The sequence below is a fragment of the Nicotiana sylvestris genome, chromosome 3 (assembly GCF_000393655.2).
Source record: "Nicotiana sylvestris chromosome 3, ASM39365v2, whole genome shotgun sequence".
NCBI lineage: Eukaryota > Viridiplantae > Streptophyta > Magnoliopsida > Solanales > Solanaceae > Nicotiana > Nicotiana sylvestris.
Genome location: NC_091059.1, coordinates 146,577,861 through 146,684,300, shown reverse-complemented (window position 1 = coordinate 146,684,300; position 106,440 = coordinate 146,577,861). Strand labels below are relative to the sequence as shown.

At 39.0% G+C, this 106,440-nt stretch overlaps 5 protein-coding genes, 1 long non-coding RNA gene and 1 other non-coding gene across 11 annotated transcripts in view; 4 read left to right on the top strand and 3 right to left on the bottom strand.

Annotated features, from left to right (window-relative positions):
- The first annotated feature begins 31,182 nt into the window (after positions 1 to 31,182).
- On the top strand, positions 31,183 to 31,611 carry LOC138888146 (secreted RxLR effector protein 78-like). The gene has a single exon (XM_070169960.1). It carries the CDS (start codon positions 31,183 to 31,185, stop codon positions 31,609 to 31,611), a length of 429 nt encoding a protein of 142 aa, XP_070026061.1.
- Positions 31,612 to 32,847: 1,236 nt separating this feature from the next.
- On the top strand, positions 32,848 to 45,247 carry LOC104224658 (protein DEFECTIVE IN MERISTEM SILENCING 3). 4 transcript variants are annotated; one of them, XR_710399.2, is made up of 8 exons: positions 32,848 to 32,994; positions 35,604 to 35,744; positions 35,936 to 36,050; positions 36,606 to 36,843; positions 38,937 to 39,128; positions 39,234 to 39,554; positions 40,330 to 40,541; positions 41,029 to 41,629. XR_710399.2 is itself a non-coding variant. In XM_070171070.1 (8 exons), exons 1-8 carry the CDS (start codon positions 32,947 to 32,949, stop codon positions 45,106 to 45,108), a joined length of 1,320 nt encoding a protein of 439 aa, XP_070027171.1. In that variant the 5' UTR covers positions 32,848 to 32,946; the 3' UTR covers positions 45,109 to 45,247. The 4 variants fall into 4 exon arrangements, 3 of the variants coding, with proteins under 3 accessions (XP_070027171.1, XP_009774640.1, XP_070027172.1); XM_070171070.1 differs by lacking the exon at positions 40,330 to 40,541 and adding an exon at positions 45,067 to 45,247 and having other exon boundaries at positions 41,029 to 41,251; XM_009776338.2 differs by lacking the exon at positions 40,330 to 40,541 and adding an exon at positions 45,064 to 45,247 and having other exon boundaries at positions 41,029 to 41,251.
- A 5,625-nt stretch (positions 45,248 to 50,872) lies between these two features.
- Positions 50,873 to 51,621, bottom strand: LOC138888145 (uncharacterized). Its single transcript, XM_070169959.1, has 2 exons — positions 51,391 to 51,621; positions 50,873 to 51,163 (listed from the first exon to the last, which is right to left on the bottom strand). Exons 1-2 carry the CDS (start codon positions 51,619 to 51,621, stop codon positions 50,873 to 50,875), a joined length of 522 nt encoding a protein of 173 aa, XP_070026060.1.
- A 23,885-nt stretch (positions 51,622 to 75,506) lies between these two features.
- On the bottom strand, positions 75,507 to 79,195 carry LOC104240688 (phosphatidylinositol N-acetylglucosaminyltransferase subunit C-like). Of its 2 annotated transcripts, none has more exons than XM_009795562.2 (2): positions 78,996 to 79,195; positions 75,507 to 76,713 (listed from the first exon to the last, which is right to left on the bottom strand). In XM_009795562.2, exon 2 carries the CDS (start codon positions 76,691 to 76,693, stop codon positions 75,773 to 75,775), a length of 921 nt encoding a protein of 306 aa, XP_009793864.2. In that variant the 5' UTR covers positions 76,694 to 76,713; positions 78,996 to 79,195; the 3' UTR covers positions 75,507 to 75,772. The 2 variants fall into 2 exon arrangements, with proteins under 2 accessions (XP_009793864.2, XP_009793863.2); XM_009795561.2 differs by having other exon boundaries at positions 79,000 to 79,195.
- Positions 79,196 to 92,154: 12,959 nt separating this feature from the next.
- On the bottom strand, positions 92,155 to 92,260 carry LOC138888907 (small nucleolar RNA R71). The gene has a single exon (XR_011406474.1). It is a non-coding gene; the product is annotated as a small nucleolar RNA R71 (small nucleolar RNA).
- A 967-nt stretch (positions 92,261 to 93,227) lies between these two features.
- Positions 93,228 to 94,858, top strand: LOC138888144 (uncharacterized). The gene is made up of 2 exons (XM_070169958.1): positions 93,228 to 94,254; positions 94,629 to 94,858. The coding sequence occupies exons 1-2, from the start codon at positions 93,228 to 93,230 to the stop codon at positions 94,856 to 94,858; spliced, it is 1,257 nt and encodes a 418-aa protein (XP_070026059.1).
- A 2,617-nt stretch (positions 94,859 to 97,475) lies between these two features.
- LOC138888754 (uncharacterized) overlaps positions 97,476 to 106,440 on the top strand; it is a 12,153-nt gene continuing 3,188 nt past the window's right edge. The window contains exons 1-2 of the long non-coding RNA XR_011406203.1: positions 97,476 to 98,031; positions 101,983 to 103,440. This is a non-coding gene — a long non-coding RNA (uncharacterized lncRNA). The remainder of the gene's footprint in view (positions 98,032 to 101,982; positions 103,441 to 106,440) is intronic.

Genomic DNA, 106,440 nt, shown 5'->3' with positions numbered 1-106,440 from the left:
AGGCCCGGGCCCGAGACAAAATACATCATTACTCACACTCAGCACTCAGGCTCAATAATTTCTCATAATAGTAATAATCATAATAACCGCTAGGCGTGCAGCCCGATCCATAGTTTATAGTCGACTACGCTCACTAGGGGTGTACAGACTCCGGAGGAGCTCCTATAGCCCAAGCGTCATATCGCTATGGCGTGCAACTTGATCCAAATATATATATATATATATATATATATATATATATATATATATATATATATATATATATATCGTTGCGGCGTGCAGCTCGATCCATATAAGTATCGCTACAACGTGCAACCCGATCCATAATATATGCTATAAAATTGTTGCGGCGTGCAGCCCGATCCGTAATATTTATAATCCTCACCATTAGGTCATCAACCTCTCTTAGTCATTAACCTCACAGCCACTCGAGCATAACAGTGGAAATCAGGGAACTCAGTCCAATCAGTTCTCACATTTTAAGAAGTTGAGTGATAAAATCAATTTTAAACAATAAACAAGTAAAACATGACTGAGGATATGCTTTCAAACAAATAGAGTGAGAAAAACAATAAAAATGCCCCTAATGGTCTCAACAGATCGGCACAAGGCCCCAAACATGTCATATAACTCATAATACAGTATAAATTTCTAAAATACGGGATATCATAAGATTTCAAATCAAGTACGCGGCTTAATAGTCGCTACGTGACGGACCAAGTCACAATCCCTACCGGTGCACTCCCACACGCTCGTCATCTAGCATGTGCAACACTTCATTTATCAAAACGATACGAAATACCGGGGTTTTGTACCCTCAGTTCCAGATTTACAATGGTTACTTGCCTCAAATCGGATGAAATACTACTCCGCAACGCCTTTGCCTCTCGCCTCGGTCTCAACTTGCGCCGAGTCTACCCAAAATTAGAATCATAACATTAGAATATGCTAAAGGGATGAAGCCCATGCGAAATTAATCAAATTATACCAAAAATCCCAAAATTGGTCCAACCCGACCCATAGGCACGCGTCTCGAAATTCGATAAAAATCACATCAACAGAATCATTATCCATCCACGAGTTCATACATACCAAGAATACCAAAATCCGACCACAAATGGCCACTCAAACCCCTAGATTAAAGTCTCAAGTTTGTAAGCCCTAACTTCCGAATTTAGGCTTCAAATCCCCTAATTTCATGTTTAATTAGGTAAAAATCACAATAGGATCGAGTACTAAGTCCAAAATTCTTACCTCCAATAAGTTCTCTTTGATTCCCTCTTCAATCTCTCTAAAAAAGCTCAAAAATCGAGTCAAAAATGGTGAACTTAGGCCAAAAATTGCGAAAATGGCCTTTTAAACATTCTACCCAGCGATTTGAAATCCTTCTTCGCGAACGCGGCCAAAGCCTCGCGTTCGCGAAGCACAAAATACCATGGACCAAATATCCTCTTACGCGAATGCGGAAGAACCCTCGCGAATGCGATGCTTCAGCTGACCCAACCTTCGCGAACGCGGCTACACATACGCAAACGCGAAGAATAAGGCTCCTGGGATCCAGCCACTCCAAATACTCTACGCGAACGCAGGACCCTCGTCGCGTTCGCGATGACCACTGGACCTCACCCTTCACGAACGTGGGAACCACATCGTGATTGCGAAAGCCAAAATGACAGCCTCACATCCGATCCCTTCGCGAACGCGAGGGTCCACTCGTGAACGCGAAGGCCAAATATCTGCAACACTAACAGCAGATTTTCTGCAACTTTTTCCAACATGAACTGATCCATTCAACCACCCGAAACTCACCTGAGGCCCTCGGGACCCGAACCAAACATGCCAACATATCCCATAACATCATTCAAACTTATTACAACCTTCGGAACACTCAAAACAACATCAAAACACCAAATTTGCATCGGATTCAAGCATAAGAATTCTAAAAACTTCCAAATTTTGCTTTCGATCAAAAAGTCTATCAACCACGTCCGAATAACCTGAAATTTTGCACACACATCCAAAATGACACAACGGACCTAATGCAACTCCCGGATATCCATTCTGACCCCTATATCAAAATCTCACATATCAACCGGAAAATGCCAAAATTCCAATTTTGCCAATTCAAGCCTAAATCTACTCCGGACCTCCAAAACACATTCCGATCACGCTTCTAAGTCCCAAATCATCTCCCGAAACTATTTGAACCATCAAAATTCATATCCGAGCCCTTATTCACCTAAGTCAACATTCGGTTGAATTTTCCAACTTAAGCTTACTCAAAAGAGACTAAGTGTCTCAAACATTACCAAAACCTCTCCGAACCCGAACCAATCAACCCGATAACATATAATACAGCTGAACAAAACAATAAGAAGCATAAATGGGGGAAACAGAGCAGTAACTCATGAAACAATCGGCCGGGTCGTTACATCCTCCCCCTCTTAAACAAACGTTCATCCTCCAACGGGTCAAAAAACATACTTGAAGCCTAAATAGGTGAGAATATCTACTGTGCATCTCCTGCTCGGTCTCCCTGGTAGCCTCCTCCACAGGCCGACCTCTCCATTGCATTTTCACTGAAGCTATATCCTTTGATCTTAACTTTCAAACCTGACGCTCCAAAATAGCCACTGGATCCACATTATAAGTCAAATCATCATCCAACTGAACCGTGCTGAAATCCAAAACATGAGACGGATCACCAATATACTTCCGGAGCATAGAAACATGAAATACCGGATGCACAGTCGACAAGCTAGGTGGCAAAGCAAGCTCATAAGCCACCTCTCCAATCCTACGAAGCACCTCAAAAGTCTCAATGAACCGAGGACTCAATTTACCCTTCTTCCCAAATCTCATAACACCCTTCATGGGTGAAACCTTCAATATAACCTTCTCGCCAACCATGTAGGACACATCCCGAACCTTCCTATCAGCATATCTCTTTTGTCTCGACTGTGCTGTAGGAAGCCTATCCTGAATCACCTTCACCTTGTCTAAAGCGTCCCACACCAAGTCTGTACCCAATAGTCTAGCCTCACTCGGCTCAAACTAACCAACTGGAAATCTACATCGCCTCTCATACAAAGCCTCATATGAAGCCATCTAAATACTTGACTGGTAACTGTTGTTATAGGCAAACTCTGCGAGCGGTAGAAAATGATCCCATGACCCTCCGAAATCAATGACACAAGCGCGTAATATGTCCTCTAATATCGAATAGAGCGCTCGGACTGCCCGTCCATCTGAGGGTGAAAAGATGTGCTCAACTCAACCTGAGTACACAACTCTCACTACACATACCTCCAAAATTGTGAAGTAAACTGAGTGCCCCTATCTAAAATGATGGAAACTGGGACACCATACAAACAAACAATCTCTCGGATATAGATCTCTGCCAACCACTCTGAAGAATAGGTAGTACACATAGGAATGAAGTGCGCGGACTTGGTTAGTCGATCCACAATCACCCAAATAGCATCGAACTTCTTCAAAGTTCGTGGGAGCCCAACTACAAAGTCCATGGTGATCCGCTCCCACTTACACTCTAGAATGTCCATCTGCCGGAGTAAGCCACCCGGTCTCTGATGCTCATATTTCACCTGCTGACAGTTGAGACATCGAGCTACAAATCCCATAATGTCTTTATTCATTCTCCTCCACCAATAATATTGTCTCAGATCCTGATACATCTTCGCTGCACTCGGATGAATGGAATACCGCGAGCTATGGGCCTCCTCTAGAATAAACTCTCGAAGCCCATCCACATTGGGCACATATATCCGGCCCTGCATCCTTAATACTCCATCATCACCAATAGTCATATCTCTGGAATCATCATGCTGAACTCTGTCCTTAAGGACAAGCAAATGGGGATCATCATACTGGCGCTCTCTGATGCGATCATATAAGGAAGACCGAGAAATCACACAAGCCAATACCTGACTGGGCTCCGAAATATCCAACCTCAAGAACCGACTGGCCAAGGCTTGAACATCAACTGCAAGAGGTCTCTTCCCAATTGGAATATATGCTAAACTCCCCATACTCACCGCCTTCCAGCTCAAAGCATCGGCTACCACATTGGTCATCCCTGGATGGTACAAAATAGTAATATCATAGTCCTTTAGTAGCTCCAACCATCTCCGCTGCCTCAAATTGAGGTCCTTCTGTTTGAACAAGTGTTGGAGGCTACGATGATTAGTAAACACCTCACAAGACACACCATACAAATAATGCCTCCAAATCTTCAGCTCGTGAATAATGGCAGCCAACTCCAAATCATGAACAAGGTAGTTCTTCTCACGGGTATTTAACTGACGAGAAGCATAAGCAATAACTATACCCTCCTACATCAATACACACCCAATACTAACTCTCGAAGTATCACAATACACGGTATAGGAACCTAAAGTTGATGGCAACACTAACATAGGAGCTGTGGTTAAGGCAGTCTTGAGCTTCTGAAAGCTCTCCTCACACTCATCCGACCACCTAAAAAGAGCGCCCTTTTGAGTCAACTTGGTCAAGGGCGATGCGATAGATGAGAATCCCTGAACATTCCGGCGATAATAGCCCGCCAAACAAAAACTGCGAATCTCTGTGGCTGAGACGGTCTGGGTTGGACGGCCTCTATCTTCTTTGGATCAACCTGAATACCCTCACTGGATACCACGTGCCCCAAGAAAGCCAGAACTGAGCCAAAACTCACACTTGGAGAATTTTGCATAAAGCTTCTCCTCCCTCAATCTCTGCAACACAACTCTCAAATGCTCTGCGTGCTCCTCTTGACTACGCGAGTATACCAGAATATCATCAATGAAAACTATGACAAACGAGTCGAGATAGGGCCGAAACACGTTGTTCAACAAATGCATGAACGTTGTTGGGACATTGGTCAGTCCAAAAGACTTCACCAAGAACTCCTAATGACCATATCGGGTCTTGAAAGTCATCTTAAGAATATCCAAGTCCTTGATCTTCAGCTGGTGATAACCTGAACGGAGATCAATCTTGAAGAACACTCTCGCTCCTCGAAGCTGGTCAAATCATCAATACGAGGCAGAGGATACTTGTTCTTAATTATTACTTTGTTCAACTGCCTATAATCAATGCACATCCTCATAGTACCATCCTTCGTCTTCACGAATATAACAGGCGCACCCCATGGCGACACACTAGGTCGAATGAACCCCTTATCAAGGAGTTCCTGAAGCTGCTCCTTTAACTCCTTCAACTCCGCTGGTGCCATACGATACGGTGGAATAGAGATGGGCTGAGTGCCCGACACCATATCAATACCAAAATCAATATCCCTATCCGGTGGCATGCCCGACAGGTCTGCAGGAAACACATCGGGAAAATCCCTCACAACTAGAGCAGAATCAATACTAGGAGTCTCTGCACCGATGTCCCTCATAAAGGCTAAGTATGAAAGACAACCCTTCCCAACCATACGCTGGGCCTTCAAAAATGAAATCACCCTACTAGGGACAAAATCAGTAGAACCTCGCCACTCAATTCGTGTCACCCCTGACATAGCCAAAGTTAATGTCTTAGCATGGCAGTCCAAAATAGTGCGACACGGAGATAGCCAATCCATGCCAATCATAACATCAAAATCCACCATGCATAACAACAAAAGATCCACTCGGGTCTCTAGACTCCTAACTGTCACCACATATGACCGGTACACATGGTCTACGACAACAGTATCGCCCACCGGAGTAGATACATGAACAGATGAAATAAGAGACTCACAGGGCGTATCCAAATAACGAGCAAAGTATGATGACACATAAGAATAAGTAGAACCGGGATCAAATAATACAGAGGCATATCTACGGCAGACTGAGATAATACCTGTAATCACAGCATCTGAAGCAACAATATCTGGTCTGTATGGGAGGGCATAGAAACGAGCCTGACCACTACCTGATCGACCTCTCCTTCTTAGGTGACCCCTAGTTGACTATCCCCCACCCCTAGCTGCATGAGCGGGTGGTGAAGTAACTGGAGCTGAAGTCGAGGGCTGACCCCTCTGCTGAGACGGACCCTCTAGAAGACAAGGACACTGCCTACTTATATTCCCAAAATCTCTACACTCATAACAACTCCCCGATGCTGGAGACGGGGACTGAAGGGAACCCCTGGCACCGGAATGACCAGTAGAAGGACCTGTCATGGAAGAACTCTAAACTGATGGAGCATAGGACGAACTCTGGACTGGAAGGGCATTAAGTGATGAATGGACCTGATGAGAACTATGAGAACCATGACCCGATGATGCCCCATAATAACCTGGGCGAGCTGACTAAGCCTGCCTGAATGGATGTGTAACGACCTAACCGGTTGTTTTGAGCTTTTGCACTTTGCTCACCAGTTCTCGGGCACGACTTGCCTCGTGTAATATATTATGCCTTATGTAAATCGTTCGTTTTGGTTTTCATGGTAATCAGAATGAATTTGGAAGAACAACTCTCAATTTGAAGCCTTAAATTTGAAAGGTTTGACCAAGAGTTGACTTGTTTGTATATGATCTCGTATCGGAATTTTTATGATTTGGTTAGCTCCGTTAGGTGATTTGGGACTTAAAGGCGTGATCGGAATGCATTTTGGAGGTCCATGGAAGGTTTAGGCTTAAATTGAGATTTCGGCGTTTTCCGATTGATAGGTGAGATTTTGATATAGAGGTCGGAATGGAATTTCGAGAGTTGCAGTAGCTTTGTTGTGTCATTTGGGATGTATGTGCAAAATTTCAGATCATTCGCATGAGATTTGATAGGTTTTTTGATCAAAAGCATAATTTAAGAGTTCTTGGAGTTCTTAGGCTTGAATCCTATGTTAAATTGGTGATTTGATGTTGTTGTGAGCATTTCGAAGTTTTGAACAAGTTTGAACGATGTCATGGGAGGTGTTGGTACAATTGGTTTGAAGTTCCGGGAGTTCCAGGTAGGTTCCGGGATGTTTTAGGCCGAAAATCATAGCTGTAGCAGGTCCAGAAGGGTTGCAGGCCTCAGAACTCACCCGTGCGGTCTGCACAAAAAGAAGTGCGGCCGCGGTATGTGTTGTGCGGACCGAACAAAATGAAATGCAGCCACGGTAGGTGCTGTGCGGACCGCACAAAATGCTGTGTGGCCACAGTGGGGAATGTTTCACTGGTCCTACTTCGGAAGCTCATATATTTTGATCTACAAAATTTTTTGAGATGATTCAAAAACAAAAGTTGTAGCACTTCGTGTCGATTTCCAGAAAGGTAAAGATATCGCAATTTGGACATATGTAATTAAAGGTATGGCCAAAATACTAAAGGCTGTCACTATAGAGGAAAGCCTGTGCAGCCCTGGTAGTTTTTGTACGGACCGCACTGGTTTTGTGCGGACCGCGGTCGATTTTGTGCAGTCCACGGAGGTGGAAATCTGTGGGGTACTCTATAAATACGAGGTTTTGGGTTTTATTTGATATTTTAACCTAGAGAGCTCGGATTTTGGCTATTTTTCGAAGGTTTTTCAAGAAATTCATCGGGGTAAGTGATTCTAACTCAGATTTGGCTAGAGTACATGAATCTATCATTGAATTCATCATTTAATTCGTGATTTGGGATGGAATTTGGGAAGAAAATTGTGAAATCTTTCAAAATTATAAAATGATGATTTGAAGGACCAAATGGTATCGAAATTGGATAATTTTTGTATGGTTAGACTCGTGAGAGTATGGGGATTCTAGTTTTGTAAATTTTATCCAATTTTGAGACGTAGGCCTAGGGCTCGGGTTTTGGTAATCTAGGGAATTGTGTCCTTTGTTGATTGTTTTCGCTTGGGCTTTGTTCCCTTAGCATATTGTGACGTATTCGTTCTGATTTTGGATAGATTCGACGCGCGTGGAGGCCGATTTGAGGGGCAAAGATATCGCGAGCTAGAGATTTAGCCGATTCGAGGTGAGTAATGATTGTAAATGATGCTTTGAGGGTTTGAAACCCTGGATTGCACATCATAGTACTATATTGAGGTGAGGCACATGCTTGATGACGAGCGTGGGGTCGTGTACTATTGGGGATTGTGACTTGGTCCGTCCCGATTGATGATTTTACCGCGCATTTGACTGAAACTTATATGTTATCATCATGATTTGGGCTGATTGCCATATTTGGGCTTCGTGCCATCTATTTGAACTTCAGGGATTTTTAATACTATTTCCTCACTGTTTTGATTTACTAATTGAACTCAGTCATGTTATTTTCCACTATTTTACTACTCAGTCATTTTTACTCCATTTTGAGACTTAAATGATATTTTAAATGATGTTTTGGGCTAAAAAATATTGTTTTACTAATGCCCAAGGGGCTTGTGAGTATTTTTGACTGAGTAAGGCCGATGGCCTAGTTGTGAGGAAACATTAATACTGATTTGAGGCTGAGGGTCTGAGATATGTACGCCACGAAGTGGCTTGTTGATATTGTTTATGAGGCCGAGGGCCTGAGATATATACGCCACAGGGTGGCTTGACTGATATGAGGCCTACGGCCTAGATTTGATGCCACGAGATGGCTTGATATTGTGCTTGGGCCATAAGGGGCCCTCCCGGAGTCTGTATACCCCAAGTGAGCGCGGGTACCCATTGTGATATGAGATATAGCCCGAGGGGCTGATATTGTTCTATGTGATAGCCCGAGGGGCTGGTATTGTTCTATGTGATTGCCCGAGGGGCTGATACCGTTCTATGTGATTGCCCGAGAGGCTAGTATTGTTGTAAGATATTGCCCGATGGGCAGAGTTATTGACATTGAGCCCGAGGGGAGAACCTTTATTTGTTTGTCTTTCATATTTACTTGTCATTTTACCTGTTAAACTATGGTATTTGTGCCCGAGGGGCAAATTTCTGTGCTTATTTGCACTAACTATTTTGCATTCATTTGCGTAACCGTTGAAAAAGCTATTTTCAAAGAAGTTTAAACTGAGCTAAGATATTTTAAGAGATTTTTACAGCTTCACTGCTTTCTTACTGGTTTTGGACTGCTTCTATACAACATCTTGATATGTTTTACGTGATTTCTTGCCTTCAGTCTTTATTTATTATTATTACTCACTGAGTCGGAGTACTCACATTACTCCCTACACCTTATGTGCGGATTCAAGTTTGTTTTAGCTGATCGGAGGCAGAGTCATCAGAGTTTAGCAAGGTAGTTGCCGGCATTCGCAGCACTGCTTTTCTCTCTCTTCATTTCATTAGTCCGTATTTGTACACTTCGTACTGTCAGTTGTAATTATACCCTAGTATATGCTCGTGACTTGTGACAGCCCGGTTAGGGCCGTGTAGGGCTGGATTTCTGCATTGTTATCTATGTTTCTACTATTTAGTATTATGTAAACCATGTTTAGACTATATTTGTGTTGATTAACTGTTTTAAAAGGCGAATAGGGTTAAACTGGTTGGCCTTGTCTTCACGAGAGGCGACATCACGACCGGGTTCGGGGTTAGGGTCGTGACAAGTTGGTATCAGAGCCTAGGTTACATAGGTTTTACGAGTCATGAGCAGGTTTAGTAGAGTCTCGCGGATCGGTACGGAGACGTCTGTATTTATTCTCGAGAGGCTGCAAAACCTTTAAGAAAACTTCATATTCTTGAATTCTTATCGTGCGTCCTTGATTCCGCTTGAAATGTAAATCTTGAAATTCCTTCCACGCGTTCGTATGTGCACATAAACACTCAGTATCAGATGTGCCTCGATGGCTTGTGATTTCTTGATCGGGGGGCGAGATGTGACTATGTGAGTTGATGTTGGGCCAGTCTAGAGGACTTGAGGCTGGATTTTTGCATATGGCTTGAGCACCGAGGTGCTGATTGTGTGAGCAAGTATTTTTGAACGTATATGTTCGGTATTATCCCTATTAGTAGAAATGATGGCTGGATAACTACGTGATGAGTATGTTGGTACTGCGAGATGTATCCACATGATTTGGAAGCGACGAGAAGGCCAGCTAGAGGATAGAAGAACTACTATGTACTTGAATTCTATATTGATTCGAGGTATAGCCCCGAGTTTTGGGAGTGTGAAGGATCTTTTCATGTTTTCCAGTTGTGAGTGAAGTAAATTTCATGTTGCGGTATGAGTTCAGACTCAGGAAGACTAAGTGACTATGTACAGTTTATGATGGTGAAAGGTATACAGAAATGTTAGTTAGAGGCAAAACAGGTGGGTTGTCTCCTGCGAAATGTTTTAAGGTTGTACAATCTGTATGTGTCTGTTAGAAGATCACATTTACGAGTGAAGAATATGTATTGCAATTTAAATTGGGTCGCTTAGAGAGTGGGTGTAATTGTTACGAGAGTGGAATGCGAGATTTGCAGAAGAGTTAAAATTCTAGATGATCTGTGTTTTCACAAGCTTATAAAAGATTTGAGTTTAATCTCACTATGGTATCATGACATCAATAGAGTATAATCGTTATGAGTTATTGAATGTGTGTTGATCTATGGCTTCGAGCTAAGTGGAGGAGTCTGCTATTGATTAGGCGATTGCACGATTAGGTGCTATATTGGTTCCAGTTTGAGGCGTGCTGGTGAATCAGTTATGGCTTGCGGAAATTGAGACCGAGGATGACTCGAGTAAAGGAAAATTTTGATAGAGGTTATATTATGCTTCATAGGGTATGAGAATCATAGAATGTCTTGAGTTGTTGTTGGTAAAGGATGCTCGGTGCATAGAGTAGGAAGTTGCTTGGTTGTACTAGAATGAGGTTACATTCTGCGGTGTTAGAGTGCTAGTGAGGCATGGGTTGACAGTTCGTTTGATCAGGATAATTGTGGTTTGAGTAGAGTGGATAACTCTCGGGAATGGTTCTAATGGGTTCAAGACTTTTAGGTAATAATTGAAGATTTTCAAGTGTATAATTGGGCTAGAAACTGAGGTTTGCATTAGAGGGTGCCAAGACTTGGGCCACTTCTATATCAATTATGGGATCCTATGTATCAGTATCAGGAAAGTAAAGGTAATAGATTTAAATTCACAGGAAGTTTCCTCAGAGTAAAGTATTTTGAATTTGGTGCCTTTGGGAATAGACAAGAGAGTATTCAGCGGCTTATGGGTCTCAGACGGTGTGGCTTTATGCTTGGGTCCCATGTGATAAGTTTGGGTTGAGGATTGTGGTGCTACAACAAGAAGGGATATCAAGTTGAAAGTAAATCAGAAGGAAACTCAGATAAATGGGATAACTGAGTAGTAGGCTGGATTGGTATGGTAATGATATGATTAGTTCCTTGGGTGTGTACGGGGTAATGAGTTCCTACAGGTATTTCGCGGCAATCTCTTAAGTTTTGATGGCTTGCATAGCTTGGTCGAGTTAGAAGGATTCAATCCTGGCAGGTCTGGTTTGTGCAAGGGGAACTCGGAGAGTTCTTGATGGTTTCTACCTTGGTTGGAGATGTATATTTTTTATGGGCATGAGGAGCATGGGATGTATAGTGGTTCTTTGCTAGATGGGATCAATGGAAAGTTCTTGGCTAGTGGAATGCAAAGTGGCTTACAGTTCTGAAGGGATATGAAGTTCTCATGGTTATCCTAGAATAGTATGGGTTATGTGGTATGTTGTAAATGATTGAGAATTGCGTGTGTGAGGTTTCGGTTCGGTTCTGAAAGGAAGGTCATAAAATTCTTAGGCAGCATGGGCAATTTCAAATGATTAGAGGAATGATCTTCAGATGATTAAAGAAACGGTATTGCTAATTGGAGTGATTTGACAAGGGTATATATTTTAGAAAAGGTAATGAGATTAAGTTGATGGTACTTCGGTATCATTACAATACTTTCTTGTTAGATCCACGGCTGATATTCGAGTTTCTTGATGGCACAAGGGAATTTTAGAGTATCTTTCATGGAATGATTGGGTATTTGAGGTGCGGTATGCATTCGGACGGCGGATTTAGGATCAAGTATGTTGATTTATGTGCCATATGGATTTGGAGATAGGGAAGTTCTCACATTCAAGCTATGTTGTGGTTGTAAGTCGTGTGTATCGGCAATGTTTAGTGACTATCGGGGTTTGGAGACCCGAGTGGATCTTTTGTGCATGGCATATTAGATTTTGGATGGGATATTGGGTTCAGATTGGTTGTCTCTGTGTTGTGTCATTCTGGACTATTGCGCTAAGGCGACACTGTTGGCTATGCCGTAAATGCCACGGATTGAGTGGCGAGGTCCGTAGGATTATGCCCTAGTGGAGTGGTTTTATATTTTGAGGACCTAGTAGATGGTTGGGAAGAATTGTCCTTCTTATTTGGGCTTTTATGATGAATGTCAGTATAGAGGCTTCTACCATCGATTCAGTTCCAGTGGTGATGGACTTTTCGGATATGTTTCTTGTGGTTGGGCATGTCGCTGGGTAGGGTGGTTGATTTCGGTATTAATTTGATGTCGAGCACCGTATCGTATGGCACTGGCAGAGTTAAAGGAGTAGAAGGAGTAGCTTCAGGATTTCCTTGATAAGGAGTTCGTTGGCAGGCCAATGTGGATGCGTGTTCTAACTTGAGTCGGCTTGGTTGGCTCCAAAATGTATTGTTGAGAGATGTGTTGATTCGATTGTTATTGAGCTTATTAGTAATCTAGGGAGATCTATGAGTTACCTTCTGTGTTGCGAGGCATTATGATTTGTTGGTTATGGACACATATGGTGCGGTTCTATTGGGGTTTCATAGTGGAAGTCGAGCGGGGAGAGTAACTGGGTACTATGTGGTGGATGGCTTATCAGTTATGTCCTTTCGGATTGTGAGGTGTTATGTATTTGCTTTACCGTGGTTATGATGATTTATTTTGGTTCTAGACATCAATTGCGCGTGGTCGTCAATTTCGAGCAGAGTGACTTGAGGTGTTTCATGTGGAGCAGTGTTTGGATAGGATCACGCATTGCAGCGAAGTTATGTGGAGGTATGACCATGCGGGTTGGATTCGTGTGTTCTATTCCAATGATGTGAGAAGTTTCTCAGCCTTGTGTTGTGGTGGTACTGGTGATCTTGAGGTACAACTCTTTCATTTGAGTCATTTTCATGATTTGAGTATGTTCGGACTGTTGCTTATTGGTGTGCGTGTTGCACAAGTTATGGCTTAGGCCTGTACTGATGTGTCATGTCACCAGAGTAGTATGTTGGATTAGAGGAAACCGTTAGGATCATTAATGAATACGAATGGGTTCGATTTCAGCATATCGGAGGGATAATATCGAGCTTCGGCTCAGAAATTTGTTGTGGTATTTGCCAAAGGAGAAGTGTCTTCTTGAATGGTTGAACTGGGAAATGGTTATGGCTTACCGCGTGTTTTAGTGATCTTTGGTAGTATATGAAAGTGTCGGGGTGAGACTTTAGTTAATAAGAGTTTTCTATCGGTATTCGGGTGTTGTGTGCAACTGTTGTAGTTAGAAGTTATCACTACGAGAGTTTGAGTTATGTGGTATATCAAGTGATTGCACCTGAGGTTGTAGGTATGGGTTATTACAACTAGTTCGGGCTTATTCTGAATATAGATGTAAGATTCTGATCTTGTGGATGATTTCGGAAGTGGAAATGGGTTCTAAGGTTTATGGGCTAGGTTGGATTGTGAAATTTTAGTTGCATTATGTTATCGGACCTATATGAGATAGGGTGACACGGGATCACCCCCGGGTATATGCATAGTAAGGTAATTCAGCGATTGGTTGGCTTTTGGAACAACTCTAGGCACGTTCGAGGACGAACGTATGTTTAAGTGGGGGAGAATGTAACGACTCGATCGGTCGTTTTGAGCTTTTGCACTTTGCTCACCAGTTCTCAGGCATGACTTGCCCCGTGTGATATATTATGCCTTATGTAAATCGTTGGTTTTAGTTTTCAGGGTAATCGGAATGAATTTGGAAAAACATTTCTTAGTTTGAAGCCTTAAATATGAAAGGTTTGACCAAGAGTTGATTTGTTTGTATATGATCTCGGATCAGAATTTTTATGATTTAATTAGCTCCGTTAGGTGATTTGGGACTTAGGGGCGTGATCAGAATGCATTTTGGAGGTTCGTGGAAGGTTTAGGCTTAAATTAGAGAAATTGAGATTTCGGCGTTTTCCTATTGATAGGTGAGATTTTGATATAGAGGTCGGAATGGAATTCCGAGAGTTGCAGTAGCTTCGTTGTGTCATTTGGGATGTGTGTGCAAAATTTTTGGTCATTCGCACGAGATTTGATAGGCTTTTTGATCGAAAGCATAATTTAAGAGTTCTTGGGCTTGAATCATATGTTAAATTGGTGATTTGACGTTGTTGTGATCGTTCTGAAGTTTTGAACAAGTTTGAATGATGTCATGGGAGGTGTTGGTACAATTGATTTGAAGTTCCGGGAATTCCGGGTAAGTTCCGGGATGTTTTAGGCCGAAAATCATAGTTGTAGCAGGTCCAGAAAGGTTGCAGGCCTCGGAACTTACCCGCGCGGTCCGCACAAAAACAAGTGCGGCTGCGGTATGTGCTGTGCGGACTGCACAAAATGAAGTGCGGCCGCGGTAGGTGTTGTGCAGACCGCACAAAATGCTGTGCGGCCGCGGTGGGGAATGTTTCACTAGTCCTACTTCGGAAGCTCATATCTTTTGATCTACAAGGAATTTTGAGATGATTCAAAAACAAAAGTTGTATCCCTTCGTGTCTAGTTTCCATAAAGGTAAAGATATCGCAATTTGGACATATTTAACGAAAGGTATGGCCAAAATACTAAAGCCTGTCACTACAAAGGAAAGCCTGTACGGCCGCGGTAGTTTTTGTGCGGACCGCACTAGTTTTGTGCTGACCGCGGTCGATTTCGTGCGGTCCACGGAGGTGGAAATCTATGGGGTACTCTATAAATATGAGGTTTTGGGTTTTATTTGATATTTTAACCTAGAGAGCTCGGATTTTGGCGATTTTTCGAAGTTTTTTCAAGAAATTTATCGGGGTAAGTGATTCTAACTCAGATTTGGCTAGAGTACATGAATCTATCATTGAATTCATCATTTAATTCGTGACTTGGGATGGAATTTGGGAAGAAAATTGTGAAATCTTTCAAAATTGTAAAATGATGATTTGAAGGACCAAATGGTATCAGAATTGGATAATTTTTGTATGGTTAGACTTGTGAGAGTATGAGGATTCTAGTTTTGTAAATTTTACCCGATTACGAGACGTGGGCCCAGGGCTCGGGTTTTGGTAATCTCGGGAATCGTATCCTTTGTTGATTGTTTTTGCTTGGGCTTTGTTCCCTTAGCATATTGTGACGTATTCGTTCTGATTTTGGATAGATTCGATGCACGTGGAGGCCGATTTGAGGGGCAAAGGCGTCGTGAGCTAGAGATTTAGCCGGTTCGAGGTGAGTAATGATTGTAAATGATACTCTGAGGGTTTGAAACCCCAGATTGTACATCGTAGAGCTATATTAAGGTGAGGCACATGCTTGATGACTAGCGTGGGGTCGTGTACTATTGGCGATTGTGACTTGGTCCATCCCGATTGATGATTTTACCACGCATTTGACTGAAACTTATATGTTATCATCATGATTTTGGTTGATTGCCATATTTGGGTTTCGTGCCAACTGTTTGAACCCTTCGGGGATTTTTAGTACTATTTTCTCACTGTTTTGATTTACTAATTGAACTCAATCATGTTATTTTCCACTATTATACTACTCAGCCATTTTTACTCCATTTTGAAACTTAAATGATATTTAAATGGTGTTTTGGGCTGAGAAATACTGTTTTACTAATGCTCAAGGGGCTTGCGAGTATTTTTTACTGAGTAAGGTCGAGGGCCTAGTTGTAAGGAAACACTGATACTGATTTGTGGCCGAGGGCCTGAGATATGTACGCCACGAGGTGGCTTATTGATATCATTTATGAGGCCGAGGGCCTGAGATATATACGGCACGAGGTGGCTTGACTGATATGAGTCTGAGGGCCTAGATTTGATTCCACGAGATGGCTTGATATTGAACTTGGGTCGTAAGGGGACCCTCTCGAAGTCTGTACACCCCTAGTGAGCGCGGGTACCTATTGTGATGTGAGATATAGCCCGAGGGGCTGATATTGTTCTATGTGATAGCCCGATGGGCTGGTATTATTCTATGTGATTACCCGAGGGGCTGGTATCGTTCTATGTGATTGCCCGAGGGGCTGGTATTATTCTGAGATATTGTCTGAGGGGCAGAGTTGGTGACATTGAGCCCGAGGGGCGAACCTTTATTTGTTTATCTTTCATATTTACCTGTTAAACTATGGTATTTGTGCCTGAGGGGCAAATTTCTGTGCTTCTCTGCACTAACTATTTTGCATTCATTTGCGTAACCGTTGAAAAAGCTATTTTCAAAGAAGTTTAAACTGAGCTAAGATATTTTAAGAGATTTTTACAGCTTCACTGCTTTCTTACTGGTTTTCGACTGCTTCTATACAACATCTTGATATGTTTTACGTGATTTCTTGCCTTCAGTCTTTATTTATTATTATTACTCACTGAGTCGGAGTACTCACATTACTCCCTACACCTTATGTGCGGATTCAAGTTTGTTTTAGCTGATCGGAGGCAGAGTCATCAGAGTTTAGCAAGGTAGCTGCCGGCGTTCGCAACAGTGCTTTTCTCTCTCTTCATTTCATATTCCGTATTTGTACACTTCGTGCTGTCAGTTGTAATTATACCCTAGTAGATGCTCGTGACTTGTGACACCCCGATTGGGGCCGTGTAGGGCTGGATTTCCGCATTGTTATCTATGTTTCCGCTATTCAGTATTATGTAAACCATGTTTAGACTATATTTGTGTTGATTAACTGTTTTAAAAGGCGAATAGTGTTGAACTGGCTAGCCTTGTCTTCATGAGAGGCGCCATCACGATTGGATTCGAGGTTAGGGTCGTGACAGGATAGCCTCTGTCGTGCTGAAACTGACCCCTCGAAGGAGCATTACCAAAGCTACCAGATCCCCGAGGCCTCTTGGCCTCCCTCCCCTTTTGTTCTTGGCGATGTACCAACTCAATCTCGCAAGTGATGTCAACAACCTCCTCAAAAGTAGTACCTAACACCTTCTTCCTAGTCATGAGAATCCAAAGCTAATATGTGAGGTCATCAATGAACCTCCTAATCCTCTCTCGATCTGTGGGAACCAACCAGACTGCATGACGAACTAATTCAGAAAACTGCATCTCATACTACGTCACAGTCATATCTCCCTGATGCAACTGCTCGAACTGCCTGCGCAGCTCCTCTCGGTGAGACTGTGGCACATACTTCTCTAGAAAGAGAACAGAGAACTGATGCCAGGTAAGTGGCGCTACACCAACAGGCCTACGCCTCTAATAAGCCTCCCACCAAGTAAAGGCAGCTCTAGAAAACTGAAAGGTAGTAAATTTTATACTACTGGTCTCTAGAATACCCGTTGTACGAAGAATCCTCTAACACTTGTCTAAGAAACCCTGGGCATCCTCGCCCTCAGTACCGCTGAAAGTCGGAGGCTGAAGTCTACCAAACCTCTCCAATCAATGCTGCTCGTCGTCAGGCATAACTGGTACCATATACTCATGTGTTGGTGCAACCAGCTAGGCTAGAGGTGCCCCCGGTGTCTGAAGTCCCTACACAACTTGCTCAGGTGTGCGAGTAACGGGAGTTTAAGTGCCTCCCCCGGTCTGAGAAGTAGTTGCGGCCGTAGTAACTGAGATCGCCTGAGCCAAACCGGTGCACACTGATAGAATCTGAGCTAAAGCCTCCTAAAGGCCTAGAATCACAATAGGCATAGTTGGTGCTTGAGCTGGTGCTGCTGGAGCATCCACAACTGGGACCTGATCCTGAATTGGGGCAGCTGGTGGATCTTCAGGTGCTGCCCTAGCTGCTGTGCGGGTTACACCCCTACCCCTACCACGACCTCGACCGCGTCCTCGGCCTCTAGTGACCCCAGCTGGTGGTGCTGGTGGTTGTCCATCTTGACCGGTAGGTATCCCTCACCATTTGTGAGAGAATGGAATAACAGAAGTTTAGTACTCAGATCAACAGATTCACACGACAAGAATTTCAAGAATATGAAGTTTTTCTTAAAGGTTCTGTAGCCTCCCGATGATAAATACATAAGTCTCCGTACCGATCTGCGAGACACTACAAAACTGGCTCATGACTCGCGAGACCTATGTAACCTAGGCTCTGATACCAACTGTCATGACCCCAAATACCTGATCGTGATGATGCCTATCACAATACTAGGCAAGCCAACCCAACAAGTAACCACAATCAATTTCTTTTACTAAAAACATTTTTCTAACATTTAGTTAAGTCTCAATTTTAATAAGGAATTCATAAATCACTGAAATGTGCGGAAAACATTATAGAAAATAGACCAACACATCCCAACAATCTGGTGTCACGAGTCTAGAGACTCTAAATATACTGATCCGACTGTCTAATACATAACAAGTCTAAAAATGCAGAAAAACAAGGATAAGAAGGAGGAAAGCAGGGTTGCGGACGCCGTGCAGCTACCTTGCAATCTCTGATAAGCTCTGGAAATGTTAGGAACTCTCACTCTGCCGCTCGGGCACCTGGATCTGCACACAAGGTACAAGGAGTATCGTGAGTACGCCAACTCAGTAAGTAACTAAAGTAAATAAGGTCTGAAAGTAGTGACGAGCAGTTAAAAATTATATAAAAGAGTAAACAACAGAATATCAAGTCAAACTCAACAATTTAAAAACCAGTTTCTTCATAAAGCTTCAGTTTCAATTGAAATACTTTGAAATCATTTACTTAGCAGTTTTCAACAGAGGTTCATTATAAAAGAAGAGTGAAATCAGCAAAAATATCATAAATGAACCCCTCGGGCAAGGTATCACTCATAAATATAGCCTCTCGGTCACTCGTGACTCATCTCTCGTCACTTAGTACTCACACGCAGCACTCAGGCTCAATAATTTCTCATAATAGTAATAATCATAATAACCGTTACGGCGTACAACCCGATCCATAGTTTATAGTCGACTATGCTCACTGGGGGTGTATAGACTTCGGAGAGGCTCCTACAATCCAAGCGTCATATCGCTGCGGCGCGCAGCCCGATCAAATATATATATCACTGTGGCATGCAAACCGATCCATATAAGTATCGCTGAGGCGTGCAACTCAATCCATAATATATACATATAATATTGTTGCAGCGTGCAGCCCGATCCGTAATATTTATAATCCTCACCATTAGGTCCTCAACCTCTCTCAGTCATTAACCTTACAGCCATTCGGGCATAACAGTGGAAATCAGGGAACTCAATCCAAATAATTCTCACATTTTAAGAAGTATAGTGATAAAACCAGTTTTAAACAATAAACAGGTAACATGACTGAGGATATGTTTTCAAACAAATAGAGTGAGGAAAACAGTAAAAATGCCCTTAAGGGTCTCAACAGATCGGCACAAGGCCCCAAACATGTCATACATCCCATAATACAGTATAAATTTCTAAAATACGGGATATCATAAGATTTCAAATCAAGTACACGGTTTAACAGTTGCTACAAGATGGAGCAAGTCACAATCCCTACCGGTGCACGCCCACGCGCTCTTCACCTAGCATGTGCGTCACCTCATTTATCAAAACGATACGAAATATTGGGGTTTTGTACCCTCAATTCTAGATTTACAATGGTTGTCACACCTCCTTTTTCCGCGCCCGAGGGGCGCAGGGGAGTTTTTTCCAATTAAAGGACAATCGAAACGGGATTGGTTTATTTATTTCAGAGTCGCCACTTGGGAGATTTGGGGTGTCCCAAGTCACCAATTTTAATCTCGAATCGAGGAAAATAATGACTCTATATTATAGTCTGCGTACCAGAAATCCGGATAAGGAATTCTGTTAACCCGGGAGAAGGTGTTAGGCATTCCCGAGTTCCGTGGTTCTAGCACGGTCGCTCAATTGTTATATTCGGCTTGATTATCTGATTTTATACAAGTATGAACTTATGTGCAAATTTTAACTTTTAACCGCTTTATTATTATTGTTTTTACAAGAATGTGAACATCGCTTAAAACACGCCTTTGGACTGCGTCACATGAAATGCACCCACAATCCGGAACGCATTTTATTTGATGTTTTGAGATTTGGATTTGGGTCGCATGAAATGCACACCCGAGCTTAAGAAAGTAATCATTAAACACGCGCCTAAAGAGACTATCGCGTTATTATTTTGCGGAGGTCGTGAAATTCGCTAAACGGCCCTCCTGAATTCTAAGTAATTTAAAACAAGTATTTACTGAGGGCCCCACAATTTATGTTTTTATTTGGCGAGGCTCATCTCATTCTTAGTTTTTTTTTTAAAAAGAATTTGCAACGTCATGGAAATGCATCTCGGGCCACGCCACAATCAATGCGCCCGTGACTAAAGACATATTTCGACTCCGTTGAGATTTGGATTTGGGTCACATAAATGTGCACCCGAGTTTAGGGAGATAACATTATTAAAGGCGCGCCTAAAGCAACTAGCGCATTATTATTTTTGGGGAGGGCCGTGAAATTTGTTAAACGGTCCATCCCGGAATCTAAGTATTTAATACATATATTTTGTGAGGGCCCCGCAATTTTTCCCTTTTATTCGGCGAGGCTCTTCTCATTTTATTCTTTTTTATTATTATTATTTATTTATTTTTTTTATTTTATTTTTAAAGGGATGCCATTTTTACGCTTTTAACCATACTAAACCTTACAGCTTCTTTACAACTAAAATCTCATAACTTGTTAGAGGTTTAATAAAAGAGTTTTAGCGAATGAGTATTTCGGGATTAGTAATAACATGTACTAATAATTTTTTGAATGAACTAAGCGAAGTAAAGGACGAACAAATTAACGTCAAACTTGTGTCATAGAACAACTAGTCAAACTTAATTAAACGTCATCAAATAAATAAGAATAACATAACATGAGAATGAACCAAAATGCAGACAATGAAACATAGGCAGAAAATTTCCATACCAATTTTTATATTGCATCTCAAACATTCAACGTAAAGTTTATTTGTCTAATACGTCGAGGTTTACTAACCTTTGCACCTCGACAAACTCAGAGCGACAAACACGATTCCGACGGAACTTAAGCCGGACCTTTTTGAACGAAGAACAACGATGGAACCTCGGACAGTGCCTCGACGTACCGGACCTCGACTCAACCTTTGGACCTTGGACTGGAACTCGACCTCAACACAAGGTCGAGCAGCTCACCTCCATGAACTCCGGCTCAACTAGTGGCATGAAGCTGACGGACTGTTTAGTCGACGATTGTGGGGGTCGACGGGCAGTGTTTAATGGTGACGGGGTGATGGTTGTCGACTGGAAAATGACGAGGGCGTTGGTTGCGACAGTAGGGTGGGTTGTTTGGGCAGTGGTTAATGGCTGGAGCTCGGACGTGAGAGAGTGGTTGGTTTTGGGTTATGGTCGCCGGACATGGTGGAGAGCTCGACAACGCAGCAACAGCTGCTCGAGTTCCGGCGAGGGGGCAGCGACGACGCGATGGAAACGTAGCAGCAGACGCTGCTTGACGGGGGCTAGACGCGGTGGGTCGTTGACGGAGTGGTTTTGGGTGGAACGAGGGTGGTCGTTTGAGAGGAGGAGGTTGGTCCATTGATGGAGTGTTGGTGGTGTTGGATGGTTTTGACGATGGTGGGGCTGCCGGGGAAGGTGACGGGGAGGGTCCGGAAAAATGGAGGGTTTTTCCTGGTTTTCTTTTTTCTTTTTCTCAAGAAGATGGAGGAACAGTCCTTTTTGTAGGGTTCTTGCTTCTTCTCTTTTGAGAAGAACCTGTACAGTACCCCTCGCCAATTTTTCAAAAAGTCCCTTTTTAAAATTCCCCCCGGTCCTTTTTCGTTTGTCCGTGTTTCAATGCCCATAAAAATGAGCCCCACGCGTGGTGGGGTTCGAGGCATATGTCCCCCACGCGTGGTGGGGTTCCCCACGTGTCCTGGACACGGTTTATTACGGGCTAGGTCCGAAAATTAGGCCTAAAACCGGGTAGTTTGAACCCGAATATTATTCTTTTGCCCGGATTCGAGAAATAGGAACACGTTGCTTAATTAGTCCTATGTAAGCAAAATAGCTACCAAAAATAAGACTAGTATTTAAACAAAACTATATCCTTTTAAATATTTTTTCAAGATTTAAAATAGCTACAACAATATTAATAAAACTATTTTTTTGTAATTTTCGTTTTTAAATATTAAGATAAAATATGAGGTAATATTTTTGTATTTTTCAAAGTTAAAAACGACTATAGAATATTAATAAAACTATTTTTTTGTAATTTTCGAATTTATATAAAGTACCAAAATAAAGTACAATTTTTGTATTTTTCAAGTTTATGAGAGATACATAAACTAAAATTTATATATATTTTTTTGAAATTTTCTTTTTGCGCCGAAATAAAGTAAAAATAGTTAGAATGGCTATATTAGTCCTAAATTAGATATTTAAGCTTAAGAACGTAAAAATTCCCGGGGAGGGTCAAAAATCACATGCTTACAATGGTTACTTACCTCAAACCGGATGAAATACTACTCCGTAACGCCTTTGCCTCTCGCCTCGGCCTCAACTCGCGCCGAATCTACCCAAAATCAAAATCATAAGATTAGAATATGCTAAAGGGACGAAGCCCATGCTAAATTAATCTAATTAGACCGAAAATCTCTAAATTGGTCATACCTGACCCCATAGCCCACATCTCAAAATTTGATAAAAATTACATCAACGAAATCCTTATCCTCTCACGAGTTCATACACACCAAGAATACCAAAATCCGACTAAAAATAGCCCCTCAAACCCCTAGATTAAAGTCTCAAGTTTCCAAGCCCTAACTCCCCAATTTAGGCTTCAAATCCCCTAAATTTCATGTTTAATTAGGTAAAAATCACAATAGAATCGAGTATTAAGTCCAAAATTCTTACCTCCAATAAGTTCTCTTTGATTTCCTCTTCAATCTCTCTCAAAAAGCTCCAAAACCGAGTCCAAAATAGTAAACTTAGGCAAAAAAGCGCAAAAATGGCATTTTAAACATTCTGCCTAGCGATTTGAAATCCTTCTTCGCGAGCGCGGTCAAAGCCTCGCGTTCGCGAAGCATAAAATACCATTGACCAAAAATCCTCTTACACGAATGCAGAAGAACCCTCATCGAACGCAATGCTTCAGCTGACCCAACCTTCCCGAACGCGGCTATACCTACGCGAACGCGAAGAACAAGGCTCATGGGATCCAGCCACTCCAAATACTCTACGCGAACACGGGACCCTCGTTGCATTCGCGATGACCACTGGACCTCACCCTTCACGAAGCGGGATCCACATCGCGAACACGAAGGCCAAAATGGCAGCCTCACTTCCCATCCCTTCGCGAACGTGAAGGCCAAATGTCTGCAACACCAACAGTAGATTTTCTACAACTTTTTCCAACATGAATTGATCCATTCAACCACCCGAAACTCACCTGAGGCCCTTGGGACCCCAACCAAACATGTCAACATATCCCATAATATCATTCAAACTTGTTCCAACCTTCGGAACACTCAAACAACATCAAAACACCAAATTTGCATCGGATTCAAGCCTAAGAATTCTAAAAACTTTCAAATTCCACTTTCGATCAAAAAGTCTATCAACCACGTCCGAATGACCTGAAATTTTGCACACACATCCCAAATGACACAACTGACCTATTGCAACTCCCGTAATTCCATTCCGACTCCTATATCAAAATCTCACCTATCAACCCTAGACCTCCAAAACATATTTCGATCACGCTCCTAAGTCCCAAATCATCTCCCGAAACTATCCGAACCATCGAAATCCGAGCCCTTATTCACCCAAGTCAACATCTGATTGCCTTTTCCAACTTAAGCTTACTCAAAAGAGACTAAGTGTCTCAAACCTTACCAAAACCTCTCCGAACCCAAACCAATCAACCCAATAACATATAATACAGCTGAACAAAACAATAAGAAGCAGAAATGGGAAAAATAGAGTAGTAACTCATGAAACGACCGGCCGGGTCGTTACAATAGTCATACAAATTTTTAATAAATTACCAAGTTTAATATATTACCATAATATAATCTTGTATTACTCTTGAAATTTAACTTGACTTTATCATGTATGATTTTCTCATAATTATTTTGATATTAAATTTATCAATAATATTTTTGAGTATTATTTATTTACTTAATTTATCAAATAGATTTAAAGTGTGGATAGAATCACATTATATCTATTCTCCTCTTTATACATTAGTTTTTGTTCTACAATATCTATTTTTTTTATTTTGTGTTTATCTATTATACGGATATTGTTGTATTATTTTTTAAATGTCGTGGTGTTAAATTAGTTCAAGTTTAAACAAAAAAGTTTTTTATATATGTTATAAATCTAATAAAATTTTAATTATTATTATTACTATTATTATTTTGGTATTACTTTCAATAAGCAATTAAATTAAAGTAAGTTCTCTTTCCCTTTTGTATTTAATAGGAAAGTTTGCCTCTTTTTTTATTGAAACTACTACATAAGAATTTAAACTATATCTTTATTTTTATTTTTTTCTTTAAATTATGTTAATTGTCTATGTTTTTTGTTTTATCTATTATAATATTTTTCACTTATCGATCTTATCCTTATAGCATGACCATATAAATTATTATTGAATAAACTTTCTCATCTCAAAATTCAAATAAGTCTTATCTTTTTATATATCTCAACACTAAAATTATTTAATTTTAATTCAAATTTTCTTATCTTTTAATTTGATATATCTATTACATTTGTTTTACGATGTACAACTTGATTTGAACTACTTTAGAAATTAAAAGATGTGGATTAAAGATTAGTTTCAATAACTATTTTTCCTCCTTCTTTCCGTTAATTATTAAAGGAAATAAATGTATGTGTGAGAATGTAAATCAAAATTTGAATTAAATTGTTTCCATTTTGCTTTCATTATTAATCATCCCTTAGTTCTAAGTTTTCAAGTGGCTTCTTAATATCTAGCCACTTGGCTTAACTACAATGTAAACTTTATTCCTGTAATATGTATATACATATATATATCGCTAATGGGATCTTCCTTCAGCTGGCTTCGCCCTATCTATTCATCTATTTTCTCAAATGTATATTTAGGGATCTTTGTTCATATATCTTGAAACCAAATCAATACCCATTTCTCAATAGATCTATATATCGATAGAAAAATATACTAGATCTTTATATGGATCAATCTCCGTATCTAAATATGGAAGAACCGACACAATAAGAGCATAACCAAAGAAGGTTCTTACCCTTCTTATCAGTCTGCCTCTGCCTCATTTTCTCTTGATGGAATATATCGATACTCGAGCTCCAAATTTGCTTGCGTTCTTCACTGGTGCTCGCCAAATGTATCACTTATCCCACTCACGAACCTTAATAGAGGGAGGGCTTTGTTACACAATCATCTTATCATGGCTATGTGACGATTGATGATATTGTTTTCTAACTTTAATTTCAATTAAATTTCTTGCTCGTGATGTCATCTTAAGATGGTTCAATTGTCTTCCTAACCTCTCACATATACCTTGCTATTTAACCATTTTTCATAGTTTACGAACAAATAAGACCCTTCTAGGGTTATTATAACTAAGTTATTACAGAAGATTTTTAGTTGCTAACAAAGTGTCTAGCAATATCTAATTTATTCCACTATTATTTCTATCCTTATTTGGGTGCCCGTATGATTAATAGTAATACATTACTACTGTCATGGGCTGCTTTCCAGACACGCCCCATGGCGGCCTAGCAAGTCTCACAATGCCTAGCGTCATGGTTGGCCCTGTAGTCTTGGCTGCGCCAAGTGACAAGCGCGCATGCGCCTCTGTCGCCCCACCGATGCCTCTCGCCAACGCCCAAGGGCTGGCCAATGACAACAGCGTCGCGCGCCCTGACAATGCCGCGCGCGCAGATCCTGATGTCACGCCAGCGCCCAGCTGCAGGCCCATTCCAGCAGTGCCTCGCACACAGACCCTGATGCCAAGCACCAGTGCCCAGCCTCAGGCCAATACAGCAAGTGTCGCGCGTGCCCACAGCAACGCGCGCGCAGACCCTGACCCGCAAGACAAAGTTGCTGCCATCGGACTTAGTTCTACCTTGTAATAAACTAAGTCTTTTTCATTGTAATTATAGGTTAGTTTACGTCATTTCCATTTCAGTGTGCTTCTACAGCTTTATTAGGACTAGTCATGTAATGTTGATTTATTTTTTTTAAGCATTATTAAGGGGGACCAAACAATCAAACATTTTCAAGCAAGCATTTTTCTGGTGTCTCTCCCCCTCGACACCACATCTTTTGTAATCAGCATTTCAGTCATCAATAAAATCATCATCATCATTCAAAACCCAATTCTCTCTCAGCTTCCGCAATTGCTCGTGACATTGGTTTTCCCGCACGGCACTGACAATCTAGTCTAGCATGCGGAGGGGACCTCATTGGCGTACAACAACCGCACTGACATCGGTTGCTTTGCTTTACGTTGCCCTTCCAAAGAACATCAGGAAGGCGTTGCGTAACAGTTGATATCAGAGCCTAGGCTCGACATCAAATAAGGGAACACATTTGCCATCATCACCATTTCTGACCATGGTGAATCAAGGGGAGCGTCTAGCATCCCTAGAAGAGACGGTTGACTGATTATGACCTATCGTGGATACGGTTCCTGATCAAAACAACAACCTAGTGCAAAGGTTGGATGACCTGGACCGCCGAATGCGGCAGGCGGAAAATGACATTGCAAACATCAGTCGTGACTCTGACGATGACCGACAAACGGCAACCATTGAAATTGCCAATATTCATGGCAAATTTGAGGACCTCCAACAGGAGCGTGCCGACGATTTAGCCCATCCGCAACAAGAGGCAGACAGACTAACTGCCATGCAGCAAACCATAGACGACTTGACAGGCAAGCTCAATGTTGTCAATGCTGTCCTACAAAGCCTACTTCGAGGAGGCGACAACCACATCAGGGGTGCAGCAAACCTCACCCCCATTCCACAAAAACTTAAGATACCGGAGCCAAAGCCATACGACGGATCCCGGGATGCTAAAGAAGTGGAAAACTTCATCTTCGACATCGAACAATACTTCGATGCCGTGGGCCATTTGGAAGAATCCAAAAAGGTAGCGACTGCTGCCATGCATCTTTAGGGCGACGCCAAACTTTGGTGGCGGGTCAAATAAGAAGCCATCAAGGCCGGTGAAGATACTCTCCAGACATGAGATGAATTGAAGGTAGTCATACGCCTGCAGTTCTTCCCCGAAAATGTGGAATACAATGCAAGGAGAAAGCTATGGGAACTCCGCTACACCAAATTAGTGTGGGAGTACGTGCGCGAATTCTCTGCACTCATGCTAAACATACGCGACATGGGGGACAAAAACAAACTCTTCGCATTCATAGAAGGTTTAAAACCTCATGCCCATATGGAACTACAGAGACAATGGTTAGACACCCTGCCCAAGGCCATTCAAGCTGAAGAATGCCTTGGCGATTATCATTTGGGAACTCAGAACGACAGGCCCTAGCCGTCTGTCTGAGGGGGATTCAACAGGAACCATCCCAGCAATGGTGGCCCAAGCAAAAGTGGGGGAGATCAGAGTGCATCCAAAACTAAGACTCCTCCCTCTAACAGCTACAGTGCTGCATCCATCAACAACAATTAGGGGAGAAAGCCTCCCTTAGAATGTCGTTATTGCGGTGAGGCACATTGGAACAATGAATGCCTAAACATAAAGGTCAATTCTCATCAGACTATCAAGGATGAGTCAGACGCATTAGACACATCAGAAGAAGACCAAGTAGGCGCCTTCAATGAAATTGTTGGCTCTATCCTGCATGCCTTAGCGGGGACCAGTGCATGTCCTCCTAAGAAAACATCAGTCCCAATCACCAAGAAAGGGAAGGAAAAGATGGACGAGAGGCCTCCTAAACAAGCGAGGACCCTAATGTTTGTCGAATTGAAAGTGAACGGCAAGCCCCTTCACGCATTGACAGACACGGGTGCCACCCACAACTACTTGTCATCAACGCAAGTAGAGCGCCTAGGTCTTGTTGTACAAAAGAGCAAAGGCCGCGTCAAGGCTATCAACTCACCACCTCAGACATTGGGTGGAACAGCTACAAATGTCCCAGTGAAACTTGGCCCATACAAAGGAAGCATCGACCTGCGCATCGCAATCATAGATGACTTCGACATCATAGTGGGTTTGGAGTTCATGAGGCAAACCAACACCATACCGGTACCATATGCCAACATGCTCCTGATGATGGGAGAAAACGGGGCCAAGCCCTGCACCATACCATGTTTTCCCATAAAGATGGCCGCTAAAAACATCTCGGTCATGCAGTTGGAGAAGGTAGCCAACAGACATGAACCCCTGGTTCCAGCTACCCTTCACAGCAGCAATCAACCATCATGTCATTGGCCTCAAAAGACTGGTGACGCTCCTCAGCGTGTGAAGACTTGTCAGCCATGCCACAAGGACAAGTTGGAGCACTCATCACAGACAGGACCCTTGCAGCCATTACATGTCCCACAGAGACCATGGGAAAGTGTTTCCCTTAGATTCATCACGGGATTGCCCCAAATCGGTAATCTTGCATCCATCATGGTTGTCATAGATCAGTTTTCAAACTATGCAACCTTCATAGCAGCCCCGCAGAACATCTCAGCAGAAGATACAGCTCGACTCTTCTTCTCACACATTGTCAAACATTGGGGCCTGCCCAAAGACATTGTTAGTAGGCGCGACTCACGCTTCACTAGCAACTTTTGGACCCATCTCTTCAGGTGCTTTGGGTCAACATTGAGTCACAACTCAGACATCCATCCACCATCGGATGGCCAGACAGACCGGTTCGATGACATGCTGGAGGAATATCTCCGCAACTTTGCAACCGGATCACAGAAGCATTGGGTGAAGCTCCTGGATGCTGCTCAACTGTGTTTCAATTCTCAAAAGAGCCATCATACAAACAAAAGGCTTTTGAAATTGTTACCGGACAACAACCGTTTCTCCCGCAAATGGTGAATGCATCAACCATGCCGAAATCTCCTCGAGCTGCCAACTTCTCGAGCGAATGGGAAAGCAACATAGGGATAGTGCGGAGCTATCTCGTCAAAGCCCAAGAGCGGGCAAAAAGGTTAACCGAACAAAAGCTTTGCTTTGCCCAACATCAAACAGGGGACAAAGTAATGCTATGCATCCCAAAGCGGTACTTGTTTGCAGAGAGGACCCATGACCCTCGCCTGCAACAAAAATACATCGGGCCTCTACCCATTGGAAAACGCATTGGAAAGTCCACATACCAGGTGAAAACTACATCCTGGTGGAAGATTCATCCAGTCTTCCATGTCAGCCGCATGAAATCATTGCGTCGCTACAACAGCAAGCTCACAGAACAGAGGGGCGCAAACCTCCCATCCAACAACCACCAGAAGCATCATCATCATCATCATCATCATAAGCATTCGAGGACGGCTCCAACTCAGGTGGGGGAGAATGTCATGGGCTGCTTTCCAGACACGCCTCATGACCCCTTGATCGCGCCCCATGGCGGCCTAGCAAGCCTCACAATACCTAGCGCCATGGTCGGCCCCGTGGTCTTGGCTGCGCCAAGTGACAAGCGCGCATGCGCCTCTGTCGCCCCAGCGATGCCTCTCGCCAGCTCCCAAGGGCTGGCCAATGACAATAGCGCTGCGCGCCCTGACAATGTCGCGCGCGCATATCCTGATGCCTCGCCAGCGCCCAGGTGCAGGCCCATTCCAGCAGCGCCTCGTGCACAGACCCTGATGCCAAGCACCAGTGCTCAGCCTCAGGCCAACACAGTAAGTGTCGTGCGCGCCCACAGCAACGCGCGCCAGACCCTGACCCGCAAGACAAAGTTGCTGCCATCGGACTTAGTTCTACCTTGTAATAAACTAAGTCCTTTTTATTGTAATTATAGGCTAGTTTACATCATTTCCATTTCAGTGTACTTCTACAACTTTATTAGGACTAGTCATGTAATGTTGGTTTATTTTTTTTAAGCATTATTAAGGGGGACCAAACAATCAAACATTTTCAAGCAAGCATTTTTTTGGTGTCTCTCCCCCTCGACACCACATCTTTTGTAATCAGCATTTCAGTCATCAATAAAATCATCATCATAATTCAAAACCCAATTCTCTCTCAGCTTCCGCAATTGCTCGTGACATTGGTTTTCCCGCACGGCACTGACAATCTAGTCTAGCGTGCGGAGGGACCTCATTGGCGGACAACAACCGCACTGACATCGGTTGCTTAGCCTTATGTTGCCCTTCCAAAGAACATCAGGAAGGCGTTGCGTAACACTACATTTGTTTTACGCTTATTAGGATTGTAAAGTTACATCTCGTCCTAGTGTGTGTGTTGGGGTGTTGGGGGAAGGGGGCAACATTGAAAGTTGAATATGTAGAAATATGAATTTGAATCAATGATTAATGCATGATCAATTTAATGAATTAATATGCAATATTATAATTTATGAAAATTACGCCATAATTTAGATTTACCCCTGAAATAATCTTCATTACCTAAATATATAATTTGTAACGTTACTCACTAATAATAATTAATATAATTTTTTTATTTTTATCTAAATTCGATGTTTACATCAATCAAATGAATGCACAATATATCACCACCGCTATATCATATTTTTCAACTCAATTTAGTAATTATCATTTGTGATTGTGAATAAATTTTTACCTTAAATTATTTCGAGCCAACACTATATCTTACTTTAGAGCGCTACTCCGAAAAACTTCAATATTTTCTCTCTCTATATATAAGCATATATTTGAAAATGTACATGCTATGGAAGTGTGTAAGATGAGTAGGGGCAGAGCGATCGGGCTATACGAGATTCTGGTGGAATTTTGGAAGTGTGTAGGGAGAGCAGGTGTGGAGTGGTTGACTGGGTTGTTTAATGTTATTTTTAAGGCGAAGAGGATGCCAGATGAGTGGAGGTGGAGTACGGTGGTTCCATTGTATAAGAACAAGGTGATATCCATAGTTGTAACAACTATAGAGGTATCAAATTACTGAGTCATACCATGAAAGTATGTGAGAGAGTGGTTGAAGCGAGGGTGAGGAAGACAATGTCTGTATCCGACAACCAGTTCGGGTTCATGCCGGGTCGCTCCACCACAGAAGCTATACACCTTGTTAGGAGGTTGGTGGAACTGTATACAGAGAGAAAGAAGGATTTGCACATGGTATCTATTGACCTAGAGAAAGCGTATGACAAGGTTCCTAGAGAAGTTCTCTGGAGATGCTTGGAGGCAAAGGGTGTGTCAGTTCCTTATATTATGGAAATTAAGGACATGTATGATGGGGCTAAGACTCGGGTTAGGATAGTAGGAGGCGACTCTGAGCATTTTTCGGTTAAAATGGGGTTACACCAAGGCTCTGCGCTCAGTCTGTTCTTATTTGCCCTGGTGATGGATGCGATAACAAACCATATTCAAGGGGAGGTGCCATGGTGCATGTTATTCGCCGATGACATAGTTCTGATTGATGAGTCATGAGCTGGTGTTAACGAGAGATTGGAAGTTTGGAGACAGACTCTTGAGTCTAAGGGTTTCAAGTTAAGCAGAACGAAGACGGAATACTTCGAGTGTAAGTTCAGTGCTGAGTCGGGGGAAGTGGACGTGGATGTGAGGCTTGAGTCACAAGTTATCCCAAGTAGAGGCAGCTTCAAATACCTTGGTTCGATTATCTATGGGGGAGGGGAGATCGACGAGGATGTCACACACCGTATTGGGGTTGGATGAATGAAGTGGAGGTTAGCTCTGGAGTCTTGTGTGGCAAGAGAGTGCCAACGATACTTAAAGGTAAGTTCTATAAAGCGGTGGTTAGACCGGCCATGATGTATGGGGCTGAGTGTTGGCATGTTAAGAACTCACATATCCAAAAGATAAAAGTAGCAGAAATGAGGATGTTGAGGTGGATGTGCGGGCACACTAGGATGGAGAAGATTATGAATGATGATATTCGAGAGAATGTGTATGTGGCTCCCATTGATGACAAGATGCAGGAAGCGAAGCTCAGATGGTTCGAGCATGTACAACAGAGAAGCCCAGATGCTCCAGTAAAGAGGTGTGAGCGGCTGGTTGTGGAAGGCACAAGATGAGGCAGAGGGCGGCCAAAGAAGTATTGAGGATAGGTGATCAGGCAGGATATGGCGAGGCTTCAGATTTTCGAGGACATGGCACTTGATAGGAAGTTGTAGAGGTCGAGTATTACGGTTGTAGGCTAGGAGGTAGTTGAGTCTTGCGTTACTTTGTACCTTTCTGAGCCTAATACGGTAGGGTTTTGTATAATATAGCTAGGGGCAATGTCGTGTCTTACTATTTTCTATTTTTCGACGCATGATCCATTTACTAGCCATCGTTTTTGCTTTGCACTTTTCTGCATTTTATGTTCCTATGTTTTCTATAATCTCCATGGTGAATCTAATATTCTCTCATTTTGTCTTTTTATTATCTTGAGCCGAGGGTCTTTCGGAAATAGCTTCTCTACCCCTTCGGGTAGGGGTAAGGTCTGCGTACACACTGCCCTCCCCAGACCCCACTTGTGAGATTTTACTGGGTCGTTGTTGTTGTTGTATTTGAAAATGTACACGTGTAGAGAAGATTTCGAAAATCCAATTTTTTCACAAAGGTTAAAAATGAAATGTCAAATTTCAAATATTTGTACACGTGTAGAGCGTACGAGTCAGTTTTTAGGCACCAATAAGAGCCAAACGGCCTTCATTTCATGCCCCAATCCCTCCTCTGTTTCTCTCTCTTTGCTGTCAAAACACACGCGCATTGTGCACTGCCGCCTTTCTCAGTCTGCTCGCAATCTCCGTCGACTCAACGATGACCGGCGACCAACGGAGAATGTCCATAGACGGCGAGAACGTGCAGGTACTCTAGTTTTCCTCTTTTTTTTGGTCTCGTTTACCTTAGACTGTTCAGTGAGCTGAAGGCTCTTTGACTGCTGCTTCTATTGAAAACGCACATTCTGTGTTAGAGTTTGAGGCTAAGACATATAAACCATAAAAACACTTAATTAATGCTAATAGACACTGGAAATTAGGTCATGCATGTATTCTGATACAATTCTCCTGTGAATTTCGATGCTTTTTTTGGCTGCTAGCTTAAGGTATCATAAATGTAGTATGAATCAGAGAATCTAGGGCTCCAGTTAGAGATTTTACCTGATCTCGACCTTCTATGATATCCAACTGCATATATATATATATTTCACGATCACATAGGAATTAAGGAGGATGTCAGGATCCAGCAGAAATGGGAATTTTCAAAGCAAGAGCGCGCGGGCCCGGGGGATGCTTTTTCTTTAAAGGTTGAGCTTTGAGAAAAGTCTCATAAAATCCACCACTTTTTTTTCTAGCCCATATATTGACTCTCAAGGTACTGAAATTTTATGCTTCGCTTTCATTTTTGAACCAGAGTTCCTTTTCTTTTCATTCACTAAGAATTAAAATAACTTAAAAATAGCCCTTGACTAAGGATGGTGTCAGAAATAACAAACATTTTACCCATGTTTGGTGGTCAATAAGACCTACGTCCACAAGTTGAGAGAAGCAATTCACTATTTTAGTGATGGCTACAAGGAGAGCACAAAATTAGAGACGACACACGACACTCTAATAATATCTGAAAGTAATAGGAGAGAGAATAACCTCTGATAATACACTCACAAGGAGCTCAGAGAGAGGTTTGCTCAAGTGTAAGGTTCGAGACTTTTTTAACTATATAATCTCACCGATAACCTAACAGTAAACCTAACTCTAAAACCTACATCTTAAAGATGCTACTCAAGATAGTGTCAATTTATAGGTGGATTCAGTCTCCCGGCGAATTCTTTTTGCATTTAATATAACGAATCTTCAGACTACGACCTAATTTAATTCTTCAGATCACAGTTTATCAGAGAAATGCGCTTGTTGCACCCATTTTGCCGGAACATTGCATGACTTGCTAATGACTGTGCTACGTGGTCCTTGCACCATAATAATGCCCTAAGTTAGATGATGACATTTGCAATCAAACAAAACTGGCGGCATTAACGAGGCTGCCAAGTTGAATAAACATTGCCCATCAACTTGTATTGAGAAGATTTGCCAGCTGAAATTAGGACGAAACAAACGAAGGAGTTGGGGCCTGCCTTCTTTGAGAATGAAGGCCACCTGGAGGAAAGTTGAAGATTTCCAAATGCTTTTGGTTTTATCCCCATGCCTGAATGTGACAGTTCACTTTAAGTATTCTGTTTAATTGTTTTAGTACTTTGTTACCTTTTGTCAAAGCTGCAAGTTATCTTGTAGTTGTGCATTAATTTTCAAGAACTACTAGAGGCTAGATGCACAAGACAGTTGTATTTCTTTTTAGATTCACATCGGAAGAGAGCAACAATGGATATAACTAAGAGGAAAAACTTTGTCAAGTTTCACGCTAACCAACTTGATCTGCGGGAGCAAACATGCTCTTTTTGACATTGGATCCGATTACATTATTGAAGGTCCTCAAGTTTGTTTTAATGTATTTGTGTTTGTTAAGTCTAGTAGTGGCATGTAAACAGGCGTACTTATTTAAAAAATGGCATGTAAACCGGAGTTGATCTTGTGGTTGGGAAATAATTGAGGACTGCATTCAAGATATCGTAGATTTTTATTTAGTCTCTGCCTTATTTTATTAGTTTTTTCTAATCCATTTGACTGCTCGCACTTGGGATATAGGAGAGTAATCTTCTGCAAGATATGCTGCAATAGTGAGGTTGGCTAAGGGTTTCGGTGACTTGCTATGATGTTGCTAGGAAGGGTCTAGGTGGTGGATATTGGTCTGCTGGTATTCATCTGCTTGCTATTTGACTGTGGAAACCTGAGAGTCCTACTACCATTTCTTTTTTCACTTTATATTTGTGTTGTCCTTTCTCTTCAAACAGTTTGAGAATGCACTTATGAGCAGATTTTTCATTTTGAGAACCATTTTTCTTTCTGAACACAATAATATCAATCCCTTTGCCGTTTCCCTTTACCAATTTCAATTTCATACCTGCAACCTTGAGGGACTTAGCTTCTAAGCACTTTCATTTGTTAAAGTTGAAGCCAGTATTTGCACTAGTACCTGAAATAGTCAAGTTTGTCTTCCATTGCTAAATAGTTGATCACGTGCTCTAAATTTACTAAAAATGTGGGCTGTTAAATTAAAACTACAGCATCAGTCTAGACCTCTTTCTATCTATGGTATATCGGCTGCAGAAACTTTTGGCATCCTGTATTTGAAATATGCATGTTCAACCTTCAATATATATTTTCAGAAGGAAAGTATACTGTATGTTCCTCCTAAATGAAACAAAGATAAAAAGTGGCTTGAAGTACAATTTACATGTCGTACTTGTTACATGGTAGATATGGAGGGAGACTCTAGGGCATTATGAATAGCCACTTGTTTAATCTTTTCTTGATAAGCAACTCTAAATACTGATGTTTGCTCTTATTTTTCTTTGATTCCAGCTACCTATCAGTCCTAAGGCACTAGCTGTGCATGATCCACCAAAGTTCAATCAAGGAGGTCAGATTAATTCCTCTGTTTTTGCTGGAGACCGCGACACGATGCAAAATGGAGCTGCTGAGGCAGTTATCTGCAATTCCAAGGTTGTTAAGATTATGAAAGATATCTGAACAGGTTATTTTATTTTATCATGCATGGATGGAACATGCACAATAATCTTGATTTTAGGTATAGATATATCTATTTACAGCGATTATTTGAGATAATAATGGACTTTTAGTTATTGTGAAATAGATGGATCAATATTAATAATTATATCATTTAATTACTGCAGAAACTTCAAGATGCAATGCAGGAGATTGGTCTAAAAATTAAACACCATGAAGATAATATCAAATTCTTAAAGGCTCAGAAGAACATATTGGATGATTCAATTTTAGACACACAAGGTACTGTTTCCTTCTGTACAAGGTACTGTTTCCTTCTTTTCATGTTTAGTAGGTTGCTGCAAAATGCATGTGTAAACTTTTAAAAGGCACTGTAGTTACTTTGTTCTTTCAGTATCCTAGAATATTATGCTTTTACGCTTGTCTTTATGGAAGGGAAAAATCAAACATGGTAAGATCTTCATATCAACGGTTGTGTTCCACGTTTCAAGTATATATGGATATTTTCAGTATCCTAGAATATTATGCTTTTACGCTTGTCTTTATGGAAGGGAACAATCAAACATGGTAAGATCTTCATATCAAGGGTTGTGTTTCACGTTTCAAGTATATATGGATATTGTGATTACCTGTAGCGTGAAATGTCGGCCATCAGCTTGTTTAAACGATCTGACAGGGGCCTAATATCTTCTCCATGGGTTTAATTGTTGGGTATTGCTTATTTGAAAGTACTCCATGTGTACTATAGCATTCAGTTTAATTTTGTCTTTCCCTTTTTAGCATTCCTTTTTTCACTGTTTCTCAATTTTAAATTCTTGTGCTTGTGTGGTACTGTAGTTGCTCTTGGCAGGTATCAATCAGCAAGTGAACCTGGTTCTGAAAATAAGGAATCTTCCAATAGGCGGAATGAAGAGGAGATCATTGAACGAATTCTAAAACATGATAAATCTGCAGCTGGCATCTATTGCCAGCTGAAAACTCATCATGGACCTCAGGTTACTCATCTTCCGTTACTGAAGGACGTGATGGGAATTGTTGCTTTGCTTGGGAAGGTTGATGACGATAATCTCAGCAGGTTACTTTCACATATCATCCAGTAATTGCTTGCATTTTCTACCAAAAAGAAGAAGCTGTTCCACGATTTTTTGTTGTCTTAAATCCAAATTCTCTGCTAGTTTTCTCCAGCCATATTCTAGAAATTATACCATTTATTCACGCTCAATCAAGATGACATGTGGCTGCATGAAGGTTAAGACAGAAAGTTTGACTATGTTCTGGTCTTTGAATTTGTCACAGGTATAGTCGAAGTGAAAGTTGATATTTGTAAGGCTAAGATAATATATGGTATTATCTATGTTAGCTTATAATATATTTTTTTTGATGAAGTAAGGAAAATTCATTAAAAGCATCCAGCGGATGCAGGCAAAAGATTACAATTAAGAGAGATGGTGTCTGTTCATATACACAAAAAACTATTCTATCACTAAGGAGCAGACACAATCAAAAAATTGAACAGAACTAGTTACAGGTGCCTGATTTAGCCAACTAAACAAATTCAATAAGCATTTTGCTTTGACTACATGGATTGGAGTTGAGATCCCATCAAAACATCTACGGTTCTTTTCATTCCAGATGCACCAAAAGATAGCAGCAGGTACCATTACCCAAATATTTTTGATGGATTTACCAACTCTCCATGAACACCAACATTCATATGCTTCCTTGATGCTGTTAGGCTTGACCCAGGCTAGTCCAAAAATAGAGAGGAACATGTTCCAAATATTATAACATGTTAGCTTATAATATATTCTAGGAAATTAAAATTTTACCTTCCAAGGAAAATAGTCAAGTAAATCGAGACAAACGGAAATGGAAGTAGGCTAAATGTCTCTTCATTGGGTTCATTTTGTATCCAAAAGGATTTTTGTTTCCAGAAATTTTAGATGTGTTTGCATTAATTATTTTCTGATTAATTAGACGTGTTTGTATGATCATAATAGTATTATTAGTATTATTATTATTGTTATTATTATTATTATTATTATTTACTATTATATTATTATTATTATTATTATTGTTGTTATTGTTGTCGTTTGCTTTTACAAACTGATCTGGGGATAACCCATTGTTCGGAACACTACCTACAGTTGATACAACAACAGCCCACTAGAATCCCACTACCTACGGTTGATACTGTGAAGTTAAATAAGATAAACCCTTTTACTTCTGCCAACTACCAAACAAAGGGTTCCAAATTTTGTTTGGATTCCAATAAGAATCAGGTGTTGGTCATCCCCCCCCTCCCCCCTTCCTCTCTTGTCGTTCAATTTCTTCCTCCTCCTCCTTGCCGATGGTGAAAGACCCTTCTATTTCCAGTGCTGAGTCACCAGAAGGCTTTCTGGTCCAAATCGGATCCCATCTACCATAAAGGAATGTTTTGCATGTAATAGGCATACTTGGTTATATGAGTTTTTATGTAGATTTGATCAGAAAATGTGTAGGACTTGCTGGTGATCTAGAGATCAGAGTGGGCTTTGACTATTGATTAAATTCTCTAGTCTCTCTCACTTTTTTACATTTACTTACCTAGAAAAAAATCGAGTCTCTTGCACATCCTTATTTTGGGCCTTTTTATTGTATAGCTGGAAATATATATCAAGTCATGCATGGTTTAAGATCACGGAACAGATTAGCTACGGGGGTGTCTCATGGTTAAGTCCATCACAGCTCTTGCTTCTTTGTCATGCGATGATTTATTTTTTTCTTCTTCTTCTTTGGGTAGATGAAGATGTTTTTTCCTTCCAAACGTGGTTTCATTTCACATCTATGTAGTGTCAAAGCATATACGAACACATCATTATGTTCCTCTCTAAGGGGAAAGGGAAACATTTTCTTGAGAATGGTAAGAATTTAAGGGGAGAAAAGGGAAACATAAAAGTTCTAGTTGCCAAACAAGCCCTTAGCATGTTGAGACTCTTTTGTGTATGAAAATAAGCTTCTCTTTGCTTGAAAATAGGTCTTGGCGTGATGTAGGAGTTAGAATCTGAGTAATTCTCTGCATTTCGTGAACAGAAAATGATGGAAGCATGATGTTTAAAGAAGTAGGCAAATAATGGAAGTTCGTTCTGTATCATGATTGGCATTTGTATCTTAATCTCTGAAATGCAGGTTGCTCTCAGATTATCTGGGGCTAGAAACCATGTTAGCAGTTGTTTGCAAGACACCTGATGGAATTAAAGCACTGGAAACTTATGATAAGGAAGGTTTTATAAACAAAAGTTCTGGTCTCTATGCCCTTGGAGCTTCAATTGGTAGGGCTTTGGATGCCCGATTTCTTGTTATCTGTCTTGGGAACTTAAGGTTTGAGGTTAAAATGATCTCTTCTTGCAACTGCTGATTATCTTTAACACCTCTTTACTCTCTTTCCATTTTTCTTTTATTCTTTTTTTTTGGGTTATAAATTAGACCATATGAAGGTGCATTCATTGCTGATGACCCTCAGAGGAGGCTAGCTTTAATGAAGCCAAGATTGCCCAATGGGGAAACTCCTCCTGGTTTCCTTGGTTTTGCTGTTAATATGATCAATATTGACAGTGCGAACTTATATTGTGCTACAAGCACTGGTCATGGCTTGAGAGAGACTCTCTTCTATAAACTCTTCTCACGGTTGCAAGTATACAAAACAAGGACAGAGATGCTGCAGGCACTAACTGTCATAACACATGGAGCCATATCTTTGGATGGTGGGATTATAAAGAGTAATGGTGTATTTGCCCTAGGCAACAGGTAAAGAGGCTTTCTTAACTAGTGATATATCTGTATTTCATTCATTTTTTTTTTATTTTTTTCTAAATTCAGCTTGTTTGATGATGATACCCTAAAGGATTGGTTGCCTATAAACTTGTTCCTCTTTGAGTGTCAAGTAATATACCCGGTCTATAAATTTGCGCCTTAACTGGGAAGCTGGTGTTATTGACTTTTGACCTTGTGACCGCGTTGCTTGGCCTTGTGGAGTTCAGTAGTTCAACCTTCATGAACTTCCTCTTTCAATCGGTCTAGAATGGTGTATGAAAACATGTTCTTCGTTTGTTACATTACATCTACAGAAAAGCTTCTGCAGGTAGCCTTTGTTACATTTTTTGTTTATTGCATGTATATTGCAAAATGATTAACAGGCTATCTTTAATGAATAAGTTATCCTGAAAGGAAAAAAGGAAAGAAGAAAAGAGTTTATAACACATTTTAGTAGTTAATCAGGAAAGATGACCTATAATATAATTATCTGCAGAAGAGTTTTCACAATTTTTCCCATTTGGAGTTGGCAGTAGTAATTCAATACATTTCTGCTTGATGTATGATGTGAGGCTTAACTTTCTCTATCATGGTTGATAACGTGCCAAAAATGCTTAGAAGAGATGGATCTAGTATCTTGGGAGATATTCCAAGTTGGAATGGGATAAAGTTGATGAATCCTTACAGGAATATAGGAGGAACAAAAAACGATTAGGAGAGCAGGAACAAGTATTTCTCTGGTGAACTCACAATACAGACGCTTGCGCAGGCCCTCGGGGGTAGTTAGAGAAGGCCAGATGCATCAATATGGAAAACTAAATCACCTAAGAAGTGGCATTCTTTACGTGGTGTGCGATTTGGGAGGCTATCCATACAACAAAGACGAGATGCATTGGGGCGTGTGAGTCAGTATTGTATGTGTTAGATGCTGAGGGAGGATGCGGTCATTTATTGTTACATTGTTGTTCAACCCATCAGTTAGTAAGTTCCATTTCAAAAAAAAAAAAAAACTATTTTACATTGTAGTTTCTCAATGGAGCTATGTGCCTTTATATATTCTATGGGTTATAGAGGTTGTAGCAACTGAAATGTTTTGCCATTAAAAAAAAAACTGGGGAAGAAAATCGCCCGTTTGTTTGAACACGCTGCCAATCAATACCTTGCCTTAACCAGTTTGTTTCAGCTGTTTTTTTGGTGTGAAGAAATTATTACTTTCTGTAGATGGTCGGATGGATTTTATGGATTTTTAAATGGCATACCTTTTCTAAAGTTAACACTGTCTTGGTGGCCCACAATTGAATTCAAGTTACCTGAACGGCTTCTATCAGTTATTTTGCATTTTAGTCTTCTCATATGCATATATTATATATATATCAGATGTATTTGAGTATGCAGCATATTTTATTGTTTTATTGATTGCATCACTGAATCTTTTGGGTTCTCTTTCTCTTGTACTTTTTGCGTAAAGTGAAGTAGAGGTCAAATTTCCAAAGAGTTCCGGAAGGTCAAATCTGCCTGAAAACTATTTTGATACTGAGAGCCGGTTGAAAGAGCTGAAGTGGAAAAGGGATAGATTTCTGGAAGATTTACATAGAGAACAAACATTGCTGGACCATGCAAAGTTCAACTTTGAAATAAAGAAGCAGGAGTTTGTCAAGTTTCTTGCACACAGCTCATCCTTTGCTACCCCGGTAATTACTTGAGTTTGTCTAGTCAGAATATGCATGCTAAGTCAACGGTAATAGTTTGTGCTTTTGATACCAAGCAGAAATAAATGAAGTCATCTCATAGTTGATTTTGGTGAAAGCTTGGCCACTTTAACTTGATCATCATCCTGCGTTAATTGATTGACACATGGGCGGACCCACGTAGGGTCAAGAGGGTTCAAATAAACCCGCTTCATCGAAAAAATTTGGTATTTTATTATAAGTTAAATTCTGTAAAATATCGATATAAATTTTAATTGAATCCACTTGACCTAAGGTGATCTTGTGGAAAGATGGTCAATTGAGTTCAAACTTTTATGTTAGTCGGGCATCCGAATCCTAATTGTCGCAAATTTCTCGCAAGCTAGCCTTTTTGTTTATTCTTCTTTTCCCTTTTTCTTTTTTTCTTTTTAAATTATGAAGATAGCCTTGTTAGCTAATTAGCTTACTCCCCTTAGTGTGTTTTAAATTTTTTTTTTATCTCTATTTTCTACTACTTTGTTTTCTATTTTATTTTATACTTAGTTTTTCTACTCAAATCCAAAAGGAGCTATTGTACCTTCTTTCTTTTTTTTTTGATCAGGTAAGTTAATTGTACCTTCTATTTTACTTTAAAAGATCAAAAATTTCTACAATGTGAAATCTTACATTAGTTTTGCTAAAATACGCAAGTGCAATCATTGTAATTATTTATAATAGGTTAGTTCCTCTTAAATTAGTTTATACCAAATCTTTTTTTTTTTATGTTACATTGAAATTATTAATTTACTCTATAAGCTCTCTTCTCTATAGTCTGTGTTAGTTTGTTTTAAGTTATACTCACTTTAATTTTGTCTTTTGTTTGTGAATTAACGACTTTGTTCCTTATCAATAAGAAAAAGATTTTAGATTTTGTCAGATTTCATTAGAGTCTGATAAATAATTTGGTAAAATAGAACTTTTTCGGTTCAAGTTTAACAAATTTGAAAGCTCGTTGATATTACATTGTGAATTAAATAGAAAAATTCTTAAATACTTTTAGTTAAATTGATGATCTTTGTTAAATGTTTTATATTTCTTGCCCAACTTTTTAAGAAAAAAAATAGTAAAACGAATGCCGACCTCAAGTTTTTAAAATTGTTCATTTTTTTGGTAGCATTATGATCCGAAAAAAGAGCGACACAAATCTCACTTGCCAGAATCACCCTTATTTTAACGTCATTTTTCACTGGAACCCCTTGCGTAAAATTTTGGGTCCACCACTGGATTAACGATGACATTTGATAGATGAAAACTCTGAACTTGCATTTATTATGCTAGCAGAGAACTACTCTGCATAGAAAGAGATACCCTTTATTCCATTGGAGCTTTTAAGCTTGTCCTTTCTTTGTATGCCGTTTATAGATGTTCTCTTTGAGCAGTATAAAGATGTAGAGATTAGGAAAGGCAAAATACATAAGTTGGCCCCCGAACAATGGACCAAATCTCTGTTACACACTTTCTGTGGACACAAATAATATTACACACTCAACCTTTTAAAAGTGTGTCTAATACACACCGCTTTTGACCAGGACTAAGCATGTGTAAAACACCACGATAGAAGCGTCTACTAATAAAAATACTGTCTAATTATTTATTTTATGCCATGTGTCTGCAATCTCCTCATCTTCCCCACCCTTCCTCTATCTCTCTCTTCCGCCAACCAACACCTCCCCTCACCAACTCCCTTCTTTTTCTTTTTCTTTCTGATTTTCTCTTAAATATACATATTTTGCATTAATCTCAAGCTTCCAATCTATTTTGAAGAGGAGGCTGAATTTTTTATTCTGAAAGTTGGTGGTGGCGATGACAGCCATGGAAATGACAAACAAAATTTTGGAAGAGAGCTATAAATGAAAATAGTCCGTTTATGTCTTTGTTGATGTAGATAAGCTTCAATAGATATGATATCCAAGCAGTTGTAATTTTCAATCTACCTTTGCCATTGTTGCATTTTTTTTAACAATTGCCTTGTTGTGGTGATGATATGGTGGTATGAGTCATGGCTTATTGGCTTTTGATGTTTTTATTTCTTTCTGGGATGAAATCACTTGGGCTCCTAATTTTTGGGTTGAATTGTGTGTTCTAATTTTTTGGGTGGTCCGTGGAGGAGGAGATGGAGGTGGAAGAGATGGGGTTGGAGAAGATGAGGGTATATGTGTAATTTTATATTTTTTGTTTTATTTAATTATGTTAATGACACGTGTCACGACTTTATTGGTGCGTGACATTACCCATACTTAGGTAAAGTGGTCAAGAAAAAAGCAGTGTGTTAGACACACTTTTAAAAGGTTGAGTGTGTAATATTATTTGTGTCCACAGAAAGTGTGTAACAGGGATTTGGTCCATTGTTCGGGTGCCAAACTTATGTATTTTGCCATTAGGAAATTGAGATGCTAAAACATTGGTTATTTTTAAAACTATCCTTTTTCAGACGTACGTTTATACTGACCTCATTACAGATGAGAGAACACATTTTTCTTCAAGTTTGTACTGGAACATTTAATTTAAATAACAAGGATGCTTTTACTAATGTTGCAAGTTTTGGTATCTACATGTTTGCTTCCTCTGAAATAAATTGTTACAAGAGAAGAGATGGACAATAGAAATTTTAGTAGTTTAGGTATTAAATTGGCCGTTTTATTAAGATATTTCAGGAATAAATGTCAAATCTCCTAGTAATACGAGTATAAATTCAGGAGAGCAAACAGATTGAAGAAATGAGTGGAAGATATGATTAGGAGTTAGGACACCAAAGAGAAGACTACTAGTAGTAGATTAAGGATGCAATTTAGGAAGATCTGGAGAGCAGTTCCTTTGTGTATCATTTGTACTGTTTGGAAAGAAGAAATCGGAGCTGTTTTGAATGAAGAGCAGAGGCATTACATAGTAGCATAAAATATACATGTTTGCTAAATCTAGCTTTTTGGTGTAAAATTAAGATGCATATGATTTTTGACTGAGATGGACCTTATAATGTATTGCATTGTTGCATGGGTGGCTCAAGGGTGAGGCTAGTAAAGCCTTTGCTTTAGGCCCCAAAAATTTTGAGGCCCCAAAAAGTGTTAATGGTAAAATACGTAATAATATTTTGACTGAGACAATTTTGAACTTTGTAGAAAAAAAGTATAATATCCGGGTAAAAAGGTTTAAAAAAAATAAAGAATATTTACTATTTAATATAAGAAATATTCTAGAACTTCGAATTAAACTACTCAAATCTTCGTATTAGCAAATAAAGTTTTTTACATCAAGATCCAAGGTAATGTATTGCAAACATATGGCTAACATCTTATTAACTTGAATTAACCCTTGATAATATAAATAATAATATTACTAAATAAAGCTAAAAGTCATATATCTTGTATAAATACTATTATATAAATAAGTACAGAAGGAAAAAAAAAGACAATATCAAAATTTTTGCATATACTTGTATAGGTGTATAAAATTTAGATTCTTATTAAAATTCGGTTTTAGGCTGCTAAATTCGGTGAACCACCGCCCTTGCATTGTTGTAAGCTTTTTGGTATAAAAAGCAAGATGTATATGATTTTAACTCTATAGAATCCATTACTAGTTGTAAGAAAGGTAGTCGATGCTCTATCTACATATCTCTCCCTCAGTGCTGATTTTGTTAATTTAGTTATCCGTCCCTATAAAATGAAAAAAGGATGTCAGGTTATGAACTACTATTCTCTTTTGAAAAGATCTATTACCTTAGTAGACCTTATGAAGTTTTACTATCAGTGTATGACCTATTGTCTTTGTGTATGCAGCAGAAGTTTCCGGCAGTAGGGGAGCGGTCGACCCCGATATCATGATTGCGTGGGAAATTTTAGTCCAATTCTAGTATTAGACAGGAGGAAGCTTTATCAGTGAATTCAAAGTTACAACTTTAATTTATAGTCTGGACAATGCTCTCTTGGATTGCAAGGATTATATGTGCAGTTATATGTTATCCTTGTTTGGGTCAATTTTAGATTTGGATGACTTATGTCTGTCTGATTATTCTTTAGGTCAATTTTCAAAATGGATCGCTCACTCAGGACAGGCTACCCTTTTCTCCTTATAACTTCTTTTATGTATAGAATGTGCATCAACTGTACAGTCGTGTTAGCTTGTAAATTCTCTTGATACTTAAAGGTTGAAAAATATGCTATTTCCTTGGCCACGGTGCTAAATTTTATCCAATTCATAAATTGCAACTAGCGAGCCTTGAAATGTTGGAACTACCCTATTGGTTATTGCTATCTAATTTCTATCGTTTCATTGGGAAACTGGCTTTGTTTTTCCTGGATTTTGCTTTAATCGAATATTTATTAGAAATTTTGGTTGTACAGTTATTTATAAATTCAAATTGACAAAAAAAGAAGACAAGATAGAGTAGAAAAAATTGTCCTCTTTTACTGTGTGTTAAACAAACGACTTGGAAGGAATTGAGAGAGAGGGGTGGTTCTCCTTTTGTAACGAATAGTTTCCATTAAACTTGCTTTGTACATTATGTATAGTAATGGAGAATCTTAAAGAGTAGTATCTTCTTAATGATAATGTTTTCTTCTTCCCAGTAAAAACCTATTTTTCCCCTATTCTTTTGCAATGATAAAGAGAAGAATGGCTTCCGAGTACTGGTTATAAAATGAAGCACCCATTAAAAATCATCACCTACATCTATCTTCACACCCTTTTTCTATACACCATCTTTTGTATGCACACATTGTTTGATAAAAAATTGGGATTTCGGTCAAAGCTTATTTTAGAATAACTCGGGTTACTGATAATCGAATAGAAATAAGAATAATTGACAAATAATAACTGAATATAGTGCAAAGTAAATCAATGTATTTCAATAGTATTTCGTGTCTTTAGAAATGATCAGTCTTCTCCTTTTATAGCTATCTCTAGGTAATATGTTTTGTTTCTACCATTATAGAGTCATTATTGACAATTAATGTAACGTTATAATTGATAATCATATTTGATTCAATACAGATTCCCTAACGTTTTCCGTATTTAATGCCCGGTAATACGTATCTATACCTTATTTACTATCAGATTCATTCTCTTCAATCATAAAGAGGTTCGAGCGTCTATCTTTCTTGTTTTTCTTGAATATCTGCCCGTGCCTCTTTGATTATTCTTTGCCAACTATCATCCTTTGACTGGTCCACGTGTCATGACGTGTCATCTTGCAATAAATTCTATATATGAACTTAATTTTTCCCAATACAGATAGTCCCCCCACTTGCCATTTATTCATCAATAGAATATTTGGGAAGTGGATCTCATTAAAGCGGGAATATTTGCTGCCATTAATTCTTCTCTAGAACTGACTCTTCGTCAGTCACTTCCATTTAATGTCCGTGACACGTGGCATCTCCTATTTGGTTCTGCAAGTTTTGAGCGTCTTTTAAGGCTTTTTTACGGCTTCACCAATTACGAAACGTCAGTTCTCATTATGACGTTTCCATCATTGCATCTTTTCCTTTGACGATTGCTTCTGGCTATAAATATAACTTTTCACCTTTGTCTTTCTCACAAAAGGTTTAGAATATTCAATTCTTGTTTTCTTTTTCCTTGTACTACTATGTCTTCTTCAAACCCTAACCCTCAGAGAGTCCTCATCGTTTAGAATCTTTCTTTTGCTCCTGTTAGAAGTAGGAGAGGTGGCAGACTTCGTAGTTTAGGATCTTCTTCCTCACGAGGGCCCTCTATTCTTTCATCGAGTTCTACTCCACCTTCTAGAACCAGAGGTTCTCTTTCTCAAAGATTTTCATGTAAGACTAAAGAACCCACTGAACCCCTTTGTGAACTTTTAGTGGATGAAATTGTTCCTGCTGAACTATCTTTTTACAATGATAGAGAGTCCATCAGAAACCAAATATCTTCATTAGATCGTGCTGACATTTACCCGACTCAGATCACCGAAGGTTTGATTTCTGTAGTTCGTAGAGATTGTCATTGGAGCCATGACTTCCCCATTATAATTACTAATGCAAACCAAAGAATCACTTCTTATTTAACTGGGTTTTCTTTTGTTTATACATACCCTTTCACGTTGAATTTCAAACCTGCTATTGACCCTGTTATCATCGAATTCTGTCGCTTTTTCGATGTTTGCTTAGGACAAATTGGCCACATCGTGTGGAGGGCTGTTGCTTGCTTGAGGCATTTGGCCAACATGGCTGGCATGCCTTTTACGTTCTTTAATTTGATCCATCTCTATTCTCCCAAACTTTTTCATCAAGGAATCTTTACTTTAGTAGCAAGAAGTAAAAGAGTTCTGGTCAGTTCAGAAGACGATAAGGACCGTGGCTGGTATGCCAGGTTTGTTGCTGCCCTCACTGTTGGTTTAGTAAGTGAAGAGAATGTTCCCTTTCCTGAGAAGTAGAATTTTGCACGTGAGTTTTTTTTATAACTTTCTCATACCTTTTTCTCAATTTTGATGGTTGTCATTTCAATTTCCTCTTGTTTTTTTATCAACCATGGGAGTTGTTGATGAAATTCTCAATTTCCGTGGTTGGGTAGGAAAGCTGTTAAGTGTTGCTCCGATGGAAGGTAGATCCTGGAAAAACCTTTCTCATCGGTTTGGTTGGAAAGTGAAAACTCACGGTAAGTGCTTTCTTCTCTATATCTTTTGTATTTTCGTTCACTTCTTTCCTTAGAAATTATTTTAATCCTTATTTTTGTTAGGATTTCCCATTCGAGGCATAACCGCTGAGGACATCGTAGCTTCCAGAATTTCTTTGGAAAGGGCCCAAGAAATAATTTTGGGTTCTTCATCGAAAAAAAAAGCTTCTACTGGTCAAAACTCTGAAGAAGAGGAAGAATAAGATGGGGCTTCTTTGGTAAAAAGGCCACGGGCTAGAATACGCGTTATTTCAGATGATGAAGCATCTCCCCCTCGTTTTGTTCCTTTAACCGAGCCTATTGAAGCCACCCTGGTGATTTCCGTTGACGATACTCCCACGGCTGCTCGTGATTCTATTGATCAACTTTTTGCTCGTGGGTTTGGAAATGAAAGTTTGGGTCCAGTTTCTGATGAAGTGCCCCTTGCCTCATTTTCCATGTCTATCCTTGTGACATCTTCTCTACCAGCCGTGACTGTTGCCGTTGCTGCTCCACCCTATGTTGTTTTGACTCCTTCCACAGTTCCTCCAACAATTATTCAACATACTAAGGTTGGTTCCTCAAGTGGAAGTGGAGCTATGAAACAAGTTATCATCGAGGTTCCTACCGATGGTAATCTTTTGAGAAAATCAGGTGGGGTTGATGTGTGGTTGAAACCCTTAATTGGTCCAATCGAGAGAGCCAAGCTTGAGAGCCACAACTCTTTAACTTGGATGAACGACATAATACAATCATCATTAAAGGTATTCCTTTTAATGATTTACTATTTCTTTCTTCCATTATGGTTCTTACCCTTTCTCTTTTTTTTAGATCAACCTCGTTGGTACAGAAATGATGAAGAGAGTTTCCCACACGGAGCAATTAATCCATGAGTATCAAATTGAAGCAGACAACTGGAGAGAACAATATGAAAGCCTTCAAATTGATATGGAAGTGTTATAAGAAAGCAAGTGCACCTTAGAGCAGCAGTTGAGGGTTTTAACTTCAGAGTTGGCGGTTGAAAAACCTTCCTCAAACCAAGCCAGGAAAGACAAGAATTTTTCTCGAAACATCTTTTTCCGAGCAAGTCTCCAAGGCTAGTGAAGAGATCAGAGAGTTGAAGGCTCTCTTAAGTGAGAAAGAAGTGTATGCCAGTGAACTTGTGCAAACTTAGACTCAGACTCAAGAAGACCTCCGGGAGTCTTCTGATAAGGTTCGTTCCTTAGAAAGCTCACGTGCTTCTCTTCAAACTTCTTATGATTCTGCCTTGGCTGAGAATGAGAAGCTTAAAAGTGAAATTGTTGAATGGGAGAAAGATTATGAGATTCTTGAGGACAAGACCGCAATTGAAGTGAGTTGGGCGTTTTTAAATACTCGCCATGATACCCTTGTGGAAGTTAGTCAAGAGAACTTTAACTTGGAAGCTGAGTTAGCTAAAATAAGAGAAACTATTGAAAAGACTCAGCAAGGCCAAGACTTTCCCTCTCTCGTGGCTGAAACTTCTAAACATATTGAAGATGATATGGGTACGGTGAGTGTTCCAACTCCTTCAAGTCAACTTGAGTCTACTGCTGCTGGTGACCCTGCTTTGGTTCCTTCTTCAACTCCTCAGTGACAAGTTTATGATATGTGACTCCTTTTTTTTTCTTTTTTGGTGGAATGTGGTTATAGCCCTTGGTCCCATTTGAGGGTTTGTTGAAAACATCAAGTCCCCAGACCTTTTTTTGGGGAGTTTTGTATAAGTGACTCATAGTTTATGACTAAGTTCATACTTAGTCTAAACTTTTCAATATTAAGAAGTTTTCTATTTTAAATTAGTTATTTTGAACTTCTGTTTTGCTCATTCTTGCCTTTATATTTAAGGACTTATTGAATAATTTGCACTTTTATTTCATAAAATGCTTTCTTATTTTCATGAATGTTTAACCCTAACATGAATTTTATAAAAGAGGGCCCTTTTATATTCGACACTTAATGAAGAAGATGTCTCAACTTCATAATGGTGTAAATGTACGATAAAAGAAATAGGAATACACATGTTTCTTGAAATAACTTTGATAAAGTTTTCATTTGAACTTTGCCAAGTTTTAAATAACATCTTACATATATTTAAATAACCTCTATAACTTTTTCGTAACCGTTTTCTTTACAATAGATTTCAAGGCAAAGAAAATAAAACACAAGGTTTTTATTTATAACCCATTTATATACATTACCTTTAACCTAACTATGATAAAGTTTTCTTTGGCTTTATGTTATTGGCTCGTAACTTTGCTCTGCACTTGACTCATTCAATGAGTAAACTTTTCGGGCTTTGGCTTGAACTTTGATTATTTCTCAATCTTCTTTGACTTCTTTATATATATGTCTATGTATATTATATAGTCCCCCAAGTGTTTGAGCTTTGAAGTATGAAGTCTCGAGCACTTGATTACTCCTCTTATTTGGTCCTTTTCCTGAAAAGGAATAAAACATACGGGACTGGGAGGTACGATTATAGATGAAAACTGCTTAACCCGTCTTAATTTCTATCAGAATAGTTGTAACCTTAGACCGGAAATTTATTCTCTTCCACGTGCCTTGCAGGTCATGATTCATCATTTACTACGGGTTAGCTTTTTGCCTATCATCTAAAATCGTTAGTAAAATTTTAACAATTAAAAAATTAAATTTTAAAATGAGGATACCTGACCGTGGGTACTCCTTAGAAATAGTATCTCTTCAGGTGAACGACATTCCAATGTGAAGGTAATATCTTGCCATCCATTGTTTCCAGCTCGTATGCTCCTTTTCTTGCGATACCGTGAATCTTATAAGGTCCTTCCCAAGTTGGACTTAATTTCCCGCATTAGCCGCTCTTGTGGACTGAAAAACCTTCTTGAGTACAAAGTCCCCAGTCTTGAAATATCTTACGCGAGCTTTCCGATTATAATATCATTCCATGACTTATTTTTGTGTTGTCATCCTTATTAATGCAGCTTACCTTTTTCCTTCAATTAGATCAAGGTTTAGTCGCATTTCTTCTTCATTGGATTCTTCAGTTGGTTGTGTATATCTTGTGCTAGGTTCCCCTATCTCCATTGGGATCAATGCTTCAGCTCCGTACACCAGTGAAAACGGTGTTTCACCCGTGCTTGTTTTTGCTGTTGTGCGGTATGCCCATAAAACACTAGGTAGCAATTCTGGCCAATTACCTTTGGATTCTTCCAACCGTTTCTTCAAATTGTTTATAATGACTTTATTCGTCGATTCAGCTTGTCCATTACCCACCTTTGGCCAGAATTGCTACCTAGTGTTTTATGGGCATACGGCACAACAACAAAAACAAGCACGGGTGAAATTATTGAAGTAATCCTTTTGATCTGCCAACTTTGAAAAAATTCTGTGATTTGAGCACCTATAAATTGTGGGCCATTATCACATACAATTTCCTTTTGTACATCGAATCGATATATGATATTTTGCCAAATGAAATCTCTGACCTCCTTTTCTCGTACCTGTTTAAAAGCACCTGTTTCTACCCATTTAGTAAAATAATCAGTGAGTACTAGCAGAAATTTGACCTTGCCTTTTGCTTGTGGTAGAGGACCCATAATGTCCATCCCCCATTTCATAAAAGGCCACGGTGCAATGACCGGATGTAGCAACTCTGCAGGTCTATGCATATTATTACCGTATCTTTGGCACTTATCACAATTAGCCACGAAATTTTCTGCTTCTTCTTCCATTTTGGGCCAATAATAGCCTGCTCTAATCATGGTTTTTACTAATGATCTTCTTCCTGCGTGATTTCCACAATGCCCCTCGTGTATTTATCTCATTACATATTCTGTTTGAGAAGGCCCGAGGCATCTTGCTAAGGGACCACCGAACATCTTACGATAAAGATTGCCTTGCTTTAAACAGTATCGAGCAGCCTTTTTACGAAGCGCGTGAGCCTTTTTCTTATCTTCAGGGACGGTTTCATACTGCAAAAAAGCGACAATCTCGTTCCTCCAATATCAGGTTAAGTTATTGAAATTTACCTCATTTTTGTCATGATCGAGTACTGAATGAAACAAATGAATTACAGAAGCATTTTCGTTATTCACACGTCTACTGCAGATGCGAGATTAGCTAAGGCGTCTGCCTCGACATTTTTCTCTCTTGGTATCTGCACAACTTTCCAGGTTTGGAATTGTCTAACCAAATCACGTGTCGTCTCTAAGTATTGCTGCATTCGTGCTTCCCTGGCTGTATAAGTCTCCAATATTTGATTAAGCACGAGCTGTGAATCGCTTTTGATTATGTCACAACCCAAAATTCCAACCTGATCGTGATGGCGCCTCTCGTGAGGACAAGGCCAGCCAATCAACAAGACAATACATCTCTTTATAATTACTTAGCAGGAATAAGTCTAAATCATGGGCAATATAATTTTAAATACGAAATAAATGTGATAGAACAAGGAAAACCCTCCCAACTCAGCCCGAAATCGGGGTGTCACAAGTCATGAGCTACTACAGAGTTTTACTAATATTTTACAAAGTCTGAAATTATCATAAATAACAAAGATAAGGGAGAAAACGGGGTTGCGGATGTCAACAACTACCTCGTTACTCCTAGTCACCGCCTGGTCTGGAAAGAATCAGCGCTCAAGAGCGAACTCAGCTCTGCCTGTATCTGCACACATGGTGCAAGGAGAAATGTGAGTACTCCGACCCAGTGAGTAATAAAAATAAATAACGACTGAAAACATGAAATCTCATAACGGCACAATATAGTACTATCCCAAGCAGTAAAATCAGTTATATAGTAAAATAGTGAGTATTAGATAATTCTCCTTTTAAAACAGTAAAGACAAATAATTTCCACAGCAAGGATAAATCAAAAGCTTGCCCCTCGGGCTCAATATGTAAATCTCAGTATAGTATCAGCCCCTCAGGCTCACTCCCAACTCACCAGCACACAACATCAGCCCCATCGGGCTCACTCCCAACTCACCACACACAAGCAACGGCCTCTCGGGCCCACTCCCAACTCACTTGGGTACCCTGCGCTCACTGGGGGTGTGTACAAACTCCGGAGGGGCTCCTACAGCCCAAGCGCAATATCAATAGGCTTGAAAGCCTTCACACATCACACACGAGGCCTGAAAGCCTCCTCATATAACACTCGAGGCCTGAAAGCCTCCTCACATCACTCAACATATCCTCACGTATGGCCCTCGGCCTCAATCAGTCCAGAAAATAATCATAAGCCTCTTGGGCATCAGTAAAACAATAGTGCTCAGCTCAACAACATTATAAATATCATTAAATCTCGAGTTGAGTATAAATGTAGCTGAGTTCACAAAATAATATAATTCAATTGGACTGAGTTCAAATAATATTTCAATTCGTGAGGAAAATAGTGATGTAAATTCACAAAAGATTTCAGATAATTGGCACGAAGCCCAAATATGGCAATAAGCCCAATCATAGTGAAAAATAATAAATCTTTATCAATTACGCGGTAAAAATATCAACTGGGATGGACCAAGTCACAATCCCCAATAGTAAATGACCCCGCGCTCGTCATACAACGCGTGTCTCATCTCAACATAGCAGTATGTTGTGCAATCCGGGGTTTCAAACCCTCAGTGCATCATTTAAAATCATTACTCACCTCTAGACGGTCCAACGTCTACTCCGCTATGCCCTTGCCTCTCGAACTTACCTCTTCACGCGTCGAATCTGGTCAAAAGCACAACGAATACATTACAATAGGCTAAGAGAATATAACTCAATCGAAAAGACTCGAAAAATATCGAAATTCACGAAATTCGCAAAATCCGAGCCCCGGGCCCACTTCTCGAAAAATTACGAAAGTCACATCACCGGATTCCTCGTCTTGCCACGAGTCCGTACATATAAAATTTACCAAAATCGGAGTTCAAATGACTCCTCAAATCTTCAAATCTTATTTTCAAATCCCTAGGCCTAAATCTTCAATTTACTCCTCAAAAACATGTAATCTAGTCGGATTATTCGATGATAATTCAATATTATGGAGTAGAAATAATCACAAGTGACTTACCTCAAGATTTCCCAAGATTTCTTGCTAAAAATCGCCCAAAATCCGAGCTTGGAAGTCAAAAAAAATGACCAAACTTGGACTGCTGGACATTAAATCTGTCCAGAAATTTTCGGTACTGTTCACGCGGGGCACTGTTCATGCGCGTGAGGTCACTGTTCACTGTTCGCCCGCGCGGTTACTGTGCACGCGCGGGTACTGTTCACTGATGCAGAAAATACAGCAGCTTTTAAGAAATTTGCAGCACAGCCATTTTTCACTAAAATAGCTCTAACTCCATCATACGAACTCGGAATTAGACGATTCTTATTCTTTGGAGTCACAAATAATTATACGAACACAACACTTCAATCGAAACTCAATTCGGAGCTCGTTTGCCCAATTCAATACCCATTTTGCTCGTTAAACAATTAACTCACATTTCACGTCAAAAACTCAATCGCGACTTGATGAAATTAAACCAAAATTTCCAGATGAGTCCTATAATTCATGATTTAAATTCTGGAAGTCTCGAAATTAAATTTGGATCTCTAGAACTAAAAATGAACCTTTAGATCATTACATTTATGCTCAGAACGGCAAAAATCTTCCAAAAATGACCCGTTGGGCCTCCGAAACACGCTCGAGGCCCCCGGGACCCGACCAATAATACCAACCAGTCCCAAAATACATTACGGACTTACTCGAGGCCTCAAATCACATCAAACAACGCTAAAATCACGAATCAACCTCCAATTCAAGTTTTATGAACTTTAGAATTTCCAACTTCTATTTCCGATGCCGAAACCTATCAAATCACGTCCGATTGACTTCAAATTTTTCACACAAGTCCAAAATGACATAACGAAGCTACAGAAATTCTCGGAATTCCATTCCGACCGTCGGATCAAAATTTCACCTATCAACCGGAAATCGCCAAAATACTAACTTCGCCAAAATGAGCTAATTTCTTCACCGGACCTCCAAAATTAATTCCGATTGCACTCCTAGGCCTTAAATCATCCCCCAAAACTAACCGAATCATCAGAATTCAATTCCGAGCCCTCTAACTCACAAGTCAACGTCCGGTAGACTTTTCCAAACTAATTCTTCCTTAAAGAGACTAATTGTCCCATTTCATACCAAACTCGATCCGAATTGACTCAAATTCACCAAGTACACATATTAAAACATGAATAAACATTTAACGGGGAATACGGGACGAAAATACAGGAAACAATGGTTCGGGTCGTTACAGATTACAAAACTAAAACAAACGCTCGTCCTCAAGCGAGTTAAGAAACATACCTGGAGTTTCAAATAGGTGCGGGTACCTGCTCCGCATCTCCTGCTCGGTCTCCTAAGTAGCCTCCTCTACGGGCCGACCTTTCCACTGTACTTTCACTGATGCTATATCTTTTGATCTCAATTTTTGAACCTGTCGACTCAAAATAGCCACTGGCTCCACATTATAAGTCAAATTTTCATCTAACTGTACTGTACTGAAATCTAAAATATGAGACGGGTCCCTAATGTTCTTCCGGAGCATGGATACATGGAATACCGGATGAACACCCGACAATCTAGGCGGCAAAGCAAGCTCGTAAGCCACATCTCTAATCCTCCTAAGTACCTCAAATGGTCCAATAACCCGCAGAATCAACTTCCCTTTCTTTCCGAACCTCATAACACCCTTCATCGGCGAAACCTTCAGCAAAACCTTCTCGCCCTCCATAAATGACACATCTCGGACCTTCCGATCCGCATAACTCTTCTGACGCGACTGAGCTGTGCGAAGTCTTTCCTGAATCACCTTCACCTTTTCTAAGGCATCCTGGACCAAATCTGTCCCCAACAACCTAGCCTCACCGGGCTCAAACCAACCCACTGGAGTTCTACACCGCCTCCCATATAAGGCCTCATACGGTGCCATCTGAATACTGGACTGATAGCTGTTGTTGTAGGCAAACTCTGCAAGTGGTAAAAATTCAACCCAAGAACCTCCAAAATCAATCACGCAGGCACGCAACATATCCTCCAATATCTGAATAGTACGCTCGGACTGTCCGTCCGTCTGAGGATGAAATGCTGAACTCAACTCCACCTGAGTGCCCAACTCGTGCTGAAAAGTCCTCCAAAACTGAGAAGTGAACTGAGTACCTCTATCCGAAATAATAGTAACTGGAATACCATGCAACCGCACAATCTCCTGAATAAAAATCCTAGTCAGCCGCTCCGCAGAATATGTGGTACATACCGGAATGAAATGCGCTGACTTGGTCAGCCTATCCACAATGACCCAAATCGAATCAAAATTCTTCAAAGTCCGAGGAAGGCCACTCACGAAATCCATAGTAACTCTCTCCCATTTCCACTCAGGAATAATCATCTGCTGAAGCAAACCGCCCGGTCTCTGATGCTCATATTTCACCTGCTGACAGTTGAGACACCGAGCCACATATCCCACAATGTCTTTCCTCATTCTCCTCCACCAGTAATGCTGTCTCAAGTCCTGATACATCTTCGCAGCACCCGGATGGATGGAATACCGCGAACTGTGGGCCTCCTCAAGAATCAAATCTCTAAGCCCATCAACATCGGGCACACAAATACGGCCCTGCATCCTCAATACGCCATCATCACCTATAGTCACATCTTTGGCATTATCATGCTGAACTCTGTCCTTAAGGACAAGCAAATGCGGATCATCATACTGGTGCTCTCTGATGCGATCATATAAGGAAGATCGAGAAACCACACTAGCCAATACCCGGCTAGGCTCAGAAATATCTAACCGCACCAACTGATTGGCCAAGGTCTGAACATCAACTGCAAGAGGCCTCTCCCCAACTGGGATGTAAGCCAAACTCCCCATACTGACTGCATTTCGGCTCAACGCATCGGCCACTACATTGGCCTTTCCCGGATGATATAGAATGGTAATATCATAGTCTTTAAGTAACTCAAGCCATCTCCGCTGCCTCAAATTAAGATCTTTTTGTTTAAATAAATGCTGAAGACTGCGATGATCAGTGAATACCTCACAAGATACGCCATATAAATAGTGCCTCCAAATTTTTAAGGCATGAACTATAGCAGCCAACTCCAAATCATGAACAGGGTAGTTCTTCTCATGGGGCTTCAACTGACGAGAAGCATAAGCAATAACTCTACCCTCCTGCATTAGCACACAACCAATCCCAACTCTGGAAGCATCACAATATACCGTGTATGAACCTGTAGCTGATGGTAACACCAACACTGGAGCTGTAGTTAGAAGTGCCTTGAGCTTCTGAAAGCTCTCCTCATACTCGCCGGACCATACAAATGGGGCACCTTTCTGAGTCAACTTGGTCAAAGGCGATGCAATAGAAGAAAACCCCTGAATAAATCGGCGATAATAGCCTGCTAGCCTAAGAAAACTCTGAATCTCTGTGATTGAGGACGGTCTAGACCAACTCTGCACTGCTTCTATCTTCCTTGGATCAACCTGTATACCCTCGCTGGACACTATGTGTCCCAAAAATGCCACAGAACTTAGCCAAAATTCACATTTGGAGAATTTTGCATAAAGCTTCTCCTCTCTCAATCTCTACAACACTACACGCAAATGCTGGGCATGCTCCTCCTGGCTACGAGAGTACACTAGGATATCATCAATGAATACAATAACAAATGCATCCAGATAAGGCTGAAATACACTGTTCATCAAATGCATGAACGCTGCTGGGGCATTGGTCAGCCCGAAAGACATAACCAAAAATTCATAGTGACCATATCTAGTCCTGAAGGCAGTCTTGGGAATATCCGACTCCCTGATTTTCAACTGGTGATAGCCCGAACGGAGATCAATCTTAGAAAATACCCTCGCTCCCTGAAGCTGATCAAATAAGTCATCAATGCGAGGCAAAGGATACTTGTTCTTCACTGTTACCTTATTCAACTGCCTATAATCAATGCACATTCTCATTGTGCCATCTTTCTTCTTCACAAATAAAACAGGTGCACCCCACGGGGACACGCTAGGCCGAATGAACCCCTTATCTAGGAGTTCCTGAAGCTGCTCCTTCAATTCTTTCAGCTCTGCTGGTGCCATACGATATGGAGGAATATAAATGGGATGAGTGCCCGACACTAAGTCAATGCCAAAATCAATATCCCTGTCCGGCGGCATGCCCGGCAGGTCTGCAGGAAAAACATCGGGAAAATCCCTCACAACTGGGACAGAATCAATACTAGGAGTCTCAGCTCCAACATCCCTTACAAATGCTAGATATGAAAGGCAACCCTTTCCAACCATACGATGGGCCTTCAAGAAAGAGATCACTCTACTAGGGATATAATCAGTCACACCACACAACTCGATCTGCGGTACACCCGGCATAGCCAAAGTGACTATCTTAGCATGACAGTCTAGAATAGCACGACATGGAGATAGCCAATCCATGCCTAAAATAACATCAAAATCCACCATGCTCAATAGTAATAAATCAACTCGGGTCTCCAGACCCCCAATAATCACAACACATGACCTGTACACACGATCCACAATAATAGTATCTCCCACCGGGGTAGATACATGAATAGGAAAAGAAAAAAACTCTCGGGGCATACCCAAATAATGAGAAAAATATAAGGACACACAAGAATAGGTGGAACCGGGATCGAATAATACCGAGGCATCTCTGTGGCAGACTGGAACAATATAGCTCTTAACCGTGCAATCAACTTAATTAATAGCAAACTCCCCAACTTGGATCAAAGCCATATAACAAAACGCACTCAATAAATCATAACGCACATACTCTATTGTTGCTGTAATACCATAGTGAGATTGAACTCACTCCTTCATAAGCTTGTGGAAACACAAATCATCTGGAATTTTTGACTCTTCTGCAATTCTTGTATTCACTCACACAACAGTTAAGCCCACTCTCTAGGCAGCACAATTTAGATTTCAACGCATATTCTTCACTTGTAAATGAGATCTTCTAATAGACAACATAAGGATCACACCACCTTAGAACACTCCGCAGGAGATAACCCACCTGTTTTGCCTCCAATTAACATTTTGTATACCTTCCACTGTCATACACATTACACAGTCACTTAATCTTCCTGAGTTCAAACTCATACCGTAACATGAAATTTACTTCACTCTCAACTAGGAGTCTTGAAAAGATTCTTCACACGCCTATAATCCCAGAACTACACTTCCACTCACAATGGAAATCATACACTTAGTAGTCCATCTATCATCCAGCAAATCTTCCTCAACACTTCCAGGTCATATAGAAACATCACGCAGAATTAGCATATTCATCACATAGCTATCCAGCCGTCATTCCCACTATTAGGGACAATACTGAACATATAAGTTCAAAACACTTGCTCACACAATCAGCGCCTCGGTGCTCAAGCCATAGGCAAAAATCCGGCCTCAAGTCCTCCAGACTAGCCCAACATAAACTCACATAGATTGCACCTTGCCCCTCGATCGGGGGATCACAAGCCATCAAGGCACACTGATCTGAGCGCTCATACGCGCGTACGAACACCTGGAAGGAATTTCAAGAGTTACTTTTCAAGCTGACTCAAGGACGCACGATAAGAATTCAAGAATGAGAAGTTTTTCCTAAAGGTTCTGCAGCCTCTCGAGGATAAATACAAACGTCTCTGTACCGATCCGCGAAACTCTAGTAAACCTGCTCATGACTCGTAAGACCTAAGTAACCTAGGATCTGATACCAACTTGTCACGACCCAAAATCCCAACCCGGTCGTGATGGCGCCTCTCGTGAGGACAAGGCTAGCCAATCAACAAGACAGTACATCTCTTTATAATTACTTAGCAGGAATAAGTCTAAATCATGGGCAATATAATCATAAATACGAAATAAACATGATAGAACAAGGAAAACCCTCCCAACTCAGCCCAAAATCGGGGTGTCACAAGTCATGAGCTACTACAGAGTTTACTAATATTTTACAAAGTCTGGAATTATCATAAATAACAAAGATAATGGAGAAAACGGGGCTGCGGACGTCAACAGCTACCTCGTTACTCCTAGTCACCGCCTGGTCTGGAAAGAATCAGCGCTCAGGAGCGAACTCAGCTCTGCCTGTATCTGCACACATGGTGCAGGGAGTAATGTGAGTACTCCGACCCAGTGAGTAATAAAAATAAATAACGACTGAAAACATGAAATCTCATAACGGCACAATATAGCGCTATCCCAAGCAGTAAAATCAGTTATACAGTAAAATAGTGAGTATCAGATAATTCTTCTTTTAAAACAGTAAAGACAAATAATTTCCACAGTAAGGATAAATCAAAAGCTTGCCCCTCGGGCTCAATATGTAAATCTCAGTATAGTATCAGCCCCTCGGGCTCACTCCCAACTCACCAGCACACAACATCAGCCCCTCGGGCTCACTCCCAACTCACCACACACAAGCAACGGCCTCTCGGGCCCACTCCCAACTCACCTGGGTACCCTGCGCTCACTGGGGGTGTGTACAGACTCCGGAGGGGCTCCTACAGCCCAAGCGCAATATCAATAGGCCTGAAAGCCTTCACACATCACACACGAGGCCTGAAAGCCTCCTCATATAACACTCGAGGCCTGAAAGCCTCCTCACATCACTCAACATATCCTCACGTATGGCCCTCGGCCTCAATCAGTCCAGAAAATAATCATAAGCCTCTTGGGCATCAGTAAAACAATAGTGCTCAGCTCAACAGCATTATAAATATCATTAAATCTCGAGTTGAGTATAAATGTAGCTGAGTTCACAAAATAATATAATTCAATTGGACTGAGTTCAAATAATATTTCAATTCGTGAGGAAAATAGTGATGTAAATTCACAAAAGATTTCAGATAATTGGCACGAAGCCCAAATATGGCAATAAGCCCAATCATAGTGAAAAACAATAAATCTTTATCAATTACGCGGTAAAAATATCAACTGGGATGGACCAAGTCACAATCCCCAATAGTAAATGACCCCGCGCTCGTCATACAACGCGTGTCTCATCTCAACATAGCAGTATGTTGTGCAATCCGGGGTTTCAAACCCTCAGTGCATCATTTAAAATCATTACTCATCTCAAGACGGTCCAACGTCTACTCCGCTATGCCCTTGCCTCTCGAACTTACCTCTTCGCGCGTCGAATCTGGTCAAAAGCACAACGAATATATTACAATAGGCTAAGGGAATATAACCCAATCGAAAAGACTCGAAAAATATCGAAATTCACGAAATTCGCAAAACCCGAGCCCCGGGCCCACTTCTAGAAAAATTACGAAAGTCATATCACCAGATTCCTCGTATCGCCACGAGTCCGTACATATAAAATTTACCAAAATCGGAGTTCAAATGGCCCCTTAAATCTTCAAATCTTATTTTCAAATCCCTAGGCCTAAATCTTCAATTTACTCCTCAAAAACATGTAATCTAGTCGGATTATTCGATGATAATTCAATATTATGGAGTAGAAATAATCACAAGTGACTTACCTCAAGATTTTCCAAGATTTCTTGCTAAAAATCGCCCAAAATCCGAGCTTGGAAGTAAAAAAAATGATCAAACTCGGACTGCTGGACATTAAATCTGTCCAGAAATTTTCGGTACTGTTCATGCAGGGGCACTGTTCATGCGCGTGAGGTCACTGTTCACTGTTCACCCGCGCTGTTACTGTTTATGCGCGGGTACTGTTCACTGCTGCAGAAAATACAGCAGCTTTTAAGAAATTTGCAGCACAACCATTATTAACTAAAATGGCTCTAACTCCATCATACAAACTTGGAATTAGACGATTATTGTTCCTATGAGTCAAAAATAATAATACGAACACAACCCTTCAATCGAAACTCAATTCGGAGCTCGTTTGCCCAGTTCAATACCCATTTCGCTCGTTAAATAATTAACTCACATTTCACGTCAAAAACTCAATCGCGACTTGATGAAATTAAACCAAAATTTCTAAATCAGTCCTATAATTCATGATTTAAATTTTGGAAGTCTCGAAATCAAATTTGGATCTCTAGAACTAAAAATGAACCTTTAGATCATTACATATATGCTCAAAACGGCAAAAATCTTCCAAAAATGACCCGTTGGGCATCCGAAACACACCCGAGACCCCCGGGACCCCGACCAATAATACCAACCAGTCCCAAAATACATTACGGACTTGCTTGAGGCCTCAAATCACATCAAACAACGCTAAAATCATGAATCAACCTCCAATCCAAGTTTTATGAACTTTAGAATTTCCAACTTCTATTTCTGATGCCGAAACCTATCAAATCACGTCCGATTGACTTCAAATTTTGCACACAAGTCCAAAATGACATAATGAAGCTACAAAAATTCTCGGAATTCCATTCCGACCGTCGGATCAAAATTTCACCTATCAACCGGAAATCGCCAAAATACTAACTTCGTCAAAATGAGCTAATTTCTTCACCGGACCTCCAAAATTAATTCCGATTGCGCCCCTAGGCCTTAAATCATCCCCCTAAACTAACCGAATCATCGGAATTCAATTCCGAGCCCTCTAACTCACAAGTCAACGTCCTGTTGACTTTTCCAAACTAATTCTTCCTTAAAGAGACTAATTGTCCCATTTCATACCAAACTCGATCCGAATTGACTCAAATTCACCAAGTACACATATTGAAACATGAATAAGCATTTAACGGGGAATACGGGACGAAAATACAGGAAACGACGGTTCGGGTCGTTACAGATTACAATCTGATCAATGCCAAGTTTACGTGCCAGTTCTAAACCTGCAATCACAACTTCATACTCTGCCTCATTGTTAGTTATAGGATGACATTTTATGGCTTGTCGAATGATTTCTCCCGTAGGTGGTACCAAAACAATTCCTAAACCTGCCCCCTTCATATTAGATGAGCCATCAGTATATAAGGTCCAAATTCCCGGATTAGACCCATTGAACACTTGTAGTTCCTTTTCAGCTTCTAGTTGTATCGCATGACTAAAATTAGCCAAAAAATCTGCTAACACCTGAGATTTTATTGCGATTCTAGGTTGATATGTGATGTCGTATTCACTATATTCTATAGCCCACTTAGCTAACCTACCTGATAACTCATGTTTGTGTAATATATTACGCAATATATAAGCAGTTACTACGGAAATAGGGTGGTATTGAAAATAAGGCCTTAGTTTTCTAGATGCCATGATTAGTGCAAGTGCAAGCTTTTCTAATTGAGGATACCGCGTCTCCGCATCTAATAATGATTTGCTAACATAATAAATTGGAGACTGTTTACTTTGGTCTTCACGAACTAAAACAACACTTACCGCTACTTCTGAAATAGCTAGATAGATAAGTTTCTTTTCCCCATCCTTCGGTTTTGCGAGCAACGGTGGATTTGACAAGTATGCCTTCAGGTTTTTGAGCGCTTGTTGACACTCCTCGGACCATTCGAACTGGTCTTACTTTTTAAGAGCCAAAAAGAATTTAAAACATTTTTCTGATGACTTGGAAATAAATCTTCCCAACACTGCAATTCTTCCCGTTAGTCTCTGCACCTCTTTTTTATTTTTAAGCATGTCAGGAATTTCTTCAGTGGCTTTAATCTGCGCGGTATTTACTTCAATACCACGGTTAGAAACAAGAAAACCCAAAAACTTACCTGATGAAATGCCGAATGCACATTTTTTGGGATTTAGCTTCATATTGAATTTTCGTAAAATCTGAAATATATCAGACAAGTGCGATATATGATCCCCTGATTGTTGAGATTTAACAAGCATATCATCTATGTAGACTTCCATAGTTTTTTCTAAATGTTCTTGGAACATTTTGGTCACCAATCTTTGATACGTGGCACCGACGTTTTTGAGACCAAAGTGCATTACTTTATAACAGTAAGTCCCCCTGTCTGTTATAAATGAAGTTTTTTATTCATCTAGGGGATCCATTTTGATCTGATTATACCCTCAATACGCATCTAAAAAGCTTAACAATTCATGTCCTGCAGTAGCATCAATCAGTTGATCTATATGTGGTAATAAAAAAGAATCTTTAGGACAAGCTTTGTTAAGGTCGGTGTAATCTACAAAAACTCGCCATTTGCCATTCTTTTTCGGTACTACTACAATATTGGCTAACCAATTAGGATACTTTACCTCGCGGATAGACCCAATTTTTAATAGTTTTTGAACCTCATCTTGAATCACCTAATTTTTGAAAGTCCCCTACATTCTCTTCTTTTGTTTGACAGGTGGATACGATAGGTCTTCATTTAACTTGTGAGTCATTACTTCTGGGGGTATTCCTATCATACAGAATGGGACCAGACAAAACAATCCACGTTAGTTTTTAAAAATTCAATCAACTTACCTTTCATGTCATGGCTTAAGTTGGCCCCAATATAGACTTTCCTTTTAGACCGTTGTGACAATAACTCTACAGCCTCCAGTTCTTCAATCGTTGTTTTGATATTTTCATTTTCTTCTGGATCTTGAATGAAATCGGGCCTTGAGTCCACATCTGTTCGCCCTTGTACAGTTGAGGCTTGTGTCGTAGTATCCTCAACTGGATTCTGTAATTGCTACTATATCTACTACAGAGTTAATGCTCCTGGATGTTTGTTGATCCCTACGGATTTGACGTATTCCCAATGGTGATGGAAATTTAATAACTTGATGTAAGGTAGACGGAACAACATCCATCTCGTGGATCCACGGTCTCCCGAGAATCATATTGTAAGTCATTTCCATCTCTACCACCTGAAATTTTGTATCTTTGACAACCCCTTCTACGAATGTTGTAAGTGTTACCTCCCCTTTTTTCACAACACTTGAATTGTCGAATCCAGACAAAGTATGTGCCTTAGGTACTAGCTTATCTTCAGCTTGCATCTCGTTTAGTACTCTTAGCAAAATAATGTTCACGGAACTACCTGGATCAATCAAAACTCGTTTCACATTAGTATCATGTACAAGTAGAGATATTACCAGCGCATCATTATGTGGAGTTAGCACGCCATCCACATCTGCATCATCAAATGTAATACTTTTTTCCTCCAAAACATGTTGGACCTGCTTCCCATAGGTAATTGTAACTTTGAAAACTTTATTGTCGTTGTATTTGTCATGCCGTTGATTTCTTCGCCCCCGCTTATAACATTAATGGTTCTTTTGGGAGAAGGAGGTTTAGGAGGCTCCTGCCTGCTTTTCATGTATGCTTGCTTACCTTTTTCACTAAATAATTCGGTAAGATACCCTTGCTTTAATAGGTGGTCGACTTCTCCTTGTAACAATCTACAATCTGTTGTTTTATGACCATGATCGTTGTGGAATTCGCACCAGTGATTAGGATTACATCTGTTTGGATTTGATCTCATTTTTTTTGGCCACCGCACCTTATCACCCATGCTTCTTAATATGGCTACTAACTCTGAAGTGCTGACATTAAAATTGTAACCGCCAAATCTTGCCTTCAAGTTCCTATCATCATCTTGTGTCTCTCGTGTGTTTCGATCGTTTCCAAACCTTGATGATGAACCCGACTCTCTATTCCTCGATCTATGATCATACCTTGAATTGTCCTGCTTTGATCGTGAGTCTTTTCCTGCTGGGCCCATGTATGGTTCATATTTATATTTACCAGACCTTTTTTTGGTTTCTGTACGTCTCGAACTCGCCTTCTCCTCTTTCTGAGATCGGGAGATATTGTCTTCTTCTATCCTTAGCTTCGTGTTGTATCTGTTGTAAACATCATTCCAGGTTGTTGCTGGAATTCATGCAGACTTTTCTTGAGTTGTCTCGTGGCTTCTAAGCTTTTCTCATTCAAATTACTGGCAAAAGCCATAGCTGCCCAGTTATTAGGTACGCATGGTAACGTCATTCTTTCATGCTGGAACCTATCCACGAACTCTCTAAGCAGCTCTGAATCTCCTTGCTTGATTTTGAAAATATCTTCCATTCTTTTTTCAACTTTTTGAGCTCCCGAATGCGCTTTGATAAATGAATCTGCAAACTGAGCAAAAGAATTTATAGAATTTTCGGGTAAGAGAGAATACCATGTTAATGCTCCCTTGGTGAGTGTTTCACCGAATTTCTTGACCAATACCGATTCAATTTCTTGTTTGGTTAAATCGTTGCCTTTCACTCACATGGTCTCGTGGATCAGTTGTGCCATCATACTTTGGGATATCAGGCATCTTGAACTTCTTTGGGATCGGCACCGGACCAGCACTAGGCTTTCATGGTTGTTGTGAATATTTATCCATGTCTATTCCTTTGATTATAGGTGGTACTCCAGGTATTTGCTCTATGCGATCGCTTTGCTCCTTGAGCTGCTTCTGCAAGGTTAGAATTAAATTTTGTAAATCAGAATTAACTATGTACCTGGTTCGCCATCACGAGACTCGCTAGGAGTTCCACCAGTGCCTGAATTAACGAGTTCAGAACGTGGGTTTTCCAAAGTATTATGATTCAGAGTTGGTGTTGGTGGCGCAACTAGTAACTGGATGGTAAAAGCCTGGAGAGCATTACTGACTTGCTGAGTGATTAGATTCTTCAGAGCATCATCGAGTGCTTGTTCGTTCGCAACTCCAGCATTTTGATTCGCCTCAAATCCGTTTTGGTTCGCAACCCCGTTATTTGTTTCAGAGCCATCTGAAGTTTCCTCTCGTGACTGTCGTTGTGAATCGCGCGGTGAAGGAAGTGGGGTCCTGTCATTTGCATCATTCTCCTGATGTTGAGGATATTGGAGTGGTAAATTGTGTTGGTTATTGTCGTTGACATTCGACATGATCAGTTTTTTGATGAAGGATTTGACTAAGAAAGTAAATGATTATCAGATTCCCGGTAATGGAACCAATTTGTTTAACCAAAAATTGGATTTTGCTCAAAGCTTATTTTAGAAGAACTCGGATTACTGATAATCGAATAGAAATAAGAATAATTGACAAATAATAACAGAATATAATGCAAAGTAAATCAATGTATTTCAATAGTATTTTGTGTCCTTACAAATGATCAGTCTTCTCCTTTTATAGCTATCTCTAGGTAATACGTTTTGTTTCTACCATTATAGAGCCATTAATGACAATTAATGGCATTTAATGTAAGGTTATAATTGGTAATCATATTTGATTCAATACAGATTCCCTAACGTTTTCTGTATTTAATGCCCGGTAATATGTATCTATACCTTATTTACTATCAGATTCATTCTCTTCAATCATAAAGAGGTTCGAGCGTCTATCTTTCTTATTTTTCTTGAATATCTGCTTGTGCCTGTTGAAGCTCGTGCCTCTTTGATTATTCTTTGCCAACTATCATCCTTTGACTGATCCACGCGTCATGACGTGTCATCTTGCAATAAATTCTATATATGAACTTAACTTTTGCCAATACACATGGAGATCTATTATATTCTATACTCACGACACGAGACGCCACATACATAATTTACAGAACTTCTCTCTTTCTTCTCATTTGGTTTAGAAAAGTTCTTGTTCTTGACCATTGATGTTACTCTGGTGGAAATCAAATGATCATAGCAACAGAATGATTTTTGGCGTCGCATAGCCATTCTAATGGGTAGACTAAGGTGAGATGGTTGTAGTAATTCTTAAATAAACATCTTAAATAATATAGATATTGATATAGATATAGATATTGATATAGACATGAATAGATTTGCCTAGGTATTTGTCTTATTTATTTGATTTGCATACAAGAAGTATTAATTTTGAAAGTGGGTCTCGATGTCTAGCTTCTGTATACTATTGCATGAAATTTGTTGAAGTAGATGAGATCAGGACCAGTAGTAGTTTTATGTAAATTTTAACAAGTGTTCAAATAAATTTTGATGGATTACATGAAAGGTACTGTTTTTTATCGTACGCATGAGTCTTTAGTTGTAATTTTCACAATGTGCAGACGATATTGTCTCATGCCTTTCTAAAGAATAGTTAATGGCAATTATGTGTTCTCTTGTACCTAAAGCGTCCTTATTTTTATTTTTTTAATTTCAATGTGGTTTTCGTTTTTTGTAATAGTTATTTTGGTTGTCTTTCTCGATCTCTCTAACCATATATATATATATATATATATATATATATATATATATATATATATATATATATATATATATATATATATCATCATGTGCTTCGTAATTCTTTGAGCTTTCAAAATGACTTTATTTGGGATCAGATCGACGATATCAGTTTTAACATTTTCTGCATTCATTTTTGGTTTTATACTTATTCATTTGGTTGAAAGCAGATACTACATTGTTCTACTTGGAATTAAAAATCAGTGTTTGAAATAATAGCAGGAATCACATCATATTATCAATATACATTTGCCGCTAATGAAAGTTCTATTAAATATTAAATTAAACGTTCTCGCTCATTGTATACGTGCTTTGTTGTATCAGTCTAAAGTTGGATGTGAAATTTGATAGTATTTCATATAAGCTTAATATCACATATTAACAACAACAAACAACGACGACTCGGTGAAATCCCAACTAGTGGGGTCTGGGAAGGATAGTGTGTATGCAGACCTTACCCCTACCCCGAGAGGTAGAGGCTGTTTCCGAAAGACTCCGGCTCAAGAAGACGAAAAGAGGCAATATATCAGTAGCATCAATAAAAATCATAGAAAAAATAACAGCATCACAAGAACCAGAAAATAGATGAAAAGCAAGATAATGACTAGTAGATAAAGCGTGGCACTAAGAGGAACGAAAGAGTAGTGGGAACTCAACACTAACCACTAGCAATCTAAGACTAAATTCTAACAGACTAGCCTCACTCTGGTGCGCCGTAGAAATATGCACCAGTAACTCCTAACCTACAACTTTAATGCTCGACCTCCTCAACTTTCTGCCTAGGGCCATGTCCTCGGTAATCTGAAGCCACGTCATGTCCTGCCAGATCACCTCTCCGAAATACTTCTTAGGTCGCCCTCTACATCTCTTCGTACCAACCAAATCCAGCCGCTCACACCTCCTCACTGGGGCATCTGGGATTCTCCTCTGAACGTGCCCGAACCATCAGATGCTTCCCGCAGCTTGTCATCCATGGGGGCTACGCCCACCTTCTCCCGAATATCTTCATTCCTAATCTTATCTATCTTAGTGTGCCCGCACATCTACCTCAACATCCCGATCTCTATTACTTTCATTTTCTGTATATGTGAGTTCTTAACTGGCCAACACCCAGCCACATACAATATGGCTGATTTAACCACCGCTCTATAAAGCTTACTTTTGAGTATAGGTGACACTTTCTTGTCGCACAGGACTCGAGATGCTAACCTTCACTTCATCCACCCCACCCCTATATGGTGTGTGACATCCTCGTCAATCTCCCTATTTCCTTGTATGACCGACCTTGAAACTGCCCCCTTAGGTATGACCTGAGAGTCTCGATGTTGAACTTGCACTCTAGGTATTCCGTCTTAGTCTTGCTCAACTTGAAACCCTTAGACTCAAGGGCTTGTCTCCAAACCTCCAGCCTCTCGTTGACGCCGTCTCGCGTCTCATCAATCAGAACTATGTCGTCACTAAATAACATACACCATGGCACTTTTCCTTGAATAGGGGTGACAAAATGATTAAAAAAAATAGTTAACCACCCATATTATCCACTAAAAATTGGTTGGATAATAAACTTTTTAAAAATGGGTCAAATATGGATAAGAACCATATTATCCATTTAGAAAATGGATAATCAATGAGTAACCAATGGGTCTAACTTTTATTTTTGTAAAGCCTCAAATTGGGTTCCTCAAGTTAGGAGGACTAAAAATTCTCGCAAAAGTGATCATATGCAAGAATTCATGGATAATATAATTACCCATATTATCCGCCGGTTAATCCGTATTAAATATGGGTCAGATCGGATAATTGATCCGTTTTTTCATTACCCGCTTTTAACCCGAACCATATCCGATCCGCCCCGCCCGTTTGCCACTCTTACCCTTGAATATGGTGTGTCAGTGCATCCATCACCAGAGCAAATAGGAATGGGTTGAGTGCAGACTTTGGTGCAATGACTGCAATCCCATAACAACCGGAAAATGCTCTGACTTGCCTCCCACTGTCCTAACCCGAGTCTTAGCTCCATCATACATGTACTTGATCACCCTAATGTAAGAAACTGGTACACATTTTGCCTCAATGCATCTCCATAGAACCTCCCTAGGAATCTTGTCATACGCTTTCTCCAAATCAACTATGTGCAGATCCTTCTTCCTATCATTGTACTGTTCCACCAACCTCCTAATAAGGTGGATAGCTTCCGTGGCAGAATGCCTCGGTATGAACCCGAACTAGTTGTCTGAAATAGACATTGTCCTTATCACCCTCATTCCTACCACCCTCTCCCAAACTTTCATGGTATGGCTCAGTAATTTGATACCCCTATAGTTGTTACAACTCTGGATATCACCTTTGTTCTTGTACAACGGAACCACCGTGCTCCACCTCCACTCCTCTGACATCCCCTTCGTCCTGAAAATAACATTAAACAACCCAGTAGCCACTTCAATCCTGCTCTACCCGTACAGCTCTAAAAGTCAACCGGAATTTTGTGTGGCCTAGTAGTTCTGCCCTTACTCATCTTACGTAGCCTTCACGACCTCCTCAACCTTAATGCGCCTACAATACCTAAAGTCACGTTGACACTCGAAATGGCCCAATTCACCTAGCACAATATCCCGATCCCCTTCTTCATTCAGAAGTTTATGAAAGTAGGTCTGCCATCTTCGTTTAATCTGGTTCTCCCCCATCAAAACTCTACCATCATCGTCTTTGATGCACCTCACTTGGTCCAGATCCCGAGCCTTCCTCTCTTTGACCTTGGCCACATATTAACGATTTGAAATTTTTAACTTTTTAGTTTAGCTCTTCCCACTTTTATAATAATATAGATAGATACTTATTATCCTTCAAAAGTTTTAATATAATTAAATAATTATTCTCTTTAGATACTATTTTTGTATATGTTCAATAGGAGTCTATGATATTTTTCTAAAAGTTCTATTGGTATGGAGGTACAAAATTGATTTGCAAGGTCTCCCCCTAGTTTTGGAACGTGACACTTTTTGTATCTTATCTATATCTATATCTATTCTATATATCTATATTTATACTATATTAAAAGCACGAAGGCCCTTAGCGAAATGTCGTTCGCCTTTTTTACCCTCTAAAATTTGATTTCGTACTAGACAAATTAATTATTTCATTATTTCTCCTAATTTTTTTAGGATTTTAAAATCACCTAAGATTTTTTATATCTTTCCTTAATTCTTTTTTGAAGTTTATATGTAAAAAGTCATAATATTTGGCAACATATAACACATTACTTATCAAACCTCACGTGAGTAATTTTCCATCCAAAGAAAAGCTATATTTCCATTGTTAGATATCCTTCGACAAATATAAGAAGTATAAAAAGAAATCAAGAAAATTAATTTTACACTCAAAATAATTATTTAATTATTTTTCTAACTTTTAGGATGTTAAAATTAGTTGAAATTTTACTTATTATATTTTTTTTATTTGAACTATGTAAAAGTCTTAATATATAGAATTATATGATGTGTAATATATTTATTAAATCAAAACTAACGTGAGTATTTGCCATTCAAAGCAAAGCTAAACTTCCATTGTGATATCCTTCTATTGTGATATTACCATGGTTTCAGCTATCGTTTCTCTTTTACTATAATTCAAGGGTCTAAAAAAATAACTTTATCAATTAAAATTTGAATGATTATAATAAAATAACAATAAACATTGGTTTTCTACCTTATTTTTTTGTGACCTTTATTTTATATGACCATTCGATTAAAATTTTCGTATGATAACCTACATACGAAGTCTTTTTTTTTTGTTTTTCTTTTTATAACCATTCTAATAAATGACAGCTTCATATATTTACATTATTTTTTATAAAGTATTAACTCTAATATTATAGTATTTTTTTAATATTTTATATTATTATTTATTTATCGAGCAGCGGGCTAAAAATGATCAATGTTCAACATATTTAAGAACTTATACTTTTTATTTTATTTTATTCAATAACTCACATTATTTAATATTTTTCGTATTTTAAAAAAATTATATATTCATTGATATAGGGTACACGCGCAAAGCGCGTACCCTAATACTAGTACTATATTAAAAGCACGAAGGCCCTTAGCGAAATGTCGTTCGCCTTTTTTACCCTTTAAAAAATAGAGTTTACACTAGATAAAATAGTCATTTAATTATTTTTCTAATATTTAGGACATAAAAATTCATTAAAATTTTGTTATATCTTTTCTTAGTTAAATTAGGTACCTAAAATTTAGGACTTTAAAATTGTACCTTAAATAAATGTGTAAAGAGTCTTTATTTGGACGATACTATAAAATTTGTTGACGTTTGTTTGAAATAACTTTTACGTGGCAATTGGAAATTGACATCCTAATAGTTTTCTAATTGTATTCACGATGAACAAAATAATTTTTTAACATCAATGAGTAATTTTGTTGAAGAACAAATTTACTTCACTTAATATTTGCAACAAATTATATTATTTATTATAATTACGTGATAAATAATGTGAGACTAAAATTAAAAACTATTAATATATAGTATTATTTTTAAATAATTAAAAGGTCGGTCGATTTTGCATTTAAGTTTCATACTTTTATAATAGTCTAGATTAATTGAAGAAGATAAAATTAAAAGAAAAGAGAAACAAAATTATCATTTAATTAGTTTTTTTTTAATATTTAGAACATTAAAATTAACTAAAGTTTTGACTATTTTATCTTTTCTATTTGAACTATATAAAAACTCTTAATATTAGGAATGTAGTTACAGTGAAATTACTTATATAAGTCGGATAAATTATTTTTCATAAGAATTTATAATTTTACGGATTGTTATTTCACCCAGAATAATAATAATCTAGGTGATATTAGAAATCTTCCACTTCAAGATACCAAGAGACGAACTAGCCCGTTTGGCCAAGCTGCAAAAATCAGCTTATTTTGAGAAGTGTTTTTCTCAAAAGTACTTTTGGTGAGAAACAGTTTGTGTTTGGCTAATTAAATTGAAAAGTACTTCTGAGCAGCAATTAGTGTTTGGTCAAGCTTTAAAAAACTGCTTCTAAGTGTATTTTTATCAAAAGTGTTTTTCAAAAAAGTACTTTTGGAGAGAAACTACTTTTCGTGTTTCTCCAAAACTGCTTCTGCTTCTCGCTAAAAGCACTTTTTTTTCCTTTCAAAAGCTTGGTCAAACACCTTAATTTTAGGAAAAAAAGTACTTTTGACCCAAAAAGGTATTTTTGCCTCAAAAAAAGCTTGGCCAAACAGGTTAGAAAACGTAAAGCAAATTGTACAAAATCACATTCAAGAGCTCACAATTATTTTCAGATTGCTAAAATTTTAAAGGTTTAAAGTTGGTAATGTTAAAATATTAGCTATGTCAAGCTATTCTTTTATAAGAAAATGTTAATAAATAATTTTCAAGTGTTGTCATAGAGTCTCGTGGTCGCTCATAGTGTTGATAAATCTATTTACCAGATAGATCTTACATGTCATTATAAACAAATATCAAATTACGGATATGCGACTAGCTGATATTACCCATCACTATTGAGAAAAATGAAGTACCAATCTTTATTAGTATATATAATCTCTTTATCATAATAATGATTAAATCTACCTAGAAAGGATGGCACGAGAACTTAAATTTATCCCTAATGAAAGTCCAAAATAAGGTATTTGTAGAGCATTAATCTTCTTTTATTAAGTTGGATAAATGTGATTAACGTTCATTATTTTTTTTAAGGAATTTGAATTTTTTTAAATTTTATATTAAATAATTCAGATACTTTTGTAAATAATATCTATGTAATTGTTATAATATATAATTGATTGACATAAAATACACGCGCAACGCGCGTACTTTAAGACTAATATATATATATAACATAGTACATGAAGGTAATATGTTGGCACCCTACCCATTTTATCTTTTCCTTAAATACCCTTAATAGTTTATTCCAACACATTTAATAGGGGAGACATTTTGGTCTTTTCACAAAAATATTAGATCCAACACCCATTCTCCATGTTCCTCTCTCCCCGTCTCTCTTTCCTCTGTAATCATGATTCACCTATTGTCGTTTTAATAGGAAAAAGTGGAAGCTTAATTAATTTTATGAGTTAGCTTAGCAAAAAGAAAAACAAAAGCTAATTGAACCAATACTACCAAGAAATTCGATTTCTTCAGGTCTAAGAAGCTTGAGTTTCAACTGCAATTTCAGTCTTGGTACACCTCAAATCAGTTGCCAAAACTGCCCAAACTTCGAATTCAAGTTTGCAAAACAGTTTCCAACAATTGAAGATAACACCCAGTCGATTTTTGAGTAATTTTTTTTCCGATCTGACACAAAACCCAGAAGCTTTAAAGGTTTATCAATGGAGGACTCAGAATTTTTGAGCCACCAATGTTTTCAACGGTACTTACCTTCAATTATCTAGCTCAAAACTACTTTGACACAAACCCAAGGTAATAATTTATCACAAATTCGAAATGTCAAGCTCAAATTCAAGTCTCAATTCCTAATTCACAATAGCGAAGAGACAGCGAGAGAGATAAAGAAAGGGAGAAGAGAGAAGTGGGCAAATCGAGAGAGAAAGCTGAGAGAAGCAAATTATGTCTTGCTATAAAATTACAAAAGACCCCCTCACCAGTAAAGTATAGAAATTAAAAATTAGGGTATTTAAGGAAAAGACAAAATGGGTAGGGTGCTAGCATACCACCCACCTTCACGTAGTATATATATATATATATATATAGTATAAACAGTTGCATTCTGAAAAACTTTATATTATCAAGTCAGTCAAAAAGTATTTATAAGTAGCCTTTTATTAAAACAAGTTATACGCCACAAGCCAACAACATATAAAGATCAAGTAATAATATAAAAATTATTTATACTACCGATATATATAGATGAAACTTCGGTAAGGTGAATATAACTTGATACTCCATCCATTTCAAATTGAGTATTTACCGTAGAGTTCAAATACTTTAGTGCCCTTAGGCTTGAACCAGCCCTGTCTAGGACTTCCAATATAATGCCCCTTTTTGCAGTGACAACTGACTTATTAGCTTAAACCCGAAATTTTTTGGTCATGAGTAAATTTAATCCTGGTCAAAAAATCTACTTTGGCCATTTAGTAATTGTGTGATTTTACTTGATATAAAACATGATAAGTGAGATTTATTACCCTAAATTTAATTTATTGAATGACTGCAAACATATTTGTTTTACATTTGGCTTCTAATAACATTATGCCTGATGCTTTTTCTTTACTTCTGCTTTACAAGCAAAGAAGAAGAGTCTTGTTTTAGAATGAAGCATCATTAACGTTTTGATTTAATTTATTTTCTTTATGCTTGAGTATGAAGAATCAATTTCATAAATCACAATTACAAGTTAGGATTGATAAAATATAACTTTAAAGAGTAATACCGAAGTTACCGAACCACACAAACCAAAATCGAAAAGTAAAAAGTTGAAACAACCGAATTTATTTCGATACAGTATTGGTATATCACTTTTAAAATCAAAAGCCAAAAATACCGAATCAAAATATTTCAATGCCATGTCAACCCAACCAACGAACACCCCTAATAGTTACATGACTAGTTAAATCAATAATCTAAAAAAGACAACTTAATGAACTGAAAACTTACAGATGAGTTACATGTCCAAGAGTATCCAGGAGATTTGAATACAAAGGAGATGCCTAAAAATATAACCTGCTCATTCTGTAATGTTAAAACAGAGCTTAGCCTCATCCCAGGGGCCATTAATCTCAAACTTGTACTCTTGAATCCGTATCAACCAGTAGGGACAAACCAAGTTAACGAAGACAAAAATGCCCAAAAGCAAGATGAAAAGCAGCTTATGCAACTGGTAAGTGAATATTAGTGTTAGAACCAGTAACTGAAGGGAAAAGCAAATATGCAGCTTAAAAGAGCGCTTCTTGACACAATATGTGACTAAAGGAGCAAAAAGGAAAACTTGCAAGGAGAATAGCACAATAGCAAAGACATGAAGCCTCGATGGAAGGCGGGATGAAATCAAAAGTGAAGCCACGATGGACGCGTTCAGTGATATATTGCTTGTCAGGGTTGGATTTTCTAAAGCTCCAGGAGCCTTTACGGTGGACCCTGAGTAATTGTGCAGGAAGAGATGGAGAATGAGAAGGGAAGCTGTTAGCGCCCATATAGAATTCGAGCTTATGGACCTAGTAAGTGTATGATAGATAGGAGACAGCATATATAAGGCAGTTATGAAGAAGGTATTTTTTAGGAGATAATTGAGGAGGAGATTAAAGGATATCATGTCCGCAGTTAAGAGCAGAATAAAGAAACCCGAACCAAGAAGGCTGACATTCAAGAGTAAAAGATATTTTTCATTCAAGGTATTTCTGAGGGTGTAGGTCCAAACTAAAACCACAAGGGCAACAATGCAAAGATATTGTGAGATTGAAACTGCATCGAGCACCACCTTCAATAAGTCTCTTTTGACAACATTAGCATTCATGATCATTTCCTCCAGGAAGGATTCATCTGTGTGATTGTCATCAAAGCCAGGTTGCATCCCACCATAAACAACTTTTCTCCATTTTGAATGGATTGGAGAAGAGCTCCCACTGATGTTAGCCTCCATCTGTATCATACAACTTTACTCCACAGCATCTGCAAACAATTATTAAATGACAGTCAGCAACTTTTTTTTTGATGAAGTAAGGTGTTTCACCAACAGGCATCAAGAAGATGCATTACAAGAAGCATAATTACAAGCAAAAAGATTTCTTCTCAAAAAAAAAAAAAAAGACTTAAGAGAAATGTTAGCCCTAATACAGTGCGTCAGTCTAGCACAAAGCAACTAACAAAGTCCAAAAATAAATGACAGTCAGCACTCAGGGATCCTAAATCATAATCACTCTGTTATAGTTTACACAAGTTAGAGATGAAAAAAGGGAAAACACAACAAATCATGCATCTAGCTTAGGATCTGGAGCCACGTAATATTTTAATCAACGTTCGCCAATCTCCATTCACATTATTTATCACAAACACACTTATTCTAGTAACTCCACACCGCTGTATATTGAGTAATTTTCAAGCTAGGTAAACACATTGCAGACACAAAAATTCACATTGCATTTACGAAATAAAAGAAGAAACCGAGCTACAAATCTCTTTATTTTGCAATATCAAGCCTTTTCAAATCTGATAGATTAATAATTTTACGCCATCCAATTTCGTTTTACATCACTAACTCCTCTTAATTGGTAAAATGTAATCTTGATATCTTCAGCTTTTGGACCAGAGTAAAGCCTTTAAGTTTCTCTCCCAGTGTATGATATAACCTCCTTATACTCAAATGATATTTTTTTATATCAAGTCATAAGTATCAAATGGAGAGAAAAAAAAAAGTATCAAATGGACTTAAAAGTTACACATATCGCCCTTTAACCTCAAAAGAATCCCATCCTAGCCCCACAACTTGATGAGCACCTCTAGCCAACCCCAAGATAATGCTGGATTATTTGTCACTATATTTTTGAAATATCGTTGTCACTGACAACCAGAAGAAGTACACCGTACCCATATCTTATACTATTCTGATTGCACCATCAATCATTACTATTGGCAAGGAAACCACAAGCAGAAAAGAAAAGAGCAGCATAAGCTCAGATACTACTACAAAATGCTGAACTCAGGAGATATAGCTGGCAGTTTAATTTTTTCAACGTCTATCTTGAATGAGTATTGGAATGATATGGACCTCAATGGAGTGGAATTGATAAAAGATAATTCATATAGTAGACTCAACATATTTAAGCATTAAACATAGCCGAATGAAGATCTATCTTGAACGACTGATAGCATTACCAACCCAAAAAAGGGTAGAAAATTCACATAAACAGAAAATAGATAAACCATAAGTAATCATCAGAAGAAAGTTGATTGCAAAGGAGTTTTCACCGTGAAATCTGCAGCATACGAGGTTTTAACCATAAGTACACAGCAACAAGGGGCTTAGTTATGGAAGCATAATTGGAGGTTGAAGGTTCCCTTAAAGTAATTGTGTTTTGGTCAAACAGGCTGTTCCGACACATGAGAGCTTAATGAAGAGAGGAATATAATGCCTCTGTGCTCCAAATGTTTTCTGTGTGGAAAGGCCATCGAAACAAACAGTCACCTATTTCTCCATTGTCAGGTGACCAATAGATTGTGGAAACTATTCATGAGTATGAAAGCTTAAGCTGGGTAATGCCTAGTGAGACTACGGAATTGCTTTCTAGTTGGGACAATTTAGCTGAACAATAACAGAGAAAGCCGACCAGAAAGTAGCAATCACAACAAAGTGTTATAATAACAGTGAATAAACCTCTCTCCTACAGCAACCATAACAATGGTATTTATAGTTAGCGAATTATTGAGGCTCTACGTTTAACAAGGTAAGACATCCGAAAATTAAGGTCGTAGAGGTAATTTTATACTCCCTCCCTTCTGTTTTAAGTAAACCTATTTCCTTTTTGGTCCGTTCCAAAAAGAACGATCCCTTTCTAAATTTAGTAACAATTTAGCTTAAACTTACAATTCTATCCTTAATGATAATCTTTTATAACCACATAGATACTCTGGGCCCCTTTTTGACTGGTTTACGATCACAAATTCCAAAAGTATTCATTTTTTCTTAAACTTCGTGTCGAGTCAAACAAATTCACATAAACTGAAACGGAGGGAGTAATAAGTATAATAGCAAACACAAAACAAACAAAAAAATCTGATTCAGTAAATAATAAAGAGCAAGTAAAATCAGAGCAAGACTTCATGTTAGAAAGAGAAAGTTTTGAGAAGAAGAGTACAAGATCGAGATTTTGGGAAATCAAATTTAATACGCGGGAGAGTACGAATCAGTGTGAAATATATTAAAAATAATAACAGAGAAATTTCATAATTTTTACCTACTTTGTGACATCTTGAACTTGGACGGATTCTTCAAAGAAAATTCTACCCCGATCTTCGCAATTTCTCTTCAAAATCTGTTTTTGAGATTGGAAAAAGGGAAGGAAACATTCCGATTTGTGATTAGGAGGAGATTATTATGCTAGTATAAATTTGGTACATATGGATAGACGAATTAATGAAAGAAAATAAATAAAATAGAAAATGAAAGGGAAAAAGATATTAAATAAGGAAGTTTGGTCGAAAAATTGAAAGGGGAAAAGGTGTATTCGCTGGTGGCAGGAAAGGATTTGACGAGAAGGAAGATTGGTAAATTTATTTGGGGTTGAATTTGGTGAAATTTGATTTATTGGGAATTTTCGGCCAATCTCATGATAGAAATTAGCGACAAGAGCATTTTGCTTAGAGATTTTTACACAACAACAGCAACAACAACGACCCAGTATAATCTCACAAGTGGGGTCTGTGGAGGGTAATATGTACGCAGACCTTACCCCTACCCCGAAGGGTAGAGAGGCTGTTTCCAGGAGACCCTCGGCTCAAAAAAAGCAACAGAAGACGATATATTAGTACCATAAAAATACATAATAAAATAACACATTTATAAGAGATATGAAATACAGAATATGAAACGCGAAATAGATGGCTGGTATAGTAAAAACTAGCAGGTAAGCCCTGCATCAATAGACGACCAATGACCTTCTTAGTCTATCTCCTAACTGGTTAGTCTCACTCTATTGTGCTGTAGAAATATTCACAACTTTCCTCTAACCTACAACCTTAATGCTCGACCTCCATAATTCCCTGTCAAGGGTCATGTCCTCAGTAATCCTAAGTCGCGCTATGTCCTGTCTGATCACCTCTCCCCAATACTTTTTAGGTCGTCCTCTACCTCTCTGCGTGCCCACTACAGCCAGTCGCTCACACATCCTCACCGGTGCATCAGTGCTCCTCCTCTGAATGTGCCCGAACCATCTGAGTCTTACTTCCCACATCTTGTCCTCCATGGGGGCCACCGCCACCTTCTCTCGAATATCTTCATTCCTAATCTTATCCATCCTTGTATGCTCGCACATCCACCTCAACATCCTCATCTCTGCTACTTTCATCTTCTGGATGTGTGAGTTCTTTACCGGCCAACATTCAGTTCCATATAACATGGCAGGCCTAACCACTGCTCTATAAAACTTACCTTTTAGTAACGGTGGCACTTTCTTGTCACACAAGACTCCCGACGCTAACCTCCACTTCATCCACCCCACCCCTATACGGTGTGTGACATCCTCGTCAATCTCCCCGATCCCCTGAATAACCGATCCAAGGTACTTGAAACTACCCCTCTTGGGAATGACTTGAGAGTCAAGCCTCACTTCAACTCCCGCTTCCGTCGGCTCAACTCCAAATTTGCACTCGAGGTATTCCGTCTTCGTCCTGCTCAACTTGAAACCTTTAGACTCAAGAGCATGTCTCCAAATCTCTAGCCTCTCGTTGACGCCGCCTCGTGTCTCGTCAATTAGAATAATGTCATCAGCAAATAGCATGCACCATGGCACCTCCCCTTGAATATGATGAGTCAGTGCATCCATCACCAGGGAAAATAGGAATGGGCTGAGCGCAGACCCTTGGTGCAACCCCGTAATAACTGGAAAGTGTTTAGAGTCGCCTCCTACTGTCCTAACCCGAGTCTTAGCTCCAGCATACATGTCTTTAATCACCCTAATATAGTCAACTGGTACCCCTTTATCCTCTAAGCATCTCCATAAGACCTCCCTAGGAACCCTATCGTACGCTTTCTCCAGATCAATAAACACCATGTGGAGATCCTTCTTCCTATCCCTGTACTGTTCCACCATCCTCCTAATAAGGTGGATAGCTTCTGTGGTAGATCGCCCCGGCATGAACCCGAACTGGTTGTCTGAAATAGACACCGTCCTTCGCACTCTCATTTCTACCACTCTCTCCCAAACTTTCATGGTATGACTTAGTAATTTGATGCCCCTATAGTTGTTACAGCTCTGGACATCACCTTTGTTCTTATACAACGGGACCATTGTACTCCACCTCCACTCTTCAGGCATCCTATTAGTCTTGAATATAACACTAAACAATGCAGTAAGCCATTCCAAGCCTGCTCTACCCACACACCTCCACAGTTCAACCGGAATTTCGTCTGGCCCGGTAGCTCTGCCCCTTCTCATCTTACGCATTGCCTCCATGACTTCATCGATCTCAATGTCCCTACAATTACTTAATTCATGGTGACTGTCGGCATTCCTCAATTCCCCAAGTATAATATCTTGATCCCCTTCTTCACTTAAAAGTTTATGAAAGTAGGTCTGCCACCTCCTCTTAATCTGGCCATCTCCCATCAAAACTTTGCCGTCATCATCTTTTATGCACCTCACTTGGTCCAGATTAAGATTGCTTAGAGATTTTTACATTCCTATAAAACTATCTTCCACTCCCCAAGTTTCTCTCTCCACATCCGACTCACTCGCGCACATATCTTGCACAAGAGAACAACAATTTCACAATTGATAGCCATTAAAAAGCTTTGAAACTTTGAATTCGAATTTGGGTTTTCAAGAAATATTATTTGTTTGAATTGGATGTTGTTGCAAAGAATTGAGAATTCCCTCTACGTCTCTCTATCTCTCAATTCCTAATTTCAGTAGTGTAAAGAGAGCAACAATTCCACCATTGACAGCCATTAAAAAGCTTTGAAGCTTTGAATTCGAATTTGGGTTTTCAAAAACCATTATTTGTGTGGATTGTGTGTTGTTGCAAACAATTGAAAATATGGTTTGGAGTTTATATCGTAATTTTGAAGGTGTTTTGGTGAAGATAAGACTTGATTTTGGCTGAATTTCAGATTGAAACTCGAAGAAAAGAAGACATGACATACATTATGCTGCATAAATTGTAGTAAAGTTGTAGTAAAATTGTAGAAAAGTTATCTTCTGTTATTTATATAGTTTTTATTTATTTAAATATTGTATGAAAGTTGAACAGTATTGTATAAAAATTGTGTGATATTGTAATTGTATATAACTAGGTAGAAATAATGTGTGAAAGTTATAGATAAGTTGTATAATATATAATTAGTTGTATAAAATTTATTTTTACTATATATATAAATCAGATATAAAATATACAAAAGACATATTGTATAAAATTTGTATAAAAAATATTTTTAAGTGGTATGATATTGTAGTTATATATAACTTGATATAAATAATGTATGAAAGTTGTAGATAAATTGAAGATAAGTTGTATAATGGAAAAAGAAGAAGGACTATAGTTGTAGGTTGATGTCCATCATAATATAGAGTGATGTTATTATGCCATAGTATGCAGATTGATTTATCAATAATCAGTTAAACCATACATTCTTTGATCATGAATCCTGATCATAGAGATTAGAGAGCTGAACATCTAAAGGGAAATTTTAATAATAAAGGAAGAAAAATATCCTTCTGCTAATAGATTACAAGGAGTAGGGAAGGCTCAAATTGGAAGCAATGATGGCCACTGATATTCAAACTTGCACGTTGCAATTAAAATTGTGACCTCTTGATTGCCATCCATTCCAATTAGTGATTGATATAGGAAAGATTTTTTTTTCATTCCTATTGTACTGTAGGAAAAATTGATAGCAACCGAACAAGTACCATACCAATATTTTCCCCCTAACTTAATACAGTACCATAGATCTCCCTTTTACTATGAATTTTATATTGTGACACAAACTAATATGTAGGAATATTAAGAAGATTTGCAAGGAGATGACAGTTTATACTTGGTAGTACAAGAATGGAAACAGAAACACCAATCATACTCCAAATATGGAATTAATATCCACGACTACAAATTTCTCTTTGCCTCTCCCAGTTTATCGTAGGACTTTTTGCAGATTTTTCGAAAAAAATACCGAGTGAGCAGCAAGCCTCACGGGGCAATGTGGAGAAGAGGGGAGAGAGGAAGGGAGAGAGGAGAGAAAGAAGGAAAGGGTGTAACTAAATTCCTTGATTGAAGCCACAAATAATGGATTGAGAACCTTTTAAGGTGGATTGTATATATTTGGTAAACAAAATTTGTTTATGCCAGGTAATTAGCTAAACATGAATAATAAGAGTAATAAAGTTTCAAATAGTGTATAGGAATGAAAAAATCCCTTTTGCATATATAGCTATTTTTTGGGTCACCGTCCAATTTATACTCCCATCACACAAAACTTTATAAAACTTTATAAAGTAATTCAATATCTTCCGTACACGGTACAAAACTGCAACTCTAATTCAAATCGTAAAGAGTTCAAACTCTTCAAAGCAACTTCACATTTCGAATATAAAGTTATTCTATCTTTCAATTGTAATTTCGAATCTCAAGTATTTCAATTTTTCAATACAACTTCAAATTCAAAATCTGAAGTTTTGAAAGATAAACTCGTTCTTCGAATTTTAACAATCAAACATACGGTTCAACACTCAAATCTACTTCATATGGGCTTAAATTTGAAATATCATAAATAACAAAGAGTAAATGACGTTGTATGGCCGTTCAAATATTTTAATAGCCCATGTTTTCATCTTTGACCTGAAATGACCATTAGGCCCAATTCTTTTGCAAGTCACAATTCCCAATGTACTTCTATTCGCAATTCATTCTTATTTCCTACTTCTCCAGTTGTTTGTTATTCTCCACCCACTTCCATCATCCATATAATCACAATCAATCCAGCTTATCTCCACTGCCTTCCTCACACCACCAATCCAGCTTATCTCCACAATTGATCTCACTATTAGTGATGCCAAATGGGCGGGTTGGGCTGAATTTGGGCGGGTCAAGATGGATTAGGTTAATAAATGGGTCATTGCCCAACTCAACCCTTACTTGGGATAAGATGGGCTGGGTCAAGATGGGCTAAACAATGGGTCATAACCCAACCCGCCTAACTTGACCCATGTTTTAGAACCATGCTCATCTTGCATAAAAAAAGCCTTTTACCTTAAAATGTGTAAGTCGAAATTTTTTGGGGGGGTGGGGGGTGAGTGGGTGATGTGATGTAGAAAAACGAAAAAAATAGAAAATAGAAAATAAAAATAAAAAACTTAATTTTTCTTTTTGAAATACAAAAAAAAAAAACTTTTTGGGGAGGGCGGGGGGAGAGGGGATGGATGGCGCAGAAAATTAAAAATACAAAAAAAAAAAGTAAAATTGGGGCAGCTAAATAAATTTCTATATAAGTTGGGTTGAGATACCTTTTGTTTTTGGTGAGTTTCATGGGTTGTATTTGGATTGATTAATGGGTCAGAATGAGCTATAAAATATAATGGGTTAACTTGGCTCAATCCAAATTGTCCCATGAGCTAAAATGTTTGTAATCTAACCCATTAATCTTTGGGTGAGTTGGGCGGGTTAGATGGCTTTGGGCTCAAATTGTCACTCGTACTCAGTACTCACTATCATCGATTCACTATATTTTCATAAGTAAATCTTCATCTCTCTCAAAATACTCTCAAATCTCAATCCCAAAATCAAATCGAGACCAACAACCATCCATTGCGAATAGGAAATTTATAGAAATAATTTTTCTTTACCTAAAACATCTCCACCACTACCTCTAACTAATGAAAATTTTATTATCTTCCATGTTGCTTCCTTCCTTTTCTATAAAAGTCATGCAATCCTAGATCTGTAAGGAATTATAGCAAATACTTGGCTAGTGATATCTATCGGCCATGGCTGTGTGCGATCGGATAAAGACTCCGGTGACCTTCCCTTTTGCTTTCCTTTTCGACTCTAACTTTTTTGCAGCGACCTTACAAATGTTTATATAATCTACATATATGTTGTATAATAGGTGTATATATACTATTATACAATTTATATACACTATTTATACAATATATAATATCGCTAGTGGGTTGTTGGTGTTTTATGAGCCGTTTGGAGGTTGGGCTTCATGATTCTTTTGGATGAATTTATGTGCATTTCCTAAGGAGAAGTAAAAGGTGAAGTGTATTTGTGGAGATAGTTGTTGTTGTTGTCTTCTTCTTCTTCTTGAATATGAGATGTATAATTAGTGTATATCATGTACAATAAATGTATATTTAGTGTATCTTTTATGTAATATCTATGTATCCATATACTCTTTGAGTTACTTATTATACAATTTTAACTACGGGAATTTTTTCGGTCATTGGGTTATTTTTTGTGAGCAAAATAAAAGAGATGGAATTGTATATATACTATTACATTGTATAAATTTTTTATATAAAGTGTATCCTATATTTACAATTTTAACTACGGGAATTTTTTCGGTCATTGGGTTATTTTTTGTGAGCAAAATAAAAGAGATGGAATTGTATATATACTATTACATTGTATAAATTTTTTATATAAAGTGTATCCTATATTTTTTTCAGTGTACCCCTAAATCCTAATGTATCTTTAGTATATCCTAAATATTTTAGTGGGTCAGTGTGTATATATATACACTAAATTTTTTATTTCATTCTCGATGAGATAATTTATAATCACAAAAAAATTATGACTTATTCATGACCATTAATTTCAAGATCTTCTTTTCTCTTTCAAGCTTCGAAACCGGAGAAAAGAAGAAGAATAAAGAAAATTGAGCTTACATATGCCGAGTAAGAAGTCATACACGATACCACAATATTGCAGTCTCTACAGCATGTAGCGCTAGTAGTTTGATAGGTACTTAATTTGGAGACAGTACAGTTGTCACACTGTACTGTGTACATTTATTGTCCAAATTGATAGGTGGCAATTCTTAGGTGTTAGTAATCACTTTCTCTTGTCCAATAACTACAACTCTTTAATTTTCTCAACTAATTCTTCTACACCTAACAAATCGTGTACTTGCAAAAAATTTGAACCGTGAAAAAAGAGAAAGATAAGTAAAAATAGTCTGCATATGGTAAGTTTGGGTTAGCCGGTATAATTACTTTGGGGTTATGAGTTGTCTGACTAATATTTATGGCTACTGGATGCTATTTGTTTTCTCCTACCGGCTAAAAGTGAATTTCTCTCAATAACAAATCTAATCATCAAATTTTTAAAACAACAATAAATTTAATAGGCACATTTTGCAACTGAGAAGATGAAGAAGAAGGAACTCCAAACACAAAGAAAAAGAAAGCAACAGTGAAGAAGAAGATAAAAATGTACGTATTTGAAGTTACTAAAAAGTGGTATCAGTTAAATCTATATATTATTAAAAACAAAAAAAAAGCATCACGTTAAGCCAAGTGGCAACCTAGAAAAAAATTCACAAGGCATAATTAGTTAATAATGAGTTATTTAGTTAAATATTAGTTATTGGTTATTGTTTTTGAATTTAAATATCTATAAAATTCGAAAGTAAGAAAAAAATTATCAGTTAAAAATAGTTTAAGAGTAATAAAATATATATTTTCTATTATATTACAAAAAGAAAATAGCAGCCAAAAATATTAAACAAAGTAATATGCTAATAAAAATTTATATTAACTATGTAATACTAAAAATTGGATAATATAATAAAGAAATATACAAAACAAAAAATTTATTCGATGATTATATAAGTCCCTTCAATTTAATAGAGATTTTATTCATTAAAATTCAGATAATACTGTAACGACCCGACGGGTCGTTTTGAGCTCTAGTGGGTCGTTCAGCAGTCTGAGGCCATAAGCAGCTTCATTTAAGGTATTATGACTTGTACGCATAGTCGGAATTTAATTTCGGGAAGTTCAGAGTTGATTTGGAAAGAGAATTCTCATTTCGGAAGCTTAAAGTTGAAAGAATTAACTAGGATTGGATTTTGAGTAAACGACCTCGGAATCGGGATCTGAAGGTTCCAGCAGGTTCGTATGATGATTTCGGACTTGGGCGTATGCTCGGGTCTGGTTTTGGATGACCCAGGAGCATTTTGGCGCCTATTGTGGAAGTTAGCATTTTGGACTTGAAGTGAATTTCAGTATTATCGATATCCGTTTGGGATTCCAAGTCTGGGAGTAGCTCCGTATGGTGATTCTGGAGTTGGGAGCGCGATCGGAAGTGAATTCGGAGGTCCGTGGGTCATTTTGAAGTCATTTGGCTAAAGATGAAAATTTGAAGGTTTTTGAGAAGTTTGACTAGAAGTGGACTTTTTGACATCGGGGTCGGAATCTGATTCCCAAAGTTGGAGTAGGTCCGTAATGTCAAATATGACTTGTGTGCAAAATTTGAAGTCAATCGAATGTGATTTGATAGGTTTCGGCATCGAATGTAGAAGCTTAAAATTTCAAAGCTCATAAAGCTTGAATTGGGGTGTAATTCATGGTTTTAGCGTCGTTTGATATGATTTGAGGCCTTGACCAAGTCTGTAATGTGTTTTGGGACTGGTTGGTATGATTGGTTGGGGTCCCGAGGGCCTCGGGTGGATTCCGGGTGCTTAACGGATCGAATTCAGAGTTTGAAGAAGAGCTGAGTTGCTGGTTGCTGTCATAACCGCACCTGCGAGAAATGGACAGCAGGTGCGGAGCTGCAGAAGCGGCCAGAAGAGCCGCAGTTGCAGTATTGGCGGAGGAGAGCTGGGGCCGCAGATGCGGTCATTTTGCCGCAGATGCGGGACTGCACCTGCGGTGGTTGAGTCGCAGAAGCGGAAGAGGGGCAACCTGGTGAGAACTGCAGATGCAGTATTGGAACCGCACCTGCGGAACCACACCTGCGGTCTAGAGGTCGCAGGTGCGAAAAGAGCTGGAGGCAGAGGGTTATTTTAAATTCGGGATTTGGCCATTTTTCTCTCATTTTTCTCTTGGCTTGGGCACTGTTTGGAGCATTTGAAGAGGGGAATCCGTCATTCATCATGAGGTAAGTAATTTATGCTAGCTTTGAGTTTAATACATGGTTTATACATGGACTTAGACATGAAAAATTGTAGAAAACTTAGGGTTTGAGGGAAAACCTAGAAGACTAGTATTTTTGGAATTTAATCACGATTTTGGGTATGGAATTAAGAGAAAATCATATATTTGAGTTCGTAAATTTATGGGTAAACTTTATCTTCGAAAAATTTAGGAATCCGGGCACGTGGGTCCGAGGGTGTTTTTGTCAATTTTTCGATCGGGGTTGGGAATTGTTATGAATTGGATTGCATAATTAAGTAATTTAGCACATATTAATGGATTTGCATAATTATTGGCTAGTTTTTGAGCGTTGTGTATCAATTTGAGTCTTCGGAAGGGCGTGGAATGCCGGTTATGGATCTTCGGAGCGAGGTGAGTCTCCTTTCTAACCTTGTAAGAGGGAATTGTCTCCCTAGGTGATATGATTGGTTATGTTCTTCTATTTGTGAGGGCTACGTACGCACGAGGTGACGAGAGTCCGTGCGTAGCAACTATTATGTTTAAGTCCGGGTAGTCTAGGACTCAGTCTAGGACTCAAAAACATGCTATACTTGGACTATTTGTAATCTTATTGGCAGCTTGAATGGCTTAAATCACATCGAATTAGTAAATGAATTTCTAAAAAAAAAGATTTAAACTTCATTTTCTTAAATTGTTAAAAGAGAATTGGCTTTTCTTTGGATAATTGTTCCATGTTGACTTCTTGATTGACTATCTGTGTGTGTTTATTTTTGGAACGGGTCGAACGCCTCGGCAGATTAAATAGATGCATCTATGGTTCGTGTCGTTCGATCCTCGACAGTGCACAACTTAAATATTGTTGGAGCGGGCCATACGTCCTCAGCATGATATGTGCATGCTTGTATTGCTTGCCTTGAGATTATTTGGGATTGATACTTGCTCTTCCCGACTTGAGATAATTGGAAACTATTGGATTATGAATCCGGAGACTTTTAATAAAAAAAATTAACTTTCACCTGTTTATGACTTACTTGAAATTATTGTCATTCTTAATAAATCCTTGATTATTTGCATTTATAATATATCATTATTGGACCACTAGTAAGTGTCGAAGTCGACCATCTCGTCTCTACTTCTTCGAGATTAGACGGTGTACTGATTGAGTACACGTTATTTTCGTACTCATACTACACTTCTGTGCATTTTTGTTGCACATGCATATGTATCTCTAGTGTCCTACTGGGCGTAGCAGCATGGTTGATACAGAGACTTAGGTGAGCTGCACTTCTCAAGGCGACCCGCAGCCAGCAGAGTCTCTTTCAGTTATCTGTTTTTATTTCCTGTCCAATATTGTATTCCGGACGGTTGTTGCATTTTATTTCCTTCTTAGTAGATGCTCATGTACTTGTGATATCGGGTTCTGGGTTGATTATTGGGTATTTGTATTTATTTCCAAGCATTCTTTTATTTACATTGTAAATATTGTCTTTTACTAGTAATATTGAAGGAAAAATCTTAGTTTTCAAAATTGTTAAAATGAGAACTTAATCAAGTAATTTGGTTGGCTTGCCTGACAGCAGTGTCTGGCGCCATCACGATCCTTGGCGGATTTTGGGTCATGACAAATACTATTGAGAATAATAGAATAAACTTCAAAATAAAAAAAAATCAGGAGTAATAAAATATACGACAAACTATTAAACAAAGTAATATGCTAATAAAAATTTCCATTAACAATGTAATAATACTAAAAATTGGATAATATAATAAAGAAAGTACATAACAAAAAAGTTATTCGATGACTATATAAGTCCCTTTAATTTAATAGATCACTAATATTAGCACCCGCGCGGATGCGCGGATGATAAGTGCATTTTGCTAGATTTTAAATATATAATTATCCTTGTAAAATCATAAAAATTGTCAAATCTTTTCTGAATATTTAACTAAATAATGCAGGAAAGAGTGCAAGGTCTGGGAAGATTTCAAGCAAGAATACATCAGTGTAAAAAGCAAGAAGCATAACTTGTCAAGAAAAGAAAATGAAAGATATTCTGCAACAAAATTACATCCAAGAAAACCGTTTTCAATCAAAAACCGTTTCTAACAAAGCAAAACAGTTACCATCAAGTTACCTCATGGCTATAAAATGGACATTGGCAATCTCTGCAAAAGTAACTTGGGAGATTTGAAATCATTCCTCTTATAAAGTTTATTCCAGTTTTTAATCGTCTTCGTAGACCACGGTGGTGACTACACTTTCATTTCAGTTCTAAATAAATTTCAAGGTGGAAATTACTTTAGTTCCTATTTTTAATTAAATAGGCGGAATTATTCTTATTGAATATTTCTTTCTATTTTCTTATTTAATGGGCATGAATATTTTCATTAGCAGTATTAGATCTAGTATGGAGTAATTATCTTATGTTGGGAGAATGATGGATCTTGATAATTCGATATAATAGTGAAAGTTTATTTTTCAATTTCACTTGTTTGGTTTGAAACTTTCGATTTATAATTTTATCAGCTTTTATAGTTAGATGTTATTTAATTTAGTCACACCTATTCTCTTTGTACCACAAACTAACCTGTTATTCATTTTGTAATCGAGAGAGGCGGAAGATGTAATAAGGTTAATAATGGTGTTGATAGGTATTGACATTTATTTAATCACATCTATCTGTTTTGTGTTATAATTTGATTTTATACTAATTCTGAAATCGAAAGAGGCGAATAGTATGAAATTCAAGTTATAAAAAGTAAGGTAACCGAAAGGGACTTACTTTGAAAAAAGAGCATGTTTCAATTCAAACATATATTTCTGGTTCTTTAATATTACTATCTTGATAATTAATTTGCATAACCGAGAGGAGTGCTATTAATTGTTCAATTTAAGTAATCATATATAAGTGTAATCGAGAGAGGCATTTATGCATTGTATGAGAAATAGAGACTGAAAAATAAATATATGCTTTTTAATAGAATTATCAAGTGAAATCAGGATCCCAACATCTTTATCATATTTGTTAAAACCAAAAATACTTTTCTCTACGGTTTATTTGTTCATTATTTGCTTGTTAACTCTCAACTCAACCTTTTCGATTCTCTCAAATAGTAATTAAAACAAGAACAATTTGTAGAATAGAGAAACCAATCTTTGTGGTATCGATATCTTTCTATATTATAATTTGACAGAGTACGAGTTTAAATTCATATACGCTAGACGCTCGTCAAATTTTTGGCGTCGTTACCGGGGATTGGTAGACATCTACTTCAGATTAATTGTTTTGTTACTAGCTTGAGAACTTATTATTATAAATAGTATTACTATTATTATTTTCGTAGTGTCGCTATCAATTTAATAGCATTATAACTTTTAGTATTATACTTAAACTATCGTTTTTACCTATATCATAATAATACTATTTTTTTAGTAATATAACGTACTATTATTTGTTATCGTCTCTTTTATATTATATAATATCTATTGTAATTATATAGTTATACTTATAACAGTAGCATTTCTTTTCCTATAACTACCTTATTCTTTCATTGTTGTAATCGTTTGTACTATTATTATTTGTGATTACCACATGCTACTAATTAATTACTACTATTATTTTGATTTTACTTCTAATATTTCATTTCTGTACTATTTTTTTCTAGGAACTAAGTAAAACAAAAGTTTTATTTTCTTTACTTTAAGAATTTCAAGTAGTTTATGACCTGTTCTTCTACAAAACAGTTGGTAAGTTACGATCCTAAAGTTGAAAGATCTCTTCGATTGCGCAGGAAAGGACACACATCTTCTTCTCAAAACGTAACCTGCAACGAAATGGAGCATCAACTAGGTAATGACGATAACCCACAAGAAATCCCACCACAAGTCCATGTAGATGAGCAGTTTGATGAAGTGGTGCCAAGACCAGCAAATAGAATCCTAAGGGATTATGCTAGACCTAACCGCTTCAACTGTGAATCTAGTGTTAGGAAACCCCCAGTAGCAGCTAACAACTTTGAAATCAGGACTGGCCTGATTCAAACAATTCAACAATCTTGTATCTTTACAGGAGATTCAAGCGAAGATCCACATAGTCATTTGATTGATTTTTTGGAACTTGTTGAAACTGCTAAATATAATGGAGTACCTCCTGAAGCTATCAAGTTAAGGCTATTTCCTTTTTCTTTAAAAGGAGATGCCAAGACTTGGTTGCGAAGTTTGCCTCAAAGGGCTATTACCACATGGGACCAGATGACTCAGAAATATTTGAACAAATATTTTTCTCCTGCTAAAACAACAAAGTTAAGACAAGATATATCTAATTTTTTACAAACTAACACTGAGTCGGTTTATCAGACATGGGAGGATTAAAAGCAATGCTGAGAAAATGTCCACATCATGACATTCCTGAACATATGTAGTTGTATATTTTTTATCACGGGTTAAAACTCTCTTCTAGAAATGTGATTGATGCAGCTGCAGGAGGTTCCGTAATGGGTAAAACTACAGAAGAAGCATTGCAATTATTGAATGAGATTTCTGAGAATGCCATCCAATGGTCATCTGAGCGTGTAATCATCAAGAAGGCTGCTACGGTAAATCAGGTAGATGCTCTAAATACACTGACACAACAGATTGTTTCCTTGGCACAAAAGTTTGAATCTTTTCAGGTGAATACACAACAATCAAGCAAGACTGAGACTTGTGATATGTGTGGAGGAAATCATCTAAACCATGAATGCCAAGCGATCAGCCAAAGTGATGAACATGTTAATGTCATCGGTTACAAGCAGTACCCTTTTGGAAGTCCAATGGCACAAAAATATCTAGGATTTCAATGGAGCAATCCAAATGGCGCAGAGAACTCTCAAAGCTTCCAAAAGCAATAGGTACAGGGTACGTCTGGATACTAGAATCAAAATCGTGGGCAAACGAATTTCAGACCTTATCAACAAGCAGCCCCATATCAGCAAAGGCCTCAACAACTCATTCAAATCTTGATGACCTCTTGTACAAGTACATTAAGGCGACTGATGAAAAGATGGAAAGCCACAATTCAACCCTCAAAAATCTGGAAGTTCAGTTAAGCCAACTGGCAACTCTTGTGTCAGAAAAGATTCATGGTCCCTTACCAAGCAATACAGAGAAAAACCCAAAGGAACACCTTAAGGCCATCACCTTACGGTCAGGTAAGAATCTTGAGGAACCCTATGCAGACACAAAAGGCAAGAATCAAGAAGACCAACAGGTAAACATAGGTAAGAATGTTGAAACACCTCATAAACCATCTGAAGATAGAGAAATCAAGAAAAAAGAAGAAGAAAAATATTGAAATAACTCCTCTCCCTGTGACAATCCCTTTTCCACAAAAAATGAAAAGAGAAAAGCTTGATAATCAATTTGCAAAGTTTTTGGAGATTCTAAAACAGATTCACATAAATATTCCTTTCACTGACGCTTTATTGCAAATGCCTTCATATGCCAAATTTCTAAAAGAAATTTTGTCAAGCAAAAGGAAATTAGAAGAAGTTTCTGTGGTAATGCTTACTGAAAAATGCAGTGCTATACTTCAAAACAAGCTATCACAAAAACTTGGCGATCCAGGTAGTTTTACTATTCCATGCACTTTGGGAGGAGTATATTTTGAAAAAGCACTTTGTGATTCTGGAGCTTCAATAAATTTGATGCCATTTTCTATATTTAGAAGATTAGATCTTGGTGAAATGAAGGACATATGTGTTTCTCTTCAGTTTGCAGATCAAAGTACTAAGAAACCTAAGGGGATAATTGAAAACGTGCTTGTGAGAGTAGATAAATTTATTTTCCCTGTAGATTTTATAGTACTTGAAATGAAAGAATGTCCCGATGAACCAATAATTTTGGGTAGACCTTTTCTTGCTATAGGAAGAGCAATCATAGATGTCCATCAAGGGCATCTCATCTTAAGAGTTGATGAAGAAAGAGTCATTTTTGATATGCAAAAGATGCTGAGATTTTCAGGGGATGAGACATCATCTTTGTGTTTTTCAATTGACATAATTAGTAATCTTACAGATGAATTCAAAGATGATCATTTAATTTCAGATTCAATGGAAAGATGTTTGGCCAAATCCGGCACCACATATGATGATGATCCCATCATCAGAAGAGAAGCTGAAATACTGGAAAAATATTCCGAGGAAGAAGAAATACAACCAGAAGTAGTTCAACAAAAAATTGAACTCAAAGTTCTCCCCTCCCATTTGAAATATGTTTATCTTGAGCAAGAATTATTTTCAGTGATTATTTCCTCTTCTTTGACTGCAGAACAAGAAAAAAAATTGATTGAAGTGTTGAAAGCACATAAAGGAGCCTTAGGATGGACTATAGAAGATATCAAAGGAATTAGTCCAGCTGTTGGTACACATAGGATCCTTATGGAGGATTGCTACAAGCTAATAGTCCAACCCCAAAGAAGACTGAATTCAACAATGTAGGAAGTGGTGAAAAAGGAGATCGTAAAGCTTCTGGCGGCAGGTATCATTTATCCTATTTCAGACAGCCCATGGGTAAGTCTCGTTCAAGTAGTACCTAAGAAAGGAGGTATGATAGTTGTAAAAAATAAAAATAATGAGCTCATACCTTCCAGGACTGTCACAGGATGGAGAGTCTGTATTGATTATAGACGCCTTAATGATGCCACAGAAAAGATCATTTTTCTTTACCATTTATTGATCAAATGTTGGAAAGAATTGCAGGATATGGATTTTACTGTTTTCTTGATGGCTATTCAGGTTACAACCAGATACCAATCGCACCCGAAGATCAGGATAAGACAACTTTCACATGTACTCATGGAACATATTCTTATCGGAGAATGCCATTTGGTCTGTACAACGCCCCTACTACATTTCAGTGTTGCATGTCAGCAATTTTTTCTGACATGAATGAAAAATTTCTTGAGATTTTTATGGATGATTTTACACTTTTTGGCAAAACATTTGGGGTTATCTTCACCACTTGACTTTAATTCTTAAGAGATGTGAAGAGACAAACTTGATTTTTAATTGGGAAAAATATCATTTTATGGTTACTGAGGGAATTGTGTTAGGACATAAAATCACTATTAAAGGGATAGAAGTTGATAAAGCACAAATTGATCTAATAGCAGGATTACCCCCTCCCACAACCATTAAAGGCATTATAAGTTATTTAGGTCATGCAGGTTTTTATAGGCGGTTCATAAAAGATTTTTCAAAGATTTCAAAGCCGATGACTAACCTCTTGCTGAAAGATACTAAGTTTGATTTTTCAGGTGATTGTTTGAGAGCATTTGAAACCCTTAAGGAAAAGTTATCAACTGCCCCAATAGTTGTATCCCCCGACTGGAACCAACCTTTTGAAGTCATGTATGATGCTAGTGATACAGCAGTCGGAGCTGTTTTAGGCCAGAGAAAGAATAAGATTTTTCGTCCCATTTACTATGCTAGTAGGACACTGAGTGAGACTCAATTACATTATGCCACAACAGAAAAAGAGTTACTAGCAGTAGTGTTAGCATTTGATAAGTTTCGTTCCTATTTGATAGGAACCAAGGTCATTGTTTTTACAGATCATGCAGCTCTAAAATACCTCTTAGCAAAGAAAGATGCTCGACCTAGATTGTTAAGATGGATTTTACTTCTCCAAGAATTTGACCTTGAGATAAAAACAAAAAAGGAACGAAAAATCAAGTAGGTGACTATTTGTCTAGATTAGAAAACCCTTCTCTTGAGTCTTGTGATATAAAGGAAGAGTTTCCTGATGAACATATTTTTTCTATCAACTCAGTTGTTACTCAACCACCCTGGTTTGCAGATATTGCAAATTACTTGGTTGGAAAATGGATACCTCAAGATTTCTCTTACCAGCAAAAGAAAAAACTTATATCTAATGCTAAGTATTATTTGTGGAACGAACCTTACTTGTTTAAAAATTGTGCAGATAATATCATCAGAAGATGTGTACCTAAAAAAGAGATGAACAATATTCTATATTACTGCCATGATGGAGCAATTGGAGGACATTATGCAGCAAATCGGACTGCCTTTAAAGTATTGGAGGCTGGATTTTTCTGGCCAACACTTTTTAAGGATGCTCGTGCTTATGTTGCACAATGTAATAGATGTCAGAGAACATGTAACATCACTAAGAGAGATGAGATGTCGTTACAATCAATACAGGTATATGAAATATTTGATGTTTGGGGAATAGATTTCATGGGTCCTTTTCCTTCCTCCCACTCTTTTGAATATATCTTTGTGGTCGTGGATTACGTGTCAAGATGGGTTGAAGCCATCCCCACAAGGAAGAATGATGCTCATACGGTGTGTAATTTTTTAAGAAAAAATATTTTTACCAGATTTGGCATACCACGAGTCATCATTAGTGACCAAGGGACTCATTTCCTGAATAGACAATTTTCTACTTTGCTATCAAAATATGGTGTGACTCATAAAACATGAACACCATATCATGACCAAACACAAGGACAAGTTGAGGTTTTCAGCCGCGAGTTAAAAAGAATTCTTGAAAAAACGGTTGGAATTTCAAGAAAAGACTGGGCTTTAAAATTAGATGATACATTATGGGCATACCGAACGACATTCAAAATGCCAATTGGATTATCCCCATATAGATTAGTCTTTGGAAAAGCATGTCACTTGCCCGTTGAATTAGAACATAAATCGTTTTGGGCATTAAAAGCACTGAATCTTGAATTAACCTCTGCTGGAAAAAATAGATTTTTTCAAGTTAATGAGTTAGAAGAATTGAGGTTGGAAGCTTATGAAAATGCCAAAATTTTCAAGGAAAAAACAAAGAAGTGGCATGACAATTTGATTAGACAATATAAGCTTCAAAAGTGGAGATCTTGTACTTCTTTACAATAGCCGAATTAGGCTATTTCCAGGAAAATTAAAATTCAGATGGACAGATCCCTACAATGTTACAAATATTACTCCTTATGGTGCAATTGAAATACAACACATAAATGGTGGAGAAAAGTTCAAGGTAAATGGATATCGATTGAAACCTTATGTCACTAAAATGTTTGAGAAACAGGCTTCAATAATTCTTTTTGCTTAAGAAAAAAATTCTAAGTCGAGCTGACGACATTAAACTCAGAACTATATTTTCTTTTTGTTTGTTAATATTAGTAGTACTTTTATTACTAATATGACTAAAAATAATAAAATAAATAAATAAATTAGGTACTCTAATCTTTCTAGTATTGGTTATATATGTGTATATATATGTTACTTTAAAATTAATATGTAGAGAGTTATTATTAGCTATTAGTAGTACGTCTTTTACTTTTTAACTTTGTTAAAAAAAAGAGAGAGAGTTTATGTACTACTATTAGAGTGACGTAGAAAATATGTATAGGTTTACTACTCTACATAAGTATTTTAATCTTGATATATGTTTTTTCAATTAAAAAAAGAGAAGATATTTTGAGCCAAAACATGTCATGGCCTGTTAAGAACATACAAGAGAACAGAAACATGACATGTTTTGCCTCATTTTGATTTTAAAAAGAAAAGAAAAATAATAAATAATTATAGCATTAAATAAGGTTTTAAGAGTAAGAAGTCTCTAGACCCAAATCTGATTAATTCTTTTCACTCCATCCGCTTCACTTCACCTACTACCACCACAAAGCCACCATCCTCCCATACCAATCTCAGCCATGGCCATTATCTGAAGGTACTTTTCTTCTCCCCCTCCTCTAATTTCTCTAGCTACCTTAGTCACAATGTAAAAAGTATTCTCTTTTTTTTTCCTTCATTTTCTATTCTCTTACTCTCTCTTATAGAACCACCCTTTTTTACCATCTTCTGCTACTCCTCAAACCCTTTTAGGCAAATAAATGACTTCATTGAAGAGACCCCTGTTAGAATGTAGTTCAAGGGCCCCTAAAAAACAGCACCTTGATTCAGCACTATGGATAATCTCTGGAAAAAAATCGGACTGTGGTTGAAGAATGCGAGATGGAGTTTTGGCCAACTGATGGAGAAAAGACTCGTGAAATTCTTAAGACCATCAGATCTCTAGGTTGGGGTTCCTTTGTAAAAAGTCGAGGAGATTATGTTAGAGAAATTGTCCTTGAATTTTACGCCAACCTCAACAAGCTAGATAGGACATCAAAGGTGAAAGGTAAGACTATTCATTTTGACTCTAAAATACTGAACGATATGTATTCCTTGAATGATGTTGATGATAAAGATATTAGAGTCAAAATGAAAGAAAAAGAAGGCACTTTTATGAAAGAAGCTCTAGACGTTATTTGTCCAAAAGGCGTAAAAATTAATACGGGAACATCAGAAAATCCTTTGCATATTGCTTGTTCTTGTATGATCGAAACATCGCGCACTTGGGGCAAATTTATAAGTTCTCGCCTTATCCCTTATGCTAATGTATCAAATTATGATCGAAAAAGGGTTATTTTAATACATGCTATTCAGCAAAAACGACAAATCAATATTGGTGAGAATAATCAGTGATGGAATGATCAAGTGCCGTTTTAAGGATTGTAAACTTTTGTATTTTTCGTCTACAATCACTCGTTTAGCGAGAATGTTTGACATACCAATGGACAATTTAGAGAAGGCGGAAAATACATATGTTGTTGAACAAAATTTTTTGAATAGCTTGATGCCGCCTTATTGTCTTGCAAGTCCACCTGTGATTGAGGTACAACGGGCAGAAACTTCGGGTACTTCCTCTTCCACAACTTCAACAGATATTCTTGAGTATCTTCAACAGATATTACAGGAACAAGCTGTAATAAGACAAAAATGGGATATCTTTGCAAATACACAAGCAGTGATGGGAGCGAAAATGGAACGTGTTATGTTAGAGTTGGCAGATACTAAAAATGGTCAAAATTTAATTAGACAAACTCTACAAAATCATGTTTCTTACACGTCCCCGACTATGTGCTCAATGGAGAACTTTCTGTACAATTTTTTAATGCTATCAAGTGCTTTAACAGTCCAAATTTTCAGCCACATTCTTTCACAGGTCCGGGCAGCAGTAGTTTTCTGTCACGACCCAAAAGAGTCATCACCTATTTCTAATTGAAATCTGTGTCTCCGAGGCCCTGAAAACCTCATTTAGAGTCACCTCGATTTGTGTGCGCAGTCCGGGCGCGTAGCCGGAAAGCTTAAATGTGAAATCTTGTGAAAATTGCAAAGTTTTGATCTCGAAATGAATAAATTTGACTTCGGTCAACATTTTAGGTAAATGGACCCGGACCTGTGATTTGACGATCCCAGAGGGTCCGTAGGGAAATATGGGACTCGGACGTATGCCCGGAATCGAATTCCGAGGTCCCCAGCCCGAGTTATGAATTTTTAAGTGAAATTGTTCTCTGAAAATGTTTAAAGAAAATGGAAATGAAATCTGATTAGAAAGCAATGGTATCGGGCCCGTATTTTGGTTCCAGCGCCCGGTACGAGTCTTATATATGTTTTGAATCACTCCTGTAAAGTTTGGAAAAAAATAGACGTCGTTTGACGTGATCCGAACCCAAATTGGGAGAATTGATGTGTAAAAGGAAATCTGAGAAATTTCATTGATCTTGAGGCTCAATTCGATGTTCATGATGTTATATTGGTGATGTGATCACACGAATATGCTCGTAGGGTATTTTTGAGGTAGTGTGCATGCTTGGTTTAGAGTTTCGAGGGTTCGGGTGAGTTTCTAGTAGGTTCCGGGATGCCTTAGGCTTTAGAAGATCAGATGTTGCAGGTTCAGGAATTTTGACAGGTCTTTGAACCCTCTTGCGCGGTCCGCGAGCAATCACGTGCGGCCGCGGAGGGGCCAGCGCGGAGCGGTCGCCTTGAGCGGTCCGCGTGGGTGATGTGCGGCCGCGGTCGGCTTGGTGCGGTCCACATGGGGCAATGATCCGCAGGTCTTCAGGGAGCCTGCGCGGCCGTGGTCCTTCTTGCGCGGTCCGACTTCAGAGGGGTATAAATACACGTGAATTTTAGTTATTTTACACTTTTCAAAATCCCAAAACATAAGAGGCGATTTTCCAAACAACTTTTCTTCTCCGCAACGATTGGTAAGTGATTTCTAACTTATTTTCTTCAATTCTTAACATTTTTTTAACATGATTTCAACTTCAAATCAAAGATTTTCATGGGGAAATTGGGTGATGTGGGTAGAACCTAGGTTTTTCTAAAATTAGGGATTTGGACCTCAATTTGAGGTTCGATTTCAAAACAAACCATATATTTAAATTTGTGGGGGAATGGGTAATCGGGTTTTGGTCCGAACCTCGGGTTGCGACCACGTGGGCCCGGGGGTGAATTTTGACTTTTGGGTAAAACTTTGGAAAACTCATTTTCATGCATTGGGGTTGATTCATTTAGCATTTATTAATGTGATTAAGTAACTTATGACTAGATTCGAGCGGATTGGTGGTGGAATCAAGAGGTAAAGCTATAATTGAGACTTGAGTGGTGTTCAAGGCATCGAGGTAAGTGTTTGGTTTAACCCTAGCTTGAGGGATTAGGAGTTGAGTCATATTTGCTACTTGCTTCTTGTTGAGTACGATGTATAGACATGGTGATGAGTATCTATACGTTGGTGTCAAGCATGACCGTGGGTCTTAACTTGAAAGTTATTGTGTTTTTGAATGACACCTTGTATACTTTAATTAATGATCCTCTATGATTAAGTATTTCCATTAATTGAACTGAGTACTAGCAAAGTGAGATTGGTTATAGCTGATTCTCCTTTGCCGGGTTGACTATTTCGATATCCTTGTTCCTTTGCCAGGAAGTTATTATATTACTTATGTTCCCTTGCCAGGATTTTTTGTCATTGTGTGATGAACTGAAATGGGAGCGGGTGGTACGCCTACCACAAGACATTATGAAATGAGAGCGGGTGGTACGCCTACCATAAGATATTATGAAATGGGAGCGGGTGGTACGCCTGCCACAAGATATTATGAAATGGGAGTGGGTGGTACGCCTACCACAAGATATTATGAAATGGGAGCGGGTGGTACGCCTACCACAAGATATTATGAAATGGGAGCGGGTGGTACGCCTACCACAAGATATAATGAAATGGGAGCGGGTGGTACGCCTACCACGAGATAGAATGAAATGGGAGCGGGTGGTACGCCTACCACGAGATATGAGAAATGGGATCGGGTTGCACGCCTGCAACAAGAGGAAACTGAAAGTGAAAGTTGCCTTTGTTTTCTTCATTTGTGATAGGAGTTATAGTACTAGCTTCCTTATTATTCCCTGTTATTTCTTTTAACTGCTATCTCCGAAGCATGTTTCCCTTCCCCAGCTTTAACTGTTTATTACTTGTTTACTTTTCAGTCATATATTATATAACTGTACAAGTTTATCTGGAGTCTGGTCCTAGCCTCGTCACTACCTCGCCTGGGTTAGGCCAGACACTTACCAGCACATGGGGTCGGTTGTGCTGATACTACGCTCTGTGCTCTTTTGCACAGATCCAGGTTTTGGACAGCAGCAGTAGCGCGAGAGCCAGCCTTCAGTCCAGTGAGACACTGAGGTAGCATTGCAGGCGTTCGCAGGCCCGACGTCTCCTCTATCTTTTATTTTCGTATGTTATCTCATATATTCGAGACAAATAGTTTATATTTTCTTTCAAACGGTTGTATTTAGCACTCTTAGAAGTTCGTGAGTAATATGACACCAGTTCTTGGGTAGAGACATGTTGATTCTCGCATTATTGTTCAGTTTTCTTTAAATTTAAGTCTTCCGCATATTTATTTAATTCCGTTGCTTTCATGTTATCGCCGGTAATTGTTAAAAGAAGTAATTGTTAACGAAGTAAGCAGTTAAGTGTTGGCTTGCCTAGCTCTCATTAGTAGGCGCCATCACGACTCCCGAGGGTGGGAAGTCCGGGTCGTGACAAGTTGGTATGAGAGCTCTAGGTTACATAGGTCTTACAACTCACGGATAAGTTTAGTACAGTCTGAGGGATCGGTACAGAGACGTCTATATTTATCCCCCAGAGGCTACCGAGTTAGGAAAACTTCACTTTTGTTCTTTCTTGTCGTGCGGATTTGTTCCTCAAATGCTAATTGAACTTCTACTTTGTTCTTCGCAGATGGAGAGAACACGCGCTTCCTCATCTACTACTCAACACCCCGAGCCCCCTACAGCAGCTCCCACTAGGGGCAGAGGGCGAGGGCGAGGCCGTGCTAGAGGCCGAGGTAGGGGCAGAGCCCATCCCCGAGCAGCGGCACCAGTGGCGGAGCCTCAAGTTGATTTTGAGGAGGATGTTCCAGCCCCAACAGTTCCGGTGGGCCCAGCTCAGGCCCCAGAGGGGTTTATCGCTACCCTAGTTCTTCAGGACGCTCTGGTTCGATTGGTGGGCCTTATGGAGAGTGTCACCCGAACAGGTTTGCTTCCTGTAGCACCAGCCACTTCTCAGGCTGGAGGAGGGGCTCGGACTCCTGCTACACGCACTCTGGAGCAGGTAGCTCCCCAGAATCAGGTTCCAGCGGTTCAGCCAGCGGTGGCAGTTCAGCCGGGTGTAGTGGCTCAGACCGGCGATGGAGCAGCTATGTCTGCCATTGCTTTGTTGAGACCAATGAGGTCGATTTTGCTGCATTTCGCTTATCTGGATCCGCCAAGACTTGGTGGAGGGATTATTGCTTAGCGAGACCAGCCGGATCGCCATCTTTGACATGGGAGCAATTTTCAGTGTTGTTTCTGGAGAAGTTTCTCCCCGTGACGCAGAGAGAATCTTATCGGAGGCAGTTTGAGCGCCTTCAGCAGGGTTCCATGACGGTCACTCAGTATGAGACCAGGTTTATCGATCTAGCTCGCCATGCTCTTGTCATACTTCCCACCGAGAGAGAGGGTGAGGAGGTTTATTGATGGTCTTATTCAGCCGATTCGTCTTCAGATGACCAAGGAGGCCGGGAGTGAGATTACATATTAAGAGGTGGCCAATGTGGCCCACTGAGTTGAGATGGTTCTATCACAGGGAGGTGGTCATGGGTCGGATAAGTGGCCCCATCATTTAGGTAGATTCAGTGGTACCTCGTCTGGAGGTAGAGATTCATATGGTAGAGGCGATCCTCCTAGGCCCTTTCAGTCAGCTCTTCAGGTCTCCCATGGTACTTCAGGTGGTCGTGGTTCTCAGACGCACTATTCTGATCAGCAGCCTTATAGTGCACCATCAACACCTATTAGTGCACCGCCGCTTCAGAGTTTCCAAGGTCGCCATCCCCAGCAACCGAGGGCTTGTTTTACTTGTGGCGACACGAGGCATATTGCTAGGTATTGCCCTTGAGCTTCGAGCAGTTCTCCGCATCAGGGTTCTCGTGCTATGGTACAGGCACCAGATGTCCCACAACCTGCTCAGCCAGCTAGAGGCAGGGGCAGAAGTGTTAGAGGTGGAGGTAGAGGTCCTAGAGGTGGAGTTCAAGCCGCCAAAGGTGGAGGCCAACCAGCAGCAGGCCGTCCCAGAGAGGCAGTTCAGGTGGTGGGGCCCAGCCCCGATGTTATGCATTTCCAGCAAGGCCCGAGGCTGAGTTTTCAGATGCAGTCATTACAGGTACTATACTGGTTTGTGATATAGATGTTTCAGTGCTATTTGATCTAGGGTGTATGTATTCGTACGTGTCATCTTATTTTGCCCCGTACCTGGTCATGCCTAGTGATTCATTGAGTATTCATGTTTATGTGTCTACACCGGTAGGTGATTCTATTGTGGTCGACCGAGTTCATCGTTCTTGTATTGTAGTGTTTGGGGTTCTTGAGACCCGTGTTGATTTGTTACTTTTAGACATGGTCGACTTCGATGTTATATTGGGAATAGATTGGTTATCCCCGTACCATGCTATCTTGGATTGCCATGCCAAGACCGTGACCCTAGCCTTACCAGGTTTGCCCCGTTTAGAGTGGAGAGGGACTCTTGGTCATTCTACCCGAAGTGTTATTTCGTATGTGAATGCTCGGCGTATGGTCGAGAAGGGGTGTTTGGCATATTTGGCTTATGTTCGCTACTCCAGTGCCGAGGTTCCCTATATTGATTATGTGCCTGTGGTTCGTGAGTTTCCTGAGGTTTTCCCTTCAGACCTGTCGGGGATGCCACCCGACCGGGACATTGATTTCTGCATTGATCTGGATCCGGGCACTCAGCCCATTTCTACTCCGCCATATCGTATGGCCCCGCCGGAGTTGAAAGAGCTAAAGGAACAGTTGCAGGATTTGCTTGAGAAGGGTTTCATTAGACCCAGTGTCGCCTTGGGGTGCGCCGGTTTTGTTTGTAAAGAAAAAGGATGGTTCGATGAGAATGTGCATTGATTACCGACAATTGAACAAGGTTACAATTAAGAATAAGTATCCACTGCCGAGGATTGATGATTTGTTCGATCAGCTTCAGGGTTACAAGGTATTTTCAAAGATTGACTTGAGATCTGGCTACCACCAGTTGAGAATTAGGGCATCAGATATCCCTAAAACAGCTTTCCGTACTCGGTACGGGCATTATGAGTTCTTGGTTATGTCATTCGGGTTGACCAATGCCCCAACAGAGTTTATGGAGTTGATGAATCGAGTGTTCAGGCCTTATTTGGACTTGTTTGTAATAGTCTTTATTGATGATATCCTGATATATTCCCGCAGCCAAGAGGAGCACGAGCAACACCTCAGAGTGGTTCTTCAGACTCTGAAGGATAGTCGGTTATATGCTAAGTTCTCGAAGTGTGAGTTCTGGTTGAGTTCAGTGGCATTCCTGGGTCACGTTGTATCAGCAGAGGGTATTCAGGTTGATCCAAAGAAGATTGAGACAGTCAAGAACTGGCCTAGACCAGCATTAGCTACAGAGATTCGGAGTTTCTTGGGATTGTCAGGCTACTATCGTTGGTTCGTGGAGGGGTTCTCATCTGTTGCAGCCCCGATGACCAGGTTGACCTAGAAGGGTGCCCAGTTCAGATGGTCGGATGAGTGTGAGGCGATCTTTCAGAGGCTCAAGACAGCCCTGACTACGGCGCCAGTATTAGTTTTACCCACAGGTTCAGGGCCTTACACCGTTTATTGTGATGCATCTCGCATTGGACTTGGTGCAGTGTTGATGCAGGATGGCAAGGTCATTGCCTATGCTTCAAGGCAGTTGAAGGTACATGAGAAGAACTATCCACTGTATGATTTGGAGTTGGCAGCCATTGTTCACGCATTGAAGATTTGGAGGCATTACCTGTATGGCGTGACATCTGAGGTGTTCACGGATCATAAGAGTCTTCAGTATTTGTTCAAGCAAAAGGAGTTGAATTTGAGGTAGAGGAGGTGGTTGGAGTTGTTGAAAGATTATGATATCACTATCCTATATCACCTGGGAAAGGCCAATGTGGTGACCGATACTTTGAGTAGAAAGTCAGCCGTATGGGCAGTCTTGCTTATATTCCAGTCGGTGAGAGGCCGCTTGCTTTGGATGTTCAGGCTTTGGCCAATCGATTTGTGAGGTTGGATATTTCTGAGCCTAATCGAGTATTAGCTTGAACGGTCGCTCGTTTTTCATTATTGGAGCATATCCGTGATCGGCAGTTTGATGATCCCCATTTGTGTGTCCTTAGAGACACGGTGCAGTGTGGGGGTGCAAAGCAGGTTACCTTAGGTGATGATGGAGTTCTGAGATTGCAAGGTCGAGTTTGTGTGCCAAATGTGGATGGGCTTCGAGAGTTGATTTTAGAGGAGGCCCATAGTTCCCGGTACTCTATCCATCCGGGCACCGCGAAGATGTATCAGGATTTGCGGCATAATTATTGGTGGCGTAGAATGAAGAAGGATATCGTTGCCTATGTGGCTCGGTGTTTGAATTGTCAGCAGGTTAAGTATGAGCATCAGAGGCCTGATTGTTTATTTCAGAGGATTGAGCTTCCCGAGTGGAAGTGGGAGAGAATCACTATGGATTTCGTTATTGGACTTCCGTTGACCCGGAAGAAGTTCGATGCAGTTTGGGTCATTGTTGATAGGCTGACCAAGTCATCGCATTTCATTCATGTGGCAGTCTCCTATTTGTCCGAGAGGTTAGCTGAGATCTATATCCGGGAGATTGTTCGTCTTCATGGTGTGCAGGTATCTATCATTTTGGATCGAGGTACGCAGTTCACCTCGCGTTTATGGAGAGCAGTTCAGCGAGGGTTAGGCACCCAGATTGAGTTGAGTACAGCATTTCATCCTCAGACGGATGGACAGTCCGACCGGACTATTCAGATATTGGAGGATATGCTCCGAGCTTATTGACTTTGGAGGTTTGTGGGATCAGTTCTTGCCTTTAGCAGAGTTTGCCTACAACAACAGCTACCAGTCGAGTATCCAGATGGATCCTTATGAGGCTTTATATGGTAGGCGGTGTCGATCTCCGATTAGATGGTTTAAGCCGGGAGAGGCTCGGTTGTTGGGTACAGATTTGGTTCAGAAGGCCTTGGACAAGGTTAGGATCATTCAGGATAGGCTTCATACAGCTCAGTCCAGGCAAAAGAACTATGCAGACTGTAAGGTTCGAGACGTGGCTTTTATGGTTGGTGAGCGGGTGTTGCTCCGAGTGTCGCCT

Coding starts and splice junctions, on each gene's coding strand:
- LOC138888146 (XM_070169960.1), top strand. CDS start 31,183: ATGTCTGTATCCGACAACCAGTTCGGGTTCATGCCGGGTCGCTCCACC.
- LOC104224658 (XM_009776338.2), top strand. CDS start 32,947: ATGACCGGCGACCAACGGAGAATGTCCATAGACGGCGAGAACGTGCAG. Junction 39,555..41,028: donor GTATTTGCCCTAGGCAACAG/GTAAAGAGGCTT, acceptor TTTTGCGTAAAG/TGAAGTAGAGGTCAAATTTC. Junction 41,252..45,063: donor GCTCATCCTTTGCTACCCCG/GTAATTACTTGA, acceptor TTGTGTATGCAG/CAGAAGTTTCCGGCAGTAGG.
- LOC138888145 (XM_070169959.1), bottom strand. CDS start 51,621: ATGGAAGAAGAAGCAGAAAATTTCGTGGCTAATTGTGATAAGTGCCAA. Junction 51,164..51,390: donor AAACAGGTGCTTTTAAACAG/GTACGAGAAAAG, acceptor TTCTGGCCAAAG/GTGGGTAATGGACAAGCTGA.
- LOC104240688 (XM_009795562.2), bottom strand. CDS start 76,693: ATGATACAGATGGAGGCTAACATCAGTGGGAGCTCTTCTCCAATCCAT.
- LOC138888144 (XM_070169958.1), top strand. CDS start 93,228: ATGAAAAGAGAAAAGCTTGATAATCAATTTGCAAAGTTTTTGGAGATT. Junction 94,255..94,628: donor AGGAATTAGTCCAGCTGTTG/GTACACATAGGA, acceptor ATGGCTATTCAG/GTTACAACCAGATACCAATC.